The sequence below is a fragment of the Manis pentadactyla genome, chromosome 1, assembly GCF_030020395.1.
Source record: "Manis pentadactyla isolate mManPen7 chromosome 1, mManPen7.hap1, whole genome shotgun sequence".
NCBI lineage: Eukaryota > Metazoa > Chordata > Mammalia > Pholidota > Manidae > Manis > Manis pentadactyla.
This window is the reverse complement of record NC_080019.1, coordinates 191,664,063-191,808,241: the sequence shown is the minus strand read 5'-3', so window position 1 is coordinate 191,808,241 and position 144,179 is coordinate 191,664,063. Positions and strand designations below refer to the sequence as shown.

Here is a 144,179-nt window from a genome sequence, read left to right as displayed (position 1 = left end):
CAGCGGGTCTCAACAAGGACCCCGAACACACAAAGCCAGAAGTTTTTATAGCATTTTCAAAGGGGCAGTATTTTCTACAGTCACAATACAGTGTTTTTTTTTCATAGACACATAAATTTTCGGCTGACGCCTCATCCTGGGGGTCTGGTTAGATAAAATCACTTTCGGAATGTTTAGGGTGGTTCTAGCAAGATAAACTTAACTGATTGAGGTTGGCTAACTAAAGGTCACTACAATTAACACTGGCTGACTAACTTGTTTTTCAAAGTTCTAGTAATTTTTCTCCTTCTAGGTTAGAAAATGGTGTTTGAGCCTTTAAGATGGCTGTGCTTATGCTAACTTTTGATTCTTCAGGTTCTACACTTCCATCCAGTAATTTCTCTTTCTAAGGAAACAACCTGTTATGAACAAAGAACACTGAGTTCATTTCATATCAACAATTCCTCCCAGAACCACGGGCAGTTGCCTGCTTGCTAGAGTGAATGCTGCCGGATGCAGGACTCGCTTAGTACATGAAGGCCTTTAGAGGAAGGAGGGTGGGGTGAGAAGGTATTAGCGAAAGAAAGAAGGGATTGTTTTAGGCCAGGACTTTTCCTTTTCAGGGGGGTGGGGGGAACAGCAGGTTTTTATCATGCAGACCACCTCACCAGCACAGATCAAGAAACTTCAGTTTAGCTGGTAAAAGGTCACATTCCTGGGAAAGGTCAGAAATTGTAATTAAGTCTTGGTTTGCTGTTCTGGGGGGAAAACGACTCCATTTGGGATCTGCTGTTTCTTTTTTCAAACAACAGGCATTTATGTGTTACAGTTCTGGAGGCTTAAATTCTAAGATCAAGGTGCTGGCAGACTGTGTGTGTGTGACAAGTGCTCTCTCGCATCATGCAGATGCCACCCTCTGGCTGTGTCCTCACAGGGCTGGGGAGGTGGGAGGGGGAGACTCTCTCATCCACTTCTTGTAAGGGTACTGATCCCACCTAGGGACCCCACCCTCATGATCTCACTTAAACTTAATTATTTCCCAAAGTCCCACCTCCAAATACCAAGATACTAAACAATATATGCTGGCGAGCATGTGGAGAAAGGGAAATCCTCCTACACTGTTGGTGGGAATGTAAATTAGGTCAACCATTGTGGAAAGCAATATGGAAGTTCCTCAAAAAACTAAAAACAGAACTTGACCCAGTAATTCCACTCCTAGGAATTTACCCAATGAAAACAAGATCCCTGATTCAAAAAGACTTATGTACCCCTGTCTTTATCACTGCACTATTTACAGTAGCCAAGATATGGAAGCAACCTAAATAACCATCAATAGATGAATGGATAAAGAAGATGTGGTGCATATACACAATGGAATATTATTCAGCCATAAAAAGAAAAGCAATCCTACCATTTGCAACAACATGGATGGAGCTAGAGGGTATTATGCTCAGTGAAATAAGCCAGGCAGAGAAAGACAAATACCAAATGATTTCCTTCACTTGTGGAGTATAAAAAAACAAAGCAAAACAGAAGGAACAAAACAGCAGCAGATTCACAGACTCCAAGAAGGGACTAGCAGTTACCAAAGGGTAAGGGTTGGGGAGGGTGGGTGGGGAGGGAAGGAGAAGGGGATTAAGGAGCATTATCATCAGCACACACAATATAGGTAGGTGTGAGTGAAATTGTAATAGTCCAGAATCTCTCACCGGGCTTTAGTGCATATCCACATGAACAGACGTTCCAAGGTGGGGAGAGAAGTAGCTCATCTCCATGTCAAGGGGTAATTACCTGGGCGACCTTATCTGAACCTGAGAGGCCACGGGGGAGGCCTCACTTGCTTCTGCCAGAGCAGGAGAGAAACGGCCCTGGACAGCAGTGTGTAAGCAATAAACGGGTTTTAAACTTTATTTCTCCCTTTAACTTGAAAGTAAAAGGCGATGCGAACTCAACAGTCCCAGCAGGTTTATTGCTGAACCTGAGAGGGACCCCCCCTGTTCTGGCCAGCAGAACAAAGAAGGCATCTCTTACAGGCTAAGAAGCTTTTTATGGCCAGGGTTTTTGGCAGACTCTTTGAGGGGAGGGGTCAGGGGAAAGGTGGGCTTGTGGCTTGCTGACGTGTCCTCTGGAGGATGCTTGTAGCCTAAGTATGATGACACCTAGGTCTATCTGAGGTGGTGGGTGGGCTTGTTCAAAAAGGCAGTACTCCTGTCCGGATTCTATCATGACTGATTTTGGTTTCAGCTAGGTATTTAGGCCCGGGATTTCCTCTCCCCGGGGTTACAGGAGGTCACGGGGAAAGCAGTACCACACTGGCAAGAGAAGTAGTGACTCTATAGCATCTTACTACGCTGATGGACAGTGACTGTAATGGGGATGTTTGGGGGGGGGACTTGATAATATGGGTGAATGTAGTAATGACAATGTTTTTCATGTGAAACCTTCATAAGAGTGTTTATCAATGACACCTTAATAAAAAAAAAAAAAGAGCAGGAGACAATGGGTGGATTGAGAAATTGTCCCCAAATTATGAGCATTACCTTCAGGAAATCTTTAAATCAACAAAATTAAGTACTTTTAAACCACGGTAGACTAAACAGTAATCTCTGTCACCCTCAGAGATCAGGAGCTTGTAAAGAAGAGCAGACAAGACCCAGGCCACACTGGTGGAGCATATGAGTCACAGATAAGGAATATTCATCAGCAACTCTGCCTTTCCCTGTAGATGCTGTGTTTATCCCCACCTCTCAGCTTTTATGGTTCATCTGCCCTGGAAAGCCGTCCTCATCCTCTCCCTCTAAAGCAAAAAACAAATCCTACCATTTGCAACAACATGGATGGAGCTGGAGGGTATAAGGCTCAGTGAAATAAGCCAGGCAGAGAAAGACAAGTACCAAATGATTTCACTCATATGTGGAGCATAACAATGAAGCAAAACTGAAGGAACAAAACAGCAGCAGACTCAGACTCCAAGAAGGGCCTAGTGATTACCAAAGGGAAGGGGTGGGGATGGTGGGGGGAGTGGGGGCAGGAGGGAGAAGGGGATTAAGGGGCATTACGATTAGCACACATAATGTAGGGGGTTCATGGGGAAGACAGTATAGCACAGAGAAGACAAGTAGTGACTATAGCATCTTACTACGCTGATGGACAGTGACTGCAATGGGGTATGTCGGGGGGACTTGATAATAGGGAGAATGTAATAACCACAGTGTTGTGCATGTGAAACCTTTAAAGATTGTATATCAATGATAGCTTAACATCAAGCAAGCAAGAAAAAGGAAGGAAGGAAGGAAGGGAGGGAGGGAGGGAGGGAGGGAGGGAGGAAGGAAGGAATAGAAAAGAAAGTACACACACGCACACACAACTTCTAAAAAAAAAGCCTGCTGTCCACTACTTAATGCATCCCCCAACCTTGCTTGAAGGCAACACACAGGCCCTTGCCTTGTAAGCAAACATGTGCTGTGCACCCTCCCACAACCCTGCCACACACACACACACACACACACACACTCTTCCCAGCATCTACTCCAAACTCACCATCAGGCCAACATCCTGGGTTAACCTGCAACATAACCCAGCCAAGGAAGTGTTGGGCTGGCTAAGGAGAAAGTAGCCCCTGAAGCTCAGGACTCAAGTAACATCCCCCACAGGAGCCAGGGAAGCATGTGGGGGGCTTGTCCCCAAGGGCGCTGGATCACGCAAGGGTGGAATGTAAAGTTAGATACAGAGAATGTATTGATAGAAACATTTTTCTCCAAAACAGAATTCAACACCCTGGCAAGGCCTCCGTCAGATATGCCAACTGGGAAACCCTTGGAAACTTGGAGAATGCAAACACCCATATTAAGTGGAGTAGAAATGCCAGAGCTGCTGTGGTGCAAGACAGGAGAAGGAGGAAAGGCCCTGAGAAGTATGCATGCCAAAACGCCTGGACCATACAAGCCCAAAAGAGTGACCCAGGTCAGCTGTGTTCTTGGGGGCTGCCTGGAAGACAGCCCATGTACAAGGTGGTGCGGGGTTCACAGGGGAAGGGCCACGGCACTGTTAGGAAGCTAAAGGGTGGCTGGCAACATGACTGTGGTGCCAGGATTGGGCTGTCTGACAGCAGCAGGGAGGAAGGAATTCACAATGTACAGAGGCCAGGCAGCAGCACTCCCCATCAGCAAGCATGCAGATTCGGTTATTGAGAGAGGATTGGGATTGGAGGGGGAACTAGGGGAGCCTGCCCCGCAGAAAGTCCTGCATGTGGACACTAGATGGTGCTCCTGGAAGCAAGACGAATGCGGAGACAATAGGATATTGCCCTATGGCTACAATCAGCCAAAATCAAGGATAGGTGGTGGAGACCCTGGGGGCAGCTGGTCCAACCACAAGTCACAACTCCTTGCCCAGTTTCTGTACTGAGCCGGTTCTCAAGGCTGAAGCCCACTGACCAGAGGAGACCCTGGGTTCTTGGGAGGAAGGACTCAGCACCAGAGCAAATGTGCCAGGTACTGAATCCCCAGTCAGTTCCCTCTGTAATAACATAATCTGAAAAGACATGGACCATCTGGACATTCCTCAGAACATCACACTGGTCCACTGTACAGATGACGTATTAAGTAGACTGAATAAACAAAAGCGGCAAGTGTGTTGGATGTGTTTGTAAGACACATGAGCCCCAAGAAGGTGGAAGAAAACTGCTGTAAAGATTCAGAGAGCCAGGGAATCAGTAAATTTTTAAAGGCCCAATGATCTTAGGCTTGTTGGGACAATTATTGCATCTTATACTTCCTCTAAGAAGGACACACAGGTGTGGTAGACCTGTCTAGTTTCAGGAGGTAGCATACCCAAACTTGAGAATATTGCTCAACACACTTGCTCTGTGGCATGGAAGATGTCAGCTGTCAGTGCCACCTGGAGAAGGGAAGGACACTGAAGTAGGTCCTGGCTGCAGAGCAAGTGTGCCTGGTGCTTGGCCCACACAGCCTGATAGACCCTATAGATCTGTGTTGGTGAAATACACTATGTGCCATTTAAGACAAAGTCCAGCAGGAGAATCACAGTGTAGACCCTTAGGATTCTGGAGCAAGATCATGCCAGCTGCAGTGGAGAAATGTGCACTATTAGGAAGAAGTTGTCCCGCTATTGGGTGGTGCTAGAGACTGAGTGCCTCACTGTGGACACCAAATGACACACAGTCATAATTGACCATCAAGACCTGGGTTCTGCCAGGACACACAAACTCACAAGGTCCATCAAGCAATCAGCAAATAATTCTTACCATAGAATTAGAACCAACGGATGAGGCACCATCAGGACCATAGGCACACATGAGTCACACCAGCAGGTGGTCCAAAACCCCATTTCACTTATCACAGGGATACCATCATTTCTCCTTCAGTTCATACATGTGGCCGCATGAAGATGATGTTTGTCCCTTACCATCTGCAAAATGAGGAGATAAAAGGCTAAGTTTGCTCATAGATGAGTTGGCTTGCCAAATTGTCCTGCCTAGAAATGGACTATTGCCTCACTACAGCCCCCAAGTACTCAGGAGTGTCCCTGAAAGACACAGTGAGGGAATTCCTCCTGATGGGAAGAGCTTCAAGCAGAGTGTCTGTCATCCATTTCAGGCAGAAGAAATGGCCCGAGTTAGGACCTATATGGACTCCCAGGCAGCAGTGAACGGCTTAACTCGTTCAGTGCCTGGAGGAAGAAAGATTTGAAAATTAAGGATAAGAAGGTCTATGGATAGTCCTCAGGGAGTGGACAGTCATTGTGAGGATGTTTGTGATCTGTGTTGGCATCCACCAGAGAGTATTCACCATGGAAGCGACACCAAACAACCGAGTAGACTGAATGACTAGGATGAGCATATTATTTAATGCAAATTGGTCCATGCTGTGGACTATGGTAGATGCAGTGGTGGGCTGACCATGGGAACTAGTGAATAAAATAATAATAATGTGATGTCTATCAGACCCTACTTTTTGTTATGCAGTTGTTCCAATTTCAGAAGGGAAGTGTACCTTGTAACCCCCAGTACACCTGTTTGCTCCATTTCCTAGCTATATAATCTTTAGGAGGTCACTTGACTTTTCTGAGCTTCTCATCCAAAATGCTGACATAATACTCATCTATGACCCATTCAGTCGTAACTATTAAATGATATAATCAGGATAAATTACTTAGCACCATGCCAGGAATATAACTAGACTTCTTCAAGTATCAGGTGGGCAACAGAGGTAACATTGCTCACATTTTTAGTTTGTCGTGTTGGAATTTAATTTCTAGCTCAAGCTCTCTCCCACTCCCTAGCAAAGTGTTCAGTCTTGATAATTAAGAGTCACATCAGGTATGTCTGTGTAAACTCCATCAACCAGGGGTTAGCTCCCTCCTCCCTCATCTGGGGAGGCTTCCGATTGCCATGGGCCTTAGCTGGCATCTGGGGTAAGTGGGAGAGTCTGGTTCTCAGGTGTCACCCGCCAGGGCTGACATCTGCTGAGACATAGGATGCCTACCTGGTTCTTGGCCAGCAGCACCCTGAGTTGTCTGCATTCTCTCTGGTCTCTGAGGGTTTGGACTATGTGCTGCTCAGGGAAGATTCACTGGCTAAAAGCCCAGGATGTTGGTTCTACATTCGAGTCTGAGCTACTGTTTACAAACTGGGAAATTTGGGCCATGCATTTTAACTTCTTAGCTTTAGATTCCTCATTGACAAAGAGATTTCCTCCTCATATGTCATGTGGGTGAAAGGAACAAGCAGTGAAGCCAGTCAGCTCTGCGGGGTAACCAGGGCTCAAGCAGTGCCCGCTACAATTGCCCCCTGAGCGTCCATGCCAAGGCAGGTGACCAATGCCACTCAGGCTGAAAACATGCATCGTGTTGTGTGATGTTTTATTTCATTACAATGTGGTTTGTTTTCATTACAATGATTTCTTTATGGATACACGTGTGTGTGTGTGTGTGTGTGTGTGTGAGAGAGAGAGAGAGAGAGAAAACTTATATTGCTTTTCTAAGACCCGTTAGCTCCATCTGCAGATGGCCATGGTGCCACATGGGAATGGACCTTTCCTCTGTTAGAAGAAAGCAGTAAATATACTACAATTCTAAACGCACCCTATAGATGACATTGGGCTGTCTGGGGAGCCTATCTTAAAGTGACCCACATTTCAGCATTAGCTACAAAGCCCACCTGCTGCATAGTATACTTGTTGTTCCTCCGGGAGAATGTGAGTTGGAATCTTGAGAGCATCTGAGTATAATAAACCATTTTTCTGTTTCAATGCAAGGTGTTTCTCACAGATGTGTCTCTTGATGTCATAGAGGCATGGCTAGCCAGCGATTAATTTAGTGCCCACAAAAGTTTTCTCTGGTCTTGCTGTCTGGAATGCCAGTGTATCCCAAAACCTGGGAACTACAAAGTCTAAAATCATGTTGTTGTTGTTGTTGTTTTCAGTAGGGCACTCTCATTCTGTGTTAGCAGAATATTTAAGAAAGAATGAACACCTTGACTTCAACTGCCTTCTAGCTATTACGTGTTAACATTTCTCTTACAACAGCTGTGATTTTATTATTTTATTTCTCACTGAAGTATAGCTGACAAATATTGGTTTCAGGTATACAACAGAGTGATTCAACATTTACAGGCATTATGAAATACTTCCACCATAAATGTAGTTGCCATCTGTCACCATACAGAGTTATTACAGTATTATTGACTAAAATCCTTATGCTATACTTTTCACCTCCATGATTTATTTTTTTATAATTGGAAGTTTGCACCTCGTGATCCCATCCCCCTGTTTTGCCCACCTCCCCATCCCCTCCCCTCTGGCAGCCACGGGCTTGTCAGACCTCTTCTCCTGTTCATCATCTCTCCACCTCACTTGTGTTACCAGCTGAGAAATGAGTTTTAAGGGTTGAATTTGCTCCACTAGCCTATAATTTGTATTTTGTATTGAGCTCAGAACTTACATATACAACCCAGCCCTGTGGGAGAGTGTGAAGCACCCCGAGTGCATTTCCACGTGGACACTTTCACGCTCCCTGAGCTGCCCTCCTCTTCTGGTTCCCCAAGTTCTCACAGAGCCATCTTCATTTCTACCTCCCCTATTTTCTCTGCCATCTATTCTTTGCAATTATTATTATTAATTATACTAGTAACACATTAAATGCAGTCTCCCTAGCTTAAGTCAGACATTTAGGTAACACAGGCCTTTCTCACCACCCATAATAGAATCACAGCTGACATTGGTGGAGTTTTTACTACATGCTATGCTCATGTAAGCTCTTGATGCCTATTCATTCATCTTGGTCGCTTGTTTTACAACATATAGATATTGTTATTTTTATCCTTATATTGAGATGAGAAAGTCGAGGCCCAGAGAAGTTAGGTAGTCTGCCCAAAGTCACAGAGCCAGTAGAAGTCAAAGCTTGGGCTGGAGCCCCACTGGATTTATTCCAGAGGCCATGTCTTCGCAGAAGAACCAGCCTCCACAGATCCTGTCCCTTCCCTTCCTTGGGGGATCACTGTCACCATGCGATGTGATTTTCTCTATACCTTTCCCCCCACATTTACATACATTTACATATATTTATGCGTGCCTATGCAAACCACCTTATCACAACTTGCCTTTGGGCTCCCAAGGGCATTCCACTTTATTTGCAAATGCTGCAAACAGTTGCATAACATGGATGTGTCTGGGTTTTTTAGCCTTCCACTACTGAAGGACATTTAAAATCTGTTATTTCCATTAAAAATAATGTTCTGGTGGAAGATCACTGTACATACCTCTGTGCACATTGGCAAGTGCTTCCTGTGAGGTCGGTAGGCATCAGGAGGTAGGGTGTCAGGGTCAGAGTTTGTCCAGTCTAACTTTAATAGAGCCATTCTCCTCCCTCTCAGCTGATAACCCTCCTCCTCCCATTCCTCTGAGCAGCACCTGCTCAAGCCACCAGTGACCTCCTAGTTGTCAGTGACATTCACCCTGTCTCCTAGTGTCCTATGACAGGTGGAAATACAATCAGCACAGTCTCCCTAGAGCTCTTCCTCTGGCAGCTGGGATGCTGCCACCTCTTGGCTCCTCTACCTCTCTGACACTTCTCAGTCTCTTTTGCCTGGTGGTTTTCAGACTTTGAATCACCTGGGGAGCTTAGAAAATACAGAATCCAGTCCTCCACCCTGTGGAAATTGCAATTTAGTAGGTCTTAGTGGGGATAGGGAGCATGCATTTCAACACGTTCCCAGGAGTTCTTATGCACACCAACAGGATTCTGATGCAGGTAACCAGCAGAGAAGCCCTGGGCTGAATTGTGACCACCCAGGCAGACTGTGACAGGTGGATCATCGAAGCTAACTGCTCCCACCCTGAGCTCCATGTCAGCACTCTTGGATTACTTAGCTTCTTGACCACATGCCTGTGACCAAGCACGTAGTTCCCTTTAGAGAGTCATGTGAGTCACATGTACATGAACAAGAGAAGAAACGCCATCACCTTGAGCAAAGCTAAAGACCCCATTAGTTATCCTACCAAATTCAGTCTCAAGGCTGAACTCCCCAGACAGGCTGAAGTACCATGAGCTGGAATATGCTCCTTGCTTTACTGCATTTTGCATCTGAAGCCACAGGAAAGAATCTTTTCAAATGCGTTTGCCAGCTTTAGTAAGCTTCTTGCCATCTGAAGTTCTCTTTGAAAGGACAATCTTGCTTACAATTAGAGTAAATTATGATAATGATTACAGTACTGGTTCCACTGTTCCATGACAACTTCCTTTGCGGTGTTTGAGCTACTTAACTTGAAAACATCATTGTCACAATACAGCAAGGAAGAATCAACCTTATTTTTCTTTTAAAAATCACCTCTATCAAGATATAACTTACCTACAATAAAATGCACCCATTTTAAGTTTACATTTCAGTGTGTTTTAACAGGTTTATACGATTGTGTAATCACCTGCAATAGGCTGAATAATGGCCCCCCAAGAAGTCCAGGTGCTAAGGCCTAGACCCTATTAATATGTTACCTTTTATGGGGAATGGCCTGACTTGGGGGTGGACCAGATGGTCTTCCCCAAAGGTAGTGCTGTGAGTTCAGAGAGTGGAGCCTCAAGCCACAAAGTCTTATTTTTAAGCCTTATAACCTAATGGAGCTCGTCCTGCTGGATTTCTAAATTGCTAGGGGCCAGTAACTTCTTTTTACTTTAATTTACTCCCCTTTTGAACAGGAATATCTGTAACTATCATCCTATGCCTGTCCCACCATAGTACTTTGGGAGCAAACAACTTTTTTCTAGTTTTACAGGTCCACAGATGGAGAGGAATTTTGCCTCTAGATGGATCAGACCCAGGGTCTCATACATACCTGATTTCAATGATTTAATGATGTGATTTTGGACTTATGATCTGATGAGACTTAAATGAGATGTTGGACTTGAGTTGATGTGTTGTGCCCAAAGTCGCGAATCCCAGAAGACCACCAAGGAGCCAACACTGATGCAAAAGCAAAGCTCGAGCTAGCTCGAGCTCAATCTCTCATCTACACCAACGCAGTGGCAAGATGCCAGAGAAAGAGAGTGCGTTTTCCCCAGAACAGAGGTTTTATGGGTTTCCAGGGCGGTTTGGGGGGGTGATGGCCATGGCTCTGGCTGATTGGCTGGGCCTGGGGGTAGTTGGGGGTGGTGATGAGTCGTGGCTTTGGTCATTTGGCAGGGTCTAGGGGTGGTGGGTGTACTTCTTGCTGACTGGAGAGAGACTAAGCTCCGATTGGCTGAAATAGGATCTGGGAGCTTGCTCTTTCAGATGCTATAATGATTTGAGAATTTGGGGGAATATAGGATAGAGTTACTGTATTTTGCATGTAAGATGGACATGAGTCTTTGGGCATGTCCATCTCTGAGAACAGACTGCAGTAGGCTGAACAGTAGCTCTGTAACTCCAGGGGGAAAATATGTTCCCGCCCCAGGACAAATAACCTTTGAAGCCAGAATCAGTCAAAGGGAGAAATAAAGTGGGAAAACCCATTTATTGCTTACAAGCAGTCATCTACTTCTCCTCACCTATGTCTCTCATGACCCGGCTGCAAAAGGACCCCACCAACCCTCTCCAGTCCAGGTATACCCTCACTCCCCACCCCCCCTGTAATCACCTACTGATATAGAGATTGACTACTCTCTACCCCTTGGAAACACCTATATGATATGGAGATACACTAAGGCCAGGTGAGAGAATCTGGAAATACTGCAATTTTACCCACAAACTCCCCAAAGAGGTCCACTCTAAACCTCTGGCCACCCCAGGCAACTCACTGGAGGTAAGATTGGTCTTTTCTAGATTTCATATCAACAGAATTATAGTTTTAACACTTTTGTATCTGGTTTCTTTTTCTAAGGATCATGTTTTTGAGGCTAATCTATATTGCATGAATCAGATATTTGTTCCTTTTTTATTGTTGAGTCGTGTTGCATTGTGTGAATGTATCACAGTTAATTTATCCATTTTCTTTCTGATGGAAATCTGGGTTATTTTTAGTTTCAGCTACTCTAAATAAATCTGCTATGTACATCATGTCCAAGTCTGTGTGGGCAGATAAATGCAATTTTTAAATTTGAAAAAACTGAACAACACAAGTGAACTGATTGGCAAGTTCACTACACTTAAGTTGGAATCACATGGGAAGATTGCCCATCTTCTTTAAGGCTAAAAAGTAATGTAACCCTTAGAGAATATAATTCTGTTTCTATAAATATTCCTTGAAATACTCTCAAAGCTGTCATTCCTACAATTTAGGGTGAAGTCACATCAATCTGGATTATAAAATAATACAAAGAAATCCATATCTTATGATTTCTAGGCATATAAATGAGACTCTTTGTCTCACAAAATGTTTCCAAAGACCCTGAGGTATTTATGTAAACAGTCTAATATACTCTATTGTAATCTACCTTTGACTCTTAATCACTTAAACATCCTCTCTGGGATCTTGATTACACTGTTAATTTGCTTAGCAAACACTTCCTTCAGAGTATAACAGGAAACATGAGCTAAACACACAGATGGATAACAAACCCCTAGTTAATGAGGCCCAATTAATGAAGTTTCCATTTTAGCTGCACATAATCAGGATCACACCTGCTCAGCCCAAGAGGTCAGGCAAGTTGCTAAAGTCTGAGCAAGTGGGTGGATTTGGGGAAGGCTCCACAGAGGGGAGATGCTCTCATGAGAGTCACTACAAGTCAGCCTTCAACACGCACATCCGGTCCCTTCTCGTTCAGATGCTCCCTGGATGCAGATGCTTTAAATGAACTTCACATAAGAAAATATTATGTTAAATTATTAAAGGTAGATACATTTCATAGTAATTCTGAACATGTCAAATCAGCCTAGAATGGACGATCCAGGATAACTGTCAGAAAAATGGGTCTATTAAATTCTCTTTCAAAAAGAAATTAGAGTGAGGATGTTGTTTCATAATCTGCACTGCACTAAAGAAAGAACACGGGAAGGTAGTACAGCTCTGGCCAAGACTTCTGGGCAGTTCAGAGTAAAGGAAAGCTAGTGGTGTGCAGCCAACTGTACTCAGCCTCCTAGCCACTCCAGCACTCTCTCCCAATGGATCTTGTCATCAATAGCCTTTTATCTAGATTCATGTGTTTTCAGGCTTACCCTTAAGAAAATGATTTTAGCAAGAGCCCTTTGAGGGTGCTGAATCCCTGGGGCATGGTGCAGACAGCATTCAGGACTCTCAAGGACCATTTGTGTGCATCTCTGTTGGAAGTTTGAAATCAACCTTGGTGGGAGCATTTACACTACAGAAATTGGCAAATACGCCAATCAGGTCTGCCCCACCCACAAGCATTTATCAGCACACCACAGCCAGTAATGCTATGAAGCTGGTTGGCTGCTCTTTAGCCAGAGCTCAGCTGATTGTAAATTCGCAGGAATAATTTAATGTGTATAGGAGGCTTAAAAGAGGTTAAAGGAAAATGAACTGGAGAAAATAAAATATTTGTTAATTACCTTATTTCTGTTGAGTGTATGTACCTTGTTCTCAATGAGTTAGCTTAAAGCAGGCTAGTTAAAGAACCCTCTCCTTTAACTGGAGTTGTGGGAGAGATTTTATGCAGATTAATGATGGAGAGTAGAATATGCCACCCCAAAATATGCAATTTTGGCAAATGGATTACTTTGAATTAAGGATACTTGAGAAACAGCTGGTGAAAGAGAATACTCTGACCCTTCTTTGCCCCTTGAAAGTGGGAGATAAACCTCCCGTGTGGAAGGTACCCTGCCTTTACCTGGAGGGCAGAAGGCATCCTTATCACCAGAGAAAAGGAATTTAGGGCCAAGAAGGCTGTATAAACAAACCTTGTTACTTCCTCACCAATTTACTACCCCAAGTCCAAACACCTTTGTCTTGTCAATTCTTTACAAATATATTGTTTTTGTTTTTGTTTTTGTCTAAAAGATATAAACGCTTCTTGCTGTTAGGCAGGAAAATAAATATGAGCGGGGTGGAGAGAGAATAAGGCCAGTAAAGTAAGGTCCACTAAAAAAGACTCAAAAAGGTAACCAGTTAAAACTAGAGAGCCAGAAAAGACTCACAGAGTTAATTAGTTAATCAGCTGAAGCTCCAAAGGCCAGGAGTAATGGAATATCCAGATATTCTCCAGATGAAGAAAAGTATCTGAACACAGTCCATGTCTTCACTATGTCAATTAGAACATACCATTTTAAGATTTACTTTAGCCTTCTAAAAGGCCCAGCTTATTCTTTAATTTAACCTATATGCTGTTTTTCCTCCTCCAGCCCCTAATCAACTAATCTGCAACCTGCGCAGGCGAGCGTCATGATTAATTTAGCAAATAAGCCCAGCTATAAACAGCATAGTAAAAATAGGAAACACTCCTCCTTAAAGCTAAGATTGCATTTTAAAACCCAGGAAGTTGGGACAACTACTGCATCTTAACATATTCTTTAGTAAACAGACAATAACTTAGCCCACTGTGGTGGTAGGACAGGCGGACAGCTTCCCCAGAGGGAAGCTACTATCCTGGAGAGGAGCTGATCAGTAAATTTCTGGTGTTAATTTTGCAGAATTACCTACAGGAGGGATAATAGAACAGACGTAATGTCTCTCATCAAAGATAAAATCTTGAGACCACTTAACAAGTCCACACCCCTAGCCCTTTGTCACCTTCCTGAAAAATCCTTACAAGGGAGAAGCCCCAATCTTTCAGTGCACCTCTCTCTGAGGTAGCCCACACCACTCCCCTATCTCCGAGTATGCATTTTCTCTCTTTAAATAAAACTTAAACCTTTCAAGTCACCTCTCCTCCCTGAGGTTACCCACACTTTTTCTCTCTTTAAGTGCGTAACTTTAAATAAAACTTTCACTCTGCTTCACTACTGTGTCTCTGCCCTAAGTTCTTTGTTGCAGCGGGGACAAGAACGGAGGAAAATACACAACAACCCCCTAACACTGCTTTGATCACTTCTTGAGTCTCATATTTTTGTGGGGCTTCGTACATATAAAATCAAATTTGTTTTTCTCCTGTTAACCTGTGTTATGTCAATTTAATTATTAGACCAACCAAACAGCCTAGAAGGAAAGAAGGCAATGTTTTTGCCTCTACACTAGACATATCAGGTATTTTTGTTTTGTTTTGCTTTTGCGTTTTGTGTGTGTGTGTGTGTGTGTGTGTGTGTGTGTGTGTGTGTGTGTGTGTGTGTGTGTGTGTGTGGCAAAACCAGAAAACTTGACAAAGAATAGCTTCAGTAAAGGGGTTTATTCTTCTCATGTATCTTGAAGTTTAGTGGTGAACAGTCTGAGGCCAACACAACCATTCAAGGGGATCTGAACGTAAGTGCCTGACATTAAGTTTTTGATTGCCCAGGCCTCCAAAGACATCCACCTCAGGTAAACACACTGCCAGCCTCACAACCAAAGAGCCAGGCCTCCTGTTTTTGCCTGAGGGTTTCAGCCCCAGGCAAGTTCACCACAGATTAGGTGAGACTGAATGAAGACAAGGGCAAGATGGGGGTGTTAAAAGGGGTTCATACCATGTTCATTTTCACCGACTAGGTCTCAGTCTCTCCGGGCCTCCTGCTAGGCTTCTGCTCTGCACTTGCACTGCCCTCCTACTCAGCTCTCCGCTCCTCCCATTCTCCCCCATTCTCCCATTCTCTGCTTCCCACCCCGAGCACCAGGAGGAACTCTGTGGGCAGGTCTCTATGGTGACTGGCAGATGCCTGACCAATTATGTCCCAGAAACTGAGGAGAGGACAGAATGGGTGTTTTCCTCTCCACCCCTCCCCTGCACTGCGTACTCCTGTGGCTGCGTGGCTCCGTCCCCCTTAAACATTCTGTTGCTCTTGTATGTAAAGCAGGCTCTTACATATATGCAACAGCCACTATTAAAGTCAGACAAGTATCCTGGTCAGAAATTTCCATTTTCTCTCTGCCTCCCCACCCAGGAAGTTCCCCTTTTAGAAAGCCCTGGGTGACCTGAATAACTGACCACTCTGGTGACCCAGCTTCTCCCTTTCTACTCTTACTTTTTAAATTTACCAATAAAATGTGAACCCATGAAACCCTTGGCACCCCATCCTCAACCCTAATAAAATGAAAAGCTAGGTCTCCACATGCTCTCTCCCTTTCTCCCTCTGTACCTGTGACCTTGCTGTGTGGCACTGGGCATGAGGCATGCTGTGTATCTTTGGAATAAACCTTGTTCCTCAAAGTTCCCTGGGACCTTTCCTAGCCAATGCCATCACTCTCGATAGGCAGAGACTGACCCCAGACATGGTCATCTGTGGCTTTCAATGTCATCAGCATTACCATGTGGCTCCAGAGGGTCAAGGATGGCTGCTGCTCCCACAGCTACTGTGTCTGCACTCCAGGCAGACAGAAGCGGGGGAGCATGGGAGAGGCCTCCCCCAGGGACTTCTGCCGCACTTCCTGAGCCAGGAGACCTACCTAGCTGCAAAGGAGCCTTCCGAATTTAATCTTACTTTGAAACTTCTAGAGTAGAGAGAAGGGCAAGAAAAGGACAGAAGGATGTGGAATGCATGTTCCAACATTGATTCAAGCCCCACTGCCCCCTGGCATTCGGATGTACAGTGTGTCAGCCCGTGCACTTCACATTTACAGAACATGCACCCTGAAGGTCTCTCTCGTCAGGGTTCTGGACCACAGAACACAAAGAATGATTGGAGTGGCTGTTTCTCAGCTCTCCCGTGGATGGAATACCATGCCTATGATTCTAGATGCATGAGAGACCTGCTCACTTCCTACGTACATTGGAGGGACCCAGGCTCAGGGATCTCTCAGTGTCACTGGAGCAGAAAATCCATACATACATGAGACCCAGGGCTGACTCTGTATTTCCTGGGTAGAAACAACATGCTGCAGGAAAACGGAGAAGGAAGAGACTTGTTGATAATAATGGAAGGATCTGAGAAGCTTTCCCAGAGGAATGGAGATCCAGCCGGGTGTAGGCAGAAGAGAACCCCAACAGGTAGCCAGAAAGGGCAGGCAGGCTGATGGATGTCCAGGGGACCTGTGCTCAGCGTGTAGGTGCCTGGGGACCTGGGCTTAGTGGCGTGGTTGCATGGGGTGGGTGGAGAAGGAGAAGGTTGAAAGAGCAGGCAGGAGCTACTTTGGGCAAGATTTGAATGTCAGGGTTAGGATTTTAGGTTAGGATATTGTGGAGAAAGTGAAGGTTCCCATGGCCAGGATTCTCACCTGACCCTGCTGGCTTGCTCACTGCACACATGTGGCCAATACATTATTGATTCTGTATAAAGAGCTCTGCCCAGTGCTCTGGACAACATGGTGGCACAGGTGCACAGCTGCAGGAGAACAGGAGAGCAGAGGCTGGAGTGGTGGCAGCACTGAGGACAGAGACTGAGAGGCTGCAGTGCAGAGAGGCCCAGAGGCAGAGACCGACTTGCTGCATGCAGACTCGCTCTGAGTTGAGGGGATTCTAGTGACTGACCTGCCACCATGGGAACAAAGTTGAATATAAGCCCTTTCACCCCAAGAACATTCCACTGTCATTTTTTCAATTTCATTAAATCCATAGTGAACTTGTCCAGGGTTGAAACCCATTGAGAAGACATATATCAACAGGGAAGGACAGGGAATAAGAAATAGGAGCTGGGACCTGGGCAAATGGGTTAGGAGGCTGTGCGAGAAGACAGAAGGTGGGAGGAAACAGGGAAGTCAGCTCGGCAGTGGAGAGGAAGAGATGGAGTGTGGAGCTGAGGTTCTCAGCCTGGCTGCGTATCCAAATCCCCTGCAGGATTTCTAAAGTACGGATGTCCACACTACACTGCAGACCACCTAAATCAGACTCTCTGGGGTGGAAGCCAGGTATCTGGGCTTGACAGCTCTCCAGGTGGTTGCAATGTATGCTGAGATTGAGAACCGCTATTCCAGAGGTGGAGTGGAAGGTGAGCCACAGAGTCTGGTGACTGGTTAGATGGGGGAAAGGGCAGCAAGGGCGGGAAGGCAGAAAATGCATCTCAGTTGCAGATGCCTTCATTGTAGATGCAATGAGTGTGAAGGTCCTGTGCCAGAGGTGGGGGACTGGCAGAGGAGCCCCTGCTGGGCAGGGAAGGCAAAAAAATGTCCCTGCCATCCTCACCCCTGCAGGAGCTGTTGATTTTGCACTTAGTGACACCCTCTCTGAGATTTTCCTCAGTGGTTCAGGTCTAAGAAGATGCCACCATTTTGCATTAGAACCACAAAAGAGCATCTGGTGCCCGAACGACTGCAGAACCAGGGCTCAACCGCTGCTCGGCCTGAACTCAACTCTTAGTGTTTATTTTTAAAGGTGCTGCAGAAGAGCAAAGTGGGAACTCGGGGCAGCAATTCTAAGCTGGGGTCCTTATCTAAATGCCGAGACTCTATGTGAGCAGGGGTGTCATGCAGTGAAATGCCTGGGCAGCAACTCAAAATAGTACCTCAACCAACATCACAGCAGTTCACGGGAGCTCTCCACAGTGTCACTTCCTTCATGGCATTTTTTCTCCTGTTCGAGCATTGGTTATTTTAAACGTATTGATCCATGTAAGTCATGTGTAGAAAAGCTCAGAAGCTGGAAGTATACAACTTAGTGCATTCTCACACAGTCACCACACCTGTGCAACCCCCTACCCAGTTGCAAAGAACAACATTGTCAGCATCCCAGAGGCCGTCCCCATGCCCCCACCTGCTTACTCCCTAATCCCCTCTTCCCAAAGGTTACCACTGTCCAAACTTCCAACACCACTGATTAGTTTTACCTATTCGGGGACTTTTGGTAAATGCACTTTATTCTTTTTTATTTGTTTGATTTTCTCTGAAAATCATGTTTCTAAGATCCATGGACATCGTTGCACAAGGAGCTGGCTCATTCTTTGTCACATGGCGCCCCCCACCCACTCCCCACCCTGTCTGAACACGTCCCAGTTCACCCATTGTCCCATCTGGACTGTTTCCTGTCTGGGGCTGGGATGAGCAGTTCTGCCGTGAACTAGTTTGTGAATATCTTCGGGTGAACATGTCGGTCATTGAATCTTACTTATGTTTCTTGAATTTGGGTGAAAAAGACAAGGTTTTATTTGCAGACAAAGGGACTGAGGGGCGGACTCAGCCTTGGAGGAGTGAAAACAAAGAAGCAAAAAGAAGAAAACCTTGGTCTCCCACACACACACACACCCTTTTGATTCAACCCCAAGATCCTCTCCCGAGGGCCACCCTGAGGTGGGATGGAGTGGAACAGAACAGAAGGCAGAAGGCGTACAGCCCTGGTATCATCCTGTCGACCCCAGGGACTTGATGCCCCAAAGTTGATCCCTCAGTGTCAGCATGGCACTAAATCTGGGACTTCTAAATGCAGAGTGGCATTATTTTCTATCCCCTCGAAGTTCTGCTTGGAAAAGCCCGTCGCTGGGATTCTCTTGCCCTCGTAACACAGCCCAGCTTGGAAGTTGAGGAAGTACATTTGGTGTTGGGATCTGAGAACAGCCACTAAAAACCGTGGCAGAGAGAGGGACGAAGAACTGCACTCAAAGAAAACGGGGAAAATGATGCTTATGTACCCTAACATATTTCAGAGCTGGTCTGAATTTTCGTCCGTCTGACAATGCCTTTTTAAAAAAATACTATTTAGGATAAACAGTACCAGTTGTAAATGGCAGAAACCCAGTTCAGGATAATTATGACAGAAGAAAAATATGCTCAAAGGATACTTGGGTGGCACAAAGCATGGATGCTCTGGGGCCTCAGAGGTGGGGAAGGGAATTGGCTCCACAGGGCCGGCTTCCTTCCCTGCCGCCTCTTGCCCCTGCTTGGAGTCCTCTGCTCCTACTGGCAGGCTTCTCCAAACGGCAAGGACTGCGGGGAAAGCCGCCGGAGCCCTCCTCCCAGCTCCCCAACAAAGGCATCAGAGGCCGTAAGTCTTGGTAAGAGCATCCTCAAAGAAGGACTCTGCAGGGCCAGCTGGCATGGCATTCCCTCCATGACCAGTCTGGGGGGAGGCTGTCTGATTGGCCAGAACTGGATCACATGACTCCCTGTGTCCCCACAGGTGAGAGCTGGCGACCAGGGGAACAGGGACAGGGAAGCGCGCTGGCAGCCAAAACGGCTGCTGGGCCGGGCAGCGCATAATCCCCCACAGTGTTGGAGGAAGTGGCAATTCTGCACTGTTCCTGTTTTCTTCATAATTATGAAGCAAAGGCACCAAAATTATTTCATCAGGTCAAAGCCTGCTTCTGGAGAAGGGCACAAACCCTGGAAAGCAAGAACCCTGTTGTCCAGCTGTTTTCCGCTCACTGCAGGAAGCAGCGCAATCCTGGCGACAGCCAGTAGGAGGTGACGCTCTTGCAGGGCCCTTGTCCTGCACACACGCACGGCTGCCTGGGCCGGGTGAGCGGGGTGGATGGAGGCAGCCGGTCGATGGAAAGCTGCTCGATTGCTCCGTGTGTGTTTCTGGTGCCTTCGCTTATTTCCTTGTATTTCTCTATATAAATGTGTCTATCTATAGAATAATAAAGGGAGAATGTATATATAATGTTTCTCTAGATAAGACTATACAGGGCTTATCAGGGCTTAATACAGGGCTTATCTGTTACCGAGGGTGGCCCCAGGATGACTAGCAGCAGACAGTTTATTGTATCAAGTTACACCTTCAGGCTAGGACGGACCCACTCCTTTCCTCTCATCCCCAAAGGACTGTCAAGAATGTTGCCTTTGGTTCTTGAATGTGAGGATACAAACTAAAAACTGGAAGAAAGAGGGACAAACTGATTTTCAAAAGAATCAAGTGTTATTTCTTAAGGCAAAGGCACAAGAGAACTTTTAGCATGATGGTTGGCCCAGGAAGGTTTCCTGAATTCAATTTATAATTATTTATTAAACTGTATACACACTTCATGTTTTGTGTATATTTCACCTTCTACTAATGTGAACAAGTAAATAAAAGGCAAAGAACATATACCAAAAACTAAACAATAACTGTGTTGGAGACTATTTATCACATATGACTTTTGTAAATACAAATAAAACCCAATACACATCATTTAATTTTTAAAGTTAATGTCTGAGACAACCACGTCAAAGAGGTAAGTAAATCAATTAGCCTCGAGATGAACAAGGACCACTTTCACTTCTCGTCTCTAGAGGTCAGTATCACCCCAGAGCATGGTTCTCCGGCCTGGCTGCACATTACAATTACCAGGAGAGCTTTTAAAACTCCCTGGATGTGTCCAGGATGTAGCGAAACCAATTAATTCAGAATCTCTCAGGAGAGGCCCACACATCAGTAATTTAGAAGTTCTCTGGGTGATTACAATGTGCAGCATATAGGCTGAGAACCACTCTCTAGATTAAAGTCATTGTCAAAATCCTTGACGTTATTTTGTGTGTGTAGAGGCCCATCATTGGCCATTTCCCCCAATTACTGGGGAAAGCAGGAAAGATTAACAATGAATTATCTGTGTAATTCAAAGTGCTCTCATGCTTAAAGCAAGGCTGAGAGCTTTCTACAATCCAAATCGCACCACAAAAAAATATAGGTCTAACCACTCACCTTTCACATTCTTCCTTAACTCTGAGGTTTGTCTAATAAACGTGTTACAATGAAGCCTTTACTGATGTCATCTTGTTCTGCATGGCTCACTGAGAGGCTTAGCTATTTACATATCTGAACTGCAAAAATCCAAGAAAATCTCTGTAAAGGTAACTGGCCTGGAAACCACCTCACGTGGCGATGTTAGGAGTGGTGATGGTGATTAGTAAGGATTTCAGTGGGAGGGCTGTTTTAAACCAATTTACTTCAACTTTAATGGCCAATATTTGGTGCAAAGTCACACTGTTCCCCTAAAATTTCCAAATCGTCATTACTTTGTTTCAAAGCTCTGTGATAACAAGATTATGAGATTCCATTATATCATTCCATCATACTTGGGCATACACAGTAACATAATCTATAGAAAAACCCTGAATGCTAACATGATTGTATTATACTGAGTGTGTTGCCCATATAGCTCAAATGATGTTAAATATCAATAATACATCGTAAATTGGGGGGTAGTTGTAATTATCCATATTTGCCATGTTTTCTGTGTCCTAATGTCTTTTTTAAAGTATAAAACAGTGTGTAAAAATGGCTTTTAAAATTCAAATAGTACAGGAGGTTATGTAGTGAAAAAGGAAGCCCCTCTCAATCCCTAACCTCGTGTCCCTCTGCAAGGGCAACCACTCTTAGCAGTTCCCAAGGTGTGCTTCCAGAGATGGACAAAGGGAATTATTTCTAACTCATTTCAAAATCCAATCAAACTGTCAACAGCAACATGGGCAAACAGAGCAAGATACCAAAGCAAAGACCTCATACTGCAGATATCAAGAATTTTACCTTGTAGACACCATTTCTCTGGAAGCTACAGGAGGGGGTGTGTGCAGCCCCGAGACAAGAGAGTAAACAATCCAAGCAGGAGGAAGACATTGATTCCAGGAAATGAGACCCAGGATGTCAGCTGTGCACCAGGTCTCGGGAGTGACCTGGTCAGATCCACCCAAGGTCAAAGTAACATCAGGAGAATTACCCATTACCTTTGGCCATGTGGAAATGAGGAGGGAAGGAATATCGGCAAACATATATAGTCAGCAAATGAAAACTGGATAAATATTCATTGCAGCAGGATAGGAGGAACTTTCATGAAAAAAAAAATGGAACCACAGCACACTACTTCTCCTAATGGATGACAGTACTTATATGGTCCTAAATAATAAATAGCAAATGAAAATTTAACCAAAAATTGTGATCCAATGAGATGAGGAAGGTGTGAAGTGGCTAAATCCTCATCTGGACTAAGAAGAAGTCAACAAAAAATGTTTGAAGTGACTTGACAAGACAGAGCCATAAAAGCTTAACACTTAAAAACATAGAAATATTCACTTAGAAATATAGACATAAATTCCCAAGGGAACGGAAGAGATCAGGCCTAGGGAGGGGCGGGCTCAAGCAAACGACAGCTATATTCAATACTTAGAGTCTTACAGCATCAGAGACCTTTTACACTATGTACATGTAGCAGTTTGATAAAAATAACAAATTTTTTAAGTCTGCCTCTAGGAAATTACACATAAATTTAAAAGTAGACATGATACTGTTAGTCCTCAACCCAATTTCAGAGCTACCAGCCTCTGGATTCTTCAGCACGCAGCTCCTAATGGTATACTTAGAAGAGTGGAGAGTCAGTCATTTTATTCATCAGGATAGGCTATGATACTCTGAATCAACAAATAAACTGCAATCTCAGTGACTTCACACAGTCAAGCCTCCCTTCTCACTCACGGGAAGCGTGCTGCAGGTAGTGGACTGTGCTGTTAACTGGAGTATGTCACCTCCCGGACCGCCTATGGGGAGAAGAGCGGACTAGACACCCCGGCTCTTTAATGCCTTCCTTTCCAGGTCCCCAAACCAACGGCAAGGGAGGCCGGGAAATCCAAGCGCGGTCACAGATTAGGTGAGCAGGACACGCTCTGCCGAGGCAGAACAACCCACCAACACATTATCCCTAAATGTGCAAAGAGGCAAGGGGGTGCTCCGGGAAGCAAACAGGGGAGGTGCCCAGATCTTACCAGCCCTCCTAGGAAATGGGGACCTAACTCCTGGGCCCACCTCCCAGAGCCGTATTCAAGTGCCCAAGGGGAATGTGCTTTGTAAATCATTAGCCGTATACAAATGAGGTGTTAAATTATCTGTAGGTAGACGCGTGCTCTTTGCCAAACACTTTCTGTAACATATTTATTGTCGGTATATTGAATTATTGTTGGGAGAAAATTTCCTTATCATTCATTTTCTTAAAGATCTTAGCAAAGGGAGAGGGGCGAAAGATGGCGGCGTGAGTAGAGCAGCGGAAATCTCCTCCCAAAACCACATATATCTATGAAAATATAACAAAGACAACCCTTCCTAGAATAAAGACCAGAGGACACAGGACAATATCCAGACCACATCCGCACCTGAGAGAACCCAGTGCCTCGCGAAGGGGGTAAGATACAAGCCCCGGCCCCGCGGGAGCCGAGCGCCCCTCCCCCCAGCTCCCGGCGGGAGAAGAGCAGGCAGAGCGGGAGGGAGACCGAGCCCAGGACTGCCGAACACCCAGCCCCAGCCATCCGGGCCAGAGTGCAGGGTGCTCGATACTAGGAAAACAGGGCAGCAAGAACAGTGAGCGGGCACTGGAGGCTGGGCGCCAGAGGACATAAGAAAAGCGGGCGACCATTTTACTTTTTTTTTTTTTTTTTTGCTTTTTTGCTGTTTTGTTTTGGCAAGCGCTTTTTGGAAGTCTTAAAGGGATAGGGACCCCAATACTAGGGAAACAGGGCAGCAAGACCAGTGAGCAGAGGCCTGAGGCTGGCACCGGAGAATAAAGAAAAACGAGCGACTACCTTTTTTTTTTTTTTTTTTTTTTAATTAAAAAATTTTTTTTCTTTTTCTTTTGGTGGTCGTTGTTTTGTGTTGGCGGGTGCTTTTTGGAAGTCTTAAAGGGGCAGGGTGGGACACTTAATCCAGAGGTAGGGAATCCAGGGATCTCTGGGCACCCTAACCCCTGGGCTGCAGGGAGCAGGGAGGCCCCTTACGGAGATAAATAGCCTCCCAGCAGCTCCTGCTCCAACGTGACTCCACCACTTTGGAGTAGCTGCCCGAGCCAGGCCACGCCCACAGCAACAGCGGAGATTAACTCCATAGCAGCCGGGCAGGAAGCAGAAACCCTGTCTGCGCGCAGCTGCCCAGCACAAGCCACTAGAGGTCGCTGTTCTCCCAGGAGAGGAGGGCCACAAACCAACAAGAAAGGAAGTCATTCCAGCCCGTCACTCGTCCCAGCTCTGCAAACTATTCCTATCACCATGAAAAGGCAAAGCTACAGGCAGACAAAGATCACAGAGACAACACCAGAGAAGGAGACAGACCTAACCAGTCTTCCTGAAAAAGAATTCAAAATAAGAATCATAAACATGCTGACAGAGATGCAGAAAAATACTCAAGAGAAATGAGATGAAGCCCGGAGGGAGATCACAGATGCCAGAAAGGAGATCGCAGAAATGAAACAAACTCTGGAAGGGTTTATAAGCAGAATGGATAGAATGCAAGAGGCCATTGATGGAATTGAAATCAGAGAACAGGAACGCATAGAAGCTGACATAGAGAGAGACAAAAGGATCTCCAGGAATGAAACAATATTAAGAGAACTGTGTGACCAATCCAAAAGGAACAATATCCGTATTATAGGGGTCCCAGAAGAAGAAGAGAGAGGAAAAGAGATGGAAAGTATCTTAGAACAAATAATTGCTGAAAACTTCCCCACACTGGGGGAGGAAATAATCAAACAGACCACGGAAATACACAGAACCCCCAACAGAAAGGATCCAAGGAGAACAACACCAAGACACATAATAATTAAAATGGCAAAGATCAAGGACAAGGAAAGAGTGTTAAAGGCAGCTAGAGAGAAAAAGGTCACCTATAAAGGGAAACCCATCAGGCTAACATCAGATTTCTCAACAGAAACCCTACAGGCCAGAAGAGAATGGCATGATATATTTAATACAATGAAACAGAAGGGCCTTGAACCAAGGATACTGTATCCAGCACGACTATCATTCAAATATGATGGTGGGATGAAACAATTTCCAGACAAACAAAAGCTGAGGGAATTTGCTTTCCACAAACCACCTCTACAGAACATCTTACAGGGACTGCTCTAGATGGGAGCACTCTTAGAAAGAGCACAGCACAAAACACCCAACATATGAAGAATCGAGGAGGAGGAACAAGAAGGGAGAGAAGAAAAGAATCTCCAGACAGTGTATATAACAGCTCAATAAGCGAGCTAAGTTAGGCAGTAAGATACTAAAGAGGCTAACCTTGAACCTTTGGAATCCACGAATTTAAAGCCTGCAATGGCAATAAGTACATATCTTTCAATAGTCACCCTAAATGTTAATGGGCTGAATGCACCAATCAAAAGACACAGAGTAATAGAATGGATAAAAAAGCAAGACCCATCTATATGCTGCTTACAAGAAACTCACCTCAAACCCAAAGACATGTACAGACTAAAAGTCAAGGGATGGAAAAACATATTTCAAGCAAACAACAGTGAGAAGAAAGCAGGGGTTGCAGTACTAATATCAGACAAAATAGACTTCAAAACAAAGAAAGTAACAAGAGATAAAGAAGGACACTACATAATGATAAAGGGCTCAGTCAAACAAGAGGATATAACCATTCTAAATATATATGCACCCAACACAGGAGCACCAGCATATGTGAAACAAATACTAACAGAACTAAAGGGGGATATAGACTGCAATGCATTCATTCTAGGAGACTTCAACACACCACTCACCCCAAAGGATAGATCCACCGGGCAGAAAATAAGTAAGGACACGGAAGCACTGAACAACACAGTAGAGCAGATGGACCTAATAGACATCTATAGAACTCTACATCCAAAAGCAACAGGATATACATTCTTCTCAAGCGCACATGGAACATTCTCCAGAATAGACCATATACTAGGCCACAAAAAGAGCCTCAGAAAATTCCAAAACATTGAAATCCTACCAACCAACTTTTCAGACCACAAAGGCATTAAACTAGAAATAAACTGTACAAAGAAAGCAAAGAGGCTCACAAACACATGGAGACTTAACAACATGCTCCTTAATAATCAATGGATCAATGACCAAATCAAAATGGAGATCCAGCAATATATGGAAACAAATGACAACAACAACACTAAGCCCCAACTTCTGTGGGACACAGCAAAAGCAGTCTTAAGAGGAAAGTATATAGCAATCCAAGCATATTTAAAACAGGAAGAACAATCCCAAATGAATGGTCTAATGTCACAATTATCGAAATTGGAAAAAGAAGAACAGATGAGGCCTAAGGTCAGCAGAAGGAGGGACATAATAAAGATCAGAGAAGAAATAAATAAAATTGAGAAGAATAAAACAATAGCAAAAATCAATGAAACCAAGAGCTGGTTCTTCGAGAAAATAAACAAAATAGATAAGCCTCTAGCCAGACTTATTAAGAAGAAAAGAGAGTCAACACAAATCAACAGTATCAGAAACGAGAAAGGAAAAATCACGACGGACCCCACGGAAATGCAAAGAATTATTGGAGAATACTATGAAAACCTATATGCTAACAAGCTGGGAAACCTAGGAGAAATGGACAACTTCCTAGAAAAATATAACCTTCCAAGATTGACCCAGGAAGAAACAGAAAATCTAAACAGACCAATTACCAGCAACGAAATTGAAGCGGTAATCAAAAAACTACCAAAGAACAAAACCCCCAGGCCAGATGGATTTACCTCGGAATTTTATCAGACATACAGGGAAGACATAATACCCATTCTCCTTAGAGTTTTCCAAAAAATAGAGGAGGAGGGGATACTCCCAAACTCATTCTATGAAGCTAACATCACCCTAATACCAAAACCAGGCAAAGACCCCACCAAAAAAGAAAACTACAGACCAATATCCCTGATGAACGTAGATGCAAAAATACTCAACAAAATATTAGCAAACCGAATTCAAAAATACATCAAAAGGATCATACACCATGACCAAGTGGGATTCATCCCAGAGATGCAAGGATGGTACAACATTCGAAAGTCCATCAACATCATCCACCACATCAACAAAAAGAAAGACAAAAACCACATGATCATCTCCATAGATGCTGAAAAAGCATTTGACAAAGTTCAACATCCATTCATGATAAAAACTCTCAGCAAAATGGGAATAGAGGGCAAGTACCTCAACATAATAAAGGCCATCTATGATAAACCCACAGCCAACATTATATTGAACAGCGAGAAGCTGAAAGCATTTCCTCTGAGATTGGGAACTAGACAGGGATGCCCACTCTCTCCACTGTTATTTAACATAGTACTGGAGGTCCTAGCTACGGCAATCAGACAAAATAAAGAAATACAAGGAATCCAGATTGGTAAAGAAGAAGTTAAACTGTCACTATTTGCAGATGACATGATACTGTACATAAAAAACCCTAAAGACTCCACCCCAAAACTACTAGAACTGATATCGGAATACAGCAAAGTTGCAGGATACAAAATCAACACACAGAAATCTGTGGCTTTCCTATATACTAACAATGAACCAACAGAAAGAGAAATCAGGAAAACAACTCCATTCACAATTGCATCAAAAAAAATAAAATACCTAGGAATAAACCTAACCAAAGAAGTGAAAGACTTATACTCTGAAAACTACAAGTCACTCTTAAGAGAAATTAAAGGGGACACTAACAGATGGAAACTCATCCCATGCTCGTGGCTAGGAAGAATTAATATTGTCAAAATGGCCATCCTGCCCAAAGCAATATACAGATTTGATGCAATCCCCATGAAACTACCAGCAACATTCTTCAATGAACTCGAACAAATAATTCAAAAATTCATATGGAAACACCAAAGACCCCGAATAGCCAAAGCAATCCTGAGAAAGAAGAATAAAGTAGGGGGGATCTCACTCTCCAACTTCAAGCTCTACTATAAAGCCATAGTAATCAAGACAATTTGGTACTGGCACAAGAAGAGAGCCACAGACCAATGGAACAGACTAGAGAATCCAGACATTAACCCAGACATATATGGTCAATTAATATTTGATAAAGAGCCATGGACATACAATGGCGAAATGACAGTCTCTTCAACAGGTGGTGCTGGCAAAACTGGACAGCTACATGTAGGAGAATGAAACTGGACCATTGTCTAACCCCATATACAAAAGTAAACTCAAAATGGATCAAAGACCTGAATGTAAGCCATGAAACCATTAAACTCTTGGAAGAAAACATAGGCAAAAACCTCTTAGACATAAACATGAGTGACCTCTTCTTGAACATATCTCCCTGGGCAAGGAAAACAACAGCAAAAATGAGTAAGTGGGACTATATTAAGCTGAAAAGCTTCTGTACAGCAAAAGACACCATCAATAGAACAAGAAGGATCCCTACAATATGGGAGAATATATTTGAAAATGACACATCCGATAAAGGCTTGACGTCCAGAATATATAAGGAGCTCACACGCCTCAACAAACAAAAAACAAATAACCCAATTAAAAAATGGGCAGAGGAACTGAACAGACAGTTCTCCAAAAAAGAAATACAGATGGCCAACAGACACATGAAAAGATGCTCCACATCGCTAATTATCAGAGAAATGCAAATTAAAACTACAATGAGGTATCACCTCACACCAGTAAGGATGGCTGCCATCCAAAAGACAAACAACAACAAATGTTGGCGAGGCTGTGGAGAAAGAGGAACCCTCCTACACTGCTGGTGGGAATGTAAGTTAGTTCAACCATTGTGGAAAGCAGTATGGAGGTACATCAAAATGCTCAAAACAGACTTACCATTTGACCCAGGAATTCCACTCCTAGGAATTTACCCTAAGAACGCAGCAATCAAGTTTGAGAAAGACAGATGGACCCCTATGTTTATTGCAGCACTATTTACAATAGCCAAGAATTGGAAGCAACCTAAATGTCCATCGATAGATGAATGGATAAAGAAGATGTGGTACATATACACAATGGAATACTACTCAGCCATAAGAAAAGGGCAAATCCAACCATTTGCAGCAACATGGATGGAGCTGGAGGGTATTATGCTCGTGAAACAAGCCAAGCGGAGAAAGAGAAATACCAAATGATTTCACTTATCTGTGGAATATAAGAACAAAGGAAAAACTGAAGGAACAAAACAGCAGCAGAATCACAGAACTCAAGAATGGACTAACAGGTACCAAAGGGAAAGGGACTGGGGAGGATGGGTGGGTAGGGAGGGATAAGGGGGGAGATGTAGGGGGGTATTAAGATTAACATGCATGGGGGGGTAGGAGAAAAGGGAGGGCTGTACAACACAGAGAAGGCAAGTAGTGATTCTACAACATTTTGCTATGCTGATGGACAGTGACTGTAAAGGGGTTTATAGGGGAGACCTGGTATAGGGGAGAGCCTAGTAAACATAATATTCGTCATGTAAGTGTAGATTAGTGATACCAAAAACAAAGCAAAAAAAAAAGGGCAGTTCCTGTGTGGTAACCTCCAATGAGCTCTACACAAGGGTATAAAGGGCATATAAAAGTGTAGGCAAAGGGTCTGTTTGCGTTTATACAGAGGATCAAAGCCTAATTGAGCTACCCCGAAAATGAACTATGATACGATATGAAAGAGAACTTCCAACATCAGTACTCTCTGGAAGACTCATGCCAGAAGATGATCATCAAAAAACCCCAACAAAGATCCACGCACTGCTACAGCTGTAGATGCACTCATCCCACCAGCTCCTGGACTTGCCATGGGAATGAAGGAGATATCTAAGCTGGCCTGTGCATACAGTAAAACAACAAATTTGACTGGATCTATACTGTTGGAACTCAACCAAGAATTAGGAGAAGTGCAAACTGTAGCGCTCCAAAATCTTACAACTACAGACTATTTACTGTTAAAAGAACATAAGGGATGTGAACATTCCCCAGGAATGGGTTGTTTTAATTTGTCTGATTTCTCTCAGATTGTTCAAGTTCAGTTGGACAATATCCACCATATCATAGATAAGTTTTCACAAATGCCTAAGGTGCCTAACTGGTTCTCTTGGTTTCACTGGAGATGGCTGGTAATTACAGATATGCTTTGGTTATGTAACTATACTCCTATTATGTTAATGTGTGTGCGCAATTTAAGTAGTAGCTTAAAACCTATACATGCTGAAGTTACTCTACAAGAAGATATGTCAAAGAAATAATCAATCTTCCCATGTTTTCTTCCGCCTGCTACTTCTATAGCTTTTCTTCTTCCTTCCTAATTACAACCCTTAAATAGAATTCATGCCTCATATCAAATTTACTGAGTATCATAATTCTTCCAAGTGGTAAAGATACCTCAAGACAAATGCTGGGCATAGAAGCTACAGGGCATAAATATGCAAAGAAATAAAAAGCTAACCATTTCAAACAATAAGGCTTCTCTCTCACTTACCAACTTTACATTTCCCTGTATGGCCCCGGAAGATGACTGGTTAGCCAGAGACGGGTAAGATTCCTCATGGGAGGAACAACCTAAGACAGGCACAGTCGCAGGGGGGCCATCAGGTGAGAAATTGGGGATCAACAGAGGTGAGGCTTAGAACCTCACCCCCCCTGTTCTGAGAGAAATCTTCTGCATACGTGGATGTTTTATTGCCCTTGTCTAGCTTGGATTAACACATAATCTACAGGCACACACCTGATCATCTACATTTGCTCTCTTACAACACTAAACTATGTTTTCTACCTTTACCTTGTATCTACCTACCACTTCAGCATTTTATGAAAAATAATAATAAAGAGAGAAATGTGGTATCCACATATAAATCAAGTATAAAAATCAAATGAGTATTCATATTTGAACTGACTGTTTATAGTTCATAATGCATGAGCAAAACCAAAAGTTTCTGTGATGACTGCCCTTGTACTGTTCACTATGTAACTTATTCATTAAGTTCTCCATGTAAGAACTTGTTTGTTATGCCTCAGAAGATTGGAGGCTGACGAAAATTAGGCTTGGGGTGGATTAATGATTGTGCATTGAGCATTGACTCCCCTATACAGAATTTTATTGTCATTAACAACCATTTGATCAATAAATATGAGAGATGCCCTCACAAAAAAAAAAAAAAAAGGACAGACTTCCAATGGTAAAATAAATAAGTAACCGGGATGTAATGTATAGCATAAGGAATATAGTCAAGATATTGTAACAGCTTGGTAGGGTGATAGCTGGAACCTAGAATTATGTATATAAATGTTTTATCACTGTGTTGTACACTTGAAACTAATATAATGTAATAGTGTGCGTCAACTACCCTTCAATAAAAAATAATTATCTAGAAAAAAAAAAATAGGACAGAGTTGAAGAGGGACCAAATCATAGCATTGCTGTGTAAATAAACCTTGATTTAATCATGTAAAAAAAAAAAAAAAAGATCTTAGCAAAGGGTTGCCGATTGCCTGGCTGACTGAAAAGATTCCCTTGAGTGACACAGTGAAAGGACTATGGGTCACCTCTTGTGCCCTCTGTCCCTGACGGAGGTCAGGAGACATGCTCCCATGGTTGGCAAAATGGGCCTGCCTGTTACCCTTCTCACTGACACACACAGCTTACCGAAGCACAGCTACCTATTACACCAACTAATAACAGAAATCTTAAACATACTTTGTCTTCCTAATCCAGTTATTTTGCCCCATCTTTGTAATTCTTGAAAACTACAAATATTGCTTAGCTTTTTGCAATATAGCTACTGCTCAGCCATATAAAAACTATTCACGTTAGTTTTTGACAAACCATTTTTTTCTTTAATGGGAATAAAGGTCTCTAATAAGAAAGTAAGATATATGGATGTCAGACTGTAGAGAAAATACATTCAACTGAGCACACACCCCTGCTCACTGTGATAGTCCAAGAGTTAGTGGAGGCAAGACACACACTGTCATAATCAGCTAACGTAAAGGTGCCTCGAATACTGGTATCAAGCAAGTAGTACTTCTGTGGTTCACTGAGACCTAAGCCACTTCCAAACTGGAGTGCTACCACTTCAACATGTGCCCTCAACCCTCACTACCGACGGTGAAGAGAAAACCTGGAGAACTCTCACACCTGTTTTCAGGCTTTATCCCAGAAGACACGCTTGACATTTCTGTTTACAGCCTATTGGCTAGAAGTGGTCACATGACCTCAACATAATAGCAGGGAAGATACTTCTTTCGTACCAGGAAGAGGAAACTTACATGGGATTTAGAGACAGTGTTTCTGCGTTAATGGGGAAACACAAAGGCCCCCTGGAAACTCACAGCCAGAAAATATAGGTTGATGTGGGAGCTCAGCAGGAAGAGCTTCAGGGAGCCATCACAAAGCAAAGTAACCATAGGAGATACCTTTCATTTTATACCCAATGTACCTAGTGTTTATTGAAATAATAATTTACACCTGTCTTTGTCGTAATAAACTATTCTAAGCACAATTTAGCTTTTCTCTGGTGATTACAAAAGCAGCTTGGTGCAGCAAGTAAAAAAGAGCTGGGTTCCCATTCCCCATCCTGCCAATTAACTGGAAGAACTCAAAGCAAGTCACGATCCTTTTGAGTCTCAATTACCTTCTTCAACTACAAAAGGGGAAAAAATACATTTATTCTGCCCAACACAACGGCTGTTTTGACATCAGATGAGACTGTGTATGAAAGTGTTTTGTAATGGGAAAGTGCATTTTTCATTGAGTTTTTTTAACCAATTAGCTTCTTTTTATGTAATTCACTGTGTTACGGTTTTGCTTTGAAAGACAATAAATTAGCCCAAGTTTTACCTTTGATATTATCTTATAACTGTTCCTCTATTTAATGCTTTAGATGCAATCTACATAGTAATGAGATTACAGTATCTCAATTCCCCTCCTTGGTGTAATAGGCAAAAATAGAATCCTCATATACATGGACCATGTTCAACCGAAAGTTGGGTTATTGCTCCAGGCATAATTTGTTGTGCCACTGGCTTATAAACACAGCTAAGGAATACAATGATGGGTAATTCTTCTTAGATGGTTTTTGGATTTTTTACTTCTTATTATGGAAAATGTGTAACATTATTGTGGTAAGCAGAATAATGTGCCCTTCTCCCCAAGATGTGTACATTTAATCACTGGAGCCTGTGATTGCATCAGGCTACATGGCAAAGGGGAATGCAAGTTGCAGCTGGAATTAAGGTTGCTAATCAGCTGACCCTGAGCTGGGAAGATCATCCTGGATTAACCTGGTGAACTCAATGGAATCACAGGGTCTTTAAAAAGGAGAATACAATTCTTGGCTGGTGAGATGCCAGTGTGAAAAGGACTCAACCTGCCCTTGAGGATTTAAAGGTGAAGAGACTCACAAACCTAGGACAGGCAGTTTCTAGAAGATGAAAACCACAAAAACAGATCCTGCTCTGGAGCTTCCAGAGAGAAAAGCAGTCCTGCCCAACTAGCACTGGGGCAATTGATCTCAGCCCAGTGAGATCCACTCCTAGAAAACTAACACATGTATGAGTAGAGAAAATGAAAGTTCCTGTGGCCAGTATTCTCACCCGGCCCTGGTCAGGTTACTCACTACACATGTATGGGCAATACGTTATTATTGACTCGATATAAAGAGCTCTGCCCAGTGCTCTGGGCTGCAGGAGAGCAGAGGCTAGAGTGATGGCAGCACCAAAGACAAAGGCTGAGACAGCTGTGGGGCAGAGAGCATCAGAGGCAAAGACTGACTTGCTGCATGCAGACTTGCTCTGGGTGGATGGGATTCTAGCATTTGACCTGCCACGTGGCAATAAAGTTGGGTGTAAACTGTTTCACCCCAAGAACGTTCCACTGTCACTTTTTCGGTCTCACCAAATCAAGAGTGAACTTGCCCAGGGCTGAAACCCATTGGCGAGACAGCATGAAAGTAGAGAGAACCATGTGACAATTCCCTCCGTGCACCCATCAGCCAATTTCAACAAATATCAACTCCTCTTGTTTCACTGACACACCAACCCAATCACATCAAATGATTTTGAAGCAAATCCCAGCCATTTTATCCCCCAATCCTTAAATATTCTAGCATATTCCTTGTCTGTAGAAAACAAGGACTTTTCTTTGAAACATAACCATAATACAACCATCTCAGCTAAAATGTAAAGATAATTCCACAATGTCATCAAATATCCAATATGGGTTTGCATTTCCCCAGTTGTCTCAGAAATGTTTGATTAGAGTTTGCATGCTTGAATCAGAAGGCAAAACACAGCCATCCCTTGCAACTGGTCAGAATGCTGCTTCATCCTCTCTTAATCCACACCACTCCTCACCCCACCCTGCCACAACCTTATTTCTCCTTACAATGTCTTTGTGGAAGAAACTGAGATGTGTGTCTTGTAGCTTCCCACCATTTGGGAAACTACACTGTGTGCCTGTGTCATTAGTCAAGAGGTTCTTCTGTCCCTTGTGTGTCCTGCCTGCTCTCAAGAGATTTGATCTGATATTTGGGTGGGTTTTTTTGCAAATGTGAATAATCGACATGACTGGAGTCATTTTAAAATGGAGTTGGAGAGGCCACTGTCGAGAGACTGCCTCCTCCACCTTTCTCTGAACTGAGCCAAAACCCTTCGGAGTGGGCAGAAGCACTTTCTACAAGCAACTGTTCATAAAGGCAACAGGACAACAGGCATCCTCACCATAAGACTCAGTATCTTCCCTCCCAAACTCCGATCCTTCTGTGTTTTCCATCCCAGACACTAGAACCACTTTTTACCGGGTCACCAAGCCTGAAACCCTTGGTGTCACCTTCTCTTCTCCTTCTCTTATTCCCCATACTGAATTAATCGCCAAGTTCTGCACACCTCAGTCCTTAAATTTCTCCATGGAATTATCTCCACGGCTTTGGTCATTTCCTCTTGCATAGATTACCACCATGGACCTCCTTGCTTCCAGTTTACCTGCCTTTAACCCAGCCTGTATAGAAAAGCCAGATGAAGAGCTGCTTAAGCTTTTTTAAAATTATCAAACATGTATGGATACACTACCCGGAGTTTACATGTTTATTTGCTTTGGACCTTTTACTGAAGAGCCTTTTTCCCTTCCTTCCCCGGCCCCTGCATCTCATATGCTCTCCTCTCCATCCAGGTCTACCGTCTATTTTTCCAAATTTTCTCAAGCATTTTTGGCCCTTTACTTAACTGACATTATTTTTAAGATCAGTTTTTTAAGTTATGTTAAAACAGTTGTGGGGTTTTTGTTGGACTTACATTGAATGTGTAGATGAATTTTAGGAGAAATGACATCCTACAACACTGGGTTTTTCAAACATGAACATATGTCTCTCCGTTTATTTAGTTCTCATTTTGTTCTTCAGTTAAGATATAGAGTTTTCTTCATAAAGCTCTTACATATTTTTGCTAAACTGTTCTTCCATAGCTTGTGGATTTTGTTGCTTTTGCTAAAGGAATTCTTTAAATCATTATCTTTAGAAACTTATTTTGAAACTGTTATGGACTAATAAGTTGCAAAAATAACACATGGGTATTATTTTTTAAGTGGTTACTGTTGGTATGTAATTGACTTATCTGTATGATCTTACATCCAGCAACCTTGGTGAGCTATGTATGGTTTTACTAGTGTTTCTGAGTGTTTACCTTTAGACACTCAATTGTATCATCTGTAAGTAACACACGGGTTTTTTTCCACTCCAGTCCTTTTATCTCTTTAACACTTGTTTTATTGCACTTTCTAGATCCTCCAGTACAACGCTGAATAGAAACAGTGAAAGCAAGACTCCTTGTCTTGTTTCCTACCTTAAAGCAGAGTTTCTCAATCCCAGCACTACTGACACTAGGTAGGAGGTTTCGCGGCATCCCTGGCCTCCATCCCTAGAGGCTGGCTGCCATAGCACAGAATCTACCCCTATGTGTTGTGACCGTGAAAAATCTCTCCAGACACTGCAAACACCCCCTAGAAAGTGCTATTGCCTGTGATTCAGAGACACTGCTTTAAAAGGTAGTGCTTCTAACACCATTAAGTTTGATTTTTGCTGTGAGTTTTATGTAGTTATCGATTACAATTATGATTACAAACAACAGCAACTGACTCAGGCTAAACTCACAAAAACAACAACAAAGAGATGTCAAGATTTCTAAAGAACATTCTGTGAAAAAGTAGGCTTACAAAATAGACATGAACCAAGGGAGCATATGTGGGAACCCAGGACCCAGGGGACATGCCAGGAACAGCCTGGTGAGGGTACCGGCCAGATGCTTCTGCCCCTGCCTTCAGGGAGAACCCCGTTTCAGACCAGCTTCCTTATGGAAGCCATTCAGTCAGAGTCACTGCCAGAGCACCTGCTTGGCTAGGCCGAAGTCACAGAGTGGCTTCAGGTGAGGAAATAGAGACAGAATCTGGCCTTTGGGGCTTCTAGAATGCGAGACGGGACTAGATTCTCACTGAGACCCACAGAAAGGTGGATTTCCCAAATGCAGGAAGGAGATGCAGATGCTAGGCAGCCTAAAAATATGCACAAATATCAAGTTGTAAAAGATTACCATATGCACTACAAGTCTTTATCAGGTTAAGGAAATACTTTCAAATCCTAATTTGCTTGCTATTTTTTGTTTTTTGAGGGGGTTTTGGCATGAGGGGTGTCTTGTCCATGGGTTTCAGCCCGGGACAAGTTCACTATGGATTCAGTGAAACTGAAGAATGACAATGGAATGTTCTTGGGGTGAGGGGGTTTATTACCTGGCTTGTTCTCCTGGCAATGGGTTGAGCACTAGAATTACATCTGTACCCAGCAGTCTGCAGGTCTGTAACCCCCTTCATCTCTGCCTCCTCCCAGAGCACTGGGCAGAGCTCTTTATAAAGTGACTCAGTCTATAATAGCTTATTGCCTGTGGGTGTGGAAGCTGTAGCCTAGCAGCAGGCCAGTTACATCATCAAGTAGTTTGGGTTCAGGTGAGGATCCTGGCCATAGGAACCTTCACTGTATCCACAAGGGGTATGATAGTTAATTTGATATGTCAACTTAAGTAGCTAGTTAACCCCAGTTACCCAGTCAAACACTAATAGAGGTGTAGCTGTGGAGATATTCTGTGGAGGTGGTAAACATCTACAATCAGATGACTTTAAGTAAAGCAGATTACCCTCCATAATATAGGCGGGTCTCCCCCAAACAGCTGAAGGCCTTAAGAGCAAAACTGAGGTTTCCCAGGGAAGAGGAACGTCTGCCTCAAGACTGAAACACCAGCTCCTATTGGGAGTTCCCAGCATGTCAGATTTCTGCCCTGCAGATTTCTGATTCGTCAACCCCCATTATCATGTAGGCCAGTGCTTGAAATAAATTTGTGTGTGTGTGCGTGGGTGTTTTCTGTTAATTTATAGATTTGAGTGGAAATATATACTGGCTCTATTCCTTTAGCAAACCCTGACTGATACAAAAGGTGTTTAATTTTATTAAATGCTTTATCTGCATTTAATGAGAGAATCTTCTGTTTTTCTCCTTTGGGGTAGAACATCTAGTTTTTCCCTATAATCTGTTCTCTTTTTCTTCCATAGTAATAAAGTTTCAGGGAACACATGGTCACTCAGTACTTTCCCAAAGACCCTTGCAGCTAGATATGGCCACAGGACAAAGTTCTGGCTAATGAGCTCTACCTTGAAGTGTATGCAGTTTCCATGCCTTGCCCTTCCAGACATGACGTGTGACAGAGGAGCGTGCGCATTGCTTGACCATTTCTTCCTTCTTGCTAGCTGAACTATTTTGTGAAGGCAGGAGCTGGAGCAGCCATCTGAACACCGAGAGGGAAGCCATGCATTGAAGGGGGCAAGGCAATGACTGAGTCTGGACCACTTTTGATCATGAAGCACCAAACCAGCCTTGAACCATCCGCCCAGAGTTCTGTGTGAGACACAAAATTCTATCTTATTAAAGTTGCCATTGTTTTAGATGTCTCCATTCCAGGAGTCAAACTTACATCCTAATATATCCTGTGAATAAAAACTATACTGACAGAATTTCTAATATTAAACAGTATTCTCATATTTTTTAATGAACTGCAACTTTCATTTCAATAGTAGGTTATTTATGATTTTTATATCTATTTTTCTAAGTGAAATTGGTCTATAATTTCCTTTTCTTTCACTGTGACTGTCAAGTTTTAGTATTGAAGTTACCCTAGCCTCATAATGTTCCTTGGAAAATGATGTTCTTTTTTCTATTTTATGGAATAATTGTATACAGTAGGAGTTATTGAATCTGGGAAAATTAAGTATTTCCCATAAATGCTTGAGCTGGTAGACTTTTTATTGACCACTGATCCAATTTTTATAATTGAGCCACATGGTTATATATTGATGTAATTGTATTTCATCTTGGGCCAATTTTGGTAATTGTTTTCCTAGAAAACTGCTTCAATTCCTAGATGTTTTCAAACATTTTGGCTTACACTTTCTTTTGCAATTTTACACTTTCTACTCAATCTATAATTGGATTTCCTCTTTAAAATTCCTAATATTGTCTGCTGCTACTCTTCCTTTTTCTTATCATTCATACCAAAAATATACCTCTTTATAAAAGTACTTTCAGAGAACCAGTTTTGGAGTTTCTTATTCTCTAAGTGTTTTGCATGTATTTGTTTAATTCAATTTTATTAATTTTTGCTCTCCTTATTGTTTTATTACCATGTTTTTGCAATTATTCTGTTGTTATTTTTGTACTGAGTACTTAGATATTTTTAATCCTTCTTTTTAAGTACATGTTTCTAGAAATATAATTTTCCTACCCAGTACCATCTATAGTCCAGCTAGCCTCCACTACCCCCTAGGGCCCCTTTGGGCAAACTATTAAAAGGTGCTGTCTCTGAGTGGGCTCAGCTTTCTGTACGCACAGCTTGGAAAGGGGCTAGTGCTTTTGCCTGGAATAGGGCAGTTTGCTCTTCCTCTGGGCAGATGCCATTCAGCACCATGGGCATCCTTTGGTACCGAATTTTAGTGCCCCAGCCCCTGGTTGGGCTCCCTTGTGCTTTGAATAAACTGCACAGCTGTGTGTTGCAGCCCTGGTCATATCCCAATGGTTTTAATAGGTAAATAAATTTGTATTCAATCCTACGTATTTGTGACATCCATTTGGGCCTCTTGGACTCATGAATTCTTTACCGATATGTTTTTCAGTTTCCAACTGCATGATAGTGAGGAAGGAAGAGTGAGTTCAGGTTTGCTGTTTGTTTTGTTTTGATTTTGGTGTTCGACATTTTTCTTTTAATATTGCTCTGTCGTCAGAAAATATGGTCTGTATGATGATCATTTTTCTGGTATTCATTAAGATTTATTCCATGACCTAAGCCAGGTTAGTATTTATCAATGTTCCTTCTGTACTGACAGAAAAAAGAAAGAGTCACAGCTGTGGTGTCTCATCATATTCACAGTCAAGGGAACTAGAACGGGAGGCCTTGGGGGACTGTTTCTGAATTTTGGCCCCTGATACATCTTGGGAAGCCTATCATCACCCACCTCTGAATTATCCAGTCTCGTCTCAGTCTGCTTGGCTGCCATAGACACCACAGCCTGGGTGACTTGAATAATATAAATTGATCTTTCCAAGACTGCAGTGGCTGACTCAGTTCCTGGGGAGAGCTCTCTTCCTGGCTGTCAGCATCTTGCTGGCATTCCTGCTGTACACACACGGGGCAGACAGAGAGGTCATCTCCCTCACATCTATTCTTATAAAGGCACTGATCCCATTGTTGGGGAGGCCATCCTCAAGACCTAATCACCTCCCAGAGGTCCCACTGCTAGCTGTCGTCACCCTGGGGCTCAGCACTTCAGCATTCGGAACTGGGGGAGCACAGACTTTCAGCCCACAGAAGGTCTCATCTCCTGGTCCTACCCCTTTGGACTCTGCTGTCATGTTGAACAGTATCTCCTTCCCAAACTCACCCTGTTCCTGTCACATCCAACCTTCCACACATGATTTTTTCTCCCTGAAGCCCCCCTGCCCCTACCACATGGCTAGGTCTTACACAGGTTCCAGGTTAGACTCCACATTCTCTGGAGAGCTTTCCTGGTCCCTCACGGATACGTTAAGTACCCTCTCTGTGTGCATCCATTGCACTAGCATGAAATTTATCAAAGCCCTTACCACACCACATGTGGAAGCTTGCTTACAAACCATTTTCTTAATAGAAAATAAGTTCCCTAAGGGTAAGAATTTTGGTGTTCAACAAAAATTTGATGACTGAATGTTTAGCAATCATCAGTCAGTAAAGTACTGGAAATCTAAGCATATCATTACACCATGCCTCCTTGAAGATGCACACCCTGGCTTTAACTTGACTTCTAAGCCTCAATGCAGTGGAGTTGGAGTTAGAATCCAGGGCCGGGTCCTGGCTACATACACTTCGTTATGAACTGAATGTTTTTTTGTTTTTGTTTTTGTTTTTTTTAGATAATTATTTTTTTATTGAAGGGTAGTTGACACACAGTATTACATTACATTAGTTTCAGGTGTACAACACAGTGATTCAACATTTATATACATGATAATTCTAGGTACCAGCTATCACCATACCAAGTTGTTACAATATTTTGACTATATTCCTTATGCTATACATTACATCCCGGTTACTTATTTATTTTACAATTGGAAGTGTGTACTTTTTTGTGTGTGTGTGTGAGGGCATCTCTCATATTTATTGATCAAATGGTTGTTAACAACAATAAAATTCTGTATAGGGGACTCAATGCTCAATGCACAATCATTAATCCACCCCAAGCCTAATTTTCGTCAGTCTCCAATCTTCTGAAGCATAACAAACAAGTTCTTACATGGAGAACAAATTCTTGCATAGTGAATAAGTTACATAGTGAACAGTACAAGGGTAGTCATCACAGAAACTTTTGGTTTTGCTCATGCATTATGAACTATAAACAGTCAGTTCAAATATGAATACTCATTTGGTTTTTATACTTGATTTATATGTGGATACCACATTTCTCTCTTTATTATTATTATTTTTAATAAAATGCTGAAGTGGTAGGTAGATACAAGATAAAGGTAGAAAACACAGTTTAGTGTTGTAAGAGAGCAAATGTAGATGATCAGGTGTGTGCCTGTAGACTATGTGTTAATCCAAGCTAGACCAGGGCAATAAAACATCCACGTATGCAGAAGATTTCTCTCAGAACAGGGGAGGTGAGGTTCTAAGCCTCACCTCTGTTGAGCCCCATTTTCTCACCTGATGGCCCCCCTGCGACTGTGCCTGTCTTAGGTTGTTCCTCCCTTGAGGAATCTTACCCGTCTCTGGCTAACCAGTCATCTTCCGGGGCCATACAGGGAAATGTAAAGTTGGTAAGTGAGAGAGAAGCCTTATTGTTTGAAAAGGTTAGCTTTTTACTTCTTTGCAGATTTATGCCCTGTGGCTTCTATGCCCAGCATTTGTCTTGAGGTATCTTTACCACTTGGAAGAATTATGATACTCAGTAAATTTGATATGAGGCACGAATTCTATTTAAGGGTTGTAATTAGGAAGGAAGAAGAAAAGCTATAGAAGTAGCAGGCGGAAGAAAACATGGGAAGATGATTATTTCTTTGACATATCTTCTTGTAGAGTAACTTCAGCATGTATAGGTTTTAAGCTACTACTTAAATTGCGCACACACATTAACATAATAGGAGTATAGTTACATAACCAAAGCATATCTGTAATTACCAGCCATCTCCAGTGAAACCAAGAAAACCAGTTAGGCACCTTAGGCATTTCTGAAAACTTATCTATGATATGGTGGATATTGTCCAACTGAACTTGAACAGTCTGAGAGAAATCAGACAAATTAAAACAACCCATTCCTGGGGACTGTTCACATCCCATATGTTCTTTTAACAGTAGATAGTCTGTAGTTGTAAGACTTTGGAGCGCTACAATTTGCACTTCTCCTAATTCTTGGTTGAGTTCCAACAGTATAGATCCAGTCAAATTTGTTGTTTTACTGTATGCACAGGCCAGCTTAGATATCTGAACTGATGGGCCCTGTTCTCCCCATCAGATTCTTATGTTGAAGTCCTAACCTCCAGTGTGATGGTATTTGGGGAGGCAATTAACTTTAAATGAGGTGGTAAGGATGGAATCCTCATGACGGAATTAGTGTCCTTATAAGAAAAGGCACTAGAGCGGTGAGTTCTCTCGGCCACTGCGTAAGGACACGACCAGGAAATGTGCCTCCCTGGGAACTGGATCGGCCCGCACCTTGCTCTCAGTCTTCCCAGCCAGCATAACTGTAAGGAATAAGTTTCTGTTGTTTAACCCCCACATCTATGTATTTCTCTTACAGAATCCTGAGCTCTCAAAGACAGACTTGGGAAAGTCATTTAAACATTCTGATCCTCTGAGTGGGATGATTTTAACTTTGAGGTCTTTGCTTACATGCTGCAGGGTGAGCAAATACTACAGAACGGTTCTTCAAATATAACTTAATGTCTTTTTCTTTTTAACAAGCAAAAAAAACAAAAAAAAAGTTTACTGATGTCGATCACATATAACATGGGAGCATCAGCAATAAGTAATTCAAAGGGGCTTTATACAACATCTTAACAAAAGAAATACAAATTTTTGGAAAAGTAGCAAGAAAAGGAGGAGAACTTTGAGCTTCTAGCAGGGCTAATTGTAGGAAGGCAAATATAGGAGAAACTAATAGTAGGTAAGGGAGAGTTTTAGCCAGGTTTATACAGATTCTTCTGGTGCTGTCTCTGGACTGATAAGGTCTAGAGTTATCTCCAGTGATTAACTCTGTCTTTCCTAATACAAACAGGAGAAGAGACACCTTTACATATTTAAGTCTTGCTTTTAGGCAAATAGTGGAGAGGATGCAAAGCTTTTATTATATCTACTTATGATTAATCACCTTAAGCTCAAAATAATCCTTCTGCCAAAGTAACATATTTTGAGATGACATATTCTGCTACCTGTCATTCAGCTGTGTGTGTGCACAAAGAGAGACAGACATATCAAATATGGCTACAAGCTGACAGATGTAGATGAAAGATATATGGTTGCTTACTGAACTATTTCTTTTTACTTTTCTATAGGTTTGAAATTCTTCAAAATAAAAAGGTTGGGGGGAAATTATATCATGGTCATTTGGATTCATCCCAGAAATAAAAATATAGTTCAGCTTTAGAAAAACTATCAATATGATTCTCAAAACCCAGAGATTAATGAAGAAAAATAATGATTTTAACACATGCATGAAAAGCATATAATAAATTCAAACCCATTATGATTTTTTAAAAACCCTTAAGAAATTGGGATTAGAGGAAAACATTTTTCACTTAATTTTTAAAAATCTATCAAAAATCTATAGCCATCATTATTCTGAATGGTGAAATTACCATTAGGTTCAAGACTGAAGGTTCTAGAAAATTAAACAATGAGACTATATATATATATATTTTTTTTTTTTTCTTGAAAGGAAGAAATAAAGTTGACATCTGACACAGAAAACACAATTTTCTACATAGAAACCCAATAGACACATCAGTTTCTAGCAGTTTTGGTGTGCTACAATAACTGGAAATAGTCTCTTTTTAAAAATGTACTAGAAATTCTGGGGCATATAATAAATATCTCTCAAGAATTATAAATTTCCAAGGATCAAAACAAAGAGGATACTTACAATAAACATCAAGCAGAAGCTGATGCTGTATGGAATGGGATACATTCCCCAGTTATCAAGGGACTTGGGTTCTAACAGCAATGCAGGAAAAGGATTTGAGGCCTTGAGCTCATATGAGGCAAGGACTTAGAACTGATAACCTTTACATGAAACTAGAGCTCCTGGTGGGCTGTACCCTCCACAAAAGTGTAGATTCAAAGGCCATCAAACACCAGCCCAGGGAGATGACAAGGTCTCTTGTCTGTCTATGGAATTCATTCTCTCCAGAGATCTCAGTCCTGTGTTCACACAAATTTCAAGTGTGAATTTACACTATGTCATCTCACCCCCAAGAGTGAGAAATAACGTAAAAATTGTCCCAAGTTAACTAAAAATAGAAATACTATTTGACCCAGAAATTCCACTCCTAGGAATTTACCCTAACAATGCAGGATCCTAGTTTCAAAAAGACATATGCACCCCTATGTTTATCACAGCACTATTTACAATAACCAAGAAATGGAAGCAACCTAAGTGTCCATCAGTAGATGAATAGATAAAGAAGATGTGGTACATATACACAATGGAATATTAGTCAGCCATAAGATGAAAACAAATCCTACCATTTGCAACAACATGGATGGAGCTAGAGGGTATTATGTTCAGTGAAATAAGCCATGCAGAGAAAGACAAATACCAAATGATTTCACTCATCTGTGGAGCATAAGAACAAAGCAAAATCTGAAGGAACAAAACAGCAGCAGAATCACAGAACCCAAGAATGGACTAACAGTTACCAAAGGGAAAGAGACTGGGGAGGGTGGGTGGGAAGGAAAGAGTAAGGGGAATAAGGAACATAGCGATTAGCACACATAACGTGGGGGGGGCACAGGGGGAAGGCAGTATAGCACAGAGAAGACAAGTAGTGACTCTATAGCATCTTACTACACTGATGGACGGTGACTATAATGGGGTATGTGGCAGGGACTTGATAATGGGGGGAATCTAGTAACCACAATGTTGCTCATGTGATTTTATATTAATGATACCAAAATTTTTTAAAATTGTCCCAAGTTGTTCAGAGTCATTACATAAGGAAATGTACATATTCTCTGAAAGAAATTACCTTCTTCAGAATACACAGGGTCCCACAAATCCTGCCCCCAAATGAGCTCACAAAGAGGGAATTCTTTGCAAGCAGAAGCCAGGAGGCACAACCATAAACAAACCTTATGCCCCAAGAACTTGAGATAAAGTTTCAAATATTAAAATGATTAAATACTTATAGAAGGAATTTAAATTGATTTAAAAAACTAAAATCTCAGTTGACAAGCTAAATAGTAATTACCACCACTGAAGAGATCATTAATAAAATGCAAGGTTGAGCTCAAGAAATTAACCCAAATTCATCAAAAGAACTGAATAGTTAGAAGGTATGAAAGATAAGTAATAAGACAGAAAAGATAGAATAAGAAGATGCAACATATATCTCTTTCATTTAAACAACTTTCAGAAGGGGAAATTAGAGAGATTGGGAAAAGTTCAGAATTTTCCAGACTTGATACATGATATATATCACCAGAATTAGGAAACTTTGTTTTTCTTATTCCAAGGCAAAATAAATAAAAAGAAACCCACAACTAGCAAAATGAATATGTAGAATACCAAAAACTTTAGTAAGTTTTCTTTTGAAGAAATATTGTCTACCATAGAATGAGCTAGACTAACTATAGATATATCAATGTCAACAATTGAAAACCGAAAAGGTGTGAATTATAACTTCAGATCATTGAAAGCAAATAACTATGTATTTAAGATTGAATATTTTGTTAAAAAATATAATTTTTAAAAGAAGAAACCTTTTAACAAAGTATTAAGTACCTAGAAATAAATCTAATAAACTAGATTCATGGGTGGGAAGTCTCAATCATAAAGACAGCAATTCTCAGCAAACCCTAAATTCAATGGGATTCAAATAACAATCTTTTTTTTTTTCACAGAAATTGGCAGGGTGATTCCAAAATTTATACAGAAAAGGCAAGTTCCAAATGTAAGGGAGATAATTTGCATATAATAATGGAGGGCTTTTCCTACTAGATACCTAACGTATAACACTCTAGTAATTAAGACAGCGGGAATCGGCACATGGACAAGCAAGCAGACAAAGGGAACAGACAGCAAGCCCCCCCAAAAATCCATGTACATTCAGAAACAATAGAAGAGAGTTATCGCATTATATATTTTTGAAGAAAAGATGAACTATTGGTAATCCACATAAAAGAAAAAAATGAAATTCTACCCCTCTTCACACCAGTTAACAAAATTAATTTCAGGTTTATTAAAATCCTAAGTCAAAAACCTATCTTTAAAATTGTTTCAGGTAAAAAATGATATAAATACTAGAATACCTTAATGCTAACAGAGTAGATGTCTTAGTTACCTGGGGCTCCTGTGACAGAATGTCATAAACTGGCTGACTTAACAGACATTGATCTCTCATAGTTCTGGAGGCTGGAAGTCTGAAATCAGGTACCAGCATGGTGGGGTTCTTGGTGAGAGGCCTTTTCCTGTTGTTCAGATGCTGCCTTCTTATTTTATCCTCACATATTACTTAATGTCTTAAGTGCTATGATTTATGTAGCACTTAAAATTCAAAAAGAGCTAAAATTATAGAGAAATTAGTAAAAAGTCCTTGTTTTTCTGGTGTTGTCTCCTGCACACAAGGCAGATCTAGCTCGGTTTCGTCACCTCTACAGTCAGGAAGTTGGACCCGTTATCTCCAAGGCCCCTCTCCTGTCTGATACTCTGGCTTCTTGCCTGCAATGAGCAAGCATTACTAAAGCATGGCTGCTAAAAGCAGTAATAAAAATATTATCTTAACTTAGTGCAGCCATGTTCTCATCACTGACCAGGAATCTAATTGTTGAGTTACAATCTCCATCTTTACTGACAAAGGACAGTGTCCCCTAAAAGCCTTCAAGGGCCACAGTGCTGTTCAAACGATAAGACTAAACAGAAGCATCTGTCATCTGAGAGTTGGGGTGGCTGCAGATGCCTGATGAGAAGGTTTTGTCATGGTTTACAAACACTGACCATAAAGACTGAACATGCAGACTAGAATCACTGCAAACTATAAAGACAGTTGTGGGTGTGTTACCTTTCTGGAACCAACCTTGATCTTGGACTTCTAGTTTCCAGTATTATGAGCAAATAAATTCCTGTTGTTTAAGCCATTCATTGTGTAGTATTTTGTTCTGGAAGCCCTAGCAGACTAATACACATGGGAGAGGTCATTTGGCCTAGAGCAAGTGTCAATGGAGAGGAAGTGAAGACGTCCGAGGTCTGAGCTCTGGAGCGCCCCAGAATGCTGGTCGGCAAGGCTGGGAGGAGGCTGTGGAACCAGTCAGCGTGACCAAGAAGGAGAGGCTAGGAGGCGAGCTGCAAGGAGATGCACAGGGCCTGGGGGCCAGGGGCCGGTGGGGGGGGGGGGATCCTGCCGGTGGAGGCCAGGCCCAGGCCTGTCCCACGTGCTGAGGGCACTGGTGACACAGGCTGCGAGCCAGGACAGTGCTCCCCCGGCTGGCTCGGCGTGGGGGCAAAGTGGGGCACAAATGGGAGCTGAGGGTGGGTGGCAGCAGGAGGGCTGTTGTGTGAAGAGTTTTCAGAATTAAGGAAAAATGAAGAAAGGGGCAGGACTGGAAAAGGAGGGGGCTCTAGAAAGCTGTCTTTGAGTGGGGAGAGGAGGCATGTTTGTGTGCTAGGGGAAGGTTCTGAGAGGAAGGGAGTTGCAGATGTGGGGCTGAGGAGAGAAGAGCGGGCGAGGGGTCTGAGGGGACGTGGGAACAGTGGGTGGGGCCGGACGGGACTCTGAAGGGGACACAGACGGCCCCTCCTGCCTGTGAGGAGAGGGAAGGGCAGGTCATTGGTCCTTTGAACACAGTCCCTCCTCTGCCACCTCCAGGCATCCCAGGCTCCCCGACACACAGACCCGCACCCCTTCCTGTCCCCTGCTACTTCTGTTTTGTTTCTGAGATGGGCTGGGGACAAATCCTGCAAGAAGTGTGGGTGGACAGTGGTTTCCAAGTCTTTGTTACTGCAAGAATGGGGGACAAATACATACTAAAATCAAAGAAAAACACATCTGCTTCAGTCATTTTATTTCCATTTAAATGACACTTAGAGAGATCAAGAACCCTATCTATACCTCAGAGATAAGTTACCCATGAAAATTCCAAAGGTACAATAATATCAATTCACAAGGCTTGATTTCTTAAACTTACATGATAACTTTTAGAAAACATAAATATACCTGAGAGAAAGAAAATTCCAACAGACGCCTGCCTCATAATGCCCTGGGCTTACAATTCCCACCAGGACCCCTCACCCTTGATCCCTCTTCCCTCAGACTCTGACCCCTAAAGACCCTGCCAGAGCTGGAGCCCCATTTCTTTGCTTCCAAAATCCAAAGGAAACAAGAAATTCCCATCTCTTACAAAGATAAGCATGTCAAGGTTGTTCAGTGTATTTTCCCAAACACATAAAGTCAAATTTTAAAAATATTTTCCCAAATGCAAAATAAATATAGAAAACAACAAAAGTGAAAGAAAAGAAGACTGTCCAGTTAAAAATTTACATTGCCAACTTCTCAGGAAGAGCATAAGTTTATCACATCTATCTACCACTTAGAACTAACCAAGTTAACCACATTATGCCATTTCAATAATTTAATTTTTACAGAAGATAAATGCTATTGTTAATAAATCATAAATACATATGCCCACTCCCAAAATATGACATTGTCTAGTAGCTGTCCCTAAAATATGGGGAGATAATATTTTCAAATATTACTTAATAACATACTTTTATTTCTTGTCTTCTAGGAAAAACAAAATTCAACCAGTCTTCTTAATTGGCATTAAGTGATTTCCAGTTGTGCTGAATTTTTGTTAATATCTTATTTGACCAATTCTCCCCCCATCTGATATTTTCCAAAGCAGAATTTAACAAAGGGTATCATTACTTCTTTGGTTTACCTCTTTGTTTGGGGACTAAAGGACTGAACCCCTGAGACAAAGGACCTTGCATTGACCTCCCAGGACAATGTGTAAGGCAGGAGCTCTGGGCCAAGCTGTGTAAATGCCACACAGGCCATCTAAACTCTGCACTCATTGAGCACTAATTTCTTGAGTCAGAGAACCAAAGTAGTAGAGCAAATGGACAATGCAAAACAGTGTGACACCAGAAAGTATACTGGGCTATGGAGTTAACTTTCCTACTTATAATTAAAGCTGGTTATGTCTATATGGAAGGAATTATTCTTTTAGTTAATTAAAAACTGATTTTTTGTTCGTTAATCTTCTGACTGTCAAGAGCGGGGATGCATCCCACTTCCTCATCCCGTGCGTTCATCCATCCCTTCCTGGCTCTTTGCCCCACACTGGGGATTGGTGGCTTCACCACTCAGTTTCCCGGCCAGTCTGAGAGTAAGAGGTCCCTTCCTGGGAGTCATACTTGAAGAGCAGGAGAATAGGAGGAACTTACGCTTCTAAGTTCCTAGTGGCCTACAAATCTTTCTGTCTATATTCAGAACAGAGAATGTAAGCCAATTTCATATCCCAGAGACCATTTCAGTTTCCTAATGTTCACATACAGATTTTTGAATCATGTGGAACCAAATAAAAATAAGTGACAATAACAATCTATAACAGAGGCTTCAAGAATTGGTGTTTGAAGGGACCTTGCAGGTCACGTAATCCTCTACACTAGCTCAGCATTCTGCCTGAATACCTCCTTTGTGGAACTGCCTTAAAACCCAATAGGTAATTATTAGTGTCTCTACTCCACCAGATACCATGCCAGGGGCCTGGACAGGGAGAAGAGTCAGCCTAGAGAAGTTTACAATCTCCTGGAAAATTGCTAAACCATCAGTCCTGACACAACAAGTACTAAAAATTAATTCTTAAAAAAAAAATCAGGAGGAAACAAATATTCCAAAGCAAGAAACATGGAGAAAAGGTAAACATCTTCTCATCTATTTTTAAAACAAGGAGTCACAGCAGCTGTTACATTAAATCAGGTTTGTTAATTCCTTAATTTATCACAGAGCCATAGAATCTTAGCATGGAGAGCCCGCAAGAATCACCAAGGCCTCTGGCCTTTCCACCTGGGTATCAGGGCTGACTGGGGCAGATGCTTCTATATAGTGCAGGGACAGCTCTTGCTTGTAAGAGATGCATCCACACGCAATAGGCTGTTTGATCTCATTCACTTTATTTCACTCTTGCTAAATATTCTGCCTAGAAGTTAGAGTTCAGGAAAATCTCTGAACAATGACTGCAGACCATTCCTGCTGCCGTGTTTCCACCACAGCAAGCATGGCACATGGCACATACTTGTGCAAATGTGAGAACAAATGAGGCCTCCCAAGCCCCACGCAGTCACCCCCATGACTGAGGAGGACACTGGAGGCACCCACTCTTCTACATCCCACATAAGCAAACATTACCCTGCTCTTTTTACTGCCCTGAAAACTCTTGTCCCACCTAATGGACAGAAACCAGCTGCCACATAAATTATATATACACAGTGGAATATTAGCTATGAAAAGAATGGAATCTTGCCATTTACAACAATATGGATGAATCTAAGGAGTATTATGCTAAGTGAAATAAATCAGACAAAGAAAGAAAAATGTCACATGGCTTCACTTATATGTGGAATTTAGGAAACAAACAAAACAGAAAGACTCATAAATACAGAAAACAAACTGATAGTTGCCCTAAGGGAGGAAGTGGGGAGGATGGGTGAAATAAGCAAAGGGGATAAAGAGGTGCAAACTTCTAATTATCAAATAAATCAAAGGTACAGCATAGGGAATATAGTCAATAACATTGGAATAACTTTGTACGTGATAGACAGAAACTATACTTACCATGGTAAGCATTTTATAATGTATATAAATATCATATCACTATGTTGTACACCTGAAACTAATATAATATTGTATGTAAATTGTTTTGATAAAAAAAAATTTTTTAAGAAAGAAAACAGCTGCTACTGAGCATGGTGCCTCTATTTAGAGCCTCGGATCACACACACACACAGAAGACACATGTTCAGAGTATTGAACCCATGCGTTTTTTTTTTAGAGATGGCTCGTTTTGCAAGGGCTTCAGGTAAAGAGGTGAAACGTGGCTGGACTGGAGAGGTTCATGGTCTGAAGCCTTACCCTTGTTTGGGCCGTCAGACACCTGACTGACCTCAAGACAGGGTCAGTGGAACAGGACAGGTGGGAGGACACAGCTAAACAGGAGATTCTTGGGAACACCACCAATGACAAAGGGCCACCTTCCAGAAGGTCAGATAGGACCAGGAGGAGCAGAGATGTGTGTCAGTACTTGGAAAAGAAGTGGCGACAGACCCCTGGTGTGGGGACAGCCCTGTGCTTTCCCTGAAGACTCGGGATGCTCTGTCCTTCCTTAGTCACTGCGGAGGTCACTCAGAACCTCACTTTCCTCAGCTCAATACCAGTGGGCTAATTAGAATAAAAACAGCCTCTTCGAGAGGTTGTTGTGAGGATTCAGTGAGGCAGCAGTGGTGGAAATGGTTTCCGGTGTCCTACCTCAGAGAAGGCCCTGGACAAACACTTCTTTCAGGCGTTAGGAGATCATCTTCGTGACTGCGCATTTACCCTAAAGCTGTTTGCAAAGCCCATGGCCGTGACCCGCAGCTTGACTCTCATTCCAGACGTCCTATCAAAGCAGTGAGCCTGTTTGCCAATGAATGGGGACTGACGTGAGCTTTCTGATGCTGGTTTCTGATCCCGGAGATGCTGCTAACTGAAGGACATGGCAAAGCCACTCCATTTTCCTGAGCCTTCATTTTCTCACCTGTTTCCTAAACTGCAAAACATCTCTAAGGCACCTTCCAGCTACTTTTTTATCTTTAACCTGTTCAAATTTTCATACATGCTGAATTAACCAATTCTAGAACACTGTGTTGAACCATTCTGAACCATGGATGTGAGCATTTCTCTGCAAGTGCCAGTGAAGATTCAAAGGACAGAAAGAAACAACAGCTCAAACGAGGCCTAAGGACTCACCCCAAAGAATCCTTAACTTGCACACACGTCAGTGTAAATAGGCCAAGGCGCCCTGCCCAAAGGCGGACTGTTGTCAGCACCCACGTTGCAAAGCATTTTACACGCATTGTCTCAACCAACACATGAACCCTATGAGGTGGGAGCCACTACTGTCTCCTTTTGCAGATAAGAAAACTGAAGTAAAGAGAAGGTAAATAACTTGGTTTGGGCAGTGAGGGAGGAAGAAACAATTAAACCCAGGCAGCTGACCCCAGACTAACTACACCCCCAGGATCGAGGAACACTAATGAAATTCATTCATTTTGTTCTGAAGTCCCCAGCCTTTGAGGATAACCGGAGCAGTGCTGGGGTGCCCTGCAGGAGTTGCGGTCACCAGTCTGACCTCTGGAATGGCCCACAGCTCAGGGACAGGGGAGCACGATGCCTGGGGGTGGTCACTCAGCTTCCCTGGGTCTCTGAGTTTCCTAATCAGTTCTGCTTTTTAGAAGCATCACTCTGGACGTAAAATGGAGGACGGGCTGGAAGGGGGCGCGATGGATTCATGAGACCAATCGGGAGGACGCAGCACAAGGCCACTTGGACCAAGAGGGGTCCCGGGCTGAGGTTTCATGGGGGGGAAGAAGGGGCGGGAAGGCCAGGTGCAAGGAACTGGCGACCATCAGACGGCAGGGGGAGCGCAGGCGGGGACAGCTGCGAAGGTGTCTTCTCGTCAGCAGAACGGACAGATGGTCGGTGCAGTCACTTCCTGGGACCGCAGAAATCGGGGCTTGGGGGAGGAAGGCTCAGTTTGGGGGACGCTGTGTTGCGCACACCTTGGGGCATCTGGGAGGTGCGAATCGGGCTGATGAATGGAGATGCGGAGCTCAGGGCGAGGCGGCCTGTGGGTTTTCCTGGCTTGGATTGTTCTTCCCTGTCTTTCACACATGTGGCTACAGTAATATATTTTAAGACAAGTAGGAATTAAGTACATTTAGTTTTTTTAAAAAAAGGAGAAGGTGGTAACAGCACAGTGGGTGTGCTGTACAGTGGAGGGTCGGGAGTTCCCTCGAGTGCTGACTTGAAAACAAACTCTGGAAATCTTGGTTTTCACACATAAACTAAGGGGATGGAACCAGAACTCTAGATCTCTTTATGCTCAGAAGCACAGAGATTCTACTTTCACTTGAAACTGTGTTCTCACTATTTATGCCACTTGTCATCATCTGTAGAGATAAATAACATGACCCCCAGGCCACAAGCACCTAGACAGCAGCTGGAGAACCATGGGGCCACTGGGGCCATCATTTTCAGGGTGAGAACCTTGGGCTATGGGGTCAGTGACCCCAGGAGAACAAGTGGTTGACCACAGCCAGGAGAAGAAGAAAGAGCAGATATGAATAGATGCTTTTAAGAAACATACTGTGGGACATAATACCCATTCTCCTTAAAGTTTTCCAAAAAATAGAAGAGGAGAGAATACTTTCAAACTCATTCTATGAAGCCAACATCACCCTAATACAAAAACCAGGCAAAGACCCTAACAAAAAGAAAATTACAGACCAATATCTCTGATGAACATAGATGCAAAAATACTTAACAAAGTATTAGCAAACCAAATTCAAAAATACATCAAGAGGATCATATACCATGATCAAGTGGGATTCATCTCAGGGATGCAAGGATGGTACAACATTCGAAAATCCATCAACATCATCCACTGTATCAATAAAAAGAAGGACAAAAACCACATGATCATCTCCACAAATGCTGAAAAAGCATTTGACAAAATTCAACATCCATTCATGATAAAAACTGTCAATAAAATGGACATAGAGGGCAAGTACCTCAACATAATAAAGGCCATATATGAGAAACCCACAGCCAACATCCTACTTAACAGCAAGAAGCTGAAAGCTTCTTACCTAAGATCGGGAACAAGACAGGGATGCCCACTCTCTCCACTTTTATTCAACATAGTCCTGGAGGTCCTACCCACAGCATTCAGACAACACAAAGAAATACAAGGCATCCAGATTGGTAAAGAAGTCAAACTGTTACTGTTTGCAGATGACATGATACTGTACATAAAATATCCTAAAATGTCCACCCCAAAACTACTAGAAGTAATATCTGAATTCATCAGAGTTCCAGGATACAAAATTAATACAAAGAAATCTGTGGCTTTCCTATACACTAACAATGAGCTAGCAGAAAGAGAAATCAGGAAAACAATTCCATTCACAATTGCATCAAAAAGAATAAAATACCTAGGAATAAACCTAACCAAGGAAGTGAAAGACTTATACCCTGAAAACTACAAGACACTCTTAAGAGAAATTAAAGGGGACACTAACAAATGGAAACTCATCCCATGCTCTTGGCTAGGAAGAATTAATATTGTCAAAACGGCCATCCTGCCCAAAGCAATATACTGATTTGATGCAATCCTTATCAAAATACCAACAGCATTCTTCAACGAACTGGAACAAATAGTTCTAAAATTCATATGGAATCACAAAAGACCCCGAATAGCCAAAGCAATCCTGAGAAGGAAGAATAAAGCAGGGGGCATCTCGCTTCCCAACTTCAAGCTCTACTACAAAGCCACAGTAATCAAGACAATTTGGTACTGGCACAAGAACAGAGCCACAGACCAGTGGAACAGATTAGAGAGTCCAGATATTAATCCAAACATATACGGTCAGTTAAAAAGTGATAAAGGAGGCATGGACATACAATGGGGAAATGACAGCCTCTTCAACAGCTGGTGTTGGCAAAACTGGACAGCTACATGTAAGAGAATGAAACTGGATCATTGTCTAACCCCAAACACAAAAGTAAATACAAAACCTGAATGTAACTCATGAAACCATAAGACTCTTAGAAAAAAACATAGGCAAAAATCTCTTGGACATAAACATGAACAAATTCTTCATGAACACATCTCCCTGGACAGGGGAAACAAAAGCAAAAATGAACAAGTAGGACTATATCAAGCTGAAAAGTTTCTGTTCAGCAAAGGACACCATCAATAAAACATTCATAAATAACATATCTGATAAAGGGTTGACATCCAAAATATATAAAGAGCTCACACACCTCAACAAACAAAAAAACAATCCAATTAAAAAATGGGCAGAGGAGCTGAACAGACACTTCTCCAAAGAAGAAATTCAGATGGCCAACAGACACATGAAAAGATGCTCCACATTGCTTGTCATCAGAGAAATGCAAATTAAAACCACAATGAGATATCACCTCACACCAGTTAGGATGGCCAGCATCCAAAACACAAAGAGCAACAAATGTTGGCGAGGATGTGGAGAAAGGGGAACCCTCCTGCACTGCTGGTGGGAATGTAAATTAGCTCAACCATTGTGGAAAGCAGTATGGAGGTTCCTCAAAAAACTAAAAATAGAAATACCATTTGACCCAGGAATTCCACTCCTAAGAGTTCACCCTAAGAATGCAGGAGCCCAGTTTGAAAAAGACATATGCACCCCTATGTTTATCACAGCACTATTTACAATAGTCAAGAAATGGAAGTAACCTAAGAGTCCATCTGTAGATGAATGGATAAAGAAGATGTGGTACATATACACAACGGAATATTATTCAGCCATAAGAAGAAAACAAATCCTACCATTTGCAACAACATGGATGGAGCTAGAGGGTATTATGCTCAGTGAAATAAGCCAAGTGGAGAAAGACAAGTACCAAATGATTTCACTCATCTGTGGAGTATAAGAACAAAGAAAAAAACTGAAGGAACAAAACAGCAGCAGAATCACAGAACCCAAGAATGGACTAACAGTTGCCAAAGGGAACAGGACTGGGGGGAATGGGGGGAAAGGGAGGGAAAAAAGGGGCATTATGATTAGCACACATAATGCAGGGGGGTACAGGGAGGGCTGTACAACACAGAGAAGACAAGTAGTGATTCTATAGGCTCTTACTACATTGATGGACAGTGACTGTAATGGAGTATGTGGGGGGGACTTGATGATGGGGTGTGTCTGGTAACCATAATGTTGCTCATGTAATTGTAGATTAATGATACCATAAGAAAAAAAGTTTTAAAAAAAGAAACATACTGTTTGGAAGGTAAGTAAAGGTTCCTAAGGAGGAGCTAAAGGGGAGCTGGAGGTTTAGGATAATCAATTAGACCTGTGGACAAAAGGGCCGTCTACAAAAAGTAGCTGGGCTGCAAAAAGACATTGGGCTTTTCACCCAGATGACTGATGGAACTCATCTTAGACGTCTTTGTGACTGGACAGCAAGGGAACAATTTTCAGTAATTAAATGAAAGGCAGGTGTTACCGTTTGTAAAGTCAAAATGTTCTGCGGTTTCTATTTGTGGTCATATTAGAATGGTTTGTTCCCAGTCATTGCTTTCTACTCCTGATTTTCACTGCACTTACCAATTTCTAACTAAGTATTTATGTCTATTTATTATAATATTTCTCTTTTGCTTTACTGCTTCTTTTTTAACCCACCTGAGCAAAAGCTTTGTGCAGGAAGGCTCTTTGTTTTCTTCACTGAGGTACCCCAGATTCTGACCACAGCTACTGACGCAGAGTAGATGCCAGCCTGGTGTGGTTTCTATGGTCCGAAGGGAGCATCTGTATGTAGTTCTTTATAGATGGATGACAATGGGACTAAAAATTATTTCGAGGATCCCATGTAGATTTCCTGACAACTTCATTCCCTCAGCACCAAAAGTTAGATACAGTTGAGGAAAAGAAGCAGATTTCTACAATCATCATAACAGATGGAGGAAGGTGTCAGGGGGGTGTAGATGAGACAAGGTTGGCCTCGGGAGAGGCTGCAGGGCAGGCATGTGGAATGGTTTACAGAATTTCACTACTTCTCAGTGTATGAGGCTTTCCATTACAGAACAGGTGGTGTGGGGTCAAGCAGCACCAATGTGTAGCATTTCTAGGTCTCCAGGCCACTGTTTTCGGTAAAAATGCACCCATTTTCCTGTTTCCTGATCCATTTGAGACCACGGTGTTGGTTGTGCTTTAGAAACCCTTCACTATTTAGTCTAGATTCTCCTTTCCCCTCTAATCCCCCATGCAGCTCATTTCAGTTTCATTCAACAGTCTACTCTGTGCATCTGCTCTGTGCCGGGAGCTGTGGTCAGAATCTGGGGTACATCAGTGAAGAAAACAAAGATCCTTCCCGCACAAAGCTTTTACTCAGGTGGGTTAACAAAGAAACAGTAAAGCAAAAGAGATATATTATAATAAATAGACATAAATACTTAGTTAGAAATTGGTAAGTGCAGTGGAAATGCTTTAACAAGGCAGGGGAATGTGGGGTGGGGCAAGCTGCAATTTCGCAGAACAGTCGGCCTCATTAAGAAGGTGCTATCTGACCAAAGACTTCAAGAAGGCTGGGCCATGAGAATATCTGAGGAAAGGGCCTTCCTGGCAGAGGGAACAGCCAGTGCAAAGGCCCTGAGGTGGGTGGGGCATGCCTGCAATGTTTCAGAAGAGACAAGAAGGCCAGTGGAGCTGGCGGAGTACTCTGTTCAGGGAGGCCAGAGCAGGCGGGGGAGGGGAGGGTGAAGGGCTGAGGTTACAGAATAACAGCGCAGGTAATAACATTAAGGATGTGGCTTTTACCGAGAAATGGCGGTCCACTAGAGGGTTTAGAACAGAAAAGTGAGATGCTTCGATCTATATTCTCAAAGAGCATTCTGGACGCTGTTTCGGGAGCAGGTTAAAGGAATACAGTGATAGGAGCCGAGAGACCAGGTAGAAGCTGTGGCACGAACACAGGGGGGAGTGGGGGGAGGTGGCAGCGGTGGCTGTGAGGGGCGTGGGTGGCTAATGGATCTAATTTGAAGTTAGAGCACGTGGTGTTTCCTGGTGCACAGGAGTCAAGATGGCTGCAGGGTGTCTGGCTCAGCCACCAGGATAAGCGGCCATGAGCTGAAGACGGGACCGAAGGAGTCCTGAGGTCCTTTCAAGTTCTATAGTCATGAAATTATTTTCCCTAGAGAAAAAAAAATTCTTCATTGTATAAAGAAATAGAGTAGGGGGAAATGTGTTTTGCCAAAAACACTCTAAGATCACACAGAGGCTGTAGGTGGAGCCCACCTGTGCTTAGGGACCCCTGTAGCTCAGACCATAGGGCTGACAGTAAGACCGCATCCTGCATCAGCCACACCTCAGCCCGTCCCCAGCCCGGGAGCCACCTGGACACGCACACTAGACAAGGTGGACATCTAAGCACAGACCCAGACCTACTGCCACACAAACTCCCCTCTCAAAGCCCTCCGTTACTTTCAGAATCAGGGGCAGCGCATCCTATGGGACCAAGGGTTATAGCTCTCGCAAAATCTGGGCTTCAGAAAACAAGCTCAGTCCCTGACTTTCCCACCTGAGAAGGAGGCTGCTCTGAACACGATCCAGCACGTTCACAGTAGCCAGGATAAGGAAACACATCTGCAAAGAAGCAGCTCCATCCAGACATGAAAGGCGCTGTGCACACAAGGATGCCAGACCTTATTTTGCAATTCAGCATTGCCATGACTATTCTGCAGCAAACATCTCTTCCTGAGTTCAGGTATAAGCTTAGTCCAACATTACAAGTTACCCAGCCACATGAGGGGCCTTTGTGTGGAGTGCTGGTAAAGTCAAGTCCAGTAAAAAAAAAAATGAGAAGCAATCCTTCCTACGATCAGGAGCCGGATGACTTTGCATGTAATACAGCAGCAGCTGGATGTGCAAAGGCCCTCTAGAGAGGTGCCCTGCTTCCACAGGACCCTGCAGACTGGCTCATACAAACCTTGAAGGGAGCAGAAAGCTGAACATAAAACTCCACACCACAGAACTGTCATTGCTTGGCCATCTGAGAAATTCAAAGCAGATGAGTTTGGACACGGGGAGACGGCTCCTCCTTGACCAGAGCTCACTTCGGCATTCAGTGTCCTGCAGGTCCTTGGCCACCTAAGAAAAATCCAACTAAACTCCTAGATCTCCCAGAATCCTTCACAGACCCAGCCTGGTGCCCAATCACTCTCTAGTTTGAACTTGGAGACCTGAAGTGCAGACCCCAGGGCCCTGGGAGCAGACAAACAGAAGCGTCGCGGGTGACTCAGAGGAGAGGCCGTGCTCTCGGGGAGGCCAGCAGTGTGGCTAAGAGGTCGAGACAACAAGCCAGGCTTTGCAGTGGTTTGTAAGCCAAATCTACAAAAACTGACTTCTCTCCAGAGCTCGTTTCTTAGTGGATATCATCTGGGATGCTCTCGGCAGTGAGATGAGTGCCAGGCTGCCAGCAGAGATTCCGTGTGCCGCCAGATCCATCACAGTGAATGAAGGGAGCTGGGGGTGCGTGGGCCCACCCCAGTGCCAGCACTAAAAGGCACAGGAACTGGGAGCTGAGCAGGAGGGCACTCTAGGAAGGGACTGAAGGATGCCAGGAGCCTCGAGCCTTCCTCACTACTGTCTCTTCCAAGGCAGGCAGCACGGAGCAGCTGCAGGCTGGATTCTCGTAGTGCTTGATTTTCACCCCTGCCCTAACATTTGTTGGCCAGGAGCCTTGGGACAAGTTCCTGTACCTCGAGATAAGCTGCTATCACCTTGGGTAAGATGGGGGTGATAATACCCACCACACCTGTGGATGCTGAAATGAGAAAATGTAGGCACACGTCACAGTGCCACAGCGGAGGTCCTCAAGAGGTGGCGTCTACATTGCTTGGGCACGGAGTGGGAATAATCTGGCAGTTCGTTGGAGCTTGCCTTCTCATTCAGACAACCTCACGGTCCTCCTTTCTCTCTCCCTCCCTGCCCCAGATGAGTCCCGGAATGCCACCCAGAGAGCTTTCCAACCAGTCACCGCGGGTCGTCAGAAATGTATCCAGACACGCTGCCAGGCACCCCTCAGAAAGGTGGACACTTTTCTCCCAGGGAATTTTCCAGAGCCTGCCAATAGCTCAGCAAATTGTGAGGACTGATAAAATGACAGGACACGATCTTCTTAAAACGGCACGTGGAAAAGCGTAAACCATTTGGGAAAAAGGTCTGCTTAGAGTGCAGCTCCTCCAGGGTGACTTTCAGCTTCGCAAGGCAGAGCCCCACAAAGACATCTTCTAGTTTAATGAATGGGATGCTTTCAGAAACGTTATACACCTGACTTGCAACATCACTGGAAAAAACATAGCCGGTGCCAGAGCAAAAGGGCGGATACCTGTCCCACGGATATTCATATTTACTGACAAACCACTTATTGTACTTTTGCCTAATAGGAAATTCATTCAATTTTAAGAAGCCAGTGAAAAATCTAGTGGTTCTGTTTTTCTTCACAAGTAGCTCTGTCAGATAGTAAATGTTGACAAACATGTCAGAGTCTGTTTTCATCACAAAAGCCGCCTGGGGACAGTAGCGGTGGACCCACTCCATGCCCATCATGGTCTTCAGAGTCAGGTTGAAGTAAGTGTCCACAAAGTCCTTCTGGATGAGGTCGCGGTGTTGGTGGCTTTCCTGGGCCACCGCTCTCGACAAGTCCTTATTGAAGGTGGTTCCCAGGAGGAAGAATGTTCTTATGTGTCTTCCCCACATGTTCTTTTCTCTTCCCCACGTGCTCCGGATGGCCATGCGAGCAAACGTCTGCTCATGGGTTGAAGTCACCAGCAGGACGAGGAAGGGGGGATCCCGTCTGCAGTCTATGTCCGGAAGCTGAAGGAAGTTCTCGCTTGGTTTCTTGAAAGCAAATGGCTCTTTATAAGGACTCATAGTATACACGCTGAAGTACAGACAAAGGGCTCCCAGGACCACCAGGGAAACGTACAGCAATTGCCTCTTCACGCGAGCCATCTGAAAGGAACAAAATCAGATGGTTAGACCTCAACAGCAGGAGGTCATGTGTAACTTTCAGCCAGGAGACTGACAGGCTGAGATGGGGCTGAGACCCATGTTTCGTGACTCGTGTGCCAAAAACTGTGGAATCTCAGCACGCAGAAGGGGAGTGCTATGGTTCCACAGGGAGGCACAGGCAACAGGCAGTGTCGTTCACTCTGTGGCATAAGATCAGGAGCACAGAGACCCGGCGCTGGTCCTGACTCTAAGGCTAGCCAGCCCTTTCTTCACAGCTGGGAGATTCTGATTCGTATCTAGAAGGTTATGGGACCAGATGTCTCCCTAGATCCTTCTCGTTTAGCCCTTCCTGATGCTATAATGAGGTCCAGCTAGAGAAACCACAAGACAGGAAACCACATGTTCTAGATCTAAATGTGTGGACCATTTGCATTCTTCTCTGATTGAATAAAGGACCATTTTATCATGCCCAGGAAGAAGCAAAGCCAGTTGTCTAATTTGCACAATTATAATACATCAATCTCCCCCCTTATCCAGAGATTACAATCCAAGACCACCAGTGGATGTCCGAAACCGTGGATAGTCCCAATCCCTATATATACTATGTTTTTGCCTATATATGTACATACCTATGATAAAGTTTAATTTGTAAGTTAGGCACAGTAACAACAATAATCAATAGTAAAATAGAACAATTTTAACAATAGACTGTAATAACAGTTATGGGAATGTGGTATCTTTCTCTCTCAAAATATCTTGTGCTGTACTCGCCCTTCTTATGATAGTGACGTGAGATGACAAAATGCCTACAGGATGAGAAGTGAGGTGCATGACACAGGCACTGTGACATGGTGTCAGGCTACTACTGACCTTCTGACAATATGGCAGAAAGAGGATCATCTGCTTCCTGACCTGTGGGCAGTGGGTAACTGGATCCCCAGATAAGGGTGACAACTGTACCTTGGGATTCTGTCCCTGTGAGTGGTGGTGGTTATTTTTCTTTTTTTAGGTTACTTTTTGAAATCTCCTGTCTGATCTTATCTCTTGTTCACCCACCTCTGTCACTCTCCACAAAGCCAGGATCATCCGTGTTAATGTTATATGTTAAGAAATCAAGTAACTCACTTTTTCCTGGGTAAGATGAACCTTAGGTTTGAAAGCTAAGCCACAGGGTGGCTTCCAAGAGGGAATTTGTTCCAAAGTGCTGTCAGCATGTGTCACTGGGCAGTATCACGTTCTGTGCTTGATTTACCAAAAATGATCCTTCTCTTCCTCGGGAGTCACTAGAAAGAAGAAACCAAAGAATAGTGTCATTCCAAACACGCCTCACTGGCAGCTCAAACGTCTGCCCATGGGTTGAAGTCACCAGCAGGACGAGGAAGTGCCGCAGAGCCACTTTACTGCTCACCTACCTAACCCTGGCAGAGTATGCGAGCCCCACCACCAGCCTCACTTTTCTTGTCTCTAAAACGGGTGGGATTGAGACAAATTCCACTGCATGGTTGACCCACCAACAGTAGGAACAGCACACAAACATCCACGAATCCTTTCTGGCCGAATGGGCTAGGAAAGCGCCCAGAGCTCTGGGCAGAGGCTCGGTGGACTCATAGCTGTTATGTTCTCTGTGTAATGGGGTCTGTGGCCTGTGCTTAAAGAATTTAACACAGGGAAGAAATCCCTCAATTCTCAATTCAATGTCCCTGTCTTCAGTGTGGCAGCCTGGGTGAGAGGACAGAGGGACCAGGGAGAAAAGACACCAACCAAGTGAAAAGAAGAAAGGTTGGTTATTTTGATGGCAAAAAAGGCAGGAATTTCATTCAGTTAAAATTCAGTTCCAAATATATTCACCATGAAAGAAATGGAGCAGTGATGGACCCTTCCAGAACAAGCTGAGTCTCTAGAGGCCAACCTGGTCCATCCCCTGTTCTTCTCAGCTGCCGAGGAGCTCCCATCCAGCTGGGCTTCACCAGCCTCTGAGACTGGCTGCACGAGGCAAACGCAGGGCCAGAGCACGTCCGAGCCACCATCAGATGCTGCGAAGTCTCTGTCCCTCATTCTTTCTTTGTGAGATTATTTATTTGCAGGGCTGAGACAGGTAGTTTGTTTTGGCAGGGGAGAGGTGAGGCAGACCAAACGACATTTTCTCCCACGATACATTTTAAAAAGAAACAAAGACCAAATGCAAGAGAAAGATGCTGTTTCTCTATTTTGCTTCCTTCCTCGGGCAAGTTTGCACTTCCTCAGGTGGCTGCCTGGAGTGAACTGAAGTTCTCAGGCCCCAAAGTGCCTTTTCTCAGGATCCTTAGCTCAGGTCTCTATCCCCAGGGATGGTCACTCAGCTCGCCAGCTGCGTTGGTCTCTGGCTGGAAGCCAAACAGCACCCAGAAGGCAGAACAAGTGGAGGGCTGACTGGCCGAGGCTCCTGAGTTGTTTGTTTTCACCTGCAGTTGGAACACACTTCCTGACTCCAGGGAATGACCAAGAAACAAATGCCCCAGAAATTACACCCCAAGATCCCCACTGACAAGCCATTTGCATCTTTGAGTCCGGATGTATCAAGCTACAAGGACCAGGGATACAACCTTCCCCGGAGATGGATTCGAGGACGGCACTGAGGACCAACAGGGAACAGAGCCCGGAAGAGCATGTTTCTAGAAAGGAATGTGGGTACCCCTGGTTCTAGCCTTCCCAGGCTGGCTGGGATGCAGACGCCCTTGACATAAAGCAGCCCCATGGACAGAGCCAAGGACAGGCACCATCTCTGCTAGAGAAGCCCCACCTTCCAGACGCATCAAGGACCAGGCTGTGGCATGAGGCCAGGCAGTTGTAATGGAACAGCAGTTTCTTTAGCAGATTCTGCATTTCAGGCCTTGCTCTTTAAAGCTATGAGTAATACAGACCCAGATACAGAGCCTCAAAACTGCAGTCACTAAGTACTGCCCATGAATTATAGATCGCGGCAAGCCAGAAGGTGGCAGGCATCCCCTGCTCTCCGCCTCCCGCCCTGCAAAGGCTCCTCTGCAGGTATCAGGCTGCGACTCCAGCCCCAGGCCAGGTCGCCACACCCCTTCCGGCTGGAGTGCCCAGGAGGCCAGGGGAACAGCCCTCCTAATAGCCCAGAGCGCAGTCCACAAATCACACACAGGGCATGTGTGAACTACAGTAAAACAAGTTAGTAAGAGCACAGAACAAGAGCCTTCAGGGAGAAGGCTGTCTGCTGGGAACCTGGAACTGAGCATCCTAACCGCCTCCCAGTCATACAGAGGGTCCCTCCCCAGGCCAGGTGTGCAGGACTCCTCACTTAAGGCTGCAGGGCCTGGAGACAAAGAGATCAGTAGTCCATGTCCCCAGGGGCTGGAAAGCTAAAGGGACATTCTGGAAACTTAAGTTCAAGGGGCTGGTGAGGAGGACCTTCTAGATTCAGAGCAGATGGCAATGGTCAAATCCAACCTTGAGGCCAGACAGAGCACCTGGGGTCAAAGCACACAACCAAGGGTGCGTCCCCAGGGGCCCGTGGCCCAGAGTGAGAGAGAACTGGCAAGGGGCCAAGCCAGTTGTGCAGGCGGCGTGGAGGATGTAGTATTTCAGCTTGTTCTTGAAGGGTGGGTGTGATGTGACAGGTGGGGCCAGAGGAGGGAATTCCAGACCACGGGGACTCAGGTTGTGTGGCAGGCAGTCCAGAGGGCTGGGGTGGCCCTTCAGGACACTTGTTCCAGAGCCATCATCACAGATCTTGGGAGAACCCCCAACCCCACCAGCTGCAGGAGCAGACGGCATCATGGGAATGCAAAAAGAATGACACCAAGGATCTCTGCACCCAGCAACGCAGAGGTCCTCACACCCAGGGGTGCAGGAGGTCCCAGGGAGGTAGGTTCAGAGGTGCCATCCCACAATGACTGCATTTTGACATGTCCCAGGTGATTCTGCTCTGCGCTGGCCCATCTGAGCACAGTGGGATGAACACGCAAAGGGGAAAAGACAGTCTGTTCAACAACTGGTGTTGAGAAAGCTGGACAGCTACATGCAAGAGAATGAAACTGGATAACTGTCCAACTCCATACACAAAAGTCAACTCGAAATGGATCAAAGACCTAATGTAAGACATGAAACCATAAAACTCTTAGAAGAAAACATAGGCAAAATCCCTTGAACATAAACATGAGCACTTTTATCCTGGATACATCTCCTTGGGCAAGGAAAACAAAATCAAAAATGCACAAGTGGGACTACATCAAACCAAAAACTTCTGTACAGCAAAGAACACCATCAGCAGAACCAAAGGCAACCTACAGTGTAGGACAATATACTCGTAAATTATTTATCTGATGAAGAGTGGAGGGTTAACATCCAAAAACTATAAAGAACTCATATGCCTCAACACCCAAAAAACAAATAACCCAATTAAAAAATGGGTGGAGGACCTGAACAGACATTTTTCTAAAGACATAAAGATGACCAAAAGGCATGTGAAGACACTCCACATTGCTAAATATCAGGGAAATGCAAATCAAAACCACAATGAGATATCACCTCACACCAGTCAGAATGGCCACTATCCAAAAGACAAGAAATAACAAGTGTTGGCGAGGATGTGGAGAAATAGGAACCCTCTTACACTGTTGGTGGGAACGTAAATTGGTGCAGCCACTGTGGAAAGCAGTATGGAGGTCCCTCAAAAAACTGAAAATACAAATACCATAAGACCCAGTAATTCCACTTCTAGGAATTTACCCAAAGGAAATGAAATCCCTGATTCGAAAAGATAAGCACCCCTATGTTTATAGCCACATTATTTACAATAGCCAAGATATAGAAGCAACCTAAGTGTCCATCGATAGAACAAATGGATAAAGAAGTAGTATATACACATGATGGAGTATTATTAAGCCATAAAAATGAAAAAAATCCTTCCATTTGCAACAACATGGATGGATCTAGAGGGTATTATGCTCAGTGAAATAAGCCAGGGAAAGAAAGACAAATACCATATGATTTCACTTATTTATGGAATCTAAAAACAAAACAAAACAAAATGAACAAAACAGCAGTAGACTCATAGACACTGAGAAGTGACTGGCGGCTACCATGGGAGAAGGTTGGAATGGTTGGGTGAAGAGGGTAAGGGGGATAAAAGGGCACAAAAAGTCTCAATCATAATACAAGTTGGTCATGGGGATGGTAGTACAGCATGGAGAACAGAGCCAATGACTCTGTAACATCTTCCTATGTTGACAGATAGTAACTGCCCTAGAGGGGGTGAGGTTTAATAATATGAGCAACTGTTGAACCCCCATGCTGTATACCTGAAGCCAATATAAGATTATATATCAACTTTAATGCAATAAAAAAAGAAAATACCAGTCGGCATCACTTGTAGAGGTGACAAGTTGTGGGCACCACATCATGAACAGGTGAGATCACGTACCCCAGAGCGGTGCACCACCCTAATTTTTAAGTGGACTAGTAAAGACTGAAAATATCACTTTCCCTGGAGGGACAGGAAGAAGAGCAAGAAGACAACGATGAGACTGAGGGGAAGAGGATTCCTGGGGCCAGAGATGAGCAGTGTTGACCCCACACCACCACCACCTGGCCCAGGTCTGGAAGCTAGGCCTGGGACGTCTTGAGGAAAGACATTTATGAGTGGCTGATGACCCCTCACCTCCATTGTTTTCTTTTTCTGAAAGAAGACTGCTCCTCCCCAAATCATATTAGCTTCAAACAAAATGAAATCTGACCTCATTCCTGGGCTCCAGTAGAGGGGAGAGTGTCCCCAAGAGTGGGCGGGAGCTGAGCAGCCCCAGGTCCCCAAGTAACTGAGGAGCAGCGGTGTGAAGGGAGGTCCCCACCACCGCCCCAGGCCCACGCTGGACCAGCTGCCCTCAGCACCTCCCTGGTGCCCAGCAGCCTGGGAGGCGAGAGCAGCTCTTGCTCTGTGATGACCAACCATGTGTTCAGCCTGGCTGGGCCACGGGTGCCCAGACACATGGTCAAACATTACTCTGGATGCGTCCGCAAGGTGTTTAGGGATGAGATAGAAATCAGAATCGGTAGACTGATGAAGCAGATTGCTCTCCCTAGTGTGGGTGGGCCTCATCCAATAAATCAGCTGAAGGCCCGAATAAAGAGCTGACTCTCCCCCTAAATAAGGGGAGCTCCTCCTACCTGACTACATGTACTGCAGCACTGAGCTGTTTTCCTGCTTTCAGACTCAAACTGAAACATCAGCTCTACCTAGGTCTAAGCCTACCAGCTTTTGGACTAGAACTTACACAAATTTGAGTTCCACATGAGGAGAAAGAAGTACCTGACCCCTGCCTCACACCATACACAAAAATCAAATCCAGACAGACGGCATATCTGAGGTGAAAGGTACATCAATAAAGCTTCTGAAAGAAGAGTTTTCTAATCTTCAAGTACGCCTTATTTTTAAAGAGGAAACAGAAACACATCATAAAAGAAAAACATGATAAATGAAACTTCAACAGATACCCTCAGGAGAGTTCAAAGGCAAGCCACAGACTGGGAGAATAAATATACTTGCTGTACATGATCTGACAAAGGACAACCATACAGAATACATCAAGAACTTCTATGAGTCAACAAGAAAGGACAAAAAAAAAAGGGCAATTTTTAAAAAATGAATTGTGAACAGATGTTTTACAAAGGGTATCCAAATGGACAAAACTCCAGTAAAGGACATGATTAGCCATTAGAGAAATGCAAATAAAATCACAATAAAATACCCCCAGAATGACTACAATGTAAAGTAACCCAAACACTTTGGAAAGCTGTATTTGCTTTGGCAATATCTACAACAGCCTAAGATACACCCAGAAAACCCCTCCTGGGCACATACCCAACAGAAATGATTACTTATGTCCACCAAGCAACACGGCCAAGAATGTTCACAGCACCCTGCTCATAATAACCAAAAACGGGGATATCAGTCTTGGGCCAATCAGGAAAGAGAAAACACACAGTAACTTGAACAAGGAAAGTTTAACATAAAGAGTTGTTCATGTAACAAGGGGCTAGTGGTGAGACATTAGCAGTAAGAGGCAACAAGAGCCCTAAACATATGAATAGCAGATACAAGGAGCAGCTATTGCCCCCAGTGCTGAGGAGGAAAGCCGAGACCCGGACCTCCTTCACAAGGCCACGGCCCGCTGAGAGCAGAGAAGCCCCTGTGGGCCCGGAGCCATCTTCACAGAGTCCGAGAGAGTGAATCTGGAGCCCAGATTATTTGTCAACTTATTTGGCAATAAGTTGACAAATGGCACAAACATGACCAAGAAATTTCCTTCATCAGCAGAATGGATCAATGAAATGCTACCCACCCTTTAAGAAATACAAACTTTTTATATGCCAACTATGTATTACCCTGACAGACATCATATTGAGTGAAAAGGCAGATGCACAAGAGAATATACTGATGATTCCATTTATATGAAGGTCAAAACCAGGCAAAACATATCAGCGATGATGGACAGCAGAAGAGTCGTTACCTTTGTGGAGACAAATGTAAAAATTCATTGAGCCACACAGCTAAGATTGGTGCTCTTAGCTGTCTATAAGTTATTCCATGTTAATATTTTTCAGTAATTTTAATTAAAAATGTATCTCTGAAAAGGTAATATCTTCTGTAGAGTAGTTCAGATTTATTGGACCATAATCTGATTTTTTTTTTCACCATGCATTTCATGGGCCAGTATACCACAGAACAGACCCCTGTTTTGTGTCCAGGTCTTAATTTACAAAGGTGACTGAGTGATGACACATACAGGTCAGTGCCACTGAAAGAAAAGTTTAATGTTACTTACAGTTTTCTTAGAACAAGAGGCCTGGCTGGCCACGCGGGGCCACAGGAAGGACACAGATTTGGTCAGGAAGCAGAAGCAGCAGGAAGAGACAAGTCCAGGCTGTGTGGGAAGGGGAGGCAAGGCGGATACACGTTTTAGGACCAGCCAGCTGGAATTGTGACCGGTTCTGGACTATAGGGGTGCCCTCTAGTTGTCTGGGGCCTGGGTCTGCGATGACTAAGACTAAGGGATATGTCTCCTGGGGCGCACGGCCCAGGGAGAGGTGTGGCCCTGGTTCGGTTTGCATATTGAAAACATGGTCCTGGCTGGGCCCTCTGTCATCTCTAAGAACTGGCTGGCCTCTTCCCAGACAGAAAGGGGTTTTAAGATGCCAAACATCATATATACAGAAAATTAAAAATAGGCTTAGCGCAACCCCAGGCAATAAAGTCTGGAGTTTGCTTTCTGAAAATTCTAAATCAGGGACAGCTGCTTTAACACATCAGCTGGGCAGGTACGGCCAGCAGGCCCCTTGATCCAAGCCTGAGGTCTCTGCAATGATTCCACAGTATTTCATTAATTGTCAACTCAGCACCTACTCCATTTTCCATTTAAGCCAGCTTAAGATACTGCAGAGCAGATTTTTTAAATCCCCTTTTCTTAACTTCAGGCAGCCTGCTGGGATGGAAAGATGGAGGAATCTGGCTCAGTCCCAGCAGTGGGACAGTTTGGCACAAGGTGACCAAAACCTGCTCCGGACCTGTGACCTTGTCTCCCACTGGGGACCCTGATGCCTGCCTCACAGGCGGCTAGAAAGTGCTGTTCACATGGCGGTAACTCTTTGCCGTGACTCTAATCAAAGTGCTCCTCAGCAGTGCTGACTCTGTAACCTCAACTCAGTTCTCCCCTTCAAGCTCGCCTTGCCGGAAGAATCCTGCCCACCAGGCTCCAGTCATAGACAGAGGGGCGCACTGCCCAGGGGGTGGCCGGAGCAGAGGAGAATGGTCTGGAAGTGGCTCTGAGAGCCTCACCCTGGCTGGCTGATCGCACCCCAGGCCTCACTTGCCGAGAGCCCAAGAGCCGGGGGAGAGAGAACACAGCCAGCTGGGCACTGGCCCCTCGGGGGACAGCGACGTCCTCTTGAGCAGCCAGCAAAGGAGCGGAACTGGGTCTCCTAGCATTTGCCCCAAAATGAGTTCTTCCCACTGCCAGCCAAGGAGCCACAAACCGTCCCCAAGCATTTTTATATCACAGATCTTTATAACACAGTTTATTAAAAAAAATATAGGATTATAAAGGAAATCAGTTATGCCAAAATAAATTTATCAAACTATTTTCTAAAGTCTGCGAGTAATATATGCACTCTTCATTATTGCATCTAAGAACGCTTTCTAGCTCTAATAACTACCTTAATTTTGAAGACAGCATGAGCTTTACCCATATTTGGAAATGTCTACGCCTACTATCATGTGATGTGAAACTACCAGAGTTTCTTCTGGAAACAAAGTCACAGGCTCCACTACTGTGTGGCTCAGTGCCTGTTATGGGCTGAACTGTGTCCCCCAAATTCGTAGGTTGGAGTCCTAACTCCCAGGACCTCAGAATGTGACCTTATTTGGAGGGTCTTCACCCAAACAGGGCCTTTACCAAGTTATGAGGTCATTAGAGTGGGCCCCAGTCCAGTGTCTTTATATAAAACTGGAAATGGGGATACAGACACACGCAGGGAGATGCCAGGAAAGGACGGAGGGAGAAGTCAGGCTGCTGCTTCTGCAAGCCAAGGAACCCCAAGGAAGGCCACTGCACACCCAAAGCAGTGAGAGGCCTGGGGCGCATGCCCCCTCCCGGCCGCAGGAGGAGGCGGCCCTGCCCGCACCTGGGTCTCGGGCTCCCAGCCTCCAGGCTGCGAGACAGTACATTTCTGTTGTCTAAGCTGCCAAGTTTGTGGTACCTTGTTCAACCACCCTAGCAAACTAATGCAGTGCCCGTATTCACCATGGAAGGAGGTGCTAAATTTCAGTTAGAGGTTTGTGAAAATCAGAATGACATTTCTTTTCCCATCCCAGGGGTCAGACCCCAGGGTGTTCGTCCTGCTTGGCTGCCCAGGGTCTTCCTCAGCCGACGGTGGACGGGCTCACATGCCTGAACTGAGAGAAGGTCACAGCACAAAACTAACAACGCAGAGCTTCGAGGGCAGGGAGGGTGGCAACGTGGGAATCCCGGAGGGCAGAGAGCCTGCCCTCATCTCCACCCACTCCCAGGAGGTCTCCAGTGTCGTTTTGAGCTGGTCTCCCCACCTGACTGGGCCAACGCTGAGCTAGGGCCTGGGGATCGGGGCTGGGCTTGAGGATAGTGGGGCATTTCTGCACTGCACAGTTTTACCACTTTTTTGATAAAGTATCTTTCTTAGTTGCATGGAAAAAGTTATGATAGTGGCTATTTAAAAATTTTTCTCAAATTAGCAAAATAAACCATCAGCTTTATTTCAATCCTTCTCCTATTTACAAAATGTCTTGCCAGACTGGCTCCTGCGGCAGCTCAACGGAGGGCCAATAGAAGGTGTCCCCTGGCCGTGGCCGAGCCACCCCACTGCTCTGGGGTCTGTAGGGGAAGGGTGTGGAGGGCGCCGGGGGCCCGCCTTTTGTGAGAAGGGGATTCAAACGTTCCCACCCAGCGAGGAATGGTTTTTTTCTCTGCCTTTTACATCATCTCATCAGTTCAACCAAGCACAGTGAACAAAAATCTCATTCCTCATCAGCCTTTCATGCTGCTGGTGGCCATGGGAGGTTGTATTAGTGAAGTGTCCCACTAATACAGATGGGAGTGGCCTGTGCCCATCTGCTGAGGCTGACCACCTGAGACGGGCACACATCCCGTCAGAGGAGCCGTGGCGGAGCCCGTGGCGTCCCAGGCACTGCGCCCTCCTCCCACACCCTCCTGCCACCTCAGGGGACCGCCCCCGACACCTCACTGTGACAGGCAGGGGCCCGGGCGCCAGGGGCTCACAGCCCACAGGACAAGCAGAGCAGCTGCTCTAGCTGCATCACTGACATGGCAGGTGGAGGGCGAGCTGATAAGACCCCCCGCAACTCCAGTCAGGCTCCTCTGAGCCCCTTCTCAGTGAGGCCCCCACTGTCAGACTCCCACGGCGCCTGTGCCTTGACCAGTTTTTAACCAGAGTCCTTGGGGGTTGGATTAGCCAGAACACCCCACCCTCAACATATGATCAAATTCCTCGGCCCCAGGCTCAGGGTCTTGTCAGCCTGGCCTGCTTCGTCACGGGTCCTGTGGGGTCAGGTAGTCAGAATCCCCCTGGCCCCTGAGGTCTCCTCTTAGTAATTCCCCATCCCCTGCCCCCCGCCCCTGCCCCACTGCTTGGCCATAAGTCCCGACATGTCCGCGCCACACTCAGAGGTGAGCCCAGCCCTATGCCGGCCTCTCTTTCCCCAGTTGCAGTCATTCTGAATAGAAGAACCTGGTTTTGCTGCTTTTCCACTGTCCAGCTCTGGCTTTTCTTTGACAAAGCAGAGGAGAGAACAGAGGTCTGCCTGCAGACATGCAGGAGAGCTGCTCTGGGGAGGCTGACAGGCAGAGGCAGGGAATCCAGAAGGGCCTGGTGGGTTCCAGAAACAGGGCACTGTGCAGAAGGAAAGCTTGCAAGTGAGTTTGGAGAGAGGCAGGGTGGGCTCAGCATGGCCTGGAAGTGCCCATGAGGAGCCCAGCCGCCTTTTCTGAGGACACCAGGGGCCCACAGTCCTTCTCTAGCCTTGACAGACTGATGCATCTGGGGTGTGGTAGGGCCTCTGTCCTCTACCTATAATACAACAGAGAAGCCTCTGCTGTCAAACCACAACTGAGGAGAGCAAGCCCAGGATTCAGACCAACAAGCTCTGGTCCCAGGACCCATGAATTCTGAGCTTTAGAAAGGCATTTTCGGGGGTGATGTTTTAGGCAGCTCCAGCTGCCATAACGAAATACCACTGATGGGGCAGCTCAAACCCCAGACTTCTTTCTCACGGTTCTGGAGGCAAGGAACCCAACATCAGGCTGCCAGCATGGGTGGGGGGGTTCTGTGGGAGCCCTCTTCTTGGCTTGCAGCAGCCGGTTTCTCACTGTGCCCCCACATGGCAGGGAGAGAGAGAATGCACAAAGCAGGACGCTCTCTGGCATCTCCTCTTAGAAAGGCACTAATCCCATCATTGGGGCCCCACCCTCGTGGCCTCATCTAACCCCGATTAGCTCCCAGAGGTCTCACCTCCAAATACCATCACTGACATATGAACTTGGGGCAACAAGTCGGTCCACAGCAGGGATCATCTCCCAGCATTCACGGGCACCTGCTATGTGGAAGGAGCATCTGGCCATGGTGAGCAGCCCCGGGACTCTCCTTCGATCCCCCTCATCAGATGAACTTACTATACAGAGGAAAGTGTCACTCTGTTCCGGGCTATTAGCTGTGCTTCCCACTGGGAAGCTCCAGTTCTGGACCCTCTCTTCTGAACATGTTGACAATAGCCTCACCCAGCCTGGTGACTTGGACTCAGACAGGGAGAGATGGGACTACAGCGCAGGGGTCTGTACTCATTCGGGCTCTGTCCCCTCCCTCTGTGCCCTAACCCCTGCTGAGGCACTGTCTGATGTTCTTTTTTTAATGCGTTTACTTGCAGCTCCCAAACTTCAGAAACCAAGGTTTTTGAAACCTGATTCTTTTAAACCTCTGAAGCATTCTTTTCTGAACAGGCCAAATAATACTAAACGATTTTACTGAACAGTTTTACCCATAGTGTGAAAAGGAGCAAAAAGAAATGGTACCCATAGATTTAGGAAGGCTGCTCTCCAATGGGCTTTTTAAAATAAGCTTTTGATTGCTTCAGTAAGCTCAGAATTAGAACCTTTCTTCTATACAAAAAGTAAACAAAGCAAATTGATAACGTGACAAAAAAGGATGCAGCAGGATGTCATTAACTGAGTTGTTGATTATCTTGCACAATCAACCATGTTAGAAGAATCTGAAAAATGTGGTAAAGCTCTTTGATTGCCTGGGTCTGGTGAAATAAAGGGAAGATAATATTCTTCAGCACCACATAAACACCTTGAAACAAACACAAGAGATTTCGCTCAAACAACATCTCCCAGAGTCTTCTGGACAACTGTGGTCTGAATGGCAGAGCCATAGAATCTAGGCTGCTGGACTGGTCCTGCTAGAAAATCCTAGTGGTAAAAGTTCAGCATGCAAACCACCGGAACAGGGTAGGGAAGGAAGAAAAATAATTAAAACAGGAAGTGTGATCACTCTGGAAATCATGGCCTGCCAGATTTCAGTGTACATGAAGTGCCCTAAAGAGGCAGTGGGAACAGTGCCAGTGTTGAGTTGGATGGTGCTGCCATGCGATGCATCCTAATTTAGGAGGGCTTGAAATAGCGTTGCTTGACAAACGAGTTCAGCTGATCTTTAAGATGATACGAGCTCTTTATCAACAAGCCTAGTCCTGCGCTATCTGTTCCAGCCCCCTGCCTCTACCCTCGGGCCACACGGTTCCCTTCCAGCATCTTAAACAGACCCCTTCTTTCCCTCCTGTGCCAATGTCCCTCCCTATGTGGGTTTCCATGCCTCATCCACCCTTCTCCAGCCGCCCAACCCCACTTCTGCCCAGCTAACTCCAGTTCGTCCCCCACGACCGGGTCCTCAGCAAAGCCACTCATGTATCTACTGCTCAGGGCACCCACTGTAGGCTGTCAATGTCATTAATGGGGTCCTAATTTACTGTTTCTTTGTGCAAACCTTGGACTTCCCTGGTGGGTAACTCCAGAAGGACAAAGCATGGACCATTTTCTGTATTTTTCACCATTGTAGCTTCTGCCAACACATGGTATTTGCCATGCAAATGCCCAAAGGACAGGTTTTTTTTAACTTCTTTTTTTTTTGAAGTATCATTGATGTACAATCTTACAGTGCTTTCAAGTATACAACACAGGGGTTCGACAGTTACCCACATTATTAAATCCTCACCCCCACTAGTGCAGTCACTATCTGTCAGCATAGGAAGATGTTACAGAATCATTGGCTATATTCTCAACGCTGTACTACCATCCCTGTGACCAACTTATATTATGATTGAGAAAGTGCCTCTTTATCCCCCTCACCTGCCCCACCCACCCACCTACCCCAACCCTTCCCCCATGGTAACCACAAGTCACTTCTCAGTGTCTCTTAGTCTACTGTTGTTTTGTTCATTTTGTTTTGTTTTTAGATTCCACAAATAAGTGAAATCATATGGCATTTGTCTTTCTCTGCCTGTCCTATTTCATTGAACAAAATATCCCCTAGTTCCATCATTCTTGTTGTAAATGGAAGGATTTTTTTAGTGGCTGAATAATATTCCACTGTATATACAATATTACATTGTATATGTAGCACATCTTCTTTATCCATTTATCTATTGATGGACACTTAGGTTGCTTCCGTACCTTGGCTACTGCAAATAATGTGGCTATAAACATAGGGGTGCATATATCTTTTCAAATCAGGGATTTTATTTTCTTCAGATAAATTCCCAGAAGTGGAATTACTGGGTCGTGTAGTATTTCTGTTTTTAGTTTTTTGAGGAACCTCCATACTGCTTTTCACAGTGGCTACACCAGCTCACATTCTCACCAACAGTGTAGGAGGGTTCCCATTTCTCCACCTCCTCACCAGCACTTATTTCTTGTCTCAAAGGCAAGTTTTGAACAAAGCAATGAGAAGAAGCCCATGTCGCCAAAAGCCAAATCATGCTTCTTTACAACTTGGATACATTTTCTTACAAGAAAACGCCTTCTTTATATGGCATCTCCTTGGGATGAAATTGTTTGGCAAAGTTTTTCAGAGCATCAGGCATTTTTTGTTATGTCCACTTCACAACACTTGAATTATTTCTCAAAAGAAATAGAACCTGGGCAGAGGATCTGAACAGACATGTCCCCAAAGAAGAAATTCAGATGGCCAACAGACACATGAAAAGATGCTCCACATCGCTAGTCATCAGAGAAATGCAAATTAAAACCACAATGAGATTATCACCTCACACCAGTAAGGATGGCCACCATCCAAAAGACAAACAACAACAAATGTTGGCGAGGTTGTGGAGAACGGGGAACCCTCCTGCCCTGCTGGTGGGAATGTAAATTAGTTCAACCATTGTGGAAAGCAGTATGGAGGTTCCTCAAAAAACTAAAAATAGGAATACCATTTGACCCAGGAATTCCACTCCTAGGAATTTACCCTAAGAATGCAGCACCCCAGTTTGAAAAAGACAGATGCACTCCTATGTTTATTGCAGCACTATTTACAATAGCCAAGAAATGGAAGCAACCTAAATGTCCATCAGTAGATGAATGGATAAAGAAAATGTGGTACATGTACACAATGGAATATTATTCACCCATAAGAAGAAAACAAATCCTACCATTTCCAACAACATGGATGGAGCTAGAGGGTATTATGCTCAGTGAAATAAGCCAGGCAGAGAAAGACAAGTACCAAATGATTTCACTCATATGTGGAGTATAAGAACAAAGAAAAAACTGAAGGAACAAAACAGCAGCAGACTCACAGAACCCAAGAATGGACTAACAGTTACCAAAGGGAAAGGGACTGGGGAGGATGGGTGGGAAGGGAGGGATAAGGTGGGTGGGGGAGAAAGTGGGACTTACGATTAGCATGTATAATGTGGGGGGGGGGGGCACGGGGAGGGCTGTGCAACACAGAGAAGACAAGTAGTGATTCTACAGCACCTTACTATGCTGATGGGCAGTGACTGTAATGGGGTTTGTTGTGGGGGGACTTGGTGGTGAGGGGAGTCTAGTGAACATAATGTTCCTCATGTAATTGTAGATTAATGATACCAAAAAACAAAGGAATAGAACCTGGCTTATTTCAATGGGAGAGGAGCAACATAGAGCCTCGCCTGGTGCTATTCACACTGAGAAGGGATGTGGCCTGTTACTAGGAGGGCTCAGAGATGGAAGGTCAGGCTGCTCCAGCATGAAGGAGAGTGAAAAGATGCACAGAGAGAAAGGGAGACCCAGTGGCACTCAAAGAGCCTTAGTTCCAGCATTTGCCTGTTGGCCCCAGAGGGAAGCCTACGATGATTTAGAAGATGGAAATAACCTTCATTCAGAAAACAATGCACACACCATACACCATGCTGTGCACACAAAAGCACACTTGATTCGTCTACATGGCAGAAGAGGATCTTCCAGAAGCAGCCAGCCTCCAGAACAGCCTCCTGGCACATGGAGATTATCCCCCTCCTCCTACTTCCTCTAATTGTGGGACAACTTTCTATCCACAGACATCATCACCCACAGCCACCTCTCAGCCCTGACAGAGGACACCACAGAAATCCACAAGCAAAAGGCTGAATCCAAACATCGGCTGTCCCGTCCACACAGGCAGACACACTCTGCACTCTTAAGGCTACCATCGGGAACTGCAATGATCATTTCTCCTCAGCAGCAACATCCTTTGAGTGTGGGCTGTTTTATGCCCTTGGTTTCACTGCAGGAGATGTGGTAGAACATTCTCATTTCACAGTGGATCCTCTTGTAACAGATGGGCGGTATCTACCTTGAGATGATGAACTGCTTTCTTACGCCTGTCATTCACCCTACACAGCGATCACGTAGCTTCCTCTGGCCTGTCGTCACTTGCTGATTGTCTTCAGGAAAGTAGAAGGATTCTTCTGATGACACATGACTGGGCAATAAGCCTTGTTTTTCGAACAGAAATAGAGCAACACCTCATAACTTCTGCCCATTGGGCTCAAGATCACTTGGCCTAGCCTGAAGGAGGACCCTGTGCCCCAGCTCTGGACAAAATTTTGAGGCCATGGTACTCAGCCAAGAAACTTGCTGATGGGGGAGGGTTAAGGCCCCCGCTTTTATGATTCAAACACTGACCTACACGCTTGCCAACAGACTACCCTCCAGCTTCCAAGACTGGTCAACCTAGACTTTCATTTACAAATATGAGCCATGAAGAGTAAAAGAGTAGACATTTGAGAAGAATTAGTCACTGGAAGGAAGGATTGGGCAAACATCTTTGTAGTCTTCTTAAGAAAGCACATTTCTACATGATACCCTAGCAACAAATTTCACAACTGCCATTTGTGTATATACATTGTGTCAGTTACAAATATTCTTACCCAGCTCACAGTGCAGGCCTTGTCAAGCACCTCCATCACAATATTCTGTTAACCAACTTGTACTTCCAAGTGTCACACACATGCAGAAGCAAGTAACATGGATGTCATTGCACATGACAACCATCTTACCCATGTAAACTGGACTTCCCCAAATTACTGAACTTGGGAACACCTTATCACAGTTGTGACAATTACTACCGAGTCACACCTACTTTCTAAAATTTCCTTATTACCAAGGGACCGTGGCACAAGACAGCAACTCCGGCAAACTCTCATGGCCCTTGTGCAACAGCTGGAGCACCTGAATACACCCACTTCCCCTATGGGGACTCATGGCAGCCACTCCCCTGCTCCCAGACCTAAATCACCCTGCCTTCTACGAGGGGATTCCAACGGTCACTTCCCTTTGGGAATCTCTGGGTCAGGAAAAGGTTGGCATAGGAATGATAGGATATCATATCTGCCTTGCTAAAGCCCCAAGACCTAGGAACCCCAAGGCTTAGGACAGTTGAAAGGAAATAGTAAGAGATACACAAATACTTGCCGAATAAATAATTGGAAATAAATAATCTGAGCAGAGTCTATGACCACAAAATAAAGGACGCTCTCTGGCCTCGGTGAGCTCCAGCCTTCCTCTCAGGGGATCTCCATATTCACACCTCCACCCCTGTCCTCATGACATTCAAGCTTCTCCAGTAGAAAATGTCCGTAGTCTGGGATCCAGGCTTCTGTCTGGATGAGCCTGTGAATTTCTTCCTCATCAGTTCCGGCGACAATACATATTAATAATGAGCAAAGCAAATGGTGTTGATTTTTCTTCTTAAGATGACAGCCACCCCCTATGTGAATCTCTACTTTAAGTATGATTGCAAACCAAAAGTTCACTCAGAAAAAATTGTTGGTCCTTATGAGTGGAATCACCTTCGGTGTTCTTTGAAAGATTTCAGTAAAGATTCAGATTGCTTTTTGCGTATCGAAGTGTTGATGAGACTCTGAAAGACAGGGCATCAAGACTGAGCCACAAGGCATGCTGGCCTGACCCAGGTTTCATCGCCACGACCTGCTTGTTTCCTCCCAAGCTTCCGCTCTTGTAGCCGCAGGCCTGGGCTTCCTCAGTGTCGCCTCTGCTTCATCTCTGACCTCCCTGATTTTCCACCCCGACTCTCTGTTGGCTCTTCTTTCTCATCCCACCCATGAAATTCAGGTGTGCACCCACCCTCTCTTCCAATGGACACAGTCTCCTGATGTTATCCTCTCCCATGCTTACACACAAAATAACCCTCAAATTCATGCTGCCCATCCATACTTTTTGCCTAACTCCAGATCCAAAAGCCAACAGGACATCCATACATGTCTCAAGTTCCGCTGCTCGTCCCCAGCTGAGAATCCATTCAGGGACACAAGCGCCAGAGCCACGCCCACTTCCACTGCTTTAGCGAAAGATTCTTCTTAACCGCTGCCGCTCCAGCCTCCATGCTGTCCATCAGAAGAACCTTTAAAAACACAGGTCCGATAGCTAAACCAGTGTTTAGGCTAAAGCACATTGGCAGACGAGGCAATATAGATGGTAAGCACAGTTACTTATTCCAATTTTCACTCCAACACTTAAAACTTTCCAGCATCAACCCCTTACAGCCACAGTGCACCGGCACTCCTGCCACAAGACGGTGTGAAGTTCCACAAATGCTGCTCTTTCTGCCCAGAATGCCTATGGCCAACGAGGCAGCTCCCTGTAACGCCTTCAGGCCCGGCTCGCAAGTTTCCCCTGACACCCCCCCAGGGAGCAGGCTCACCCTTTCCTTCTCTTGGTGCCGCCGCCATTCCTTGGGCGGACCTTGACCACAGCTCCACCTGAGTATGATTATTTGTGTGTATGTCTCTCTCCTACTTCACGATGAGGGGCTTGGGACAGGAAGTAACTTATTCATATTTATTTAAGTCTTAATACTTCATGCCATACTTTTCACATAACTGATGCTCAGTAAACATCTACCAAGTACATAGAAAAAAATTTACTGTTACGGGTTGAACTGTGTTCCCCCCAAACTCATATGCTGATGTCCTACCCCTCCCCTCCAGGACTCAGAATTTGACCTTATTTGGAAATAGAGTCATTGCAGATGTAATTAGTTAAGATGAGGTCATACAGGAGTAGGGTGGTCCTTAATCCCATAAGGCTAGTGTCCTTTTTAAAACAGGTAATTTGGGCACAGGCACACACTTACACAGAGCAACATGTGAAGTTGGACACAGAGATCGGGGTAATGTTCCCACAAGGAAAGGACACAAAAGATTGCCAGAAACCCAGCAGAGAGGATGCAACAGATTCCACGTCACAGCCCTCATGCCAGCCTTGGTGCCACCTCAAGCACGGACCCCAAGCCTGCAGAACTGTGAGGGGGTCCATGTCTCCGTGTGAACCACTCGTTCCATAGTTCTTTGTTATGGCAGCCCTAGAACACTTCAACATTTACTGAGTGAATAAATGAATAAGCTACTCAGAAGAGTTATTACCTGGATATCTGCAATGCGCCTTTCATGCGCTTAGCTAAGCAGCAAGCACAGTAGCAGAATCAGGTGGAATTCCGCCCACCGGCAACACTGCGTTTAGTTCTGTCAGTGCTTCCGCCTCTCTCTATGCAGGTTTTGAAAGGGAAAAGGGTTTTTTCCACATAAATTTTCAACACTAGATTTTTGTTTCTGCTTGGAGAAAACTCTATAGGCAGGAACAGTCGCTAAAGAGTAGACAAATGGTGACAGTAAAGACTTGAAAACAGCTGGAAAGCTGTTCCCACTCAGCTGTCCCACCCTCGCTTTGGTGTTTCTGCCTCGTCTTACCGCCTCGGCACTGCCTTCTTTCCTCTGACCACTGCTAGGCCATCACAGACTTTCAGTGGATCTCCAGAAACCACCTTAACCCAAATGGAAAAAGAAAATGCTAACACACCAACGTCATCTCCTAGTCAAATGCCAGTCACCTCTTTGCGTCTTTCACTGTTTCTCACTTGAAAACCCAGCACAGACAACCACGAATGGATGGAGGAAGCCAGAACCTTTACCAACCTGAATCACCAATGCCCAAGTGGCCTGCATGAGTCACTGTCACGGGATCAGGAGTGTCCGGGCAGTGGGGCTAAGATCGCCACAGGGAATATTGATGGAGCCGAGACCCGGATGCTCAGGACTCTCCCCCTCCGGCATTTGGGACTCTTGTGGAGTCTGCTTCCAGCTCCCATTCACTGCACTCTAAATCTGGCTGAAAGTACAAGAGCTTTTCCCGAAAGATAACTTTGGCAGCAAAACCACATATTTTAATGTGAAATGATTCACAGTGAAAATATGTCACTTTATAGAAGCTCAATAAAATTGTTAAACATTGATGGGTTTGTTAGATGGCCCTATTGTTCCATCTGACTTGACGACACCTCTTCCTTCTCTCACTGGTATCTGGCTTTGAGGGCTGGTTGTTACACAACAAGCTAGGACCGTTTTCCTATTAAAACCAAAACTGGCAATGTGCCCTAAGAATTTCATTGACAGTATATATTCCATTTTAGTAATAGAAAGAAACAAAACTTGTCAGTTGGAGCAAATTTAAACTAAAATAACCAACTTACAAGCATTGTTTTCAAATCTTCATTTTAAACCAGCATTTCCCTTACTATAACCGCATGTATTTCTGAATGGCAATGTAACTGTACACAGATGTAAGAGGAAAACACTAATCAGCCATCATCCTGCCCACAAAGCAACAAAACTAGGAATTTAAGTTTCATCAAGATCATCAAAAATCCCAATCACTTAGAAATAAAGAAGATTAATTATGAGGTCAAAGGAGAAATTAAGTGTATAATACCAGATCACTTATAAACAAAACAAATGAGAACACTTGATATGATTTCTTAGGATATGTTCAAAGTTGCTTTCAGAGGCAAACACATCACTTTAACATTATTAGAGAAAAGAAAGAAAAAAAAGGACGAGGCTCTCAAAGAATTAGAAAATAGAAATTATAGAAAAGAGCAGGAGGAATAAAACTGAAAACAGGATTGAATTAATTCAAACATTAAAACAAAATATTCCTGAAAAATACACACATACCTTCTCTTTCAAATGGACTAAGTGGTAGCATATCCAAAACATACAGAAAGGGGGTCAGGGAAAATAAAATGAGAAATGGAAAATGGAAAATGGGGAATGATACATATGGGAGACACACATAATGTTAAGCATTCTGTGTTTGGAACCCAAGGGAACCGGATCAAATCTTAAGTCAGCCACTTGCTAGCTATGAGATACTAGGCATATTGACCTTCTTAAGACTCCATTTTCTCTATAAGTGAGAAATAGAAAGCTTATAAAATGATAAAATACTATGACTTCCTCAAGTTTTTGTGAAAGTCAAAAAAGTACTTCATTGTACCCAGGAACTAGTAAGCACTCAGGCAATATTCCAGCTCACGCCTAAGCCTTCTGGTATGTTACTTTGATCTGTAAAGCCCTACAATCCCTTCTTAAATCTGCTTGGGATATAATCACTTGACAGGGTCCCATTAGGTTCACTGGGCAGGTGACACTTGTAATTTCATCTTCAAAATAATGCAGTTCATAGAAGTTGGGAAAAGATCAAATTCTTCCAGACTTGAAGTGAAACTGACATGGCTGTATATGAGCTGGTGGGGGCACAGCTGGCAGAGCGTGATTTGAGAGGGTCAAAATGTCCTCCAAAAACTGTGTCCTTACAGCACAGTTTTGTGCCACAGGAAGTCTCCTACTAAAATGTAGAGAGGAGACCTGGTTAGAATCTGCCTGCATAAAGGAGGAAATTGAAATGGCAACAGAGAGTTAATGTCTAGGAACAGAATAACAAAGAGCAAAGAATAGAATTTAGAAAACAAGGCTCAGGAGGGAAAAATGGAGGTGAAAAGGGATCAATTGGCTACATTAGAGAAAAACCAGATTAATGTCCCCATAGTGACTAGTATTATCACTTCCTGTGTGCCAGCCACTGTGCTAAGCGCTTTTCCTGGGAGCATCCATTCAGTTCTCACCACACACCTACAGAGTGGGTGTTATTGTTCTCCTCTACTGAGGGGAAGCCTGCACAGTGAAGTCACTGGCCTGGGTCCTAGACTGAGTTGATGGCTAAAGCCAGAATCTACAACCAGGCAAACACACCCCAGGGTCCACACCCCCTGCTCAAGCCCCTTCTTGGTGTCACAGATAAATGTCCCAGGGACCAAGGAGCCTAAAGAAGGTAGGGATCATCATAAGTGTCAACCCTACAGAAAACTTGGAGCCAGAAGCTCTCAAACTTCCAAAATGCAGCTTCAGTGGAATAACTGTGGCTAAACACAGAGAAGAGATGACAAGCCTTTAGGAAGAAAAGGAAGATGATAGAGGGCAGTTGGCTTGAAAACACTTTCCATCCAAGGAACCAACAGCTAAAGAGACAAGGGTACAAAACATCGGATGCAGAAAGGGGAGGGAAGGAATGGAGCTATTCAGTCAAGCCTGAGAACAGGACAAACTAGTAGGAGTAATAAATGGTGACTGATGGAGAATGATGATGGAGAGAGGAAAGCAGAAAAGAAGAAATGCCAGGCAACAACTTTCCCAGAAGGAAAGTTCATGACAGTAAGAGCATCTTATCTTTGAACAAGTAGAAGTTCGTCAACAACAAAAAACACACAACCTGATTTAAAAATGGGCCAAGGACTTGAATAGACATTTCTCTGCAGATGATATTCAGATGGCCAGTAAACTCATGAAAAGATGCTCAACATCACTAATTATTAAGGAAATATAAATCAAAACCACAATGAGATACCACTTCATACCCACTAGGATTTCTATTATAAAAATAAATTTTAAAAGAAATTAACAAGTGTTGACCAATATGTCAAGAAACTGCCCATTTTCTTGACCACCTTGTGCATTGCTGGTAGCAATGTAAGATGGTGGAACCCTGGGGAAGAGTATAGCAGTTCCACAAAAAATTTAACATATAATTATTCATATGATCCAGTAATTCCACTTCTGAGCATATACCCCCCCAAAAAAAATGAAAGCAGGGAGTTAAACAGGTTATTTGTACACCCATGTTCATAGCCAAAAGGTGGAGGTGACCCAAGTGTCCATTGATGGATGAATAGATAAACAAAATGTGGTCAATACATACAGTGGAATACTATTCAACCTGTAAAAGTACAGAAAGTCTGATACATCCTACAACATGGATGAGCCTTGAAGACATTGTGCTAAGTGAAATAAGCCAGTCACAAAGGGACAAATACTGTAGGATTCCACCTATTTGAGGTCCTTAGAGCAATCAAATCCATAGAGACAGAAAGTAGAATGGTGGGTGCCAGCAGCTGGGGACTGTGGGAAGAGGTGACTACTAACGGGTTCAGGGTTCCTTTTGAAGTAATGGAAATGGTCTGCAACTAGATTGTAGGGATGGTTGCACCATGGTGTGAATGTACTAAATTCATGGAATTGTGAAAAAAAGGTCAAATTAATTCTTGTATATTTTACCATGATAGTGAAATGGAATTTGGGGTTCACTGAATTGTAAACTTCATGAGTAAAATTTCTGATATTGATATTATATGCCAATAAGACTATCAATGAAAAAAAGAAAAGAACCAAAACCACAGGGAATGTGGAGTCCTTTCTCCTTGGCAGGATTTCCCAAACTGTACCCCAGCAGACATCAGGAGGACCTGAGTGTGGTTGGGGGTAATGCAAGATGGGGACAGATGGGTCTGCAAGTTGGAGAACCACTGGAGTAAATTAAATTAAACAGGCTTCTTTATTGAAGGACTTTTGGAAATTTTTACAAAGTTAATATGCAGAGTGAATCTCAAAAAAAAATATTCATAGTCAGGGTTGTCCAAATTTTTTGATCCTAGAACAGTTTGTGAGGAATGCATCCCATATGCTAATGGGGAAATCAAACGGATAAAAAATTGGCTAAGTGGGGTCAGAGCTCAGTAGAGCTGGGTGTGGGCTGCATACGGTTTGTGAGTTATTCCCCTATGTTTGAAATACCTGACAATTTGAAGAAAAAAAATTTTTAATGCTTCCAAGCTACATCCTCAATGTGGAGGCAATCCCAAACCTGATATACCTTGAAAGCAACTTGTAACAAAATTATAGGACGAACAGAGAGACTATATCTACAAACCATAATCATCCATGATTCCAGCTACACCTCCTCCTCCTTCATATCCTCAGGCAATAGAAAAGCAGATAAACCCTGATAACCAGAACACAAACTAAAGAAAGGAGAAGAAAAAAAATTAATTTCATGTAGGAAGAGAAACAATTAAGAATAATTCACTCAGATTATATCTAAAGGTGCATCTGAACCTGCCTTGTTAAAGATACTTGGCAGGAGAGAACAATGGCAGAGCGAATACGTGTAAGTCCCACAGGACAGAAGGGAGCGCAAAGGGGGAGAAGTGCATGAAAGGCGAATGAAGAAGCCAGTCTGGAAAAAGACACTGTCCCGCAAGTGGGCTGGAAGTGTGCCCACAGGCCCTGCTGATGCTCAGGAAGCAGAAGAGAAACATCCCTGGGTGGCTGGATGATTCTCTGTCACTGGTTTCATTGCCACTTGGAACACGTCTAGCCTAGAGATTGATTTGGAATTTTTCATCAGAAACAGAATAGGCGGAGTTGTAAACTTCAACAGCAATGCCCAGGAATGGCTTCGGGTAATTATAGAAAGTCAGAGGCTAAATAAAAGGATTGGGGCAACAAATTAAATACTGGGCCCCTGACATTGGTCATTTTATTCCAGCAATTCTGCTATTGCTCAAAAGAGTTGGAGCACATTTTGGGGTGGGGGGGGCATTACTTTTAAAACCAAGATTTTTTTTATCCAATAATGGAAAACTAGCTCCATTATTTTATTTTCATACCTCACTCTTGATCCAAAACAATCTTATTCAACACAGTAAAGTGCTTGGCACATTAACAGGCAAATAATAATAATAGTATCTATGACCTATGTAGCCCCTATGTACTGGCACTGGCCTAAAGCTTTATATATACGTAAATTTAATTTAATTCTCCTAACTGCTCCCTCTGAATAAATACCAATATTATCTCTGATTTCAGTTGAGGAAACTGAGGTCCAGAGAAATCAAGGAACTTGCTTACAGTCACGTAACAAGTTCCCGACAGAGCTGGGGTATGAACACAGCACCTGGCCCAGGGCCCGAACTCCATCACTATATAAATATTTGTTGAATGAGTGAATGGATGATCAGTGACTCAGTGACTTTATTTACCCAACTTGGTCCCAGACCACTTCTGGCTCCTTTTCTTCTATTGAGGCTATAGGGAAAATGTTGAAAATTAGATATAAATTCTGGTTGATTTGCTTTTCATATGAGTTTCGTTACATAATACTTAAATCTTCTAATTCTGGTTTCCCCTGAAGGCCACACTAGTTGTCAAAATCTCTGTAAATCATCTTTCCCACCCTGTCTCCTTACCTCTTCACACACAGGCTCAGATAACTCTCTCCATCAGTAGGCAACGAAAAATCTAATTAAAGCCTGCACAAGGCCAACCACACAGGAACCCCCGAACTCAGCCAAGGGCAACAGAGAAGAGTCTGCATTAGAGGCCTGGGAGGGGCTCTCTCCCATGCAAGGGGCTCCCCTGGGGGTGGGGGGGAAAGCAGAGGCATGCCGAGGGGAGCACGAGAGAAGTCAGCAGACCACCCCAGGAGACTACAAACCTGGCGTCATCCAAGGGTGCCAACGGGGCAGGGGGCAGAAAGAAGGCTCTGAGCCCCTGACTGTTGACAGCTGCATTCCAGTGGACAGGAATGTGGTAGCTCAATGTCTGTCAGCTTCATCCCAGTCAGCAAGCCAGTCACCTGGGGAGACGCTGACAAGGACTGAGCATGTTTCACAGCTATTGGAACCAGGATTCAAGACCGGGACCTAGTCCTGGAAGAAAACCAAGTAGAAATTTGATCAGAAGTTCAGCCAATGGACAAGCATCCTGGGGAGGCAAAGGTTCCCCTGGGACACCAGTGTCTGGCTTGGAGCCCAAAGCCAACCCCATGCCCAGGAAGGAGGCGATCGCGCCCCTGGAACCCTTCCAGGATCGACCTGAACTGGCCTGGGGCCGCAGTTGTCCAGTGCCTGCGGTCGGTGAGTGGCACGGGGGGAAGGACAGCTGTGTGCTGGTGTCCACCCAGGAAAGGATGAAGATTAGCACCCAACACAGAGGTCTGGACACGTATGTCGAATCTAAGAAAATCAGATATTAACAGAAGCCCTGGTTTATTCTAAGTACCTACTCAGAAATCCTACAGAGGAAAAGGGGCTGGGGCTGGAAGAACCTCTGGGAAGACAATACTGTCCTTGTCAGTTTTTTGAGGTGACACTTTAGGGAAATATCTAAATGGAAGTTTGTACCTTCTGACCTCCTTCACCCATTCTGCCAGCCCCCAACCCCTGCCTCTGGTGACCACCAACCTGTTCTCTAATCTGTGAATTCAGTTTTTCTTTTTTAAGGTCCCATATGCAAGTGTGGTTATACAGTATTTGTCTTTCTCTGACTTATTTCACTAAAGCAAAGTTATGAAGTGCTCCTTATTTGAAACAGGTGGCATATTACCACCCTTGTTGAAGAGGAAACACATAAAAGATGGACTATATAACTTAACTGAAGTATTTTATTACAGGTAAGGATGGGTTGATTCAGCATGTATTTACCTTCAAATGGGACTCTAGGAATTTCCTGTCTATAAAATACTCAACAGCCATTCCCCACCCCAGTCACTGGAATGGGGCACTTCCCAGATCTCTATCCTCATTCAACTCTACCCCTCCATCTCACAGTGTAAGGGCAGAAATAGCAAGTGAGGGAGATCGGAGATGGGAGGTGATGTTAACATTTCCTGAAGATAAATACGTAACTAAGATTTCTATGTTTGTCAGGCTAATATAAAGGAAGAGTGAAAAATAACTCCACAGCATCTGATTACTGCAGATGTGGAAAGGGCCTTCTATTATTGGAAGCTGTATTTATCCCCAACAAATCAGAAACCTAAGCAAACGACAAAAAAAAAGTGAAACAAACAGAATTTTAAAAACAGGGTAGAAGCAATATTTACTGCACATATTACACACACACACTGGTACAGGTATTGTAAAAATGTTGATTATAAAATCTTAAGGCACCTCATGCATTTGGGAATGAGCTAAAGAGACTCCTTCCTCATCCTCTCCACAACTTCAAAACCCTCCTGTGCTGTTGGGGGGCGTTTGTGGGTTTGTGTTGGGGTCTTTTTTATCCCAGACTGGGTTATTCATTTTAACTGTGAGATGTTTCTATTCCATGTTAATTCCCTAATCATAAATTGCACTGCTGTGCCCACCCACTAACACAACTTCCTCAGTGTCTGAGTAGTTAAAATATTTCATAAATGAATACATTATCATCAATACCAAATAACAATAACAACCCAAATAAAAAGTGGGCAAAGGATCTAACAGACATTTTTCCGAAGAAAGTAAACATGGCCAACAGGTACATGAGCACACACTCAACATCTTCACCCTCACAGAGGTGCCAGTCAAAACACAAGGAGATGTCGTGTTTGGACCGCAATTACCAAAAAGTTAAGAGACAACACATGCAGGTGAGGATGCCGCTGATGGGGCTGTAACCTGGCACAGCAGCTACGGAAAACCGCATGGAGGTTCCTCAAGAAATTAAAAATACAGCTAGCCTATGATCCAGTAAGTCCACTTCTGAGCATCCAATCCAAAGTAAATGAAAACATTATCTCCTAAAGATATCTGCACTCTCCCGTGCTCATGGCAGCATTATTACAATATCCAAGGTGTAGAAACAGCCTAAGTGCCTCTGGACGGATGACAGATAAAGAAAATGTGATATAAACATGAGATGGAATATTAGTCAGCCTTTAAAAAGAAGGAAATCCTGCTGATTTCCACAACATTGATGTGGAGGGCATCATGCTAAATAAAATAAACCAGACCAAGGCAAATACTCCCTGCTATCACTTACACGTGGAATCTTAAAAATTAAGAGTCAAACACACAGAGTAGAAAAATGGTTGCGAGGCTCCGGGGCGGAGGGGGACGGGTAATAAGGAGAGGTTCTGGGGATCTAATGAAGGACACAATGACTGTAGTTATAAACACTGGGCTCTGAAATTGAAGTTTGCCTAGAGAAATAGAACTTAAATGTTCTTAGCCCCAAAAAAGGTGAATTTTTTTGAAAGAATGCACACTGTTTGATCAAGTGGAAGGAATTGATCTGTAATCATTTTATTTTCCTTAATGTTAAAAGAGAGAGAAAGAGGGATTTAAAAGGAAAAGGGGCAACCTGCACTAACGTGGTCTTGGAAGTGCGCGCGGTCAAAAGCACCCCAAGCCCTCCCGCGCCCGTTCCCCGCGCCCTCCCTTCCCGGGCCCCCCGGGCCAGTACCTCCCGGGCCAACCTGGCCGCCCGCTCCCGCACTGCCCGGGGGCCCGCGCCTTCCGGGCCCCGCGCCCACCGGGCCCCGCTCCCACCGCGTCCCCCGCGCCAGCACCTCGGGGGCTCCGGTGCCCGCGCGCCTCCCGGCCCTTACCGCGCGCCCCGCACTCTCTCGGCGGCGACCGGGCTACAGCCGCGGCGAGCTGGGAGCCTCCCGCGAACCTCAGAGCCCGGGGCCCGCGGCGGGTCCGCGGAGGAGACGGGCCAGGCCGAGGGCGGCCTCCCTCCGCAGGGCACCGAGGAGGTGGGAGGAGCGGCGCGCGGGGCGCACGGGAAATCTGATCGGGGAGGCGCGCGGCGGGCGGCGGGCGGGGGGCGCTGCGGCGGGCGGGGGGCGGCTGCGGGAGCGGCCGGGGGCTGTCGGCACGTCCTGCCTCGGGAGCCCCGGGAGGGGAGCATCTTTCACCTGCACCTGACGTTGGCGCTGGTGGCCTTTGGTCGTGTCGCCTTAGGCCCACTCTTCGAGTTTCCCATCCAGCCCTCCCAGGGGACGGTCCCAAAGTTAACTTTAAAACCCTCTCTGTACAGATAAGGAAGGGCCGTCTGTGCTTCTCAAACCCCAAATGCCTCCGAAAAGAATACCCTCCCCCTTTCGGAAAAGAGATGCTATTTTTGTAGCAAATGGTTGTGAGCAATGAGCCAAGGTCAGATAACGGAATCTGGAGGTAGCGGGGCTGTTTAATCCTTAGGACAGGCAAGTAGGTTCTACTTGTATGCCCATTTCACGCATAAGGAAACTGAGGCACGAAGAAAGTGAGGGTTGAGTAGTAAGATAGGTGGTGCCAGTGAGACCCCAGCTTTCTCTAGTGGGAAAAATATACATATATTTACTTACAAAAATATGCATGTATATTTTTTCAGACTTGGGGCCATATCATGGACCATCTGATTCCGTGGTTGTCGACCCGGACTGCACAGTAAAATCGCCCAGGTAGTGTTCAAAATTCAGCGCTCAGGCCCTGCCCCAGGCCAAGGAATCTGACTTCTCCTCCTTAAATGTGATTCTGCGACAGGATCAGAACAGCAGGAGGTCCGTTTCCCCACAGTGAGCAGGTGATCCTTCTTGAGCAAAGATGGAACGAGCTAATGTGGGGGAGATGGAAGCAGAACTCCCCAAATATTTAGCAAGACGGAGTGCCAATACCTGCAAGTGCAGAATTGGCTCAGAGTTTCAGAGGAAGGAAGCAGCCTTGGAGCGGGAGACTGGGCTGGAGGCAGGGTGTCCTGGGAGGAGGCTGATGAGTAAGAACATAGTAGCAGGCTGGCAGCCCCACCAGCCTGCAGCAGTAAACGCCCCCGCGCTGCTGCACTGCGCCCCCCTCTTCCACAGCACATTTCCTGCGGCAACCAAACGGGCCTGGTGCCCTCACAGCTCAGCTGCTGTGAGCAGCACAGCCAGGCAGGGGGCAGCCCCGGCAGCCAGTAGGTGGGACTGGCACTGGCCAGTCTTCCCCATCAGGACCAGTCCACACCTGTCAGCCACAGACACCTTAGCTCTGCCCACTCACTGGACTTGCTTCTGGCACCTTGAGGGACTGGACATGGGGCAGGTGTCTTTTGGTTTTTTTACTGGAGTATAGATGACGTTCCATATCATCAGCTTCAGGTGTACAGCACAGTGACTCGACAATCATAAATACAGAGACCACACTGGGGGTTTCCATAGGGGAGGGGGTGGGAGATGGGAAAAGCAGTGAAAAGGCATAAAGTGGTACAAGCTTCCAATTATAAAGTAAATAAGTTACAGGGATGAAAAGTGCATTGCCGGGAATATAGTCAATCATATTGCAATAATTCTGAATGGTTACAGATGGTAACCACACTCACCATGGTGATGGAGAGGGCAGGTGTTTTTAATCTGTAAGCAGAGCAGCAAAAGTACAGGATGCAGCGAAGGGGCCTGGGGGATGTGGGACGATGGTCCATCAGAGACCAAAGTGACAAAAAGGCCACTGGAAGGTGAGGAGAGAGCCTTCCAGGCAGAGGCAAGACCCTGAGACAGGACTGTGCCTGCACATGGCTTGGCGTTGCCACGTGGAAATGGACTAACTGAACAGGGTAAACCAGGTATGGCAACAGGCACCAGTCACGCAGCCCTGGGCACAGGGTCAGGAAAATGGCAGCACTGTGTGCGGGCCCAGAGCTCATGGGCTAAGGTCCTTTGCTGAGCTGCAAGAGGGAGCCATGCAAACAGCCCCCACTAGGGAACCATTTGGTCCCGTGTGTCCCCCACCCCACCCCGGACCCTCTCTAGAGCACAGCACCCATGGCTGGCAGCCTTCCCAGGCTGCTGAGCCCTAAAACGGGGTTCCCAGCCTCAGCACAGTTGACATGTTGGGTCAGCCAATTCTTTATTGTGGGACAATGTTTAGCAAGATCCCTGGCTTCCACCCACTAAATGCCAGGAACACACACGTGAGTGGCTGTCTGCAGACATTGTCACATGTCCCAAGGGGAGAAAATTGCCCCCAATTGAGAACCACTGCTCTAATAGGAAGGAGTGGCACCCAGTGCCTCGCAAATAGCTACAGACACTTATTTATGAGGGATGGCCTCCCAGAAAAGGGCCATTTCTCGGATTGGAAAGGCCCACTACATCACTGAGCCGCTGGCCGAAGTGCACTTGCTCCGGTCACGCCAGCCCTCCTGCACTCCTTGATGGGCGGGGCTCATCCCCATCGCAGGCCCACAGCCCCAGGATGGGGGCTCGTTGTGGCCCCAAGTGGATCTTGAACAGTACTCCTTGAGCCCCTAAGTTGGGGGAAGAACAGACGGCAGGAGTGGGGAGCAAAAGCAGCCAGCACTCTGATGCCCTGGGGCTGGGCCCGGGCTCTGAGAAGCTGGGCAAGATCCCTTCCCTCCTGGTCCAGGCTGCAGGCCTCTGGTGGTGGGGGGTGCCCACCGAGGTCCCCCTCATCTCAGAGAGGTAGAGAAGCCAGCCAGCAGTCCAGCATCTGGAACCAGCGTCGGTGGCTGAGCCCGTCCCTGGGGCCCTCGTGCAAACGTAAGGAACCAATCAGAGGTCCTTTGAGGCCCAGAAAATGGTGTTCCCAGGGAAGCCACTGTATGAATTAGAGTTACTGTGCCATAAAGGTTTTTTCAGGCCCAGAGCAGTTTTCTGAAGCATTGAGCAAAGCTTTGGTGGGGCAAAGTGAAGGGTTGTGGGGACTGGGACCCAGAGCCAGGGGAAGCAGCTCCTGTTCGGGGAGTCTTGTGTCAGTGCGACTGTGTGGCTGACCATCCGGGGACCCCAGGACGCATGCTGCTGTGGCAGGGGATTGTGCCAACATGGCCCCCAGAAGCCACTGGGGCTGCCCCTCCCCCTACAAAGAGACCGGCTTTTCCACCACCTGTCTGGGTGGGGCTGCAGCATGTAACTGTAACCCCACTCCTCAGAGGGGAGCTCGCCTGAGTGACCCACCCAGTTACAACACAAGGCTGTGGCCAGTCTCACCCTATAGGTTGGGACAGACGTGGCTCCTCATTCTTACAAGATGGGACCACACCTTCCCAGACAGTGACGGGATTCACCTCAGAGTGAGGCAGGAAGGGCAGTCCACACAGGTTTATAGAGGGTCAGATTAGGGAGGAAGGTTGAGTTCGGGTGGCCTTGGCCACCTCCAGCCCCCAAGCCACAGTGTAGCAAACAGTATGTAAACTTGCACCAGTACGTTTTGTATTTCATATTCTCATTTGAGTATTTTATTTTATTTCAGGATTATTCCAGAATAATATCATTTTTATGGTACATGAAAACCCAAGGACTCTTAGAAAATGAACCACTGGTTTTCAGCCGTTGGGTGGCCGGCCACGTATAAAGTTGTGGTCTAACGCGCTGTCATTCATCCAGGGATGTGCTCCCCTTGGCGTCTCCAGCGAGTGCTGGACCCCTACACCCAACCAGATCCTAAAGCCCACAAACAGATGTTCATCTTGCATCCCAAGCCCGGGAGGTGATGGGATGGCAGGGGCACAAAGAGCCTGGTCACCCTGGATCTGCTGGTTGGCTCCATTGTCAGCTTCCTCTGCACAGTGAGCGTGAAGATAAGAGTTGTCATGCTGTCAGGACACAGGGAAGACAGAGGCTGGCGACCCCCTGTGGCACCCCGTGCTGGTTTTTTATAATCCTTAACAATTCTAAGGTAGTTTTTTGCTTGTTTCATTGTCATTTTAGGAAATCACACTCGTTTCTCAACATTGCCTCCCAAAGCATTGCCCCTTCTCGACGAACCCAGGCTTCAGAGGTACACACCTGCTTGTCGGAGAAGCTCTCTACCTGGTGCTAAGTGATTTTCTGAGGGGTTGAAAACCAACTCCAAGCTCAAGGACATTTCCTGCGATTGAGGAGGTTTCCATGCACCCTGAGCTCTGCCAGCGGCTCCTGGAGAAGCACACTGAAGAGAAGGTCAAGTCCCAGGGACCATCTGCAAGAGAGGACCTTCACTCCAGGGGTGTAAATTCTGGAGCATTGGCTTACTACATTGATCATCCTTCACAAGGGCACAAGAAAAGATAAAAGTCCTTATGTTTTTCCTTCAGGGACACCCATCAGCAGAAAAGAGACCAACTTGTCCATAACTGGCCATGTCAGGAGCTGGCCCCAGATGCAAATGTTAACAGAAGCTCACACTTCTGTTAACAGAGGAAGTCCAGCCGATTGATTCTGACTAGGGGTTGGGCTTGGATGTTTTCCATCTATTTTTAGCATTAGAAACTCCTTTTTCAAATAGGATGTGTGTGTGCCTCCAATATCCCCACGTGAGCTAGGTCAGAGCTGTTCTGTGGGGCGGAGGGGGGAGCCTTACACCCCTTCCTTCCACCACCAAAGACATCACATACTTAGACCCACAGGACCGTGCCCCGCCCTGTTTCAGCATCTCCAGACCAGAGGATGGTGAAGTTTCTAACCACCCAAGTTAGTTAGTGGAACCTTGGTACAAAATGCAGAGGAAGCTAAGGGAGTCGGAGCCTTGGCTGCTTCCAGTGGTTTACTCTGGATCCCCCTTCCCCGAGCCCACGTGTGCACGCGCCAGGGCTCCTGTCCACAAAGTCGAATCACACTGAAAACCCAAAGCTACAGAAAGGTTTTCACCTTAACTACAGCTTGCTTTCAGAAACACTACAGCTTTCAAAGAGTTCACGTGAGCAATCTCATTCAAGCTCCTGATAACCCCACCAGGCGGAGTGTCTGAGAGGTTTTATCATTTTTCAGATGAAACTGAAGCCCAGTGGTGACTAACAGCAAGGGTTTCATAGCTCCGTCCCAGCCCTGCAGCCCCTCGTCACCTCAGTGTCCCGTGTGCATGGTGGAGATGGCAGGAAAGTGTTTTGAACTATGTCTGGCACATAGTGAGCCCTCAGTATGTACCAGCTCTGATGGTTAGGTAAATGACCCAGAACACATCCCTAGGAGGTGGGGGTGGAGAACCAGGTCCCAGGCCTCCAAGTCCCCCCCCTGAGACCCCCTTCCTAGCCCTGCTATCCCAGAGTCCTTTGTGTGGTTGTTTGAGTCCCTGCAGAAGCATACCTGATCTCTAAAATAAAAAGTGCTAGCAATGTTTGGTGAATAAATGAATAACACTGTGTGGCATGATGTCTCTATTTTCCAGAATTTCTCATGGCTAGTTTTATCAAGTAAAGCCTGAGAGAAAGAAATGATTGCAGTCAACTCAGGAAAACTCACTTAGGTATCTTTTCCAGAAGTAGAATTATATTAGTTACTATGAAAGTTATGTGGCAATCATTAGTCTAAATGTTTTACATGCATTAACTCATTTGTTTCTCACTACAGTTTTATGAGGTAGATGCTATTATATCCCCATTTTATGGGTGAGAAGACTGAGCCACAGAGAGGTCAAATAATTGGCTTACATAAAGTGATATCTTGCCAACTAGAAATAACCAAAAGTTATAAAATACTTATATTACTTTGTTAGCCCACCTAATTCCTTTCCCCACTTTATTTTTATTGAAGTATAAGTTGATATACAATCTTATATTGGTTTCAAATATACAACACAACAGTTCAACACTTAGCCATATTATTAATTCCTGGCCCCCACTAGTGCAGGTACTATCTGTCAACATAGGAAGATGTTAACAGAATCACTGACTATATTCTCCATGCTGTACTACCATCCCCGTGGCCCACTTACATTATGATTGAGAATTGTTGTGGCCTTTTATCCCCTTCACCCTTTCCAAATACTCACCCCAACCCCTCCCTCATGGTAACCACCAGTCACTTCTTAACATCTATGAGTCTACTGCTGTTTTGTTCATTCTGTCCTGCTTTGTTTTTATATTCCACAAGTCAGTGAAATCATATGGTATTTGTCTTTCTCCACCTGGCTTATTTCACTGAGCATAATACCCTCTAGATCCATCCATGTTGCTGCAAATGGCAGAATTTCTTTTTACTTTATGGCTGAGTAATATTCCACTGTGTGTATGTACTACATCTTCTATATTCATTCATCTATAAGTGGACACTCAGGCTGCTTCCATGATTTGACTATTGGAAATTGGCAGTAAACATAGGGGTGCATATATCTTTCCAAAACAGGGAATTTGTTTTCTTTGGGTAGATTCTTAGAAGTGGAATTACTGGGTCTTATGGTATTTCTATTTTTAGTTTTTTGAGGAACCGCCATACTGCTTTCCATAGTGGCTGCACCAATTTACATTCCCACCAACAGTGTAGGTGGGCTCCCTCTTCTTTACATACTCACCAACACTTGTTCTTTCTTGTCTTTTGGATTATCAGTGGCCATTCTAATTGGTATGAAGTGATAGCTCATTGTGGTTCTGATTTGCATTTTCCTGATGATTAGCAATGTGGAGTATCTTTTCATGTGCCTGTTGGCCATCCGTATTTCTTCTTTGGAGAAATGTCTGCTCAAGTCCTCTGCCCATTTTTTAATCCGATTATATGGGATTTTTTGCTGTTATTGAGGTATATGAGTTGTTTATATATTTTGGGTGTTAAGCCCTTATTGGATAAATCATTTATGAATATATTCACCCATAGTGCAGATTGCCTTTTTGTCCTGCTGATGGTGTCCTTTGCTGTAAAGAAGCTTTTTAGCTTGATGTAGTCCCACTTGTTCATTTTTTTATTTTCCTTTCCTTGCCTAAGGAGATGTGTCCAGGAAAAAATTTCTCATGCTTATGTTCAAGATATTTTTGACTATGTTTCTTCTAAAAGTTTTATGGTTTCATGTCTTACATTCAGGTCTTCCATCTATTTTGAATTTACTTTTGTGCATGAAGTTAGACAGCAATCCAGTTTCATTCTCTTGTATGTAGATGTCCAGTTTTCAACACCAGTTATTGAAGAGACTGTCTTTTCCCCATTATATATTCATGGTTCCTTTATTGTATATTAATTGGTCATATATATGTGGGTTTATATCTGGGTTCTCTATTCTGTTCCATTGGTCTATGGGTCTGTTTTTGTGCCAGTACCATACTGTTTGATTACTGTTTATCGTGTTCGCTCCTTGTGGCGGTGACGACAGCGATACGTACACAGACCTGGTTCACTTCAGTTCTTTATTGTTGCTCGGAAGGTCGGGAGAAGGTGAGTGAGAAGAAGCAACAGCTGGAGAGAGAGAGTGAGAGGAAGAATGAGAGGAGAGAGAGACCCTCTTTCTCTTTCCTGCTTACGCCTTATATAAAGGAAGCTGGCCTATGGTGATCAAGATCATGCGTGACCTTTAAGCTGATTGGTAGCATGCCTTCTGCATGAGTTGAGCACGAGCGCAGAAGCATGGGGCAAGCCTATAGGAGCAACTTCCTTATGCTAATGCCACCAAACCAGGAAGGGTGGTGCCCAGGAAGCGGGCGCCATCTTAGGGCATTGGTCAACTAGAGTGGAAGGGCGGTGTTCAGCCATAGTGGGACTCAGCCTCGGCCGTAGGCCGGCCCCTACATCTCCCCCTTTTTTGTTTTTTAACACAATGAGGCTCGGGGACCATGCCTGTCTTAGGTTGTCAGGGAGGTGCAGCATCCTTACCCGTCACAGGGCAACAGACAGCTAAGGTCTGTGCCCTGTCTTAGGTTGGTATGCGTACCTCCTGATCTTACCCATCTTTAACTACTGGTCCAACATATTGAGCCACACCCTAGGGGAGATGCCTTCCTCTATAGCTGCCATGGCCTGCACCAGAGCCATCCGCACTTCCCGATGTTGCCGTTGCATGGAACAGACTTTTCTCCCAAGTAGGAGAAGATCTACAAGGAGTAATATACCCATAACACCCATACCTGACCAGGGTTTGGTGGCATTTAGCACGGCTTCAGCAAACTGAGCTACAGACAGCACCTCTACCTTTTGGGAACTAACATTCAATATTTCTAGCCATAGCTGAGTGGTGAGCACGTCAAACTCGCTGGACCAATTGGTGGATAACATCTTGCCTAATTCCCTGGACAGATTGGCAGCTTTAGAGAGGTTATGAAAAGGAATGCCAGTAACACATAGAGCTGTCAAAGGGCAGATATGGGAGATTAAGTGTACTATTGGTAGAGAAAAAGGCGGGAAAGGTATGTGCAGTTTCAGTCACCAGGAGTGGTAGAGGCCAAGCCTTCACCAGACCCCATAGTTCTCTGGGTTCTGCTATTGCCTGCTGAAGGATCAGTAGCAGGATGAGCATCAGTGGGGTCGGCATCTCGCACTTCCGGTTCTGGTCTTGCCACTCTCCGTGTCAGGCGTTCAGGCACCCAGATGGGATTGTTTCGGTCCTGTGGGAAAACACAAACAGAGCCTCGGTTCCAGATTAACACTGGATCCGGGCCTTTCTATGATCCTTCCAATACATCTTTCTACATAACTGCGGGCATGTCTTTAGGCCTGGAACAGCGATTATGCCGCTCTGCTGCACTGTGGCCATCTTTGTCCAATGTCAAAAAATTTAAAATGAATAATACGATGTTAAGTTTGTCTCTGGGGGATCTGAAGTCTGCCCCTATTCCCCCTTTTTGTTTATAGAGAGCATTTTTAAGGGTCAGGTTGGTGCGCTCTACCACGCCTTGCCCTTGAGGGTTGTAGGGAATACCTGTGGTATGGGTGATATCCATTACCCTTAAAAATCTAAGAAAGGATTGGGATGTATATGCTGGTCCATTATCAGTTTTTACATGCTTGGGCTTTCCCCAGGACGAAAACGCCTGAAGGCAGTGAGTTATGACATCTCTAGTTTTTACCCCTGTATGGCAAGAGGCGAAAATGATGCCTGAGCAGGTGTCAACAGACACATGAATATATTTCATCTTGCCAAGCTCTGGAATATGAGTGACATCCATTTGCCAAATGTGATTGGGTAGTAGTCCCTTTGGACTGACTCCCTCTGAAACGGTGGGTAAGAGTGTAACACACCATTTACAACTTACTACTATGGCTCTAGCTTGGTCTCTAGTAATATTATATTTTAAGCGAAGGGTGTTTGAATTCACATGAAATTGTTTGTGAAATTATGTGGCTTGTTCTACATGGTCAAATATCACTGAGATGTTAGACTCACGGGTCAGGGCATGGGCACGTCTGTTTCCCTCAGCAATGGGTCCTGGGAGGGAAGTGTGGGCTCTTACATGTCCAATAAAGAAAGGTGTTGATCGATCCCAGATCAGTTGTTGTAGCTTTCTAAAAATACTGGCAACGGGGGAAGACTGGCTAATATAACTTACATTCTCTAAGATGGACACAGCATTCACTACATACTGACTATCTGCTAAAAGGTTAAAAGGTTCCTGTGAGAAAAGTGTAAAGGCTTGTGCTACAGCCAACAGCTCTGTTTGTTGGGCTGAAGTGGTTGGAAAACTGAATGTCGAAGATTGGTCACCAGTGACCACAGTCCCAATGCCATTCTTTGACCCATCAGTGAACACCACCTTAGCCTTGGGTATGGGATTACATCTTGTGTTTTTAGGAAAAATGACAGGATTAGAGAGGCAGAACTGTAGCCAAGGATGTTTTGGGTAGTGGTTGTCAAAGGAAGCATTGGTGATGGTGTAAGCAACAGCCCATGCATCACAGCATGCAGTAAGACATTCAATCTGCTCAGCAGTATAAGGTGTTATTATTATGTTTGGGGGAATCCCAAATGTTTTTATAGCTGTCCTGATTCCCTTGATGATCAAATCAGCTATACTCTGAGGATACCATCTTAATGTTTTTCCTGGAGAGTGGGCCAGATATACCCAGAGAATTGGCCCTTCCTGCCAAAGTACCCCTGTTGGGCTATTATTACTGAGTATCACTATAAGGAATAGCAATTTGCCATAGTCTATTCTATCTACCTGGGCAAGCTGCAAGTGGGATTGGACTAGGCTCAAGGCTTCCTTGGCTTGCTTACTGAGAGAGCGCGGAGATGATAAATCAGAATCGCCCTTCAGTGTCTCATATAATGGGCTGAGCTCTTCATCTGTAAGCTTTAGGAATGGCCTTATCCAATTTATATCTCCAAGGAGTTTTTGAAAATCATCGAGGGTGCTTAGATGATCTGTTCTTATGATCACTTTTAATGGTCTAACAATAGTATCTTCCAATTTTATTCCTAAATACTGTTTGGTACAAGCTACCTGTACTTTTTCTGGTGCTAGTTCTAAGCCCCATTGTTTAAAATGTTCTTGCAAGAAGCAGAGGCCTTCTTCTACTACACTGTTCCTTTCATGACATAAGAAAATATCATCCATATAATGATAGATAATCACTTCAGGGAACTTTGTTCTAACTTCTGCCAGGGCCTTATGTACAAACAATTGGCACATAGTAGGGCTATTTGCCATGCCTTGTGGCAACACCTTCCATTCATACCGCTCATCTGGGTGACCATGATTGACGGCTGGTACCGTGAAGGCGAAACTTTTTACAATCCTCAGGATGAAGAGGGATGGAAAAGAAACAATCTTTGATATCTATTACAATGGTCTTCCAATCTTTTGGCAGGGCCATAGGCAATGGTAAACCTAATTGTACTGATCCCATGAGAATCATCTGTTTATTTACAGCTCTTAGATCATGCAGCAATCTCCATTTTCCTGATTTCTTTCTTATGACAAATATGGGTGTATTCCATGGGGAAGTAGAACTTTGAAGATGCCCTGTGGCAATTTGCTCTTGCACTAATGTGTGGGCTGCTTCCCTTTTCTCTTTAGTAAGGGGCCACTGAGGAACCCACACGGGCTCCTCTGATCGCCATTGTATTTTTAGTTCTTGTCTGTCCTCAATGGCCCCAAGGAAAAACCCAGTCCTGGGCCTCCAATCCTACTGGGTACCACTCCTGAGAGCGGGATGGGTGTCTCTCTGCCAGTCAAGTTTTTCCTATGCCTCCGGTCCCTGTATGGCCCTGCTTCCTCATAATGGACTTTGCCTGATTACTATAGAAGGTTTCTGTTGTTAGTTTAAGATTCATCTGGGTCAGTATGTCTCTTCCCCAGAGAGACACCGGTATGCTCAGCACATAAGGTTGAACTACTCCCTCATGCCCTTCCGGATCTTTCCAGGGAAGTGTGGCAGCACTACATAATGGGGCTTGAGCTATGCCCAGCCCTCTTAGAGTCTGAGCAGCTCGGTTTAGAGGCCAATCTTTAGGCCACTCAGCTTCCCTTATAATGCTGCAATCTGCCCCTGTGTCTAATAGTCCTAAGAAGTTCCTATCTCTAATCTTCAGGACAAGCATAGGCCTGTCTCCCAGCTCCACTGTGAAACAGGTCAGAGGGGCCCCAGATGATCCAAATCCTGATTGACTTCTTTTCATGTTTTTATGTCTATATTGTCTATGCTTACTAGGAAGCATAAGAATTTGAGCAATGCGGTCTCCAGAATTGATGGCTGTAACGCCTCTTGGGGAGGAGACCATAATCTTTACTACTCCCTTATAATCTGGGTCAATAACTCCTGGGTGTACTATCAATCCTGCTTTGGTTGTGGAACTCCGGCCCAATAGGAGTCCCACTGTATCCTCAGGTAATGGACCTTTAAAATCTGACTCTACTAACTGGACCCCCATCTCGGGTGTCAATACGAGTCTGGTGGTGGCACGGATGTCCACTCCTGCGCTCCCTGCGGTGGCTTTCCTTGGTTCTTCAACTCCAAGCTGGATCCTTGATCTGTCAGATGAAAATGTGTCCTGGGAATTTGTTGGATTACCCCATACATTTGAGGGCCCTGAGGTGGGGGGCCCGGCCTCCCGTTTTTTGCCTGCTACGGGGGTAGTGGGCGTCCCTCCACATCTACTACTGATCTGCACTCTCTTGCCCAATGGTTTCCTTTTCTACATCTGGGACATAATCTCGGTTGTGGTTTGATGTTGGTCACACTGGCTCCTCCTCCGCCTAATTTCAGGCAATCTCGCTTTAAATGACCCATCTGCTTGCAGTGGAAGCATGCACCGGGAGGGGTACCCCTGCTACACGCCTGTTGCAGTCCCTGAGTTATGGCTGGGGCTATCACTTGTCCTTGCACTACACTATCATTGATGTCTCGGCAAACTTTGAGGTACACATTTAAATCTTTATTTTTCCAAGGCCTGATAGCTTCTTTACACTATTTATTTGCTTGCTCATAGGCCAACTGTTTTACTAGGGGCATGGCTGTGTCAGCATCTCCAAATATACGGCCTGCGGTTTGCATCAGTCTCGCCAAGAAATCTGCGTAAGGCTCATTTGATCCTTGGAGTACTCTGGATAGTTGACCCTGTAAATCACCAGAGCCCTGGAGTGTTTTCCAGGCCTTGACAGCTGCTATAGCTATTTGCATATACACTGCAGGTGGGTAATTTATCTGATTATGCTGTCCTAAGTAAGGTCCTCTGCCCATCAGCATCTCTAGGTTCCACTGATTGTTCCCTGCAGCAGCGTTGCACCGGGCAGTGTCTTGTGAAAGCTCTGCCCACGCAGTTTTGAAAAGCAGGTACTGACCTCCAGTAAGGCATGCTCTGGCTACATTAGCCCAATCATCTGGTGTTAGATTCTGAGTGGCTAATGACTCCACTATGGCCACAGTGAACGCTGCTTGCACTCCATAGGTGGTGGCAGCTTCCTTTAGACTTTTTACAAGCTTAAAATCTAGGGCTTGATGGTATCTTTGCTGGGTGTTTGGATCTTCTATTACTGGGAAGGCTGCATTCCCCTCCATGGTTAGCCATTCCCTCCATCTATTCTTGCCCAATTGTTCTTGGCACCCCTGGCCACCACAACATGAGTAACTCTGGTAAGGGGGTGGCTCTGCTCTATAGGTTGGAGAGCAAAATGGATGATTTGGGGCGGTTGGCACAATCTCTTCTACCTTACTGCTCTTATTGGGGAGAGGGGCCGAACTAGTCTCTCCTTCCTCTCTGCTTATTCTCAGTTGGCTCAGTGAGGGGTACAATGTGGGCCGATGTCCTCTCTGAGAAGCCCTAGCCTCTAACTCTTCTCCTGATAATTCTTGGTCCTCTTCCTCATCAGAGGACCCCCCCTGTGTAGATCCTCTTTCAGATGCTCTCGCAGAGGCTCTTTCTTCTTTCACTTCCTCAAGAACCTCCTCTCTTTCCTTTATGGCCTCTCTACGACTAAGTTTATTCTCCTTTAGGCAGCTCCTAACCAGCCCCCATATGGGGAGCGTCCCAGCCGGGAGCGGCTCCCTGCAATCTGCGTTGCGCAGATCCTCGCCTAACTTTTCCCACACGGGGGTAGTGATTCTTCCTTCATCTAGGAACCACGGAGCATGCTTCTCTACCGTGTGGAGGAAAGCCCTTGCGGTTTTTGTTTTTAATGGTGTTCCGTTGGCCCTCAGGAGTGCTCTCAAAGGCTCTTCTGCTCTCAGTCTAGACCCTTCAGACCCCATGTTAATAGTGAAGAGATTAAGATATACTCCTGATGTCTATAGGTAGGGGGCACTCTTATCACTAATTTACATTCGTCGCTATACCGCGAACTTTCCTTGCTTCGTCGCTATCCCGCGAACTTTCACTGGCGCCCTTACTTCATCTAACATACTTAGCAACAACAAACACAATAATAAGCACAAGGATGAACAAGACGAACAGACAGAATAGAAATCCCCACCTCGGCTGCTTACTTTCATTTTGCTTGTTGATCCACTCACCCTCCTCTTTCGAGGTGCCCTCCCGAATGATCCTTCCGAATGGAGTCCACTGGTACTGCTTCAGGGTAAGAAGCTCTATGGTGTCCGCGTCCGCCAGTTTCTCCTCTGGGTGGTTGGAGAAAAATTCCCGGGTTTCAGCACCAGATATCGTGTTCGCTCCTTGTGGCGGTGACGACAGCAATATGTACACAGACCTGGTTCACTTCAGTTCTTTATTGTTGCTCGGAAGGTCGGGAGAAGGTGAGTGAGAAGAAGCAACAGCTGGAGAGAGCGAGTGAGAGGAAGAATGAGAGGAGAGAGAGACCCTCTTTCTCTTTCCTGCTTACGCCTTATATAAAGGAAGCTGGCCTATGGTGATCAAGATCATGCATGACCTTTAAGCTGATTGGTAGCATGCCTTCTGCATGAGTTGAGCACGAGCGCGGAAGCATGGGGCAAGCCTATAGGAGCAACTTCCTTATGCTAATGCCACCAAACCAGGAAGGGTGGTGCCCAGGAAGCGGGCGCCATCTTAGGGCGTTGGTCAGCTACAGTGGAAGGGCGGTGTTCAGCCATAGTGGGACTCAGCCTTGGCCGTAGGCCGGCCCCTACAACTGTTGAATTGTAATATAGCTTGAAGTCAAAGAGTATAATCCCCCAAGCTTTGTTCTTCTTTCTCAGGATAGCTTTGGCTATTTGGGGTCTTTTGTGGTTCCATATGGATTTTAGAATTATTTGTTCTAGTTCATTGAAAAATGTTGTTGGTATTTGATAGGGATTGCATTGAATCTGTAGATTGCTTTGGGCAGGATGGCCATTTTGACAATATTAATTCTTCCTAGCCAGGAGCATGGAGTAGATTTCCTTTATTTGTGTCCTCTTTAATTTCTCTAATGAGTGTCTTATGACTTTCAGAGTATAGGCCATTCACCTCCTTGGTTAGGTTTACTCCTAGGTATTTTACTCTTTCTGATGCAATTGTAAGTGGAAATGTTTTCCTGATTTCTCTTTCTGCTAGTTCATGTTAGTATATAGGAAAGTAACAGATTTCTGTGTATTAATTTTGTATCATGCAACTTTACTGAAAGTTATCAATTCTAATAGCTTTTTTCAGTAGAATTGTTAGGGTTTTCTATGTATAACATCATGTCATCTCTCTATAGCATCTTACTACTCTGATGGACAGTGACTGCTATGGGGTGTTGGGGGAGGGCCTGATAATATGGGTGAATGTTGAAACCACAATGTTGCTCACGTGAAACCTTCATAAGATTATATATCAATGATACCTTAAAAAAAATGTCATGTCATCTACAAAAAGTGACAGCTTAACTTCTTCCTCCCTTAACAATTTGAATGTCTTTTATCTCTTTGTCTTATCTGATTGCTGTGGCTAGGACCTCCAGTACCACTTCCCCACTTTTTTGTCATAGATATTACAGATCTAAAATAGGGAGGAAGAATTAAGGATACAGTGCTTTGCATCTTAGTCTGAAGCAAATGGGGAGCTAACAGAAATTAGTGCTGATTTGTTTCAAAGGAGGAAACCCATAAAGCCATAATTAACCCCTGGGCTGAAAACTGGATGGAATACCTTTAAAATAGAGATAAAGAACCATTTACCCTACTTTTGTCTAAGGCAAAACATCCAAGAATGCAGTGGAGAGCAATAAGAAAAATTAATTAGAGGGAGGGTAAAAATGGAAAAGGAAAATCAATGCACAAAAGGATAAGAACCTCTCTAGGGGTCCAGAATAGACTTGTGGCCCATTATCTGTGGTTCTTCAACTCTTCTTCCTTTCTTACAGACTCAAGAATGTGATTTAAGACACTTGTGGTTTGTGTGTGCTAGGGCAGCATTTACAAAAGTCTGTCCCCTGGACAGTGAAAATGTATTTAAAAACAAAGAAATGTTCAGAGTCTCATGTACTAACAACTAACTTTGGGAAACACTGTGTACATAGTTTTTTTCCCAGTTTTACTGAAATATAATTGTCACATAACACTGTGTAAGTTTAAGGTGTGCAACATAATCATTTCATACACAAATACATTGTAAAATGCTTACCATGATAAGTTTAGTTGATATCCACCACCTCATGTAGTTACAATTCTTTCCTTATGATGAGAACTTTTAAGATCTATTCTTTTAGCAACTTTCAAATATACAGAACAGTACTGTTAACTATAGTCAGTTGTATATTACCAGGCAGTTTTAGTGCAGGACTTCTCAGAACCTTTAGTGTGAATTGTGAATGCTCAAGAGGGGCATAAGGGATGCAGCATTTTCCACGTTTATCTAATGATGCAACCTGTTTTTCAAAGAGCATGTTTTTTTATTAATGTTCTAAGATCTCCACTTTGGGTAATGGTGTTCTAAAGGGAATAAATAAGGGAAATAAATGATGATGTGAATCATCTATTATCTCTGCTATTATCTGATACCCATTTGGCAACATGACATTTAAGTTTGTGAATGCAAATGATAGGAAGCTTGTTGAGGCACTTTGAAAGTGAACCTGAGCTTTTCACATCTATGGACCTGGACCACATTGTCCCCAAATTCCACAGGCGAAAGAAAACAAATACACTTGAAAACAAAATTGCGTGTTTAAAAGCCAATCGTTGATGTGACTGTTTTTTCAGATACTGGATTCCTCTCTCCCTGGATCCCAGAGAACATGCTTTTCTCAGCACTTTCTGCCTGCCACACCCCCCGGTGCAGCCAAGGAAGGATGGAGTCATATGCCTTGTCCAAGAAAAAGCAAGTGGAAAGGCAGGAAGCGCTAAGGCACTCATTGAGATGAGACCCAGTCCACAGTCAGCGGACCACTCCCTGTACATAGGATGCCCGGGCATGAAACCGCTGGTACAAGCTAGAAGTCCTGCCACAGCCAGAAACACATGGGCAGGCTTCCTCCTGGTCATGCTGTACCTCCTCCCGGCATGCTGGGGACAGCCCGGACCACGGCTCTGCCTCTCCACGCAGTCCCACCATCTCTGTGCCTTCTAGCAATGCCCGGGTTCACAAGACTGTGAAGTACGCAGGGCGAGGGCTGAGAAACAGGGAAGGCAGCCAGCTGCACCGAGACCCTGCCTGTCCTAGAGGCAAGGACATGTCAGGCTGTTGTTGTCACTGAGCTCACAAGCTGCCCACAAGCCTGCCACACCTCCCACAATCGCCTTTCTGGACCTGCAGTGTCACCATCTAGCCTGACATGCAGGTCAAAAGCCTGAGCTCCTTCCTTTCTCCTTCACAAAATCTAGTCCATTTTCCCTAAGCATATCTTTTGAGCCGGCTGCCCCCTCCCCAATCCAGGCCCACCATCTCTGGCCTCCCCCTGAGCTCCACTGTTGAAGAACTGACAGTTCTGCCTAATTAAATCAGGCTCTGGCTCGAAGACCATGGCCACTCCTGGCCAAATGCATGCCCTCAGAAAAACCATTCATAATTTGGCTCTAACTGCTGACCTTACTACCTCAATACTACTTCATAATGCCTCTCACCAACCATGGTGACAGCCTGCATCCTGTGACACAACACTCTGGCATGATTTACTACTCTCCTGCCCACACTTCTCTTCCCCAGGTCTCTAGAAAACTCCTATTCAGCCATCAAAACCCATATCAAATGCCCTGCACAAAGTTACTGACTTCTACTGCCATGTTTGTCTCTGCCTCGGCAACAACACTCACCACACTGTACCACAGTCGCTGCCATCCATCAGCTCACATGTCTGTCACCCCACTAGGGGACAGAGACCTCATGTCACTTCTTTTTATGTCCCCAAACTTCACATGGTGTTACCATATAAGTGTTAAATTGTGCAAGAGCGGATGCCGAGGAAATCCCCACCTGCTGTGCTCACCTTCTGCATCAGGCAGATGGAGGCGGAGGAAGAGGCGGCAGCTCTTCTTTTCATTCTTGGTTTCTCAACCCCATCACTGGAAACACCCAGTTCTCAGTCATTCAGGCTAAAATATCAACAAGCTCTGTTGAAAACTAGAGTGTTATTTGCAGAAGGGCAGCACATTGGGCTGTGGGCTGGGACACAAGACAGGTACATTTCAGTAGGAGGCAGTGATCTAGGCCATGCCTAACACTACCAAAGTCAGAGAAGTCCCTGGAGGGCCAGGCAGCCAGGCAGGGGACGCCAGGACCTACGAGGATGCCAAGGACAGGGTCCGGGAGGGACAGCAAAACTGGGGTCTCGTCTCATCATTTTAACCCTGGCCACAATCCATATCTGGAGGATGGTGTTTTTGTTCGTTCTGCCACTTACTTCAAGCCCTGGTCACAAGGAAAGGACTTCTGGAAATTATTTCATCCTATGCACTGTTTGTTCTTAACCAACTCCTCAAAAGCATGAGCATCGTACAATTAAGATTTCAACAGGGCATCCTGTTGGGAGCCGCAGACAAACAAATCCAGGTCCTTTATGTACTCCAAGTTCCACCTACAGAATTAGAAACTATAAATACATTTCCATGTATTTCTATTGAAAGAATTATTGTCAACCATAAAAGAACTCCCTCATGTAAGAAAGTGCACTGTCATACTGTTAGTGAATATAATTCTGGAGTGTACTGAACCACTGGAGTTAAATCCATAGATTTAGAAAACCAAGGAAATGGAATAAATAGTTTTATTTATTTAAATAAAGGAAGGGTGGAACTATACAGCGGACACAGGCATCTGTCAGGGGCAGAAAGGTTAAAGCAATTCACCTGGGTCTCAAAATAAGGACAGTAATAGGTATTTTCCACATCAACAGTTTTAATCTTAGAAAAGAGATCGTTAAAAAAAATACACCATGAATCTTATTTTAAAGCATAAGAAAAATGTTTGTTTAGTGCCTAGATTCTCTAGTCTCTAAATGAAGCCCTCTGGATTTATTACATCTGTATTTTTAGTGATAATAATACCTGTTTGAAAACGGGTAAAAGTGCCCCTTTGGTAAAAGAAGATGCTAATCATCTACGCAGCCCAGTCTTCCTTTCCGGATTCTACAGTAGAAGCAAGGATGGGGCCATCACGTTCAGTCGTACACTTGACCTGCCTCAAGAGTTCTTAAAAACATAAGGACCAGAGCATCTACAATGGGTGTCTGTACCCACCCTCAGCTCCCACCGCAAGCTCCAGCCGCTTTGACTCCAAATTATCAAATTCCAGCTGGCTGCGCCACCTCAGCCAGTCGCCCCCAGACCTGCTGTGCTCTATGAATAACACTTGTCAGACGGAAAGTGGTGGTGGCAGCTGTATTTCTTGATTGATTGCTGCGTTCGCTTGCATCTACAGGGAGATAATGTGTCTCAGGCAGTGACAGATGCTAAGATAGAAGCAAATGGTACATCGTGGAGGGTCCTCAGGAAGAAGTGGTGCTTGCCCGCGGTGGGAGAGAATTGTGTATCCTGACGCCGAAGAACACCAGCACCAGGAAGGCTGCAGCCTAGGAGCCCCTTCCCCAAGTGCCCAAGCCAGGCGCCACCTGCTGGCCAGCAAGGCAAACCTCACACAGAAGCGGCAGTTTAGGCAACAGCCAGACCTCGGCTCCCCTCCCCCATGGAGAGGTTCCAGAAGCTTCCCTTGCATTTTGTTTGTCGTCTGCCTCCCCAGGCTTCCATCCTCCCTCTGACCCCTCTGCACTGGGAGACCATCCTGCCTCCATCATCCACGCTCAGCCTGTCTCATGTACCCCTGTGTCTCTGGGTCTCACCAGTCCTCAGCCTCAGGGCCCCCCACACCTGCTCAGGGCCCCCCTGAGCCTCTTTGTCCCCCACCTGCACTACGGAGATGGGGACGCAGTCACAGAGACCAAAGGGGGCATGAGGAGTTGCTGGCAGAGGGATCAGAGACGGAGGAAAACTTGAGCAAAGCCACAGGCCAGAGTATTGGTCGCCAGGGCTGCGGTAACACATCCCACAGCCTGGGCAGTGTAGACAGCGGAAACCCACCTCCCGGTCTGGAGGCTGGAAGTCCAGGACCAGGTGCGGGCAGGACTTGTTTCCTCCCAGGGCCTCTCCCGGGCGTGGAGACGGCCGCCCTCTCCCGTGTCCTCCCATGGGCGTCCCCCTGTGCGTGTCTGTGTCCTCATCGCCTCTTCCTATAAGAACACCAGTCACTGCACTAGGGCCCCCGCAGTGACCTCATTTCACCTCTTTAAAGAATTTATCTGCAAACAGGTTCATAATCCTGGCTTAGGACCTCAAGTTATTCTGAAGTGGGGCAGGTTAGGGGGGCACATAACCCAGCCCCTAACACCAAACATGAGATGTTCCCAGACAAAACAGCACAAACCAGGCCACGTAGAACCCGAGAAAACCCTGCCTGGGGCAAAAATTCCCACCCCTTTCCTCCCGGGAGTGTAACGGTGACGGATGAGGAGACAGCCTCTCTAGGGGCTTAAAGTGCATCATCCACAAAAGACAAGTGACAGCCACTGCCCTCCTGAGCCATCTGGGGGCTGGCTGCCTCTTTGTGAGGGAACCAGTGCTCCCAGCGACTCTATCAAGTCATCAGGAATATTACCTTGGACGTGGAGCTGTGGGCCTCCCCAGCGGGCTTTGCTGTGCCAGACCATCTTGCACCCGAAAGCAGCTGAACTTGCAGGATGGAGAGGCCGCAGGCACAACGAGGCCGCCGGGACCTGGGGTCTGAGGCAGCGCCTGGCTGAGGACTCACGTCAAAGCTTCGCATTGCCTGTTAAAATTACAGAGTGAAGGGTGAAAACAGTGAAAAGAAACACACGGTAAAAAGTGAAGAGAACAAAGAAGTAAACGGTTCTGATGCATGTTGGAAAAGTCTTCTAGGCTCCCAGCCAGGCCAGCCGAAGCCTGACTCAGCAGTATGAGCACCAGCACGGCTCGCCAGCAAGGAAGTGTAGAAGCCACGGTTTTCTCGTGCTGCCGAAACAATTTCCTACAAACCTAGTAGTTTAAAATAACACTGATTTATTATTACGGTTCTGGGGGCCAGAAGTCCAGTGGGCCCTGCTGGTTTCCTTGCTCCAAGTCTCTCAAGGCCACAGTCAAGGTATCCCCAGGACGCAGCTCTGGGGCAGGATCCACCTTGGGGCTCCCTCAGGCTGTAGGCAGGCTTCAGCTGTGTGGAGTTGTAGGAATGAAGTCCTTGTTCCCTTGGTGGCCCTTGGCCAGGGTTGATCTGAGCCTCTAGGGGCCACGTTCCTCCCCCAGCACGGCCTGTGTCATCGGCACACCCAGCAGCGGCAGCTCAAGGCCCTCTGACCCGTGGCCTCTCCCCCCCTGACCCGTGGCCTCTCCCCCCCTGACCCGTGGCCTCTCCCTTGCCTCCTCTACCACCATATCCCTCTGGCCCTTCTCTCTTCCTCTCTCATAGTCAGGGCCAAGTGATTAGATTACACCCACACCCCCAATATCCAAGATAATCTCCCCATCTTAAAGTCTGTAGACTTAATCGCACCTGCAGAGTCCCTCGTGCCACTAAGGTCACATATTCATGGCGTCGGGGATTCAGGCATGACAGCTTCAGGGACTGTTACTCCTCCCACCACATGCTGGCAGAACCAGTAAGATACAGAGAGAAGGACACAGAGAGAGAGGGTGGGGGAGGGGGATTTTAAGGATTGGCTCAGGCGATCGTGAAGTCCACAATCTGAGGGCTGTTAGTCTATTAATTGCTTAGATGAGGCCCACCCACATTATGAAGGAAAATCTGCTTTACTCAAAGTCTATTAACTTAAATGTTATTATTTAACATTGCATACTTTTTAATTACATGTGTATAATTATGGATTTGTCTATTTCTGCTTTCAATTCTATCATATGTTTTCAAGCTTAGGTGCACACACATTTAGGATTGTTATTCTTGGTGAACTGACCATTTCATCACTGTAAATATGCTCCTCTTTATCCCTGGTAAGTTTCTCTGTTCTGAAGTCTATTTTGTATATTAATGTAGTCATTCCACATTTCTATTGATTAGGATTTTCATGGTACATCTTTTTCCTCATGTAACCTATGTCATTATTTAAAAATTGCTTTCTTGTAGTCAATATATAGTTAGGTTTTGTTTTATTGGCCAATCAGACAATCTCCGACAATATGTGGGAGTTCAACCCATACTCTCAGGTTTGCAGACAGTCTGGCTAGAAAAACAGAGCTTCTCTTCAAGTTCTTGCCGTCCATAGTCCGACAAGTAGGACAACCCACAGGTCAAAGCTGAAAGAATTAAAAAGACAAAACTCATGCCCTATATGGTTGCTGCTTGAAGCTTTGACCCCTCTCCCTATTCTGTCTGCTATTTTTCCTTTTCAGAGTCATCAGGTAATTGCCATTTGTGTATTGCCCAGAGTTTTTAGCTATAATCTGTGGCAGAGAAAAGCTTCTTCATATTGACCAGCTCCGGAAGTGGGTGTCTTATGTCATTTTAGATGAAGCCATTCAGGTTCTTCCTCAGAAAGGATTGATATTCTTAATTATCATATTACCTTCCATCATGTTAATTTAAATGCTATATTTTCAATTTTACCAATGAGGATGCCAAGACAACATATTTCTTGTTCTGTGGCCAATCTTTTAACAAGTCATTTTAATATTGTGTCCCCAACTTAGAATCATGAAACTGTTTTGATATCTTTTAAATAGCTTTGACATTTCCTGAACAGCCACTAGGCGCACACAACAAATACTGACTCCTTTGCCCTATGAAAGGAGAAATAACAAAAATAATTGAGTTTGCTAAAATTCACATGGAACCAAAAAAGACCCCAAATAGCCGAAGCAATCCTGAGAAGGAAGAATAAAGTGGGGGGATTCTCGCTCCCTAACTTCAAGCTCTACTACAAAGCCACAGTAATCAAGACAATTTGGTACTGGCACAAGAACAGAGCCACAGACCAGTGGAACAGATTAGAGACTCCAGACATTAACCCAAACATATATGGTCAATTAATATACGATAAAGGAGCCACAGACATACAATGGGAAAATGACAGTCTCTTCAATAGATGGTGCTGACAAAACTAGACAGCTACATGTAAGAGAATGAAACTGGATCACTGTCTAATACAATATACAAAAGTAAATTTGAAATGTATCAAAGACCTGAATGTAAGCCATGAAACCATAAAACTCTTAGAAAAAAACATACGCAAAAATCTCCAGGACATAAACATGAGCGACTTCTTCATGAACATACCTCCCCGGGCAAGGGAAACAAAAGCAAAAATGAACAAGTGCGACTATATCGAACTGAAAAGCTTCTGTAAAGCAAAGGACACCATCAATAGAACAAAAAGCCATCCTACAGTATGGGAGAATATATTCATAAATGACAGATCCAATAAAGGGTTGACATCCAAAATATATAAAGAGCTCATGCACCTCAACAAACAAAAAGCAAATAATCCAATTTAAAAAATGGGCAGAGGAGCTGAACAGACAGTTCTCCAAAGAAGAAATTCAGATGGCCAACAGACACATGAAAAGATGCTCCACATCACTAGTCATCAGAGAAATGCAAATTAAAACCACAATGAGATATCACCTCACACCAGTAAGGATCGCCACCATCCAAAAGACAAACCACAACAAATGTTGGTGAGGTTGTGGAGAAAGGGTAACCTCCTACACTGCTGGTGGGAATGTAAATTAGTTCAACCATTGTGGAAAGCAGTATGGGGGTTCCTCAAAAAGCTCAAAATAGAAATACCATTTGACCCAGGAATTCCACTTCTAGGAATTTACCCTAAGAATGCAGCAGCCCAGTTTGAAAAAGACATATGCACCCCTATGTTTATCGCAGCACTATTTACAATAGCCAAGAAATGGAAGCAACCTAAGTGTCCATCAGTAGATGAATGGATAAAGAAGATGTGGTACATATACACAATGGAATATTATTCAGCCATAAGAAGAAAACAAATCTACCATTTGCAACAACATGGATGGAGCTAGAGGGTATTACGCTCAGAGAAATAAGCCAGGCAGAGAAAGACAAGTACCAAATGACTTCACTCATATGTGGAATATAAGAACAAAGGAAAAACTGAAGGAACAAAACAGCAGCAGACTCACAGAACCCAGGAATAGACTAACAGCTACCAAAGGGAAAGGGACTAGGGAGGATGGGTGGGAAGGGAGGGAGAAGGGGGTGGGGAGAAGAAAGGCGGCCTTACAATTAGCATGTATAATGTGGTGGGGGGGCATGGGGAGGGCTGTGCAACACAGAGAAGAGAAGTAGTGATTTTATAGCATCTTACTATGCTGATGGACAGTGACTATTGGGGTATGTGGGGGGGACTTGGTGAAGGCAGGAGTCTAGTAAACATAATGTTCCTCATGTAATTATAGATTAATGATACCAAAATAAAAAAAAATTAAAAAAATAATTGAGTTTGTTTAGCATCCTCCAGATATTAATTAAATCCAAACTTACTATGGAATTTCTTTTGTTTACCAAACTCAGAATACAAAAGAAAATTAAAATTAAATTAAAAGAGAAATTTAGTCTTCCTAGCTTAATTTTATGGATGTAATGTGTTGCTAATATAGCTGTGTCTTAGTGACCATATACTTTTCAGGTAGGGCAGAACACTCATGTTCATGTACAAAAACTGATATGTTAAAGTGTGGGCAAAGGGTCTGTTTGTGTTTATACAGAGGATCAAAGCCTAATTTGGCTACCCAGAAAATGAACTAAGATACGATATGAAGAAGAACTTCCAACATCAGCACTCTCTGGAAGAGTCACACCAGAAGATGATCATCAAAAAACCTCAACAAAGATCCAGGCGATGCTGCAGTTGTAGCTGCATTCATCCCACCGGTTCCTGGACTTGCCATTGGAATGAAGAAGGAGATATCTAAGCTGGCCTGTGCATACAGTAAAACAACAAATTTGACTGGATCTATACTGTTGGAACTCAATCAAGAATTAGGAGAAGTGCAAGTTGTAGCGCTCCAAAATCTTACGACTACAGACTATCTACTGTTAAAAGAACATATGGGATGTGAACAGTCCCCAGGACTGGGTTGTTTTAATTTGTCTGATTTCTCTCAGACTGTTCAAGTTCAGTTGGACAATATCCACCATATCATAGATAAGTTTTCACAAATGCCTAGGGTGCCTAACTGGTTTTCTTGGTTTCACTGGAGATGGCTGGTAATTATAGGTCTGCTTTGGTTATGTAACTGTATTCCTATTATGTTAATGTGTGTATGCAATTTAATTAGTTTAAAACCTATACATGCTTAAGTTACTCTACAAGAAAATATGTCAAAGAAATAATCAATCTTTCCATGTTTTCTTCCATCTGCTACTTTATAGCTTTTCTTCTTCCTTCCTAATTACAACCCTTAAATAGAATTCGTGCCTCATATCAAATTTACGTAATATCATAATTCTTCCAAGTGGTAAAGATACCTCAAGACAAATGCTGGACATAGAAGCCACAGGGCATAAATCTGCAAAGAAGTAAAAAGCTAACCTTTTCAAACAATATTGCCTCTCTCTCACTTACCAACTTTACATTTCCCTGTATGGCCCCGGAAGATGACTGGTTAGCCAGAGACGGGTAAGATTCCTCAAGGGAGGAACAACCTAAGACAGGCACAGTCGCAGGGGGGCCATCAGGTGAGAAATTGGGGATCAACAGAGGTGAAGCTTAGAACCTCACCCCCCCTGTTTTGAGAGAAATCTTCTGCATCCATGGATGTTTTGTTGCCCTTGTCTAGCTTGGATTAACACTTAGTCTACAGGCACACACCTGATCATCTACATTTGCTCTCTTACAACACTAAACTATGTTTTCTACCTTTATCTTGCATCTACCTACCACTTCAGCATTTTATTAAAAATAATAATAATAATAATGGAGAAATGTGGGATTCACATATAAATCAAGTATAAAAATCAAATGAATATTCGTATTTGACCTGATTGTTTATAGTTCATAATGCGTGATCAAAACCGAAAGTTTCTGTGATGACTGCCCTTGTACTGTTCAACATGTAAGAACTTATTCACTATGTAAGAATTTGTTCACCATGTAAGAACTTGTTCATTATGCTTCAGAAGATTGGAGACTGACAAGAATTAGGCTTGGGGTGGATTAATGATTGTGCATTGAGCATTGACTCCCCTATACAGAATTTTATTGTTGTTAACAACCATTTGATCAATAAATATGAGAGATGCCCTCTCAAAAAAAAAAAACTGATACATTAACTATCTGTCAATTGATTTGGTTTAAGAAAGATTTTGTTTCTATATTTAAGTGCTTTTCTCAGTTGAGGATAATTATAACACACTTAATGTTTTAAGATCTGTTGACGCCTTCTCTGTCTGTAATACATTCCTAATTTAAAGACAATATCCTTATACATTTATATATTACACATTAGAGGAATATATTTTCTTTCATTCTGACATTATAATTATTATAATAAATGTAAATTGACATGGTTTATATTTAATCTGTTTGCAACTGTTAAGTCATGAAGTTTCTATTTCTAACTTTCTGGCGTTAATTCCATGACCAACTGAAACCAAGATGAAAGTGTAGACCTGGAAGTGTGATCATTCGCCTTCCCTTTCTGTGGCCAAGGCAACTTCTCAGGAAGTAGGCGGTCCTCAGGAGGGACTGTGAGGGAGGAATGTCCACTTACACCTTCACTTGTCTAGCAAGTATCCAAACTGACTTGCTCCCTAACCACTAAGCAATGGATCTTCTTTTACCAACTGAGCACACACATATGGGCTCATCCCATCCCATCTAGAAGGCAGCTTTCAATGTTTAATTATTATAGCCACATGAACACCTCCTTCTAGCAGTTAAAACCCCTGACCTCTCCCACTTAGAAATAATAGACTCTGGTGGTTTTTAAATTTATTCTGACATGCACATTTTCCCATTTAGCCCTCAAAAAAACTGTGGAATAGAGAAAATGTTACACTCAGGCAGACCTAACTTAGAATAACCCACTTCCCCAGGGACCCCACTGGCTGATGGCAGGGGGGCTCCATTGATCCTTTCACCTGCCTGGACTGAACGTAGCCAACTGGAAAGGCGTTAAGCGGCTGGCAGGAGCTGCAGCATCGAACACCTCTGCCAGCACCTGCCAGGGGTAGTCGTGACCCCTCAGCCCACCTGCGCAGTTGCCTGTGCAGTTGCAGTTATGTCATCACTGAAAAGAAGGGTTAGGAAAACACGAACAGCTGACTGCTGGTTATCTTTCAAATTCCCTCCCTGGTAAAGAAAGCACAGCAGCTCAGTCGGGCAGAGACTATAGGCATAAACTAGGACTGAGCCAGCGAAACTGGGGCCTCTGGAGCCCACTGACCCTCAGAGCTCATGGCCCCCTGGATGGCCGTCAGGTCTGAAGGCTGAAGGCTCTTCATCCAACCTCCTTCCCTTGGACATGGGCCTTCAGGCGGCCCAGCAGCCTGGACTGCTTTTCTTCCCAGCATGACCCAAGCCTCTGCCCTCAATGACATCCCCACAGCTGTGGCCCTTCCAGGCCCAGAAGCCGGCCTGTGCTGCCTTCCCGTCCCCCACGTTGTCTGGAAACCACACCAGCCTTGTGCCTGCACTGAATTAATCCACGCAGTGCTCAGCCAGAAAAAGAGTGGATGGGGTTGCCTCCAGAAAAAATTACAGAAAGGCAAACTATACCCTTCCTTTGATAGGGTACAGAAAGTATTGAACAGTAATCACTTTAGATAAAGATTTGCCAAGCACAGAAAGAAGATTCAAAAGGAAAATGTACTAGCGAAATGGGAGAACCCTGAAAAATGAACCTAAAGGCAAGGCACCTGTGTACCCAAGCTCCTAACCCTGGGCAAGCCGCCTGAGCAGCTTCAGACCTAAACGCTGCATGCGGGGCAGTGCAGACGAACTCGCTCACGCTGGTCCTCAGCAGGCGCCAGATGAGCGAGTGAGGGCTGAGGTTCAGAGCAGACGGTGTTAAAACATAGGTAAAGGTTTATTTAAATCCTTTATTCCTAACTAAAACTTGAGTAAGACTAGCACGGCACGTAGAGCTAAGTATTTGGTTTTCTCGAAGGAGGGCAAGGTAAGTGTTCCCTGCTCCGAGAGGGACGGCTCCCCTGCAGTGCGGTGCACGGGGGCTGAGGGTCTCGGGCAAAGCCCAGGTCAGGGATCCCCACGTATTTAGTAACAGGACTGACTGCTTGCTTTGTTATTGTTGTCACATAAAAAGATATCCTGCGCCAAGCCCCCCAACATGATGACATATGTTGCCTGAAAAGATACAACATTGACGAAAAAGCCTCATCAATTTTAAATGAGGCACCTTCTGTTTCACAACAGCCTCAACACATATTTGAACAACAGAGGACACATGGGCACAAGACTCCTTATCCGGGGCACACACAAAGCTGGAGCACACGTGGATCTGGGGGCCCCCTTTACAAAGCTCTGTGCAACTCGGGAACTTTGGAAACTGCAACAAAGTGAAAATAGGCCAGCCTCTGCGTCAGATGGTGGCGTTCAAAGTCACGTCCTACCTCAAAAAAGCTGTATGATTGTGAGCAGGTTACATAAACTCTCTGTGCCTTACTTTCTGTATCTGTAAAGTGGGGGCAATACTCATTCCCTTAGAGGTTTACTGTGACGATTAACCGAGACAACATGAGCAAAGCACCTGGCATTCAGTAAGCACTCAACGCAGGTAAGCATCCTTCCTCTCCACATGAGAGTCACATTTAAATTCACGTTCAATGATAAAAACCCAAGAAAAGAGGGTCAATATGATTTTGAGTATTTTCTATCAAAGCAGTTATTAGATAAATCAAGGTATCTCTATTTCCTTTTTCTACTATATTAGTTTGGAAATTATGTTTTCTCTTGTTATTCTTTGGGCTGTTATCCTTAAATATTAGCCTAGATACACATGACCTAAGTCCATAGGTAACACATTCTTTCATGCTACTGTGCAATGTAAAGATTCCACAGTGTGGGGTCCAGACCCCTGGCTCACCAGTCTAAACAGCATGTCCTGCATCCCACCTGCCCTACATTTAGAGCTCACAACTGGTCATTATTTTTGTTATTTTATACAGTCTGTGCTTTTTTTTCTCCCCCAGTAGTCCTTTTCAGTAAAGATCTATACTTTCCACTTGGCTTGTCTGAAAACGTCTTTATTTTGCACTAACTCTTCAGTGGCTATCTGGGGAAAGAATTTCAGGTTGAAAGCTATTTTCTCTCAGTTATTTGAAAATGTTCTGTGTGAAGTGATCATTTTAAGCACAGGCTCTCTGTTCAGAATCCCTGGAGTCAGTCCTGGCTTTGCCAGTCCAGAGCTGTAAGACCTTGGCACATGACCCAAACTGTGGGCTCAACTTCCTCGCTGGTCATGTGGGGATATACTGAGTCTGTCTCATAAGGTCATTGTAAAGACTGAATGAGACAGCAAACTTAAAGCACTTGGAGCATAATGCCTTAAATAAGGTTAGCTGGTATTTTTATTATTGCTGTACTGTCTTCTGACTTTTACTGCCGCTGTTGAGAAGTCTGGTGATGTCTGATTTTTGTTCTTTTATATGTAAACTGCCTTTACTCCTGGTATCTTTGTTTTTGGTGTTTTTCAGATTCATGTCCATGTATCTAGCTGTGGCTTATTTTTATTTATGCTGCATAGACCTCATTGGGCTTCCTGAATCAGAATTTGTTTCCTTCTTTGAGATTAGAAAATTCTCAGCCATATTTCTTTGAACATTGCCTTTATTACCTAAGAACTCAACCTTCCATTTAGAAGGATCTTTGTTTTATGTTATCCAGTTTTTCTAGGGGTTGTTTTTTTTTTAATAGCAGGAAGGTTTTCAGTGTATGTGGATTACATCATTGACAGAAATAGAAGCCCTGGTCTGTGCATCTTGAAGTTTTTTAAATTTAACATTAAATTCAAAAATAATACCCAAGAACTCCTTTTAGAGCCTTAAATAATGTATTTAAACCATAGAATTTGAGTACATTGAATATAATGACATTATTCTTATAATAATCTGAGCTAATCATTGAAAACAAGGGCATGTTTGAATTTAAATTTCCTCTGACTGGCTGTCAAAAGAAGCTTGAAAACCTTATTGAGCCAGCATTCTTTTCCCAAAAACTTACCTGCCTGCAGAAACCCCTTACGAAGACCAGTGAGTAGAGGAAGATACACCCATGTGTCTCCCTACCAGCACCACTAGCCTGCTTGGTCTCTTAAGCATCATTATGGCATTCCATTAAATACAACAACACTAAATTTGTATATATATATATATATATATATATATATATATATATATATATCTTCAGACTACTTGATACCACTTTATGTACTTGCCAACACTTTCTTGCCTGAATTTTACTCAATTTTCCCTGTTTATTTTCTTTCAACTGAACTCTGGCTGAGAAAATGGGAATACATTTATTTCTAAGTTAAATTTTCCTGTAAAATCACATGCCTTAGGTTCTTCCATCTCCTACTTTGGTATTCTTTAAGTCTGGACTTCAGTGAAATCATTACATCATAAACGTGAGCTCCAAGAGGAGGGGTCTTGCTCTTACTCAGCCCTAATATCCTTAACCCTGTGGCATGCACTCAATAATATGTGTTGAAGGGATAAAAGAATCTTTAAGCTTTTCCAAATTAATTTCCCTTCCAAAGCTGGAGGGAAGTAGTAACATCCCAGTTTTAATAACATCCAGTAATCCAAGCTCTGCCTGAATACCTCGAGCTGAGAAGCCTATGGCATTCATCACTAGACCTGTCAGCCACTCCGCTTGGCTGCTGGTTTGCTCTGGGTTTTTTATTTGCATCACTCTGCAAATATTCATCACTCCACACCTATTCTACATGGGTCCCAGTTGATTCTTCTGCAATAATGCTCCCAAGATTATATCTGCATGATGACCTATAGACAGACCTCTCCTCACCTTGTAGTAGAAGGTTGTGGGTGGATGGGATCTAGGGCTGAGTCCTGGAAAACTTCAGGTTTCAGAAGTCCCCCAGTGGATTTGGAGGCAGTTGTTTCATGGGCCAGCACTTACCTGATACACTCTTCTGGCAATGATTTCCCCTCCAAATTTCTTGGCTTCTCAGTTAGATGTTTCTCATCCTCGTAACGGGTTCTGTAAGATGATGGCTTCCCAGTGTCCATTTCTGGACTTGGTCCAATCTCTACATTCCTTCTGAAAATAAGTCACACATACGAATGGATCCAACACTCCAGGTGTAATCCATCCATTGCAGAAATGAGGGACCAGATGGACACCACTTTTCCATCAGTGTGGCCCGGGCTTCTCCGTAGCCCGAAGTTTTGTCCCATTTTTAACTCAATGTCAGCTAGGTCTCCAGTTGTCTCTCATAGTTATAACACATGCAGTTGTGGGAAAAAAGATAGCAAACTAAATGCAGGTATTTATATTTGCTCTTTTTAAACCCTATATTGTTTTTTGGCAAATGTTCCAATATTAGAGAACTTTTTCATTTTCAGTATCCAGTGGAATTTTCCATTCAGCTTTTTGTGATTTTTAAATTTAATTCACATGCATTCTGTTCATTCATTTATTCACTCAACCAATACTTATTGAAAACTCATTAGATGTAAGTTATCAGCTAAGGCCTCATGTGGGACATGAATTTCTAGAAGACACAGTGACTGCTTGCAGGGACCCTGCACTCTCATAAGCAATTCTACTAAGTCTTCGTCTGCAGGACTGAGAACAAAAGCCACACAGGAACAGGGACCTGTGGCCCTATTACAGCTCCTTACCTCCATACCACGTCCCTAATCAGCTCTATTTGAAAACAGTCTTTCTTCATTTAGGAATCTACCTGCTGGCCTCTAGCCTCATATCCCCCCATTTCTCTACCTTATCAAAGACTATTTCTACAAGGAACTTCATCAGGATTTTAATATGAAATGAATTTAATGATTCTAATAGGGGATGAAAACATACGTAAGTGTTCCTCAATTCACTAGAAACAAGAAGGAAAATGAAGCAAATTGGTTTTGGTTCATCAGGAACTTAAGCTGGCACACAGTGTTCATTATTTCCTCTTGTAAATGTTCAGAAACCATCTGCTCCACCCAGCATGCCAGAAGCTACCAGGGACTGACTTGAAATTCACCAGTCTGCAGAGTCTCTGTTTTTCCCCTTTGTTCTGACTGTGAGTCCTTAAAGGTCCCTGGCAGGAGCTCTGGGAAATACTCTGGGATGCGCCTTGTCTGGAGCTGAAGCATCCGTTAGCCATGTGAAAGCCTGTTGGACTGTGCGGCTCTTTCCACCTCCCCTGCGTCTACCTCCCTTTATGTGACATTGAACTCTTCCCACCCAGAAGAGACTCTCTTTGGCAGAACGTAGACGAGTGATTCTGCTGACTTTCCTCCTTCTATTGCTTAAGAGCTTCTTCCTCACGGAAAGGTCTTAGACTTCTCGGACCCCTGACCCTCTGCTTACAGGTCTCTGTCTAGACTTTTTATCCCATTTACATAGGGCAGCTCCCCTCCATCCTTTGTATATTATTTCTCAAAGCTGAGTTCAAAGACCTTCCTTTGGACCCTTCTGTCTTCTTTAGATGTCTTTCCCTCTAGTTTTATTTGTGTTCTGAATCAGTTTATTCTTTCAAGCCTTCTATGGTTTATGGATAAATATATTCCCTTTAAGAGCCTACAGTTAGATCACTGAATCTTTTTAAAAATAAAGAGAACATAACACTTTAGAAAGTAAGGAAAATTGTGTACCAACAAGAGACTAAGTCGGGGTGGGGTGGGGGTGCCAAGGAAATAACTTGAAAAGGTTGTGGTCAGTGAGAAGGGATCATGCGCAAAATTTCTCATACAAGAACATCAAAAGCAGGAAGCCACTTCTGTTATCATCAGGGTATAAAAGGGGTATTTGGGGACAAAACCAAAGAAGAGCATGATTTTTCTTATACTTGCTCCAAAAACATCAAGAGCACACATACTTGCCGTAAAGTAAATCCAAACATTGCAGAACGGCACCAGGTTCACAAATGCCACGACCACCGCCCACAGACAGGCCACAGCAAGCAGTTCTGTGCGTATCGTCCCAAAGATGTTGGAAATCTTTGCTGCAGTCTTTACTGAATCTGAAAATTCAAATGAGGTTTTAAGGCAGAGAACTCAGAAGCGCCAGACTTAGTAATATTTGGCAAACAGGAAGTTCCAGACTAAAAATGACAAAATTGTTCCTAAATAAGCCATTCAGTGCTCAGGGCACCCTCCCAAGGTGAAATCGTAAAGCTGCCGCTCGTGGTGTTGCTGCAGAAGCCACCCTCCCTGGAGGACAGGGGCTAGCCGCTCAGCCCCGCCCAAAGCCGCCCACTGAGTGTGCCCCTTCCCCTGTGGGAGACGATTCCTCGTTCCTCACACATAAATAAAGCGGGACTCCACAAATGGGTGCAGATGCATGTGTACACACACATCCTCCTTCTTTTCATCCTTGAACCATGAGATTTCCTAAGTCACTCTGAATCTGTTGGTCATCCCATTTTGATGTGCACAGGCTGCCGTAACAAAGTGCCCCAGACTGGGGAGCTTAAACAACAGAAATGCATTGCCTCACAGTTCTGGAAAGCAGAGGTCTGAGATCGAGGTGCTGGCAGGGTGGGTTCCTTTGTTCAGGGGCCTGGAGGTAGAGATCTGCTCCTTGGCTTGTGGATGGTTCTCCTCACGTTCACAGGACGTTTTCCCTGTGTGCGGGTCTGTCTCCAAATATCCCCTTTTTACAAGGACTCCAGTTATCTTCCAGTAGGGGCCACCTTAATGACTTCATTTTTAACTTGGTAAAAACCTATCTCCAAAACTGGTCATATTCTGAGACACAAGAGATCAGGACCTCAGCATATGAATTGGGGTGGTGCAACTCAACCCGTACCACACCCCCACCTCTGGCATCCACCCCAAAAGTCACTTTAATCTGGAAGAAGCAGCTTTTCAGCATCGAAAGACAAAATCGGTTGAGAAGGACCACAGCTCCTGTTCATGCGGGAAGCCACGTCCCAGGTGACTGGGTATCTGTGAAAGGCCTTTTCCCAGGGGAGTGAGGGACACAGGGAGTGTGACAAGAAGGCAGAAAACTAGAAGAGGAACGAAGAACGCAGCAGAGAGAAGCGCCCCAGCGGAGAGTCTGTGGCTCTGGGGCTCAAGGACAAGTGTCTCCTCATTTCCTGTGTGGACCCTGCGGCCCACCCAGTGGGGCCTGTGGAGGTCAGGAAAGGAGCTGCCCAGCCCTGCCTTACCCTTAGGACCTTCTGAAATTGAAAGCTTTCCCAAGCTTGGGTTAGCAGTTTCTTTGGCAGGTATCTTCTGGACAGTTTTTCCTTCAGACCCCGCAGAGTATCTTGTCTCTGATAACAAAGTTTCGAGGCTTGTAAATAGCTACACATTTTTTATTTCCTAAATCCTGAATTATTGAATCTTATCAATTCCTAAATTATTTAGGTAGCCACCATGAGGAGAGACGTGGCTCTGTGTTGCCTGTCCAGGGAGAGTTTTTCAATGTTGGCCTTGGAGAGCTTATAACCACACCTTCTCAGGAAGGAGCTGCTACATTATAAAAGAGAGCATTTTAAATGCTTGGCTTGGTATTATTATTTACAAGGTTTTAGAATTTGCATCTCCACATTTTTAAAAATAGCCTTTCTATCTCTTAGAAAGCCCTGATCTACCCTGGGCTTGCAACCTGCAAGAGAATGTCAGGCCTAAGAATGCCTTATCATTTTCTGTACATTGTTCCTTTGAGGTTACATAAGTCATTAATTTTGCTTTTTTCCCAGGAAAAGGGCCACTTTCTAATATGTAATTTCTCAAGCTGTAGTTCCTGGTTCTCTTTCACCTGCCGGTGTAGAAAAGCTTCCATTATGATTTGGATAAACTTGTCAAGGGAATTAAGTCAGTGCTGGAAATGAGTGTGTTACTGTGCATATACAGAAACCTGCCTGTGTGTGAGGGAAGCCCAGCCATCCTCACACAGCAGGGCGTCGGAGCTCCCCACGCAGAGAGGGTGGCTTAGGGAATAAAACCGTCAGTTTATACTCTACTCGTTGGGGTCCAGAGCCATTCATGATTCAATTTTCTATAGTCTCAACTCAAGGCTTTCTCTGTTACTGAGCGTATGCCCTCTGTCATGTGCAAACAGGCCGGCCATTCGCCCAAGGACCAGTTTTTCCATGTATACGGTTTTCCCATATTTTCCACTGAAGAGTTCTTCTGACCTTTCACCCAAACTTAAAATAAACATGGTCATCAACTGGCTGTGAAGTTTTTCCTATTTTGTGTTTTCAGGATAAATGTATACATAATACACCTAAACCATACTCAAATTCAAAATGAAGCAAAATTATCATCCCTCCATTTCTCACCAATAGGTTTCCTCTCCCACCTCCTCTGCTTCCCTCCCCCACTGCCCCCTCTCCTCCTGGTCCAGAGCATTTCCAGGAGGGAAATGGAGGCCAAAGAAATGGTGCTGTGAGGAGAGACACGCCATCCCCTTTACCTCCTCTCCCTACAAAATGCACACCCACAGCCACCAGCTTTTGAGGGACTTTGAAGGAACTAAATTGTTTGAAAGGAAAGTTAAGACCAACTCCCTGAGCAAGCAGTTACCCTACCCATCTCCACCTTTTGTCAAATCCAGAGTGACCTCCTCTGGCCCCATGGACGTTCGTGGTTGTGCATTGAAGACAGCACAGCTGTGTGTTCCTCCACCCCCGTTCTGCGGGTCAGGGCAGGCAGAGGGCGTGGTGAATCGGGCCTGGCCATGGGCGCGGGCTCGTCAGGCGTGGGAAAGCATGGAAGATGGAGTTGAGAATGTGTGAGCCAGTGACTCCAACGTCTGACCGGGAAATTTGCCCGAAGTGAGGAGAGAGGAGAGGCTGAGAGAGGCAGGGAGAGGAGCCGTGAAAGGGAGTGAGCCCAGTGAATCCGAAGGGTCCCAGGACTAGCAGGGCTCAGGCACAAGACAGAAGTGAATGGAAAGCCAGGAGGTGCTGGGCAGAGCTTGGGGAGCCCACAGCTGAGATGTGGGGTTGCAGTTACTGGTAATGACCAAGCCCAGGGCAACTCGAGAAGGTCCCAGTGGGACTATCTGTGACGATGGAAATGTCCCGTCTGCTCTAGCCAATGTGGCAGCTGCTAGCCCTGGGCACTGAAACATGGCTAGTGCAACGAAGGAACCAAATCTTGGCTTCTTCTTAATTTTAACTGATTTACATGTAAATAGCCACATGTGACCAGTAGCTGCCGTACTGGACAGCACAGGTCTAGGACATCATGGAACTGAGAGTGAGGAGTTTGGGGCACACACACGGCTATTGGCAAAGAGGGATTCATGTTACTAGAAAGTTTTTTGTTAGATGAATCAGTTACACGTATTGAAATCATAAGGTTAAGGCTGGAGTGGCAATGGAGACTGTCAGCAGAGGCAAAATCATAGAGAAATGAGAGGAAGTGACCCGTGAGCCACCAGCAGATGGTCGCAGTGAGGAGGAGACAGGGAAACATCCTGCGGGCGTGAGACTCGGAGCCGAGGAGTTTAGGGAGGTCTGGAAGGGTGACAGGAGCTGAGGGACTCTGCCCCCCTCTGGTCCCACAGAGAGCAGTCCAGAGGGGGCCACGGAATGGCTTACGGCATTGGGAGGAATGGAAATGCAGAAGATACAGGGATTTCAGACCCCCTGGGAGCTAGGAATGACCCGGTGGTCAAGGGCACGTCGTGATGACAGGCTAAATGGACCAGAAGACACATGGAGATGAGTCACAGTGGACACAGGCCAGCGCTCAAACAGTGGGTGTTCGAGGGGGAAAGAGGTCAATGATCCAGGTACCCTGCACCCTGTGCAGGTGGAGGCAGGGGCACTGGAAGAGGGCACCTTCCAAGGCGCCCTGTTCAGCTGCTGAAACCCGTCCTGAAGGATCATAGAGACCAGGAGAAGTGTGCTCCCCTCCCGGGTCAGGAAGACCCCATTTCAACCACTCAGGGTTCACTCTTGACCTTGTCAGTGGGTGGGAAGGAGTCAAGAAGCCACGAAAGATGAATCTCAGGTGGGAAAACACTAGAATAAAGGTGCCCTTCTCCCTACATTAACTTACAAATGCAGTGCAATGGCAATGAACATTCCAGGTGACTGTTTCACTCAATGAGCTTATTTAAAATGTATATGGAGAGAGAAACATCTGTAATTGTTAAGTGAACTTTTAAAAAGCGAAGTGAAGTAGTGGGCTTGTCCAAGTAGACATTACGACACACCTCAAAGTAATGGTAATAAAAAAAGTGTGCCATTAGCATGAAAGTAGCAAGTATGCAAGGAGACAGAATAGAGAATGCCAAGCGACCTGTGTCTGTATGGGAATTTTAATATACGGTAAAGGTGATAGTAAAACCAGTTTAGAAAGAGCAGATTGCCTAGTGGGGAAATTGTAGTATAGCAGGGAAAATAAAACTGAATCTCTACCTAACACATAAATAGTGTGAGCTCCAGATGGACTTAATATCTACATGAGAAAGGCAAAACTAGGAAGTTAACAGAAAGAAATAGAAGAGAATATTTTTATGATTTTTAGGCAGGGCAGGTGCACAGAACTTCAAGTGTACAGGAAAACTAAAAAGTATGTCTACATAAAAATGAAGAACTTTTTTTCAAAGTCCACCACAAAGATAGTGATGGGAGATTTTGCAATGAGTGAAACCAACCAGGTATCAAAAATGTAGAACAAGAAACGTCTGCAAGCCAACAAGAAAACTTCAACCCCACTAGGAAAATGGGGAAAGGAATTTACAGGGAAGGCTATAAAAGGTGACCGGCATTGGAAGAAATGTTTAAAATCATGACTAGCCAGAGAAATGCAAATTAACACCACAGAAACCACTTTACACCCATTAACCTGGAACAAATCCAAATGCTGGCTGATGCCAGGTATTGGCATGGCAATGGGGATGCTGGAACCCTTGAGCCAGCTCTGCTCATGGGAGCAAGGGCTGGGGACCATTCTAGAACACAGGCTGGCCCATCTGGCCAAAATAAGTTAAATCACTAAGACCCAGCAATTCTGATCCCAGGTATAAAAATTCTTACACATACTCCTAGAATATTTATTGCAATAAGCCAATCACAGAAAGACAAACATCGTGCGATCCCACTTACATGAGGTCCCTGCAGTGGTCAGAATTACAGAGACAGAAAGCAGAATGGTGGCTGCCAGGGTCTGAGGGGAGGGGAATGGAAAGTTAGTGTTCAATGGGGACAGAGTTTCACTTGGGGGAGATGGGAACGTTCTAGAAATGGCCCATGGTGATGTTTGCACGACAATGTGAACATACTTAGCACCGTTGGACTGCACACTCACAAAGGGCAAGGTGGTCAATTTTATGCTATGTGTATTTCACCAAAACAAAAAATGAAAAAAGAACTTTTAAAAATAGCAAACTTGAATATTTTGAATTCAAATTATGTTAATGTATCCTTTTGAAGAAGAAGATAATTACTGCTGCTCTATTTGCAGCGGCAAGAAGTGGGAAGCGCCCCGACGTCAGCACCGGGAGAGCAGATGGGACATTTGCTCCAGGAGGCCCACGGGCAGCAGGCGTGCCGAGAAGCCACAGACGGCACGTAAACCTGATGCAGATAAATCTTAGGCATGTTGTTCACTGAAAAAAATAAGAAACAGATTTGTCAGTAATTTTAAGCCTTTTTTTAAAGTTACCTACAAAACAATGATGCCCACTTTGTAAGAACATATAACAAAACAACATATATGAAATCCAATGCTGGGGGTGGGGAGGGAAGGAGAGGGCGGCGGTTCAGAGCAGTGGCTGAGGCACGGCCAGCTGGTCCACCTGGGCACCAATATGGCTAAGCTGGTCAGCTATAGATCTCACTGCAATGATCTCCTGACATTGCAGGGAAATCAAATGAGAGAATGGTGCTAAAGAGCGATTATTGTTGCTATTATAAAACGGAATTAAAGAATCAAAAGAAGGGTTGTTGCATGAACCAGCATTGAAAATGTGCCAAGAACTGGGGAGTGTGACTAAGTCAATCTTCTGAGGATGCAGTCCAAGCTGGAATGAAAGGGAGACAGGGAGGGGGCAGGAGGGAGGGGAGGGGAGAGAGGGCAGGAGAAGAGACAGGGGGAGGCATGGGGAGGGGAGCACCTCTCCAGCACCTGCAGCAAACTGTAACTTTATCATATGCTGGGGGCAAACCATTGAACCTCCTTTAATCCCCTGAACTTCTCTTGACTGCTCTTCCCCTCTGAAGGTGGAATCACAGCGTTATTGTTTTCTTCTGGTTTTTCACATTGTTGGCTTCAATTCCTGGGAAATTTGCAGCAAGTACGTATAGCCAGGGAAGGATCTGGGTCACCAGGGGGATTTGCACTCTCCAGTGGTCCTAGTTCACATCAGTAATCCTCTTCTACTGACCGGGGCTGCCTCACAGAAGCACCCACCCTTTCTCAGACCAGATACACCTCTCTCCCCCTGGGGGTCCAGCAGAGGGAGAAGCACTTGGGCTGCAACCAGTCCTGACCTTCTCTTGTCCCCAGGAAGTTTGCTGTGTCAGGAGGGACGCTGTCTGGCTGTGGGGTGGTGGGGGAAGATAAGGCAGTCCTCCCGTAGCAGACGGGAGTGTGCCGGCCACACGCCATCCCCCCACACCTGCTGTCTGCTCTGTACAGTTCCGCTCCCATCATGCCCCAGCCCTGAGGGACCCCCTGCACTCGCTCCTCCATGCCACCCATCCACCCACACCCTGCCTGTGCCCCTCGCCCTCTCCCCATCAGCCCTCCTGAAGGGCTCATGGCCCTCACACCCTCCAGCTCTGCCACACACAGCTGGTTTGCTCACCCTCCAACCCCCTGCCCCCTTCTCCCTCCTGCTGGGCCCCCTACTCAGACTTCAGGGTGGGCTCAGCTGTTACCTCCTCCAAGAGAGCCTTTCTTGACAGCCCTGCACACACCCACGCTCCCAGGCCAGGAAGGCCCCCTCCTGTGTATCCCCTAGACCCTTCCTTCTCACTGTGCAAGTCCTGCCCCACCTTCCCAACAGACTGGGAACTGGGAGCTCCCAGAGCTGCAGGAATCATGCCCAGAGCCCATGGACACACTCAATGCTCCGTACACAGCTGCTGAGCACTGGACGATGAGCCGGGCTGGGCAGGCCAAGAAAGAGTCAGGAGAGCATGAGGGGGACTTGGAGAAAGAATGGGGGCAGCTGCTGTTTGGATGCAGAGAAGGAAAGAGACCTTCCAAGAGCCCAGGAAGTGGGGCACAGGGCTGAGTCTGTGACTAAGTGGGCATGGGTGTGGATGTGGATGTGGGTGGGTGGCTGTGTGCACACTCACGGGGGTGCTCTTCATAGGGGAGTGCTGCCTGAAAATACAGGCTCAAGTAGAAAGTTTGTGTTGGTCCCTAGTGGGAGATAAATCAGGGGACACAGGTTGAGGCCAGACTAAGAGAGCTTACACTTGACCTCTGAATGCCCGCCCAGTAGGTTTCAGAACAATAAAGTACCATGTGTTGGCGGAAGTAGATAGAGAGGTCTGGAGGACACAAGATGCCATCAAGGCAGCCCGCCCTTGACATTGTGGGGGGAATCAAGGGAGCAAGTGGGGGCCAGGCTCGTGGCCTGCACCCCTTCTCTTCCACTTGCAGCCCCATCTCCTATCAGCCTCCAGATTCAAGCAGCCTCCCAGCCCCCTCGGGTCTAAGGTGGACACTCTAAGAGCACAGTCTGCCTTCAAGAGGATGGGCCCAGGAAGAGCTCAGGCCTGGTCTGGAAGCGGCCCTGGGACCCCTGGCTTGAGGCATGCTCAGTGGTGACACCCCAGACTGCCCAGAACTCGGGAAGTTGAACTTGAATCACTCACCACTACCCTGGCTAGAATATGTTGGCTTTGAGGAGAGTTTCTGCTCAGACAGCACACGTCCGGAAATTCCTCTGAAAACCCCTGGGATAAACAGATGGGTGGGAAAATGGGTGCTATACTTTACGGAACACAACTGTGATGTGGAATCCAGTCCCAGATCAAGCCACGCCGTAAGTAAAAGGGATAGAGAAGAAATGGGATGCAGGAAGCCGAAATGAGCCCAGACTGCCCAGGGGCCAACCGATGAGAACAGAGGCCATCCTGAAAGCTACTCCAGGAGCCAGGAAATAACCCTTTAGCCCCTGGATTGCTGCCCTCCAGGAAGAACAAGCACAGGTCACATCCCTTGACCAAGAGGCAATTTCAATTATTCACATGATAGTAAGCCCAGAATCTTACTAGGAGGATTCAGGGTGAGCTGTTCAGGATATGGACATGTCTGCAGCCTTACCTGAAAATCCCATGGACTACAGTGTTTTCCACAAGTTTTTTTACCCTTTGCCAAAGCCAGTGGATGCCAGAAGTCTGTCAGTGGAGGTACAGTGGCTATTACTAGGATCTGTGTCAATATGAGGTCATTTCAGATGAGGCTGAATGACCAGCTGCCTATTACTGAAGAGAATATTCTTGAATATTATTCTACAGAAGCAAGTGTGCCACCACGATCTGACCAAGAACCCAAAGATAAAGAGACTGTGTCAGCAACCTTCCCATGCGCCTCCCCGACACCCCCTCCCCATCTTCTCCCCCCTGTGTTCTGCCCTGGGGAGATTATATTCGTGGGGCCTGGGTTGACCACGCACATAACCCTGGTGACAGACAAGCGCCCTTGCTTTCTGGTTTCAAACCAATCCAGCAAAGGGGAGCCCCAGCAGCAAACTGGAGGGAAGATCGGTTAAATCCTGGCGATTTTCCCCTGGGCTGCCTCCTTCAGGGCGACTTTGTTCACTGCTGCTGCCGGAGCAGAGGCCGTCTCTAGAGATGCTCTCTCTCCTTCTAGACCCCTTGAGCCACTTCCTCTTTCACATCCTTTGATCCTATGAAGTGGCTCATCCCTCCCTCCTGATCATATTACTGTGCTCACTCTGAAGGGCCCTCTACACCCCACCTACACCCCTTTGTACCTAGTGCTTTTATTAAGCCTTTCCTCAATTTCCCTAATTTGAGTGTGCTCTTTACTTCCTGTTGGGACCCTGACTGATTCTGGTGCCCTCTCATATGATAAGATCCAGCTCTCTATGATTCTATGCCTGGGCCCTTCTATGGGCTGACTTTATGACTTCATTTTAAGAAATAGCTATATCCCCGATTGTTTTCAGAGTATGTACTGTGCTGGAGTCTTTTTTCAGTTCTCAAGAGTTTTTAAGTTAAAGTTTCTTTATTGAACATTTACTATATTCCAAGTACAGCAACAAACACTCCAAATGCATTTTCTTATTAATTCACACAACCCTGATAAAGTATATTGCCATCCTCATTTTATAGATGAGGACTCTAAGGCTCTTGCCAAGATCACCCAGTTTAGTCAGATTTTCAGTCTTAGCCGTGCTAACTCTGCGCCAGCCACTTGCAGCTCCTAGATCATCAGAGTATGGAGAATGAGCCCACACTTACCTAGACTTCTGAGATTACTTGCCTCCGTTGATGTAGTAAACTAAAGAGGGTCTCCCCAGAATTCACGTCCACCCAGAACCTCAGAAAGTTAGTTTATTTGGAAACAGAGTCTTTTGCAGATGGCATTAAGTTAAAGATCTCGAGATGAGAGCATCCTAGAGGCAGGGGAACCCTAAATCCAAGGGCTGGTGTCCTTACAAGAGGAGAGGACATACAGAGACCTAGAAGGGAAGGTCAGTGAAAATGAGGACAAAAGTTAGAGGGACACGGCCTCCAGCCAACAATGCCTGGAGCCGCCAGAAGCTGGAGGAAAGAAGGGAGGATTCTTCCCTAGACTTTCAGAGGGAGCACAGCCCTGGTGACACCTTGACTTCGGGCTTCTGGCCTCCAGAACCATCAAAGAATATGCTTTTGCTGTTTTAAGTTTGTGGTAATTTGTTATCTAGTAAACTAATATGGTGACTTAGAAGCGGAGACATGAGCCATCATGGAAACACCTCATAACCTGAAGCATATCATGAATCTGAACGAATCATACAATATGAGGAAAACTTTGAAGATTATGGTTTGTTAACCCATCTGACAAGAGAGAGTCTGGCCCAATGTCTCCTGACTGGTCTTAATTGGCATTCCTTAGGTTTTCCCCAGAGCTTCAAGGGAAAAAGAAAGGTATATTGAATGCTATTTCCTCCGCACCTATCCTTTGGGATTTTCAACCAAGCAGTTGTCTTAGCAGAAAACTCAGGAGCTGGATCAAGCAGAGCATGCCTTACTAATTGGGACCAAAGTCCCACGTCACAGGACATTCAATAAACCAGGAAAAGCACTGTGTCACTTCCATAGGAGACACCTGCAGAGCCATGTTCCTGCAGTGAGTGGATGACCGCAGATCTGGAAGCATTTCTGGGAGCAGTAGGGTGGAGATATTTGGGTTAGACTTCCTGGAATTTCCCCGGGGCCATAAAATGAGGGAAGCAGCTACCATCCTGCAAGGACCCAATTGCTTCTCCAATCATAAGACCTCTACACCCGGCACCAAAAAGCAAAATCAACCCAAGGAAAGGGTACTTCTTTGCTAGTTAAAGACTGCTGACCCCAGAAGCCAAAAAGTACACGTATAATCTAATTCTATAAACCTTTCCAACTTCTGCATGAAGGAAAATACACCACATCAGAACCAAAGTCAAAAGACAAATGAGAAATGATTAAGTATGGCATATGCAGACAAAAGCTTATTTCTTCATTATACGAAGAACTCTCACAAGTCAGTAAGGAGCCACCCAAGGGGGGGAAAACAGGATTCAAATAAGAAGTTCACATGAAAGCACAGGAAAAGAGTCTCAAACTGGCTCATATTTAGAGAAACTAAGACAAAAATAATAAAAATGAGTTTCTTTCAACATTGGCAAAAATTTTAATCTTAGTTATGGGAAACAGGCATTCTTATGCACCGTGGGCTGGAGTGTAAGTAGAGTATCTGGGGAAGAATTCAGCAACATGTCTAAAATATACAAACTGATGCAGTTTACATTCTTTAAATGTTTAAAAATTTGCCTTATGGATATTTGCATAAATATGCAATCATGACTATACAGCAATGCTCATGATAGCACTGTTTATAAAAGCAAATTAGTAGGAACTACCCCAAAGTCTACAGCATAAACCTACTTAAGTCAGTATAGTAATACTATATGGTTTTTCAAAAGAACACCAAAAAATCTGTATGTGATGATATGGAAAGATTGCTTGTATATTTTAGGTAGAAAAAAAAAAGTCAGAATAGAAGATATAATCCACATGAAACTGTATTTCCTATACTATACTACAGTCCACTTACCACTCTACAACTTGCTTTGTCACATGTAGGAAATATATATTCGAATTCTAGAAGAATATACAAAAGCTATATTAATAGTTGTTATTAATTATTACTAAATTACTAATAATTAACATTATTAAATGGCTACTTCTAAAGACTGGGCAAAGGATAAGCAAAAGAAAGGGAATGTTTGCTTTCTCTTCTCTTTAAATTTTTTTACCATGAGTATAATTATAGTTATAATTTTTTAAAAAGATGATGCTGACATTGGAGAACTTTTTGCCTTCAAGAAAGTTATTGATCTTCTTTGGGTTGTCATTATAGGTTGGTACCAGTAACTGGGTCTTTTTGGAGTGCGGTAAGATTTGCCCCTGCCCTATAGCTTCTACTGCTGTATTACTGAGACAGAAACAGCAAGAGGGAAAGACAGAGACAGGCAAAGAGATGGAGGCAGAGGACTGCAAACACCTGTCCAGCCCCAGCCAGCTTTGCAGAGGTCCTGGGGGTCCGTCCCATCACGGGACCTCTGAAGGTGCTCAGAGCTAACAGCGCATAGCACAGGTGGGCACTTCTCCAAGTTTGCGGCCCTCATGGATGTAGGAGGCAGTGCCCTTGTGCCTACTGCCTGCAGTCCCACAACTCCCACCCCACCCAGTGCCCGCCCCACAGGAACTCAGCTTCTTCGGACCCACTATAGCCTTAAGGCCTTTAGCAGCCCCAGATCCCATTAGGAAGCACTTATGCCTAATTTGAGCTGAGGGCTTTGGAGCCACCATGAGCCATGCCAGGCACTTGCGGTATGTTTTCATATAATCTGGACATCACCCCTGTAGGTTACATACTCTCCTGATGACACAGTGGCCACCCAAGGCCACACAGCCATAAAGCAGAAGGGCATGGAGCCCTAGACTTGTGATTCACACACAGCCCATGCAAGATCCTGCCCCTGTGATTGCAGTCACTCGAGCCAAGTGGAAGACAAGGTCAGACCTTTAACTGCTTTCATTCTTGAGATGAAAATCCATAGGATACTCTGCTGTCAGACACTTGCAGCCACAGCTCAAGGCCCCAGAGGTGGACACGGGCCTGGAGCCCGATCTGTAATCCCTGCCCTGGAAATTCCCTTTGACGTTCCCCTCCCCCTGGCCTACACCCCAGGCTGGCAGATGCTTAAGGAACACTGTTCACCTCCAGATATTTTGTCCTTATTCTCCCCTGCTGGAAAAAAGCGCACCCTTCCCCTGGCCAGGGCAGGCTGCTCATACAGAGTGCAATGGCTTTCCAACCCCACAGCAAGTCCTACAATGATCTGTAAAGTCCAAAAGTTGAAGTCAGCATCTTGAATAACTTCAAGCACAAACCAAGCATTAGGCTGCCCTTCACTGTACCCTCCTTGCCCCCACCACATTCTATATTGCAGCTTCCAGAGAAATATGACATGACAGGGGAACTCGGCCAAGACTGAGTCATCAGCACGTGCCAGTGTTACACACAGAGGTGAACCCTTAATGTCACGGTGCTAGGCACATACATAGATTCTCTCTCTCCATACTCACAACATTCTGAAGGGTAGTATTATTTTTATCCCCAATTTAGAATTGCCCAAAAGGATGTTTAATAATGCACTCAAAACTCCACGTCTGGAAAATAAGAAAGCCAGGATTCAACCACAAAGCCTAACATTTTACCACTGTAACCTCTGACACAGCTATGATAAACCTCCGACACACATCAAAATGAACGGACACAAGACCCAGTTTTACTGTCACAGAAACTTCCATACTAAGCACTCCTCTTTCTCAAATTCAAAATTAAGCCTCTTTTCAGGTTCAATGCTTCCCATCTCAAAAGTTTTATTACCTTTGGATCTATTTTCTCTTGAATTATTAACACACTGATTATCTGACAATAAACTCCCTAAATAATATGAGTAAAGGAGACAAGCTTGGAAATAAGGCGTCATGAAAAAGGTGTTACCCTTCATCCCACCTCATTTCTCAGTAGAAAACTGATGGTGAAACCAACCAGCAGCTAATGGGAAGCATAATATTCCAATAGTGGGAGTTATTGCAAAAAAAACTGCAGAAAGGGTGGCTTTCGAGCTGCTATTAGATGTTGAGGATGGCTTTGGTTACTGGGCACTTTGCACACAAAATGAGAAAAATTCAAAGAACATGTCCCAACTATGTGAATGAGCATGGCATGCGGGACACTTCGAACAAAGCAATGAGACCTTTTAGGAGGGGGTCTAAATTCCACGGGCACCTTCATCAGTTTGCAGCAGCATTTCTCAATCATCTTTTCATAAAATAATTAATGATGTAAAGATTAAGACTCACATTTTTCCCTCGTGGGTCATGGGGCTGAGGTGTGTAGTGGCCACTGTCACAACTGGTGGCTTTCCTCAGCCCACTTGCCCAGTTGTGCACAAGAAAGGCTCTGTTATAGGAATTAGCCTCCAGCCTGAGGGCCTTGAGCTCTGAGAGGCACTTCACGGTGGCAATGCTGTTGCCATAGTTACCAGGCCCTCTGCAGTCCATTTCTGCACCTCACCACAAAAACCTCCCGGGAATAATAACTGAAAGTGGGCCCACATGCTAGTTAGCTAGCCTGGATTATTAGTTGTTGATGTCAAATATTTTTTTAAAAAAGCTATTTTGGAAAAAGAAATACATCAGTGAGATTTTGGAAAGCCACCTGCAATAGCTAAGCCATTTGGATTTTTAAACTAAGCACACAGTCCACCAGGGAAAAATACAGTGCTTTCCAGATTACAGGTATTGCTTGAAAACAGACAGTTTTCTTGGTTTTTATTCACTTGGTTTCTGTTGGTTTTATTCCTAGATTAAAAACCATCTTGACCCTCTGACCCCGGAGAATAATACTTCTCGGTTCTGGGATTCGAGGGCACTGTGAACGCGTGGGGTCTTGCCAACACAGACAGGCGCCCAGCTTGGTTTGGTAAATGGAAATTATGTCTTTACATAAATGTCTTTATGTTATGTCTCTTTCATGTGTTGGTGGGAACTCATGATGAGTTATTTCAATAAGGATATAAACATGCCTCTTCAAGCATGTATTACTGATACAGTAAGGTAAAAATAGTAGCAACTAACTAAAAACCATAAGGTATATTTTGCAGGCATAACTTCTTTCCCAGAGAAGAGAATTATTTAAGGTGAAGCACAGATGTAGCACACTGGGCCCTAGAGGAAAGCAAAAGTGCGGGAGGTGCCAGTGGGTGGAGGGGAGGGGTGCACAGTCGGCGTCACCTGAGTAGCCCCAGCACCCCCCTGGAGCACCAAGCTCGACAAGCACAGTACATGCAGAAGGAAGAGGCCAGCTCCATGTGGCCTCCAGGGTCTCAGCTGTCATTCTGTAGGTAAGGTCAACTCAACCTACATAAAGATCAAATGACACCGGGGTAGTTATTATTTACCTCAGAATTTTACAAGATCTAAAAGGCCTGAGGGCAATTGAACCATGCCAAGAGGGAAAATTGTGTACCTTTTTCTGCCCAATTAAGATTCAAAGATAAGTGGCAATCAAGGAGCTGTATCATAGCAGTTAAGAGCACCAGCTTTAAAGTCAGGCAGAGCTGGGGTCAAATCCCAGCACGCTGGTGGCCTTGAGGACTTAGGCGAGCCACGTGATGCTCCTGAGAGTCAAAGTGGGGATGATGATAGCACTTTATGCCTTGATGAGATACTGCAGGAAAAGTGCATGACACAGGCTTGAGACATAGGAAATATTCAATATGTGGTAGCTATAGTAATAATGTGAGAGAGGAAGGGATGGAGCCAGAGAAGGGAGGGAAGGAGGAACCCTGAGCAGGAGGAAGAGAGGGGGAGGAGGGACAGAGGATCAGAAAGGGGCGTGGCAGGGTACCCACAGCGCTCCCCAGGACCTGCTGGGTGCGCACAGGAACAGAGAAGAGCAGCTGAGGCTTTTAGGAAGGAGTGACCTGACTCCGACATGAGTATATTCATGACCCTCAAAAGATCTCTTTAAGTTCCAGAATTTACTATTTGGCCTGCCTTCCAGACCACATAGGTTCACTTTTTTGCCTACAACTGACCCAAGGAAAGGATCCCCCCAGCTCCCTCCCACTTACCCAGGTGGACCACAGAGGAGACAACGAGGCTCCTGCCTGAGGCAGCCTCCAAGGCCCTCGGGCCACCTGCCATTCTCCCTTCTCGTTCTCTGCAAGCACTCGTGTTTCTGCACCCATTCTCCAGAGCAAAGTCAGGAAGGGGGCCTCAGAGGATGGGTTGTTAATCAGAATTACCAGAGTCCACCAAACCACCTTCCACATCCTAAAATTGGGTATTGGCTGAACTTGTAGCTGCCCGACACACAGGTCACATGCTGCCATTGGCAACATGTGTCAGCTTCAGGCCTGGGCCCAGGATGCGGGGGTGGACCGTACGGGCGAAATGAGGTTTGGCAAACAACGCTGCCCGGATCTCGTAATCTTCTGCTGAGGCATTTCACGAGAGTATTTTAAGCTAAGAATCAGGGTTATTTCCCTGATTCCAAGAGCAGAAGCTTGGCATTTTAGGAATTTGGAATGGCAGATCCAGCCCAGAGCACACACGTGTGTGTGTGTGTGTGTGTGTGTGTGTGTGTGTGTGTGTGTGTGTGAGCTAAGCACTCAAAATACTATTTACAGGTTGTTAGAGGCCCACTCTCACTTTCACATACACCAAACCTTTTAGACAATAAAGATCAATATGGGCCAGGCTAATAAAGAACAGCATGCGTTCACAGCCCCCAGCACAGCCTCTCAAGCAGGTGTGCAGGCAGGCACAGTGGCAATGCCTGGGGGCTGCCAAAGTTGTGTGAGGAGCTCATAAGCTTCAAGCTTTTCAAGGTGCCCCTGAAACAAGAGACACTCACCTACTGAGAGGTGTCCCTGAGAGCACCATGAGACCACCGTCCCTGGCATCTCCCAGGCTCTGCACCACGTCTTCTCACCCAAGGCTCCTGTAGCCCTGGCTTGTTCTACCTGCCAGTTGTTGCTGCTTTTCAGGCCCGGCTCCTCGATGCTTGGGCACCCCAAGTGCTGGGAGCCTCTTCATCCACAGCCTCCGTGCCATCCAGCACGACTCCCAGCTGCCTGTGTGTTCCCAGAATAAGGTAGTCCAGTATTATCATGAGGCACAAGGTCTGAGATCTAGTGCTACTTACCCTTCAGACATATTAATCATGGCTTGTTTTCTGTATTCTGTGGCTTTGACATCTGCAGCCCCTCCCAGGGCCAGTCAGTCCCTACAGATAGTAAAAGACTTTGCAATCGAGTGCAAACCAGCCAGTCCAGAGCTCACAGCCCTGATCACTTCCTGTCATACCCCTGGCCGTTGTCCCCTAATCACCCCAGGGCCACATCCCAGACCATCAGGGACAGTGCGCGTACCCCAGAGCCTGCTAACATTATACACACCAGCCCACCCCAAGCCTGCTCCCCCTGCCTCAGCTATTCTTTCCCATGAGAACCACAATAAAGGCTCCTGCACACATTTCCTATTTTCAGAACCCATAAAATTTACTGGTTTAAACTGTCCAATCCTGTGGTTTCAATTGTATTTGGAGTTGTGCAAACATCCCACTATCTACTTCCAGAACATTTTCTTCATCCACAACACCCTCTTCTCCACAAAGACACAACCATTAGTGGTCACTCACTGCTGCACCACTCCCCAGCTCCTGGCAACCACTCACCTACTTCCCTTCCCTGAACTCGCATTTTCTGGACATTTCTTATAAATAATATGTGGCCTTCTGTGTCTGGCTTCTTTCAATTAGCATAATGTTTTTAAGGTTCAGCCATGTCATAGCTGTGTCTGTGTTCCATTCCTTGTTATGGAGGAATAGCATTCCATTGTATGGATATACTACAATTTGTTTACCCATTCATTAGTTGGACTTTTTGGTTATTTCCACTCTTTGGCTAGGGTACATAATGCTGCTGTGAACATTCATGTACATGCTTTGTGTGGACATTCATATTCACATCTTTGTGGGGTACACCTAGGAGGGGAATCTCTAGGTCATATAGTGGCTCTACAATCAGTGTTTGCAGAGGGTTTTGTTTCAAATCCAGTGGTTGGGGGAGGCCTTGTTGATAACGTGCCATTGAGCTGACATCTGAAGGATGTGATCTAAACAAGCCACACATGGGGATGGGGAGAGGGCCCACGGGACAGGGAACAGCAAGATCAAAGATAAGAACACACCTGCCAAGCCTGAGGAACAGTGTCAGCCTCCTGCCCTGTGACGCAGTGCCCAGCATTGGATGAATCCACAGAATTCAAGTAAAATACAGTGACCAACACTGGGTGTGAGGTTTCTGTACCCATTAACTCATTTATCACTGACAACAACTGCCAAGAAGGCATTATCTCACCCGTTTTACAGATGAGAAAACAGGCATAGAGAAGTAGTGTGACCTGCCATGACCCACCAAAGGGCACATGTGCCAGTAACAGAACCAAAACCAAAGCAGAGTTGCCTGACCCCAGGTCCGTGCTCATAGCTGCTATGCTGTCATGTCTGCCTATGCTTTGGCACAGCCAGAAAAACTTGGGGCCAGACCTTATGCAAGATTTTTATGCATAAAGTATGTGTATGAATCATGAAGGGAGAAAACAATGGTTTGGGGATTGGGTTGGGTTGTTTTGTTTTTTTTTAATACTAAAAAGTGGGGAAAGAATAGGATTGACCTGATGCCTATAAATTTCTGTTTTGAAAATAACTTTTAACCCAGAGCTACATTCTGACTCTGACAATTTCACGTCATGGGTGCCCAACAGTGGGAATGGACAGTGGCCCAGGGCCTTGGGACAGAGCCCTGGAGATCCCCTCAGAGGTGGGTGCTCAGCCTGTAGTTGCCAGATGATGGGCCAGTGGAGAGGAGGGTGTCCCGGGAGAAGAAATCGTGCCACAGGTCAGTTACCTGATACAGACAGACTGGGGATCCCGGGGGCAATCCGCCCCAGCCGTCCATCTCACCGAGGTGCTGACTGTCACCTGGACCCTGCGAGCAGCCCCTCTTCTGTCCTCCATGTCCCCTGGGCAGAGGTGGATGGATGGAATATGAAAGAGCCCTGAATCTGAGGGAGGGAAGGGAATGGGGGGGTGCAGCAGGCATGAAGTCTGAGTTAGCTGAACTCGCCAGACTTGGGAACAGCGAGCAGAGGGGCCTGAGACGATTCAAAAAGTCGTGGGAGAAACTGGCTGGAACTGGGCCAACCCAAGATGGCACCCAGCTTGACTGGGAATAGACCTCTAACTTCATTAAAATCTCACTTAACTAGTAAAATAACATCCAAGACAGTTTACAGCTGTCATGAAACCCCGAAAGGGACCTAATGTCTCACCTGAGGGTTTCAGCCCCAGGCAAGGCTACTCTGAATTTTGTGGGACAGAATAACAACAATGGAACTTCAGGGGTAAAAAGGGGCTCATACCAAGCTTTATTCTCACAGCAGCAGGTCAGGTGTTAGAATCACATCTGTGCCCAGCAGTCTACAAGCAGCAAGCGTGTCTCTGCCTCTGCCTCAGGCTCAGCCTCCGCCCCAAGCTCTGCCCTCGCCTCCGGCCTCTGCTCCCCTCTCCTGCTCTTCTGCTCTCTCCTCTAAGCTCTGCTCTGAGCACCCGGGGGGACTCTTCTTAGAGCAGCACTGACAATAATAGCTTATTGCCAATGGGTACACGAGTGGGAGCCTGCCCAGTGGGCCAAGTATGACATCACTGCTCGTGCACAGTGGGTATATTAGATGGGGGTCAGATGAGGACCCTGGCCCTGGAACTTCCATTTCCCCTGCACCTAATAAGGAAAACCAATCCCTTTTCTAAGAATTCCCCCAGAGAAATCATGACTATTCTGCCCCCTGCTTTACACGCTCATTGTCCTTCCAACAAAGAGCCAGCAGACCACTGAGGGGAGCTGCCCTACCTAAGGGACAGAGACCACTTCGAGCTGCCGCAGGTCCCATACCTTCCACCTCAATAAATCTGCCTGTTCTGCACATGGTTTGCACTTTATTTCTATCCTGTGAGTAGCCACTTCTCCTGCAACAGAGCCCTACAAAGTTCTCTTTTTCTCCAAAGATTCCCACAGCTGGAGACAAGACCTCAGAATAGCCACAAACATTGATGGAGAGTTATTTACTCTGTATCACTAATGATTCTGTAACATCTTCCTATGTTGACAGACAGTAACCGCACCAGTGGGGGTGAGGATTTAATAATATGGGTAACTGTGGAACCACTGTAGTGTATACTTGAAACCAATATAAGATGGTGTATCAATGATACTTAAACACAAAATAAATAAATAAGAGTTATTTATTCTGTTGACACATGGGGAGCCAGATAATCCATCTCAACTTCTCCCAAGGTGGCAATTCATGATGAGACAAATGACAAAACGTTGAGAACATGGGAAATGAAGGTAAATTTTTAAAATCCAGATGATGATTCTTTTATTTTTAACAGCAAATGACTTGACAAAATGGTCAGTATCCTAGAGTTATGGGCTAACTCCTGGACGTCTCTTTAGCAGGATCTGACTTAATTCAGTCGCCAGAAAGCCTCTGCTGATTCCACAGAGGCTCTCTGGAGAATATAAGGATCCTCATGCAAATTAAATTGCTTTAGCTGTTTGGGTGGGCAGCCACAAATAGAAATAACCAACCTGGCCTTTGGAGTCAGAGGGCTTGAATGCCAGCTCTCCAGCTTATTAGCTGTGTGCTCCTAGGCAGGCTACGTAATTTTTCTGTTCCTCTATTTCCCCAGCTAGAAATATAATTCTATAAAAATAATCCTTAAGTCTTATGGTCGTTAGAAGGGTCACATAAGACAATAAATGAAAAATCTTTTAAAGCATGTCTGGCACTTAGTAAATAGTCAATTAGATTAGTTCCCATTTTTGACCAAGAAATTCATTTAATGCTTAAGCTCAAGCCACTGTGCTCTGGGCCATGAAGATGAATGACATGCAAATTCTGTCCTAAAAAACCTACTATTTACATTCCACTGCTTGGTATCTGCTCAAGAGAAGTAAAAACATCTGTGCACAAAAAGATGTGTCCAACAACATTCAAGGCACATTTATTCAAAATAGCCAAACACTGGAAATGACTAAATGTCCATCAACTGAAGTATGAATAAACAAACTGATAATTCCATACTCAGCAATGAAAAAAAACTACAGATACTAGCACCAGCATGGGTGAGGCCAAAACATTTCAAGGAGGGAAGGAAGCCAGACAAAAAATGAATAGTTGTTTCACTCATTTATAAGATGTTCTAAAGAAAAGGAAATCTGTTGTGTCAGAAAACAAAGTAGAGGGGACTGGGAATGGGGCAAAGGGGAGAGATCAGCTAGCAGAGGAGCACAGGGAACTTTATGAGGTGACAGACGTTCTGGACCTTGGTAAGGGTGTTGGTAACATAAATACACACATTTGTCAAACTTCATTAAGCTGCACACTGAAAACAGGGACCGTGGCACAATAAGAAATATATCTGGTGCTCACTTTGGCAGCACATATACTAAAAGAAATCCTTCCATTTGCACCAACACGGATTGATCTAGAGGGTGTTATGCTCAATGAAATAAGCCAGGCAGAGAAAGACAAATACCATATGATTTCACTTATTTGTGGAATATAAATACAAAGCAAAACAGAAGGAACAAAGTAACACTAGACTCAGACACTGAGAAGGTACTAGTGGTTACCATGGGGGAGGGGTTGGAACAGGTGAGGAGGGGAGGGGATAAAGGGTCACAATAATTTGCAATCACAATATAAATTGGTCACAGGACATAGTACAACATGAAGAATACTATCAGTGATTTTGTAACATCATTCTACGTTGATAGTAACCGCACTAAAGGAGGTGAGGATTTGATAATATGGGTAACTGTTGAACCCCTATGTTGTACATTTGAAACTAACATAAGACTGTATGTCAATGATACTTCAATTTTTAAAAAAAGAAAACCATTAAAACTTTAAAAAGGAAAACAAATGGTTTTTTTTCTGTTCTTCAACTGCACATTTGTTAAATGAGACACAAAAGAAGACAACTATGAAAGACAAATTGGTCATTTGGCTCTGTTATAATTATGAACTCACAGGGATCAAAGTACAGCGTGAGGGAAACAGCCAATAGTGCTGTCTTATCTCCATACATTTGACAAATGGTAACTACACTTTGGGGGTGAGCACTGAATGCGGCAGATAACTGTGGAATCACTATGTTGTACATGCAAAACTAATATTGTATATAACTATACTTAAATTTAAATGAATAAATAAATAAATAAATGTTTTAAACATGCATCTGGTCTTTGTCCCCAGTTCCTGACACAGAGCTCCTGCAGCCCTTGGAATTTCCTGATAGGAGGGTCTTTTGTTGATCATAAAGAGTCCCTTTGGGTCAGTAGATGACTCATAGGGAATAGGGGGATCTAGACGGCTTCCAGATAGCAGGTGGCTGACAGAAAAACCAGTCATGTAATCAGAAGGTTACAACTTTCAGCCCTGCCCTCCAGGGAGGGGAGAGGAGCTGGAGACTGAGTTCTATCACCAATGGCCAGTGACTTAATCAGCCACG

General features: G+C 44.8%; 1 protein-coding gene and 1 long non-coding RNA gene across 2 annotated transcripts; both read right to left on the bottom strand.

The window, feature by feature from the left end:
- Positions 1-56,972: 56,972 nt before the first annotated feature.
- B3GALT5 (beta-1,3-galactosyltransferase 5) lies at positions 56,973-89,398 on the bottom strand. Its single transcript, XM_036899333.2, has 3 exons — positions 89,264-89,398; positions 61,770-61,927; positions 56,973-60,644 (listed from the first exon to the last, which is right to left on the bottom strand). The coding sequence occupies exon 3, from the start codon at positions 60,642-60,644 to the stop codon at positions 59,712-59,714; it is 933 nt and encodes a 310-aa protein (XP_036755228.2). The 5' UTR covers positions 61,770-61,927; positions 89,264-89,398; the 3' UTR covers positions 56,973-59,711.
- Positions 89,399-108,195: 18,797 nt separating this feature from the next.
- LOC130678839 (uncharacterized) lies at positions 108,196-138,811 on the bottom strand. Its single transcript, XR_005027502.2, has 3 exons — positions 138,453-138,811; positions 109,767-109,937; positions 108,196-108,530 (listed from the first exon to the last, which is right to left on the bottom strand). It is a non-coding gene; the product is annotated as an uncharacterized LOC130678839 (long non-coding RNA).
- Between the last annotated feature and the right edge of the window lie 5,368 nt (positions 138,812-144,179).

Bases quoted from the DNA above. Each gene is read 5' to 3' on its own strand.
- B3GALT5 (XM_036899333.2), bottom strand. From the start codon at position 60,644: ATGGCTCGCGTGAAGAGGCAATTGCTGTACGTTTCCCTGGTGGTCCTG.